Source organism: Castor canadensis, chromosome 8 (assembly GCF_047511655.1).
Source record: "Castor canadensis chromosome 8, mCasCan1.hap1v2, whole genome shotgun sequence".
NCBI classification, from domain to species: domain Eukaryota; kingdom Metazoa; phylum Chordata; class Mammalia; order Rodentia; family Castoridae; genus Castor; species Castor canadensis.
Window position 1 is genome coordinate 147,091,826 of NC_133393.1, and position 143,508 is coordinate 147,235,333.

At 48.9% G+C, this 143,508-nt stretch overlaps 1 protein-coding gene and 1 pseudogene across 1 annotated transcript; one reads left to right on the forward strand and one right to left on the reverse strand.

Annotated features, from left to right (window-relative positions):
• Nucleotides 1-9,181: 9,181 nt before the first annotated feature.
• LOC109689565 (large ribosomal subunit protein eL43-like) lies at nt 9,182-9,467 on the forward strand (annotated as a pseudogene).
• A 3,948-nt stretch (nt 9,468-13,415) lies between these two features.
• On the reverse strand, nt 13,416-102,119 carry Myh9 (myosin heavy chain 9). Its single transcript, XM_020168471.2, has 41 exons — nt 101,914-102,119; nt 72,640-72,991; nt 66,641-66,797; nt 53,515-53,542; nt 52,643-52,736; nt 48,598-48,690; nt 48,029-48,092; nt 47,367-47,465; nt 46,850-46,993; nt 45,844-45,939; nt 44,841-44,959; nt 43,036-43,188; nt 41,981-42,154; nt 40,510-40,683; nt 38,583-38,697; nt 36,225-36,418; nt 35,752-35,873; nt 34,931-35,000; nt 33,024-33,184; nt 32,132-32,240; nt 31,073-31,204; nt 29,645-29,851; nt 29,080-29,217; nt 28,048-28,171; nt 26,432-26,603; nt 25,459-25,671; nt 24,940-25,084; nt 23,534-23,740; nt 23,224-23,328; nt 22,811-22,963; nt 22,379-22,627; nt 21,190-21,402; nt 20,840-21,052; nt 19,940-20,101; nt 18,790-18,918; nt 17,662-17,750; nt 17,455-17,578; nt 16,932-17,140; nt 16,257-16,365; nt 15,991-16,163; nt 13,416-14,853 (listed from the first exon to the last, which is right to left on the reverse strand). The coding sequence occupies exons 2-41, from the start codon at nt 72,970-72,972 to the stop codon at nt 14,736-14,738; spliced, it is 5,883 nt and encodes a 1,960-aa protein (XP_020024060.2). The 5' UTR covers nt 72,973-72,991; nt 101,914-102,119; the 3' UTR covers nt 13,416-14,735.
• Between the last annotated feature and the right edge of the window lie 41,389 nt (nt 102,120-143,508).

Sequence of the window (143,508 nt, forward strand, 5' to 3'; positions counted from 1 at the left end):
GTCTTTTCTCAGAAAGAACATGATTGTCCCTCCCCTTAATAGAGACTAACTTCTTCTTTCTCCCCTTCTCCCCCACACTTTCTCCTTCTCTTTCCCCCTCTCTTTCATTGCTATCCAGGATCTGCGACCCCTCAACCCACCCTATGGTAGAGAAGTTAATCTGTGAGCAAAGCTCCCACTTTCCTATTATTTTACCTTTGCATGAAGGCTTTCTTTCCTCCAACACTCATCCCTCAGACATTGTTTTTTCCAAGGAATGAGCTTCTAAATATGAGTTCAAGTACCACAGTAACTAATGAGACACAAGGAGAAGTCTGCTGAGTGACTTCTAGGGGCTGTTACTATAAGGGACAGGTGTGCTAGAGAACTGGCAGTCCCTTCCTCTTGCTTCCTGCTTTGAAGACTGAATGACACAAGATAGTATCTAGAGCTCATGAGACACAAGAACCATGAGCTACCTCACACAGTGGGAAGGGTGGGCAGGCAGAAGGAGCTGGGCCGTGGGTGACTCCCCACACTTGTAAAAGCACCTGCACCCTGAGTCTCATCCTTCCTTCTTACCCTTCCTCTCACTGTGATCTTTTCTTGGGTCTCCACTGAGTGCTGAGGAGAGCAGTGTTCCCTTCTCCTAGACTGGCAGAGTGAGCTGCCTTGGACTACCTGTGAGCCGCTCAATCCCAGAAAGACTGGCGTGGCAAGAATAAGGCCACTGCTGGGAAGAAACCCAAAAGCCTCGTGTCCCCTTGCTCCTGGCCAACTGCACTGCCCAGAAAAGGAGCTGTCCAACCCAGCAGGGCCTGAGTCCTGCATTTGCAGCAGAGACGCTTAGCAAGGCCTTTTCTCCTGTCATCCGTGGGTGGTCTCAGAAGACCCTGGTTGAGAAGATCTCAGGTCTTCAGTGTCCCAAAGAATCAAATGGAAACACACAGATTTCAAAGCAGCAGCAAAGTTTCATTGAGAGTGAGAGAGTGAGTGAAAGCAGGAACATATACTCCCCAAGAAAGCAGAGGGAAGCAGGCTCTAAGCAAGATAGCTTAAGAGTAACCTGTAGCACAAGAGCACCGATGCCCTGGTTTGGATGGGTATTTATACACTACAAGAGGTGAGCAAGGGGGGAAATTTGAGTGGTACTCAGGAGTGGTTTTTGATGATTGACTGAGTTCAACGAGCTGTAATTAGGAGCCCTTGTGTGTATACCCCTGGTTAGGTCCAAACGAAAATGCTATTTCAAAGAGCCTTTGGGGGTGGTTCTGAGTGGAGTTATATCATCCGTTCCCCATGAGGCAATCTGCAAGGAGGCCACCTGCTCCCGTGACCTGGTTTGGGTACTTTCCCTGTTACTAGCCTGTCTCACCCCCTGGCTGCAGGACTTCTTTCTTAGGCAGGGAAAGAAGTGGTCCAGACAGAAGATCATCCTGGGGAATATTTGATGACCTCCCAGGGTCAAGTACAAGCCACTTCACCCTGCACACCTGCCCTACCTGCCTGCTGCAGCTCCTCCTTCCTCACCTCTCCCTGCCCTGCCTGCACCTTGGTTCCAGGTACCATCGAGGCCTTGCTGCCTCTTGATTTGGATCTGCTCCCCACCTCTAGGCATTTGCTGAGACTGGGTCCTCCCTTGGAAGGCCTTCTACCCTGTCCCCACGATGTGAAATGTCCATCCTGTTCCCGAACTTTCCTACAGCCCTTTGACATTTGGATTCACAATGCCTGCTGTCCCCTCACTCCCACTAGACCTCCTCCCACACCACCCTGAGATGGGCAGCAGCCTCCTGGGGGCTCAGCCAAAGCAGAGAATCCTAACTCAATGAATTGACAAAACGGAGACTCAGAGAGGGGAAGTGACTTGCCCAGCTTCACACAGCTCTTGCTAGGCAGATTAGAGGCCCACACTGGTCCTCTGACTCAAAGATTGAAGGAAAAAAAAGTATGATTTTAATAATCCACTAGTTTTTTTCTTCTTCTGCAAACACTGAGGTCCACACAAAATAGCCTCTGCCTTCTGCCTCCATCCCCCATAGGCTGGGCAGAGGCCAAATGAGGACAAGGGGCCTCAGGCCTGCCATTTACCTGTTCCACTCCTTCCTGGGACCCTGAGCAATGACCTAAGCCCATTGTTTCCCCCATAGTTCCAGGCACAGAGTAGGTGCTGAAAGACAGCATATATGAGACAACTTATAGGATCTCAAAAGTAAATCTTTGCCCCATGGGTCCTTGGCCCCATCACCCCATGACCAACTTCAGAGTGGCCGGACCACAAGAACTGTTGAGTTCTGGGTCCCCTGCCCTCTTCCACCTCCTTTGACTCTTCCATTTAATTAAAAGGTAAGACACCCACAACAACCACATTCCCTATGGGGTCACCTGGCCATGTATGAGGCAACCTGGCACCCAATGTAAGCCCTGGGAAACTTCGTGGACTCATCTGAGCAGTCTCCCACCCTGTCTTCTGTCTTCAGATACATGGGAGAAAGGAGTAGTCAGACACAAACCTGGATGCAAATGCAGGCCCTGGTACTCCTTAGTGGTAACCTGGGTTGACTGCCTAACCTCTCTGAGTTCATCTATGTAATAAAGATAGTAAACCTCTTAGAGAGCCCTTGGGAGGTCATACCATACCCAGTTTGCCCTAGAGTCTAACCCTGGCTGAAATGGGCTGTGATACAGCTGGCCTTGGTTGTGTGGACCCTGTCACCAGTTGTGCAGTCATAACCAGACACATCCTCTGGGGCAGATGTACCCAGGGACCCGAAAGAGAAAGAGAAAGTCACAAGTTGTGAGTAGTTCACTATCTAACCAACAACCAAACATGGGGCTCATTGGGTACCACCCTCAGTTCCACCCTCCTTGCTGTCCCACTCACAGGAACAACCTTGGCTTATTATTCCAGGTCCTTCCCAGCCCAAATTATTTCCATTGGGGGTCTCTGTACTCATTAGGAAGGAAAAACCTGCCACTGACAAACGTGGAACCATGCATAGATCACACTCAGACCTCCTGGGGCTTCTACCCAACCCCCATCCTCATAACCTCCCCAACTCCCCATCAGCACACTTTCCCCACATCCTGGATGCACTGCAAGCTGAGTGTCCTGCCCACACAACCTCTAGACAGGTACCCATGTGGGTTCTTCTGCTGCCTGGAAACATCAACCTTGCTCCCTCTGAGAAGCTCTCAACATCCTCCCCATCAGAGTCCACCACCCCCTGCTCTGCTCCCATGGTGCCTTGTGGGGAGGGGACAAAGTCCACAGCTAGGCCAGTCCCAAGGTTAGTAAGTCACACAGCTGGATTACTGTCAGACCTCTCAGCTTTGCCCCAAGTAGAATGGGCTTCCCATAGAGGTGCCCGTGGAGCTGGACTCAAGAGGTCACCTGACCCTTCCTTGAGGGCCTGTTTCATCCTGGGCACAGCTCCATGGGACCTCATGGCCACTCCTTCAGCTCTTTAAGCAGGGGAGCACATGTGGACCCAGTGCCCACGCACTAGATTTGCAATGCGTTTGGTCACCATGTGATTTGAGTGTTAGGATCATTCCCTAGAGATCTAAATTTCCCACTGATTTAGATTTAATTTATTATTGATCACTTTTTTATTCATTTATTTTGGGGGCTTTGTTTGCGTGTGTGAGACAGGATCTTCCTGTGCAGCTGAGGCTGGCCCAGAACTCCAGATCCTCCGGTCTCAGTCTCCCCAAGGAAGGCCAGGATTTCAGGCGAGCACCACCACAATCAGCACTCCCCCTACTTTCCAAATCAACTAGTATGGTCCATGTTTATAGGGTGTGACTTCTGATTTTTCAAGTAAGGAAACTGATGGCAGGGGAGGAACAAGTGGCTTTCATCCTGTAACTCAGGGAAGGAGCCAAGACTCAAACTGACTGATCTTTTGACCTTTGACAGTGTGACCACCCTTCTTTAAGATTTTATTTTGGTCACTTTTCTTTTGCAACCTCCTTCCACCTATTCTCCCCCCTTTACCAGCATGGTGCTAGCTTGATATACACACAAAACCACAGTGAGATGTAGACACAGTTACTTGTCTGTAGAAGTCAAGCCCTGCCATGTGGACCCTCTGATAACGTGCAGAATGCACTGGAACAGACTCTTGAACACAGACTCAGGATGGAGCAGCCAGAACAGAGCTGCAGTCGCCTGAAGGTGAAAGAAGAGGACTCCAGCTCCAGGGATGTCACCGACACCATCCCACCTGAATGCCCTAAAGAGTTGCTATAAACAGCTCAGCTTGGCCCACGACATCACAAAAAAATCACCCAGGGTATCTGCGGCTCTAGAGCTGGGATCTCAGCGAATATCTTTGGTCCACTGAGAATTGATCCAGTGGGAAGGCAGACCGGACACTGCTCTGGAAGGTTCCAGTGGAGAACACCAGTGTCACCTAGTGGAAGGCGGCGGGGTTGGCAGTCAAGGCACCTGGCTGCCCTGGTCACACCCCCTGGCCCCAAGTGGGCTTGACATAGACAAGCTGGACACCTCATTGGCTTATCCAGAATAGGGACCCCACCTCTCTGCTGTTCTTCCTTTCTCAGGGACCCTGGGAAGGGAGAGGGACTTCCAACTGAGCATGTGACATGGGCTGTCTGATGTCATGTGAGTGTCTAACAAAGACAAACCTCCCAGGACTGCAAAGCACAGGGGAAAAGAATGGTACTTGATACTGACAACCCCACTCCCCTCATGGGAGGCCAAGGGGCAGATTCTGGTCCCAGCCACTCAAAGCCAGGCCACCAGCCTTATCCCAGGGACAATCTTAATTGTGTGTCCTCAGGTGGGACAATCAGCCCTGAGTAACAAGAGCTACCTTCAGGAGGGTTTAGAGCTAAGTATAAAGATAACAGAATCAAAGCCATTATCTTATTTTTTTGTGCCAAAGTCAGGGTAAGTATGCAATTGATTTTAGTGCACAAATACTGGTGAAGAGCATTTGGCCATTCAGAGGGAACAGATAGCTGTGGATCCACTTTCAAGCAGGATGAGAAATTGGTTTAGAAGCATGAGTTCAGCTTGAAGGACTCTGTTAAGTATTGACGAACTTGCAAACAAGCTTTAGCCGGAGACAAGAGGCAACGTCCAGCTCAGCAGATGCTAAAATAGGAGGCCTGTGTCAGGTCCCAGTTCATGAGACCAGTCTGTGAGGTGTCAAAGATTTCACAGAAAAAGTAGAACTGAGGGAGAAGCAATGTTTTATTCTCCTTCCAGGAGAGGGAAAAGGGTCAGATGATAGAACTGTGAGCTCAGAATAAGGTTAGGGTTGGGGTTTACAAGCATTTGAGATGTAGAAGGAATATACCGGTTTTTGGTTGAGCTAGCTGTTCCAGGAAGCAACTGGGGTGGTCAGTTTCTCAGTGTTTTGCCAAGGTGGTTGTTTGTTAGCTTGCAAAATCTTTTCTATGACATCATGAGGTCAAATATGTGGCCGGCAAGATGCAGATAGCGCTCCACTTGAGTTCAGAAAAACAGTTTCTGCAAAACAAAGTAAAACAGCTTCCCTGCCAGACAAAACAGTCCTTTACAAAACGAAGTTGGTTAGGATAGTTTCAGTTGGTGCTTTACACTGGAGAAGCAGGTGGGGTGGGGTGGGGGGCTGCAGAACCACCCACCCAGTAGCTTTGGAGCAGTGCCCAGGACACCACCCTCCTCTACCCACCAAACTCTGCAGTCAGGAGACCAAGAAGCATTGCCTGGTAAGTCCACCGTGATGGACTAAAATCAATGAAATGGAAAGCCAAAGTAAATCCTCCCTCCTTTAAGTTGGTTCAGGAATTTTGTCACACTACTCCCTCACGTTCACAGCAACGCTGCATGCAATAATCAAAGGTTGGAGAAGCCAGGTGTTCTATCAACATGCAGTGGAATACTATTCAGCCTTCAAATGGAAGGAATTTGAGCTGGTGGAGTTGCTCAAGTGGTAGAGCACCTGCCTGGCAAAATACCAGACCTTAAATTCAATCCCCAATATGGCCAAAAAAAAAAAGGAATTTTAATATATGCTACTATGTGGAGGAACCTTGAAAACATTATGCTAAGCCAAATAAGTCAGACAGAAATGCACAAATACTGTACGGTTTCACTCACAGCAGGTCCTTAGAGTGGCAGAGTCGGGTGGTGGTTGCTACGGGGGAGGGAGCGTAATCAGTTCTGCGAGATTAGGAGGTTCATGAGTGAAGGTTTGGACGGTTACATAACAATACGAATACAATTAATACCACAGGACTGGACACATGAAGATGACTCAAAAGGTGAGTTTATGTTACATATGTCTTTTCTCAATCGATTTTTTTTTTTTTGGCAGTACTGGAGCTTGATCCCAGGACCTCACACTAAAGCACTGTGACGTTAGAGTCATCCCCACCCCCCCCACCCCCCCACCCCCCCACCCCCGTCCTTTTTGCTTTTAGTGTTTTTCAGATAGGGTCTCATGTCTTTCTGGAGACTCATCCTCCAACCTTCACCACCTAAGTAGCTGGGACTATAGACATGAGCTATCACACCTTGTTTGTTTTTGCTTTTGAGATGGCATCTTGCTAGGTAGCATAGGCTGGGCTTGAACTCACCATCCTCCTGCTTCTGCCTCCCAAGAGCTGGAATTACCTGCATGCGCCACCATGCACAGCCCTCTTTCCCTCTAAAAAATTAAATCCTTTAAAATTCCAACTTTTGCAGAAAAAAAAAAACCACTAGCATGGGAGCCCTTTACATTTGGCAAAGTGTTTTCACACATATAATCGTGAATGTTTCAACAACTGCCCTGTGATGCAGACAAACAGTACCCTTCCTACCCGGAGAGGACACTAAGGTTCAGACAAGGTGGGACTTGGGCAGGATGGCAGGACTGTGTTATACCCAGGTCTTTCTGATTCCTGGACTGGGCCAATTTCCCAAAGAAAGACAAATCCTTAAACCCTCGAGCTCTCTGAAAATGCAAGTTCTTCCCTACATGCTCCCTGTGGGCTTGAGATGAGTCACAAAACTTCAAATGCAACCAGAATTGTTGTCCAAACCCACCCCCCTCATCCATGACTACTGCGCAGAGGGACGTGGGCATGTCCAGGCCCTCATGACCAACTGCCACTGACCAAGTGTCAACAGCTCCTGAAGCACTGCCCGACATGCTTGCATCACAGCGTGCTGTGCCCAGGGCCCTGCTGCCTCAGGCCTCCTCTCCTCCAGGAGCTGCAGAGAATATTTGGCATCCGCGGCCCTGCCTGGATTCACCGCCCCAGGCTTTTGTGCCGTGACTCAGTTTCCTTGCTTGTAGGAAGAGGCCAATAGTGGATCCCCTGACGGTGAGAGTGAGGAGGAGAGTCAAGACAAGGTGAGCACTGTGGTTGGCATACAGTAGGTGCTCAATAAGCAACAATCACCATTTTCTGGGCGCTCTGTCTGCATGTGGGCACTGAGCCATCATGGTGTCTACATTGTCTCCTTTCACCTCCTCAGCACTCCCACTACTGCTCAGTATCCCTGTGTCCACGCCAGGAGACAGCCTCAGAGGGCAAAGCCATTTTCCCAAAGTCACAGAGCTGCCAGGGCCTCCCTTAGTGACACACTCATCCTCGCCACCATGGATCAGCTTTTGATTCACAGACATTTTTCCTGTTTAAAAGAAAGTCATTATAGACTCAAAAAACAAAAGAGTGCCATTGCCAAAATATAAGCTGCAAATGCCTATAATCTCAAATACTTAGGAGGTAGAGATCAGAAGGACCGTGGTGTAGGCCATCCTGGGCAAAAAAATGAGTGAGACCCCATCTCAAACAAAAAACGGGGTGTGTTGGTATGTGCCTATCATTCTAGCTATGCTGGAGACCTAAGTAGGTGGATCCAAGTCTAGGCTAGTCTGGGGAGGTGGGTGGGGGGAGGGGGGATGACGTGAGACCCTATCTGAAAAATACTAAATGGAACAGAGCTGGGACCTAAGTTCAACCCCCAGTATAAAAGTATAAGAGAGAGAAAGAAGGAAGGAGGGAAGGAGGGAATAAAGGAAGGGAGGGAGGAAAGAAAGAAAAGAAAGTTGCAAAGAAAGGGCACAGAAAGGTCCTATGACCCTTTCTCTCAGTTCCCTAACAAAATGGTGACATGTCACACATCCATAGCACACTATCCAAATCAAGAAATCTATACAGTGTAGCACAATGCGACATAAGACAATGTGCTACACTGCAGAGTTCACTGGAATTCCCCTGGGTTTTGATCTTTATCACCTGCACAGGTTCATAGACCCATCATGACAATCAAGATAGAGTTTCTATTGCCATAAAGTGACACCCTGGCACTAATAATTCAGAGTGAGTCCTGTGCTTTCCTAAAATCTGGAAACCTCCCAACTGTGCTTCACATCTACAATTTTGTCATTTCAAGAATTTTTTGAAGATGGAATCTTATTGTATACAACCCTTGAAGGTTGACTTTTTAAAAATTCACTCTACTTAATGTAGATCCATCCAAGTCACCATGTGAATCAGTCGTTCTCCCCTTTGTGATTGAGAATCACAGCTCATAATGGAGTCTCCCCCATAGCACCAGGACCCCCTCAATGAGCCTCCAAAGTTAACATGGAGCCCCTCGGGGCAGCAACTTCAGGCTCAACCCCTAGTACCTGTCCCAATGCTTTCTGCAGTGAGTGACCTGGTCACAGCTTCTTCCCCTCTACCCTGTCATCCTCTGACCCTGTCTGACTCCACCACCCTTCCCTGTCCCTTGTAGGACTCACTCTCTGAACCTCACCAGCTCTTTCTCTGGATTCTTGTTTTGGTTAATAGCATTTTTTTGTGTGTGTGGTGGTACTCAAGTTTGAACTCAGGGATTCACTCTTGCTAGGTAGGTGCTCTACCACTTGAGCCACTCCTCCAGCCCTTTTGTGTGTTGGGTATTTTCAAGATAGGGTCTTGCAAATTACTTACCTGGACTGGCTTTGAACTGTGATCCTCCTGATCTCTGCTTCCTGAGTAGCTGGGATTATAGACATGAGCCACCAGTGCCTGGCCGGCCACCTTTTGTGTGTGTGTGTGTGTGTGTGTGTGTGTGTTTGGTACTGGGGTTAGAACTCTAGGCCTCATGCTTGCTAAGTAGGTGCTCTACCACTTGAGCCATTCCACCAGCAATAATATTTTTAAAAGTTGAGATATAGCCTTCTCTGGCTCGAGCCTAGGTCACAGCCACATGGCCAAATGCACCAAAAATGTTAGGATCATGGGTAAATACAGAAACCAGCATGGTACCTCGCTCTGGAAAGTGATGAAGCACACAAATCAGCGAGCATATCAAGTATACTTGCTCCTTTTGTGGCAAAACCAAGATGAAGAGATGGATTGTGGGAGTCTGGCACTGTGGTTCCTGCATGAAAACAGTGGCTGGTGGTGCCTGGACCTACAACACCACTTCTGTGGTCACAGCCAAGTCTGCCATCCGAAGACCAAAGGAATTGAAAGAGCAGTAAAAGTTCTACCATTTGAGACATCTCTAGCCTACAATAAAATGAGTTAATGTATATTTTTAAAAGGTTGAGATATATATAACATCAAATTTGCTTTAAAGTAATTTTTAGTATAGTCGCTGTGTTGCACAAACATCATCACTACCTAACTCCAGCATACTTCAGTCACCCCCAAAAGAAACCCCGAATCTCTTAGCAGTCACAGCAGGCAGTCCCAATTCCTCCTCCCCATGCCCTGGCCCCACGGCTTCTTTGCTCTCATGTCATGAAGCAGTGAGAGCATTTCTATATGGGCAGGAGATGGGATGGGACGTGGTCCTTGGATGCCGGTATAGAGGGGCTGGCCTGGGCTAGTCTAGGCACTGAGCTTTGAATACCTGAAGTGGGAACTCATTCATAGGCCATGGTAGAGGGCTCCATGGTGGAGGGATCCATGGTGGAGGGGCAGGGTTTAGGGAGAAGTCAATGTCAAAGTCTTCTAAGCAGTGATCAACCCAAAGGGGCTGGGCAGAAAGGCAGACTTCAGAAAGAGTAATGTCACTGGGTTCAAGTCAGTGGGTCTAGGGGGCCAAAAAGTTCTTGGTCTTTTCAGAGAGGATGAACACAGAGGAGACCGAAGCAGGAACAGGTTTATTAATACAGAACAAAGCAAAAGCATACCCTCCAGTGAGAGCATGGGCAGCTCAGGAAGGAACCCTTTCATTGGTCTGCAGACAAGGGGGTAGTCAGTCCTGGAAAAATGGGTTAATGTGTTAACTTCCAGAGACTGGGTTATGTGTCACCAACTCCTCCCATATGTTGGGTGTGGAAGTTATTGGCCTGGCTGCTCAGTCTGGAGCTGTCATTTCCTACAGGGTATTGGGACTATTGGAAGACTCTGCAAGACATACAGCAAGACTCTGCTGTATGTCACAAGTCATTCTTTTAATATCAGCTGTCTAGGGTGTGATTCTTTATCAATGTCCAAGCCATCATTCTCAGCCATCACATTTCATAACTCCCTGCCCAACTCCTTTATCATTCCCCTCTCAAGGAGTAAGGACCTTTACAATCTTACAAGGGAGGGGAAAATTGTAGATCTTGTTTCTAGGAACTACTTCCTGCTGAACAGGAACATTGGCCCTACCTTTGGATCCATCGTTTCTCCTTGTTGTCTCTTTGGGGTGATGGCTGAGACTGTGGTGGTGGCCACCTGCTTTAGTGCGCCTGGCTGTTGATGACATTCATCATGTGATTTTGACTGAAAGCCCTGGCATATGTCCTTTGTAAGGGAAACTCTGGAAGCCCACCATGTGGATGTGTGAGTTGTCACTGTGGTCACCCCACCCATTGTAAGAAAAGTTTCCCTGAATGTGGCTGGCAGTGGGGATCGGTCTTTTGGGGATTGATCCCCATCCCCTCTCCTTTAGATATACTCATGTATCCTCTAGATGCTTTTCTAAATCAAGGTCCAGAGCCATCATCCATGCCAGATGGCAGGATTATGTGGGTAACCTTGGGAGGGTGCTTGAAGGTCCATTGCTTGTCCTTTCCAGGTGAGTGTCAACTGTTCCTGGGACTCATTGACTAAAAGGATACTAAAGAAAGCATTAGCATATCCAAAAAGGGAAGATGCCATTTAGCACAACAGTGTCAGTGGCTTTTGCCCTGGCATCTATGACTATTTTTTAGCCACAGGTTTTAGTCCTGCCTACAGTACCAAACATGGGCCCCCTCCCATGGGACAGGCCTAACATCGAATCACAATGTGGTTGGTTGCTTCCATAATAGTAGGGCCACTATTGCACCCTGGGCACATCCTGCAGGGCATGCTAGTAGTGAAACACATGGGGCCTGTGTGTTGGGGCAGGACCATTGGTGACAACTGTCCCCTGGAAGCCTACACAATGCCCTCCAGAACTATGAATGCTAGCCAGGAGGGAGGAAGCTTCTGGTTCCAATCCTAGCTTGATGTCTCCATTTCCTGTAAGCAGAGTATGTGGTGTCTTTAGCAATAGGGACTTCATGCAACCAACTGCTGTGGCCATGGCCTGTATGGCGTGGGGACCTCAGGGTCAACAACTCCAGGGAGGTAGCCCACCCCTGGCATATTTGTTTTACAATCTTATGGCTTTTGGAAGCACTCCTTTTAACCCATGTAGGGTGTCTCTATTTAAATTCTTTACCTAGGGTTTTAGGAATACATGCCATGATTTTTGTAGCCAATTGTGTGTACATGTTGTACTGGGATTTGAGCTCAGGGCTACATGCTTACTAGGCAGTCACTCTACCATTTGGGCCATGCTCCCCCAGCCCTTTTTGCTCTTGTCATTTTTCAGATACGGTCTCCACATCTTAAGAATTTACCTTGAGGTGGGGGGTGGGGAGATGAAAATTTGGGGACAATTCTAAGATGGAACCTAGGGCCTTGTGCATGCTAGGCAAGTGCTCTACCACTAAGCCACACTCCAACCTTATCAATCTCTTCTAGTCACCAATCCAGAAAAGTCATGGCATCATTGGCATGGTGTTGGAGGGGGGTGTGGAAGAATACAAAATATTGCCTGGTTACTATTCAAAATTTATTCTTCAAAAATTACAGAACAAGAGTGGTCTTTTGTGTTCACCTTTACACTGCAGATTTTAAAACTTCAATAGGAAACCAAGACCTTATCTGCCCAACAATCCCGCTACAGGGAACAGCACTCACTGGCCAGACCCTGCCCCCTCCCCTGCCTCTAAATGCCCACAGCTGGCACATGGAGGAAAGCTGTTGTGACATCTGGACAGATGTGACTTCCATCATCCCATACCTCCTTTTATCCTTCAGTGTCTCTTTGAGCATTTCACCAAAGGCTTTGATCACTCCAAGAGGACCACAACCAGAGAACAAAGAAATTTTTGACTTTCATGTTCAATGCCATAGCCAGGCTGTGAGATTTGGAATTATTTGGAAAAATAACTAAGCACACATAGGGAGGAGGAAGTTTCTAATGCCACTAATTAAAGACCAATGGAAAAGCTGGCAATTCAGTGGACAACAGTAGGAGGGGGAGCTTAGGCTGGGCCCAGGATGGACAGTGTGACTAGAGGCAACAGTGCTGTGTTTGGGTAACACAGCACTGAGTGTGCTCCCCAAGGGTTCGTGTTGTAAGTCTAGTCCTCAGTGTGGGAGGTGGTGGAACCTTTAAGAGGTGGGGCCTAGTGGGAAGTCAAAAGAATGGTTCCTCCCTGTGCTCTGGCTTCCTGTGGCTCCATGGGACCTCTCTCTCACATGGCACATTTGCCATGAGGTGATGCAGTAGAGGGCTCCCTCACCAGAACCCACACTATGCTGTTTGGATTTTTAGCATCCAAAACTATAAACTAAACAAATTTCTTTATAACTTACCCAGCCTCAAATATTTCATTAAAGTAACAGAAAACAGACTACTACAGTGAAAGAAAGATGCCCCAGAGCCAGGAGACACTGGTAGGCGGCAGCGGCATTAATAGCACAAGGAAGGATGGAGATGGAGGGACAAGGTACGTGGATTAGCAGCCCGAGCTTTCAGTCATGGACACACACACCCCAGCTCCCGCATGGAGGATGAGTCAGGCAACCCTGAGGACTGCCTTCACGGGCAAAGATGGTCCAGTAGGGAAATCCAAGAAATCAAGTTCGCTTCACCTGAGGAAGGCCCAAGGGGCAGAGGACAGGAATGCTGGCAAAACACAAATGAGGCCTCTTAAATCTGTGGGTCTGGGACAGCCTACCCCCAACCCAAACCAGCTCCGCACTCCAGTTACTGCCTTCCTCCCAGACAAAAGAAAGAAGACTCCACTTGGAGAGACAGCACTCCCAAATGACCACTCGGGCTCATGGCTACCAGCCCCTTTGCCAGCATTGAGCTGCAAGCCCCTAAGAGCTGCTAAGCAGAATTAGGCAGAAGTCTCTCGGGACACACAGCACAGCCCTGTAGATGGACACACAGACACAGCTCATAGCACATGGTACTCTTTATTGTGACGCTCAGTGGAAACACCTGTAAACCAGCTTACTGTAGTGGTGACAGCTGCAACCCATGCTAAGGCACTTTTATTATAGAAAAGGGGATGGGGAGTTCCATTCACTCCTGTGACAGCAACTGGAACCTGAATTCAGAGCTTTTTAGGCGCATGTAGCTTTTATATAGCTTCATGATTCATTGAGTTTGTTTCTGTTTAAAAAAATGCCTTCTTGCTATAAGTAAGTCTAAATGCAGCATATACAAAACAGTTAGGAGTAGAAATTCAGCAACCAGTGTGGACCAGTGTAGGACAAGCCACTTTTCTAAACACGGTTCCAAAGGAAAGGCAGTGATAAAGACTCAGAACTGCATCATTTATTACAAGAAAAGGGAATAAGAAGAAAACATTTTTTTCTTTCAAAAATATCTGTGCAGGCAGCAGATTTTAAAGTATACTGAGTCACCAGTGCAGATCAGCTGCCCCTGGCCCCAGGCCTAGAGGAGGCACAAGATCGCAAGGAGGGCCACCAGCCCTCTGATGCTCTGGCTGCCAGACTTGGGACAAGTCCCTTAACCATTAAATACGTTTGGTCCCCGAGAGTGTTGGGAGAAGCAACCGGAAGACTGCTGGCCTTCCCAGCATGGCCCCAACGGCCTCACTGTAGTAGGGCAGGGTGGGGCAGGCTGCCCTCGGCAAGCAGGGGAGGAGGCATTGCACTTGAGATATTTTAGAATCAGGAAGGGGCAATGGTGCTGCCCAGAGAGGGTGGGAGGAATTCCCTGTTCACCCAGTGTTCTGTGCCCTGCACAGAGATGGAGCCCTGAACCTGCTCCTTCCAGACCACGCAGAGTCCAGGGGAGTGGGGGGCAGTGGGGCATAGGTGTGAGGTCACCGTGTGTGATTGCCAACAGCAGAGGAGGGAGGAGGAGGGAAGAGCTGGTGGCAGATGTGGGGGAAGGTGACGACACTTCTGGGGGTTTGGGCTATCAAAACTCCTTCAGTCTGAAGAAAAATAGATTTATAGAAAAGTCTCATGCCCACCCCAGTGGCCGCCCTTCTTGCCCCACCACCTGTTTTAGGCAAGATGGGCGAGCCCCTGCTGGTCACTCTTTCCCCGGGCCTGGACCCGGCCTGGACTCTTTGGTATCACTTCTCAGAGGGTAGGAGGGGAGCTGGAGGGGCTGCACAGGGAAGCCAATGCCCTCAACAAGGCGTGGGGGAGGTGGGGAGATCATGGTCACAGCAGTTGTGAGGCAGAGGTGCTGTGGGGGCTAGGAAGGGAGGTGGAGTTGTCTGTCCATCCATCTTAGCCTATTCGGCAGGCTTGGCCTCAGCCCCATCTGCTTTGCCATCCACCTCCTCGTCGGAGCAGTCACCAGTGCCCTTTCGGGCCATTCGTCGTGGCACAACAAACGGCAAGTCCCCACGCCTGTGAACAGAGGCAGAGGGTCAGCAGGGCCCAGCTGAGAGGCAGAGAAGTCCAGTGCGTATTTCTAGGTGATCTTCACATGGAAACCAGGTTGGTTTCTTTTTGACTGCCCTCACCAGAGAGAAGAAATGCTGGGTCTCAAGAGCCCTGGCTCTGGACAGACAGGAGGACTCAGGAAGAAAGTGATCACAGTGATCTGCAACAGGTACAAATCAGCCAGCCATCTTAATATGGAACATGAGCGTAAGACACAAGTCAGGAAAACCGGATGAATGAAAGGAGGGGGTTGGGGGAAGTGGTTTGGTGGAGACAGCTTGCCTAGCACCCTCAAGGGGCTGGGTTCCATTCTCAGCACCGTAAAACAAGAAAACCAGGTGGATCCAAGAGATACAGGAACGACTGTTTACCCAGGGCACAAACATGGGCACCTTCTTCTGATCATGTAAGACTTATATGAAATGCTGTGACAAAGCCTGGTCTTATGGCTTTAAAAAAAAAAAAAAAAAAAGATCCTGGCAAGGAGGGAAGAGATGGGGGCAAGGAGGGAAGAGATGGGAACCAGGAGAAGACCCTCAGCCACAACCACTTGCTGCTTTGTTTGGGGTTGTTTGTTTTGTTTTTGGAGATAGAATCCCCCTGTGTAGGCCATGCTGGCCTCAAACTTGAGATCCTTCTGCCCCTACTTTCAGAGTGCTGGAATTACAGCCATGTACCACCACGCCAGCTCACTTCATATTCTTGAATGCTAATCTTCCAAGGTTCACGTGTTGAACAGTGACACTGACATTTACTCTACAGGTGCTTCGTAGGTGCCTAAGACATGTAGGGATTCAGGCCAGGTGGCCAACAGCAACTTCTAATTTAAAAATTCCAGCATGGTAATGTCCTCATCAAGATGGCTGACTTTTAAACCAGGTTAGGGTCTATTTGCCAGTAGTTTTTGGTGTGTTCGTGAGGCTGGGCTAAGACCCAAGAGACAAGGAGACCTGTGAAGAGCACAGATCACTCTGTGATGGGCACCTTCTGGGTTTGTCTCTAAGCCCCTTCACCTTGCCATCACTGATTGAGAAACGTGCCTCTCAGAACAAACCAACTTTGGAAAGGAGGAGGAATGTGGGAAGAAGGGTTAGGGCTTACCTCAGCTTGTTCTTCAGGGAGCTAACCTCGCGGTTCATGGCATCCGCAGTCTCCGTGGCATCCTCCAACTCACGCTGCAGCTTCCGGCGTGAGGCATTGGCCCGCTGAGCCTCCTCCTCAGCCTCCTCCAGCTGCCGCTTAAGTTGCTTCAGCCGGGTGGATGCCTTGTCAGCCTATAGACATGCATAGCCAGGGGCCCTGGTTAGCTGATTAGGAGCTCTGGGCATGCAGGCCACCTGGTCCCATGGCTCTGCTTGCACACAAACCTGGTCCTTGTACTGCTCCGCGTTCCTCCGCTCATCATCCACCTGCAGCAACACATCCTTCAGCTTCTTCTCCGCCCGGCGCACCTGCTTGCAGGCTGCCTGGCGCTCCCTGGATGGGACAGAAATGGCAGCTCAGAAGGGACACTGTCCATGAGGCAGTACAACCAATAAACCAGCTGAACCACCCACTTCCTGGACCTCACTGATATTTACCCCCAGAGAGACTTTGAGGCTAAGGTGCCTTTCTTTCCTGGACACATACCAGGTCTTGGTCTCAGGCTGAGTACTGTGATTACCCCAATTACAGATGAGAAAACTGGGTTCAGTGAAGAAGCAACACACCTCAAAGAGCACATATGTAGCCAGGAAATTGAGGCTTGGGGCCCAGTGTGACCCCCACTATCTCTGGCTCAGCCCATGGATGGCTGCCCAGGTGGGCAGGACCCCCCCTCCCCCGCCACCTCTCTCTACTCAGGAATAGCTACTGGCAAAACCCCAGCTTTAAATGTGGGCCATAGGCTCCTATTCAAACCCCATAAGCCCCCAGGACGGCAAGATGGCCTCTGGGACCCAGAAACAAGAGCTGGTTCCAACCTAGCCCCTAGTTATTCCCAGGGGCAGACAGAAAGGACACCATTGTGTGCCTGCCCGCTTGGGCAGGGTAGGAATACGAACTTGGTCTCGTTGTCCAGTTGTTCCTCCAGCTGTGCAATCTTGGCCTCGAGGGCGGTAATGGAGGCCTTATACTTGGACTTGACAGTGCCCTCCATCTCCTGAAGCTTGACCTTGAGCTCCTTATTCTGGCGCTCCAGCTGCTGTCGTGCGTTCTCATTCTTCTGGGCATGACTGCGTTCCAGGTTCAGGTCGGTGTTGATCTGGTCGATCTGAAGGAAAGAGGACTGGTGATCCTTACGAAGTCTGACCCCAGATGCAGGGCACTAATGGAATGGGTGAAGGAAGATGGTAGCAGGATTCCATCGGGCCCTGGGTTCCAAGATCTCAGCTCTCCTGGGAAGGGAGCTACTCATGAAGAGGGTCCAGAAACTTCCTGACACGCAACAAAGAAACCAGGGGGAGCCCCTTCCAGGTACCAGGGCATTCTCCCAGAAGTAGTCAGAGAGCAGTGGGAACAGTGGGCACTTGGCCTGGGCCTCTGCCAGCAGCTGTCTGCTTCCCCATGGGAAGCTCAGGCCCCTACCTGCAGGTTGGCCTTCTTCAGTCGGTCATTGAGCAGCTCCGTGTTGCCCTGTTCTTCCTCTAGCTCCTCTTCCAGCTGGGCGATGCGGGCCTCCAGTCGCCGCTTCTCCTCCACAGCCAGAGCTCTGCGGAGGGTGGGAGAAGTGAGACCTGTGGGGTAGGGCGGGGGACACCATCCCAGCCTCCTTCACCTCCTTCCTTGGCTCACCCTTTGCCACTGCTGTTGGCGATCTCATCGGCCAGCTCATCCCGCTCCTGCTGGGCCTGGCGCTTAGCACGCTCAGCAGCCGCCAGTTCCTGCCATGAGAATTTGAATGTGACCCACCTGGGACATGCCAGCCTTCATTCCCAGCACTCCACATACAATCTTCCGGAGCCCCTGGCACTCTCCTCTCCTCTTCCACAAAGTCCTTTCCCATGAGTCCCTCTAGCTCACAGGGCTGACTCCTCCCTCTGAGGTCATAGCTTAAGCACAGTGTTTTACAAAATCCCTATGTCTAAGTGTTGGGAATCAAGTCAGGCGCCAGGGATATAAATAAGAAACAGCTTGGCCTAACAGAGGAGACCACATGGGCAAATCCTCAGCACTTGTCCTCAGTGTTACAACAGACCAGAGTCCAGGCAGAGTCCAAGGCTCTGTGCAGAGTCCCACATGTGACAGTGGGAGGAGGGGAAGGTTCATCCCAGGCAGGAGAGCAGAGGGTATGCGCAGGCTTGGGTCTGACTATGAGCACATCAGGAGACAGTAATGTCATGCTGTAGGACACCCTTTCACAAAGAACACTATATGTAACCCACAGGGCAGCCAAGGGAACACTCAGGCCCCTCTTTGCCAGGCACTATCCACAGCAGGAGGGAGTGATCAGCCAAAAGCCTCAGTTCATGCAAGGGACCAGCACCCAAATGATCCCAATTTCAAAAAGTTGAAATTGTTGAATTTCAACAATTCAAGGTAGAGGCATTTGGGGCTGTATCTTATCACCCAGGGGTGTCTCTCCCCCTCCCCGCCCCTTCCCTCTTACTTACACACACACACACACACACACACCACACACACACACCACACCACACACACACACACCACACCACACACACACCACACACACCACACCACACCACACCACACCACACCACACCACGGAGCCTGGCTACACAATCAAGTCCTAGAGAGAACCCTTTTGTAAAACAAGAACATCCCCAATCCCCAACTCACTCTTGGAGTTTGCTCAGTTTCCGGCCCTCCCCATCCCACTGACTAGCTGGCAAGTGAAGGCCAGGACTGCCATCTGCTGGCCAGAACACAGAGACCCCATGTGCCCTGCAGAGGCCGGCCCACCTCCTGCAGCTGGATCATCTCGGCCTCCATGCTCTTCAGCTTCTTCTCGCTCTCCTTGGCCTGTGCCAGGATCTCCTCTCGGGAGGCACGCGTGTCCTCTAGCTCGCGCATGCAGTCCTTCATCTGGGCCTGGGTAGGGAGGACAGCTTGGTATCACCACCCTCCTTCTGCCTGCTCAGGCCCAATACTCCTTACAGAGGCCACCTCACCAGTAAGGACCCACTTTTAGCCTGACACCATATTTAATTAACCAACTTAACTAAAAGGGCAGAAGAGTAACTACAGACAAAACACCTCTGCACCCCATGTCATTTTCACACGTTGCCTGTTAAGATTTAAAGCATGCTTTTAAAGTGGTACTTGCTGGGTACATATAAGCCAAGCTATGCTCCCTTTCTTACTTTCTGTTGACTAGAGTCTGGTGCCTACACACCACCCAATGCACACCTGAGACTTGAAGTCAGCACCCATGCTAGCTCAGTTAAAAGGCAAGAAATACGCTTCCTTCTGTCATTCTCCTACTGTTACAACTCAAAGTATTTATCAAATAGAATTTTTTTCTTCTAAATCTCACATTTATCTGGGACTCTGGGATTCAGGGTGTGACTCTACTCTCACACAGCTACACAGCACCAGTTAAAAATGTCATTAGCAATCACAGGGTCTATCCTCCACAATCTTGCTCACAATTATTTTAAATTTATTCTTGTTGTTGGCACACAGGGCATAACAGACCATGTGAGCTGTAAACTCTTGAACCACTGATGAGGTAAAAATTTCCTAAGTATGTGCCCCACACTCTGGGCTGCTTCTGAGAAACATCAGCTCAGAGCTTCCATTGCAGCACTGGATCAGTCCCTGACTTCTGAAAGTCTGCACTAACTGACCTCCTTCCCTGACTCTTCTGCACATCTAGGTTCTTTGTCTCATGTACTCAGAGTCACTGACCTCACTGCAAGTTTGCTTTGGCACTACTGTTCTTTCTCTTCTGTGGGTCTCTAAGCCTCCACCTGTATGATGGGCTAGGAACCCCTTTCACTTTGCTCAGAGACGGGAGGCTACAATTCACAGCCTTTAGCAGCTGTCCATCTGTGTCCAGCATGGGGATGAGTCCCAGCATCAAGCTCTTACTGGCTCAGTCTTGCCTCACCTGCAGCTTCCGCAGCTGTTTAATGGCTTCTTCCCGGTTCTTGTTGGCCGTGTCTATGTGTGCCTCTAGATCCTTCAGGTCCATCTCCAGCTTCTTCCGAGCAGCCACGGCAATGGAGCGTTGCTTCCTCTCGTCCTCCAGCTCTGCCTCCATCTCCCGCACCTAGGGAACAGTGACAGCTCAGGAGGCTTCTATGCGTGGAGCTCACTCCAGCCCTACACCCAAGCCAGCCCTGTGGGATCGATAGGGTCAATGAGGATTACTGAGCATCAAAACTCAGTGAGCCAGGCGCCAGTGGCTCATGCCTAGAATCCCAGCTACTCAGGAGGCAGAGATCAGGAGGATCATGGTTTGAAGCCAGCCAGGGCAAATAGTTTCTTGAGACCCCATCTTGAAAAAACCCATCACAAAAAAGGGATAGTGGAGTGGCTCAAGGTGAAGGCCCTGAGTTCAACCCCCAGTACCACAAAAACTAATAATAATAATAATAATAATAATAATAATAACTCAAAGTCAGGTGCTGGGGGCTCATCCTGTAATCCTAGCTACTCAGGAGACAGACAGAGATCAGGAGGATTGCAGTTCGAAGCCATCCCAGGCAAATAGTTCACAAGACCCTATTTCGAAAACACCCTTCATAAAAAAGGGCTGGGTAGAGTGGCTCAAGTTGAAGACCCCAAATTCAAACCCCAGTACCGGAGGCGGCGGCGGGGGGGGGGGGGACCAAAAGAAAAACAAAACTCAAAGTGAACCACTGAGCCCTAGGTCAGAGGACTGGCAGTTGAGGTCATGGAAAGGGGTCCAGGAATCTACATGACCCAGGTGGAGCAAGGAAAGGAAGGAGGCCTACTAGAGAAATCAAAGCAGTCCCTGGCACTTTTGCCTGAAGGCCATACGCACCTGTCTGACTAGCTGCTTCTTCTTTTCTTCACTCTGCTCATCGCGGCCCTGCAGGTCCCGCTCAAACTGGGCCTTCATGGCCTGCAGGTTCACTTCCAACCTCAGCTTGGCATCCTCAGTAGCCTGCAGCTCATCCTCCAGCTCCTCGAGTTGGGTCTTCATCTCCTCCACCTGCTGCTCCAGAGCCCGCTTGGACTTCTCCAGCTCGTGGACCTGTACCAGAGAGTCCAGTCAGCCAGAGATACAGGCAGGCACCTGAGGCTCTGGACTCAGTCCATACATAATCCTGGCTCCACATGACATCCCCACTTGATGCCTTCCTGAGACCCAGCCACCAGTGCAGCACTCACACTCTTGCCCACGTCATCCTTGGAGCTCATGAGGTCCTCCATCTCCGTGCGGAACTGCTTGTTGAGCCGTTCCAGTTCTGCCTTCTGCTCCATGGCCTCCTCCAGCGCCCGGGCCAGTGACAGTGCTTTGGTCTCCTTCTCTCGGGCCTCTGCCTCAGCTCTGTCACGTTCCTCAGCGTACTTGGCAGAGATGGTCTTTTCCTCGGCCAGGAGCTGGGAGAGAAGAGAGTACCATGAGGCCAAGGCTTCAGACTACTGTGGGCACCACAGGCAGACCCAAGGCAAGCAGGCCCAGGGTTGCTGCCTGAGAACTGGTTGGTTCCAAAGATGACATCCAGTGTGTCCTCCCGGCCAGACAAGGGCAGAGATTCCCCAGACGAGGGCAGAGAGAAAACCTCTGTTTTCTTTTTCTTAGTGAATAACAATCCTTTATGTCACATGCTCTCCTTTAAAGAGAATTTACAGGATATTAACACACACACATGCACACAAACTTGGAAATACTTTGGCTCTCTGGAACAATAGGTTGGCCTGTTTTTTGAAAAGAATGAGAGTGTAACTGCTTGGAAGCCTGAATCCTGTGTAGAGCCCTCCTCCAAGGACAGTCTTAGCCCCTCTGGTGTCTGTTCTTGGCATGGACCCATCCGGCTTTATCCTATCTCCCCACCTTCCCATTCACTTTGCTCTATTCCTCACTTGTGGTTGGTAACCTTTTCCATGAAGGGCTGGAGAGTATGTTGCCTAGTTTGGAGGCCCTATAATCTCTGCAGCAACCACTCTCTGCCACTACAGCACACGAACAGCAAGAGACAACATGCTAATGAATGAGCATGGCTGTGTTCAATAAAACTTTATCTACAAAAAGCTGGTGGCTGAATGTGACTGTTGTTTGATGACCATTGATTTTTTTTTTTTATTATTCTGTTATTCTATCTGGCCCCGGTGCCTGCAGCTCCATAAGCTGCCTCAGACATTTTGGAGATGAGGAACAGGGTGAACGCATGCACAAAACATAAAAACTTCTTTACAGCACCTTCCATCGGTGGCTTTCTTCCCAATCCCCTATGCAGGCTGGAGACTGAGGCCTCGGAGCACCTGCTCTACCCAGGTTCTGATTTCACCAGCCTCCATTCTAGGCTATGGTGCTGGAAGGAGCGAGGAGGTAAAAGAGGCTGTCATGGTCACCCACCTGGTCAAACTTCTTCTGCTTCTTCTCCAGGTTGGAGACGCTCTGTCGTTGGTGGTCCAAGTCCACAAGCAGGTCGTCTAGCTCCTGCTGTAGCCGTGTCTTGGTCTTCTCCAGCTTATCATAGGCAGCAACTTTCTCCTCATGGCGCTGGGTCAGCCCCTCCAGGTCCTTCTGGAGCTTCCTTTTAGCTTCCTCTGCAGTCTCCAGGCACCCCACACCATCCTCCATCTTCTTCTTCATGTCGGTCACCTGGGCAGGAAGAGGGAGAAAGGAAACACTCACGATGGCACCTGGTCATGACACACCCTTCTCTTGGACACTGGGGGTCTGACCTGCTGCACCATGAATGAACCCAAGGAGCCAACCCAGTTATGGACAGACCGCTCCCCGCCCCCCATTGCTTCCCTCTTCCATTGGGCAAGAAAACGCCACCTGGGCATGAAGAGTAGCAATCTGCTTCTCCAGGTTATGCTTGGACTCCTCCTCCTCCTCCAGCTGCTCTTTGAAGGAGTTCTTCTCATCCTCCATCTGCTTCAGCTTGGTGCTCAGGCTCAGCTTCTGCCGGGTCTCCTCCTGCAGCAGCTCCTACTCCGAGGACAAGGAGAGCAATACTCAGAAGACATATCAGAACCTCCTGTGCCCCACACCTCCAATGGTGAGAGCACTGGCCCCTGATTTAGGGGGCAGCTGCATAAAGAATGGGTGGGAGTGGGAGGGCCTAGGATGAGAGGGTGATCAATTAGTTGTGCTTTGTGATGAAGGCCCAGAGGCCTAGCAGCTAAGGTCGTATGGGCACAGGACCCTCCTAGGAAGGGCCAATTTCTGGGTCCCAACACTGTCCTTACCTGAGTGTCCTGCAGCTGAGACTCCAGTGCAGAGAAGTCCTTGGTGAGCTTGCTGGATTTACTATCAGACTGGTTGAGAAGACCAGTCACATTGTCCAGCTCAACCTGCACAGGGAAAGGAAAGGCAAGACTGTGAGCCAGGCCAGAAGTGTCCTGGCACAGCTGGACCTGAGTCATAAGCCAAACCACAGGGTCTGACTGAGGAGCCAGCATGAGGAGAGGGTGTGGGGGAACATGCCTGTGGATCTTATCACAACTCATTTGGTGGTGAGGTCCCATGCACAAGCTAAGGGTCCAACAGAAGCCTCACCTGCAGTTTGGTGACCTTGTCAGCCAGCTCGGTGCGCACGCGCTCTCCCTCATTGAACTTGACCTGCAGCTCCTGCAGCTGAGCCTCTACCTTCTTGCGTTTGTGCTCAGAGTCCCCCTTGCCCTGTAGCAGGGCCTTCACCTCGTTGGCCAGCTCACCCCGTTCACTCTCCAGGGTCTGCTTTGCCTTCTCAAGGGTGGCTTTCACCTGGAGAAGGAGGCAAGGACATAAATGGAGCATCTGGGCCCTAGCATTTGCCTAGTCTCTCTAATCTCACTGGATAGCCAGTGACTCTAGGTTCAAAAATTGCTGCTTCTGCAGCAAAACGACAGTTGCAGTAAGAGCCCTGGACTCAGAGGGATGTGCCTCCCTTGTCCTCCTCTCTCAGAGGTTGGTCAGAGACCAGTCCTCACTTGTGAAGACTTAGCTCCTGACCACTGGAATAAACCCTGCCAGCCTTCTTCCCTGCATGAGGGCACTGTTCTAGTAGAACACGCTGCTGTTAATGCTATGGTTTTAACAATATTTGTATCACAAGGAAACTACAGTTGTTCTTACACTTGTAAGCTTCTCTGAAATGTGATACTCAAAGTAATAATGAAATGTTCTTTCAAAAAAGAAGAAAGAAAAGGAAGAAATCCAACAATCCTCTGCTACACAAGACTGAGCAAACTCGCCAGGTTCCAAAGTAAGCTGGACCCCAAGAGAGTGCAAAGGTACACTGCGTGACAACACTGAGGAACATGGTGGGCCTTGACACACAGCATGGGTGGAGGCTGAGGGGACAAAACCGTATGTTTCTAAATAAACTTTACAGGTTGCCACGTGGACGAGCCTACTGCTACCAAGTGACAATGAGCTGGAAGCCACTAGAAGGCAGAGCTTGTCCTGCAAAGGAGCTGCCTAGTCATCAGCTGCCTGACCAAGAAGTCAGCTGGACAGACAGCACCAGGTTCCCCAGTAGGATACCAGCTGATGGCATGCTGCAAGTGTTCAAGAGAGGACCCAGAGTCAGCAAAGGGACGGCTAAGGCCTTATGACACTCAGTCTAGGTTGATCCTTTTCCTTGATGCTTTCTGGTCTGGCAGGACATTGAATAGATAAAAACAGTATTTCAGCAACAATAACTTACTAAGCTCTTACTACCTAAGTGCTTTACATGTAACACCAGCTCAACCTCGTAATCATGAGATGGACCAATCATTACACTCCTATATGGACAGGGAAACTGAGGCACAGAGTACTTATATGCCTAGGTCACTGACTAAGAGCTGGAGCCTGGCCTCAGACCCAGGGCAGTCTTATGCTGCAAGCCTGGTTTAGAGGCAGCAAGGTCCAGAGGAGCAACCACTGGAACTGTCCTCCCCAGAAGCAACTCAACCTCTTGGAAGCACAGGGAGCTTTACCCGCTTTGTCTGCTCCAGCTGCTCAGCCAGCTCCTCCACAGCCTGCGAGTGCTTCTGCCTCATCTCCTGGATCTGGGCCTCATGAGTCTTGGCCTCCTCCTCAAGGGTCTTCTTTAGGATGTTCACTTCCTGCTCACGTTTGGACCTGGGCAGAGAAATGCCCTCAGAATGGAGGTCAAGGACAGCCTGGCAAGGGCACAGCCATCCCAGACAGCTTCTCTACCACTGGTCTCCCACCTCAGCCATTCATCCTATAGCCCAAGCTGACAGGCATAGTTTGCAGAGGCTTCTGTGCCCTTTCAGTCTTAGAGCCCACCTTGTCTCACTCCGAACATCAAGCCAGGTTCTTCGACAGGGCTTCTGCTCGGTAGAGAAGCTGCTAAGGACCCCCAGTACCCATGCTCTATGGCACATGAAGTCATGTGTTTACAGAGGCCAGGGCCCCAACTTCTAGACCACAGCCTCCTCCTATGTCACAGCCTTCCCCATGCTCGGTGACTTGGCCTGCCCCATGCTCACCTCAGTTCTTGCTGGGCAGCTGTGGAGTCCAAAGTATCCTCCAACTCTGTTTTCAGAGCCTCCAGCTCTTCTCCAAGATCCCGTTTCTGTTTCTCAGCTTTATTCCTAGAAGCTCGCTCAGATTCCAGGTCTTCCTGGAGTTCAGAAATCTGAGACTCCAGCTCCCGAATCTTCTTTAGGGCCATATTCTTCTGAGCAGCTTCTTCTTCCACTCTGCCAAAGAGACCAATAACATCAGTATGAGGCCCTTTTCACCTTTTCACCTTTAAGGAACAGAGCATGCAGAAGAAGCATACTGGTGCAGCCAAAGCTGCATTTGGAAGTCATAACCATGGCATGTAGGCTCACGCTCAGTAAATCAACAACAGAGACAAAAGAAAATTTAAGAGCAATACTACTTTGAGACCTGGAAAACAGGAATTATTTATTTTCCAAATTAAGATTCATAACTTTAAATATAAAAAATTTCAAAGTTCAATATAAAAAAGAAGAAAATAAAATGTTACAGTCCATGGTGACTGCAATGAAATAAAAATATGAATGTGCTATGGACTTTAGATGATTAAGAGGTAGCAATGTTAAGTCCACCAACTGTAACAAATATATCATTCTGGTGGAAGACGCTGATAATGGAGGAGGCTATGCATGGCAGGTGGTGTAGGGGAATAGGAAACCTATGCCTGCTGTTCAAACTTGCTGTGAATCTAAAAATGCTATTAAAAAATCTGTTTTTTAAAATTAAATGTATGTCTATAGCCAATAAATAGGAAAGGGAAGGGGAGGGAAGTTGGGGCTGGGTGACAGAGTTGTGGACAACTTTTTAAGGATTACAAACACAAAAGACAAAGACACTCTAGACCTTCCTGTTAAGGCATAGGAAGTGTTTTGCTCACAGCTCACTGATGCAGTGAGAGCCAGGCAGGAAGCCAGCTACAAGTGCTGGCACCAGCCAGTGCAGTGGTCAAGGCCTCACCTGGCCAGGGCAGCCTGCAGCTCCTCCTCCTTCTTGGCCAGCTGCATCTTGAGCTCAGCTATCTGTGCCTGCAGCTCGGCAATCTGGTCACTGAGGTCTGTGGAGTCCCCCTCCAGCTTGCGGCGTGTCTTCTCCAGCTCCTGTCGCTGCTTCTCCTCCCTGCGGAGGCGCTCTGCCAGGGAGGGGTGGGAGGGGCCACAGAGCTCTCAGTTGCTGCAGGCTTTATGCCTGCTTTTAATTACTTACATAAAACTACTGAGCATTCATAAAACATAAGGTTTAGAGGGTCACCACACACACCAGCCATACCCAACACCAGGGGTAGGAAGAGAGCTTTGCTACAAACCATCCAGGCCCCTGTATCTCTGTGGTCCATGGCCTGTCCTTCCCAGCTACGGCAACTGTACTCAAGTTTATTTCTTGTTTTGTACCACATTTGCTTGAATTTGAACTTAGACAATGGAAATGCCTTGCACGAACTCTATAAGTTCAGAAGGGCAGAGTCAGGGTTCAGTGTCTGGGTTTACTTAGGTAACTTGATCTTCCTGTGCCTCATATGAATAACTAGGTGGAAGACAATGTGCTTCATTAGGCTGCTATGAGGCTCAAGTGAGTTAACATCTTAAAGCACTTTGAATGGGGTCCAGTCCTTCAAAACTGACACCCAAGGCTAAGAAGGTCTAAGAGAACTGCTGGGTGACAGGCACACAAAGGTTCCCTCCTACCAGGCATGGCTGATTATTCTTTAAAACAGTCTACCAATGTATAATCCCACACGCATTCCGAATGCGCTCTGTCTTTTACGGTCTGTTAAGGTAGCAAGCGTGCTACTAACGGACCTCTTGGATGATCAAGCACTTGGACTCCTCCAAAACGAGGGACACCCTGACTTACTCATCCCATACTCATAAGGAGGCCTGGGCAGGTCCACGACACAGGAATAGGGAAGACCTCCTGGTGCCCACCCTGCAGTTTTGGCTCTGTATTACCAGGCCTGGGCTGAAAGTTCACAACGATCTGGACTTTCTGTTCCCCAGCTGTCCTCTCCTCTCAAAGGGCAGGACGGGGGCTCCTCAGAAACCACAGACTTATGCTTCACTCCACAGATTCCCAGAACTGCCTCCCTGCCTCAAGTCCAGCACTGACCCCTGGCAATACCTGTCTAGTGCTTCATACCACACATGTTTGTGTGTGTTTAATTCAAGCCTTGCAAACACCCTATCACTGTGCCCCTTTATAGGTTAAGAGAAACTAAAGCCCAGGGAGTAAGCAGCAAAGTTTGAAGATGCCACAGCTTGTAGGAGACAATGCTGGTCAGCTCTGGGGGTCCAGCCAAGATCCCCTTGGGAAGTCTTGACAGTTTCTAAAATAGTGGTGGCCAACAACAAAGTGACACGAATCTTCACACTGAACAATCCTTGTGTAGGGGCTCATCTAGGCAGCAATGGGGCCTGGAGCTCAGACTCCCATGAAAACTGACATTGTCCTCTACAGCCTGGTGGTCTGGGGTCTTAAGGCAGCACCTGGGGCTGTGCAGAGGCAAAGGTTCATCTGAGCGCTGTGGAACCCTCAGAGCTCTGAGTCAAACAAGCATGTCCATGCCCAGCACACCTCACCTTCCAGATCAGTGATCATTGCCTCATGCTTGTTCTTGAGCTTGGCCAGGCTCTTGGACTTCTCCTCTTCTTCCATGAGGTTCGAAGTAAACTCAGCTATTCTGTCTTCCAGCAGCTTCTTCTCCTGGGGGAGGGAGGGGAATATCAGGGTTCAGAGTCAGCTGATCACAAATACCTGAGCTCTCCCAAAGCATGACTTCCTAGAAATGTAGAACTGAAGGGTGAAGCAAACCCTTAAATACTTGATCAAGCTCACTGGACTTACTAGATCAAAGGGGTTACTTTGAAAGGTCACTAGCTCTCCTAAAATAGCTGCATAAACCCCCTTAGGCCCTGAAACTGTGGGTGTCCACACCCTTCCTGGCCCTGCATTACCTCTAAGCTCAGGTAAGAAAGGCTTCTAGGTACTAGGGAGGGACGAGTGGCCCCATCCCTTAAGAGGCAGCCATATGGCTCCTACTCCCTTACCACACCACCTTCTCTGTACCCAAAGTGAAAGGGCCGTCCTCCTCACCTGCTTTGTGTGACCACCTCAACACCTACCACACACCAGTCACTGGACAGATGTCTTGCCACATCAACTACCTGCCCTCAGAGAATCCAGGGCAGTACTCTGACCCTGTCCTGCTTCCTCTAACACATTCCCCAGCTTTGTCGGCTCATTGGGACAGATGCTGACAGGGACCCAGTCTGTTCTCCGAAGACACAGCTACCCCTCAGCAATGGCTGGGGCAAAGCAGCCCACACCTTGACACCAAGCCACCAAGACGCCCCACCTCCACCAGTAACTAACATGTGCTATGGCACCCGAGGGTTCAACTCTTCAAAGCTTGGGTCACAAAACCTGAAGAGTTTTACCAAAGGGAGATGGCAACGCTTTCTCCAGGCCCTCCTCATTTGTGAGAAATCCTTTACACACAGCCCTGGTGCCCAGAGGCCTCAGGCACTCTGGGAGGAGTGGCTACTGCGAAGCACAGCAGGACAGATGGCAGGCATGGCCCTGAAGGGGATGGTTTGCCCTTCCCTGCACACCTTGGCCAGTTTGCAGTTCTGGTCTTCCATGATGATCTGGTCCTCCTCCAGCTTCTTCAGCTTGGCCTCTGTGGTCACTTTCTCCAGCTGCAGCTTCTGCCGGGCACTCTCCTCCTCCTCCAGCTGCTCCTCGAGTTCCTACCAGGATGGAAAGACTATGAGAAGGGCGTACTCCATGAGTGCTCAGGTACGCCCTTCTTGTGGCGGCCCACATGTGAACTGGGATCATGGCGTTGACTCGCTGGTGCACGGATAGGCAGGGCTTCCCAACCCAGCTCTGCACCAGTGTGACAGGCAGAGGGCTAAGCCAAGGGCTTCCTGCACCTCAGCCTGGTGGAGCAATAACCAAGAAGAACTCAGGAGGCTTCGATGCTCAACTTATCACTGAGATGCACATGTATGGGCCAAACTCTGCAAGGATGCCCAAGTGGGCAAGTGAAGAGCTGGCTTCAGTGACAGGTGTTATGTGCTGTGGTTTTGTGTCACTGCTTCCCAGGGCCACCAGTCCTGCACCAGACCCCTGGGTTCCAGCCCCGCCCATTCCTTGCAGGGAGGCAAGTGTAACCTGGATGTTCTGCTGCATTTTCTTCTTCTCTGCCTGCAAGTGCTGGCAGCGCTCCTCTTCCTCCTCCACCCTGGCCTCCAGGTCATGGCAGATCTCCTCCAGCTCCTGCTTCTTGGCGGTCAGGCGGGCCCGGAGCTCCTCAGCCTCAGCACACAGCTCGGTTTCTGCCTGCAGCTGCTCCTGTAGCTGCAGCTTCTCCGCCATGAGCTGCAAAGAACATGTGGAAAACTTAAGTTCCTTGTGGCCTCCTTGTTATAGTCTGGATCTGAAATGTTCACAAAGGCCAGGTGCTTAAGGCTTCATTGCAGCAGATGGCATTATTGGGAGGTGGTTGTTGCCCTCAACGCAGAGAAACTTAAGAAGATACTTTAAAGCAACTGAGGCCAATAGGAGATGGGGACCAGGAACTAGAGAAAAGGTTAGTTTGAGAAGAATTAACTTAGAAGGTAACACACATGCACAGGAAAGCAATGAGAGTCAACTCCCTATATAGCTATCCTTATCTCAACTAGCAAAAACCCTTGGTCCTTCCTATTATTGCTTATACTCTCCCTTCAACAAAACTAGAGATAAGGGCAGAACAGTTTCTGCCTGGTAGTGAGGGGTTGGGGGGTAAGGGAGGGAATGGGGGGGGGAGAAATGACCCAAACATTGTATGCACATTTGAATATAATAATAAAAAGAAAAAATAAAAAGAAAAGATGAAAAAAAAGAAGCATTACTAGCAATAAAGGAGGATGAAAAAAAAAATTATTGGGAGGTGGGAGAAAGTTTAGAAGGTGGGGCCTAGCTAGAAGAAGGAGGTCACTAGGGGTGTCCCCAAGAGGGTGTAATGGGACCCTAGCCCCTTCCTCTCTTTCTCTCTGCTTCCTGGCCACCAGGAGGTGAGAGGCTCTGCTTCACCATGCCCTCCACACCGTGCCATGATGCCTCACCACTGGCCCAGAGACAATGGAGCCAAGTGACCATGGATTAGAACGTCTGAAACCATAGGCCAAGACAAACCTTCCCTCTTCTTAAGCTGTTCACTTCAGGGATGGAAAGCCAATAAACCACACTCCTCAAGTGGATCCAGGATGGATGCTCTGTGGCTCAGACTCCCAGCTGGCAAAGAACATGTGGACAAGACCAGCTTCCGTCTAGAGAGTGCTTAAGCTCTCAAGCAGCCACTAATACGTCCTTTGTTCTTAGCCATTCCCCATGAGCTTCAAAGCAAGACCCCTACAAAATGGGCTGAAAGGTTATGTGGTGGAGCAGAGGCTTGAAACCAGCACTTTTGAGCTTCCAACTAACTCCCTCCCTTCAACATACAACCCCAAAGGGGCCTGCACAGACAGTGAACACTACTTTCCTATAGGACTGACCTGCCTGCCTACTGGTGGCCAGCAAGTGGCAGCCCTGGGAGTGGCTACACTGGCTGACACCCACCTGAGACTGCAGAGTCTCCATCTCCGTGAGTCTGTTCTCCGCAGCCAGCTGCTTCTCCCGCACCTTCACCAACTCCTCCTCCTTAGCCATCATCTCCTCCTCCTGTCGGCTCACCTGCAGCAGCGGCTTGACCTAGGAGAGGAGGAGGAGGCAGGGTCAAGCTCAGCTGGAAGAGGCCTACTTCTTGCAAACCACAAAGGTGCTCCCTCACCTCTATGGCATGATCTCACAAGAGCAACCGACACACCGGGGGAGAAGGTGCAAGAGGGTACAACCTTCCTGGAAGTCAGTTTGGTGCTCATGTTGCAGGCCTCTGACTGACCAGTCACAATGCAGGGACACCATCACATACATGTGAGGATGCTCATAACAGCAAGACTTAGGAATGAATAAAGGCCCATTGTCGGAAAAGTAGCCAGGTAATTCTGATATGTTCTCTATGAACACTACGTGGACTTCTAAAAAACATGCTGATAAGAAATTTTAAATGGAAGTGCAAAATACAAGACTGTTATACAGTCAAAGCTTAGTTATGTAAAAATGAATGTGGTTTATTTTACATAGCTGAGATTTACTGAAAGTGAGAAATGGAGAGAGAATACTGAAATATCTACTGTGATGCTTTGGGATAAAGGGATTATGGGTGAATTTTTTTCTTCATAGTGTTTTTTGTTTGTTAAGTTTTCAATTACTATAAATTATCTATGAGTGATTTTAAAAGGGCTGGGAGGGCAGTTCACCATGAGCAAAGCTTCTGAGTAGCCATGTGGCATCTCGGAAGGACAGTGCTTCCTGAGCCACATGGGGCGGCTGTGTGCTGGGCCCATCAGACAGGGAGCTGCTGTCCGAGCCAGCCCAGTCCAGTCACGGCCATCTATACCAGAAAAATGCCTCAGTTCACACACCCTAAACCCCACAGGACAGGGCCATCTGGGCTCATGCTGCCAGACACAAGGTAGCTGAACGCAAGGCTAACGCTACACACAATAAGCCCCACACAGAGACTGACGGTCTTTCCAGCTGCTCCAGGAGCACTTGGCCGCAGTCCCCAGCACTCACCTTGGTGAAAAGCCTCCACCACTGCCAGTTGCGCAGCTTGAGGTAGGCAGCACAGTTTCTCTGCAGGACCTTCATGGCTGTCAGCTGCTGCTGCCGTTTGGCAAAAGCCCTGTGGGCAAGGAAAATGGTCAGCAACACAGTGCGGGGATAGGCAAACACAGCCCAAAAGCCCTGACCCACAAACCACTGGTCATGCAGGGGTGACAAGGCCTGCCCTCCACTAAGGAACACATGGTGAAGGCCCCATGTGAACCAGCCACATCTGACCCCACTCAGCAAGAGCCGTAACTGACTGGTCATCAGTCTGCCTGTGCCCAGGGGCCTTTGCATTCAGCTGCCCAGTCCACATGTGCCCAAGTCTGAGCTATTATCGGAGGACATTGGTAGTTGATGCTTTACAAAGGGAGGTTGTAAGATGTTGGCTGGGGGGACTCTGGACAAACAAGGCTCCATTTGTCTCAACACCACAAACTCATGCTCCTTCACTCAGTGTTTAGAACACACACTGGATCACATCCTGAAACACAGATGCCTGCTGTCCTGCAGGGCAGGAGCCCAAGCTCCCTCAAAAGCTGCTCCAGACTAAGGGGCACCTCCTCCCCTGGGAGTACAGGCCTTTGTGGGGACAGGCAGGGCTTGAGTACTGTCCCCACAGGTGAAAGACTGAGGCACAATGAGCAGGAGCTTTGGGAACAGCAAATCCAACCACACAGTTGTCACTTCCCACCAGACCTGCTATCTCTCAATGGCACACCCCTTTCTACTCCTGGGAAGCAGATATCTAGAGGCAAAGGGACAGAAAAAGCCTGTAGACTTAACCACTACTGGCTAGGTGCTCCTCAACAGGAGGGCAGGCAGGGACTGGTCAGGGGGTGGGGTTGCTAGAACTCACTTCCTGGCCAGGTAGCCCCTGCAGCAGGCCTGGAAGCCTATGATGACATCGGTGATCTTCAAGTCCCGCTCCTCCTCCAGGTGGGCCAGCACGCCAGCCCGGAAGAACACTTTGCTCTGGCCAATGCGGTACAGGTTGCTGTCAAGCTCCAAGGCTTTGATCTAGTGAGAGGAAAGCAGACCGCTGACTCCCACTGTGGACCCCAGGAGGGAGCAGCTGAGAACCCGCCTTGGCCAGGCAGAATGGGGCTGAGTACCAGGGATCCTCCAGCAGCCTGTTGCTCCTCACCCAAGAGCCTTCTGCCCAGTGCCAAAGAGAGTGGAGCTTAGGGACCATGAGAAGAGGAAGAGGCAAGATCCAGCACAGAGCAAGGTGAGAAGTCAGACTTTCACAGAAACATGGGGTCTCAGAGTTAAAGGGAACATTGAGGTCTTCTCTTCTTTCCGTTTCCTGCCTTTGCACCCTGGAATCACACTCCACAAGTGCCCAACAGGTCACCTTCTAATGGGAGGCAGTCAGGCATCACTAGAGCTAAGATAAACCATATGCCATCTTGGGCCTCAGGATCCAACACTAGCTAGGGAACCCTGGGCTTAACCTCTATAAGGCCACATTCCCTCCACTATAAAATAGGAATCTTATTTTAATTTAAAACGGAAAAACAACATTCAAAACAAGTAATTGTACCTCCTTGGAAGCAGGACTGTAAGAACTAAAACAAAGAATGCACAGAAGTGCTAAGCACAGGCTCAAGAACCATCAGCATGGAGGAAGTCATTAACTGGAGCAACTCAAGCAACAGCCAACAAGGAAGGATATGTGTGCTATACCCTATCTGCCTGCCTGCCTGGTTGCCTGGGAGAGAAGGGATTTAGTGCAAGTTCTCAACACAGTGCAATCAGTTCTCTGAGTGTCCACAAATGGCCCTGTAGTACAGGAAGCAGCACTGTTAAAAAGACAAAAGACCAGGGCAGGAGGCACCAAGTGGTCCTATGCCCTCTGCCACCCAACCCTCTCTCTGTGAGACAAGCTCTAGGACCCCTATCTTCCCTGTAGAGTCAGGGAGGGAACTTCAGCACTGCTGGAGGAACACAAAGTCCAATCAGCCAGCAAGTGACTGAGGCTCCATAGAAGAGGTGGTTCAGAGGCGAGCTGCAGGTACTCCCTCTGCCCTTCCTCTACTGACTGACAGGCCTCTGGAGAACAGGGAGCTGTCCAGACATGGACGGTCTCCATGTCACTGAATATAGGCTTCTGCACATCTGACACGTTGAGTGTTCTTCTCTTTCCTTCCCACCAACTACCCGCACCACCAGTCCATCTCCTCTGATTCTTTAGAAAGACTGGGAAAGTAAAACTAGACAAAAGGCAGTGCCAGCCCTGGGCAGGATGCCTGAAATGTAGAAAAAAAAAAGACTCAGGATGGGATTCAGGCCTGGCTTGGCCACTGAGCACCACAGAGCTGTCATTCACCCAGAAATCAGAGTATGCACTGTACATCAGGCTCCAGGTGAGGGGCTAGAGGAAGGATAGAGGGAGAGAGAAAAAGTCAAGAAGCTCAGACTCCAGAGGCTTTGGGCTGGCTATGGCATTTCAGGCCACTGCCCCCACTGTAAGATGTCCACTCACACACTGGACACAAAACTCAAGAGATGTGAGAATGTTCCTCAAATGGAACAGGGCTCCCACCAGAGCCCTTTGTGCTATGGCTTAGCTCTTGTCTACCAGCCTGATCCCAAATATTACCCCTTACAAGCCAAGGACTGTGAGGGCTGCCACTCAGCACCTGGCACAATGAGAACCTGAGGTCCAGCAGGGACAACAGCATGACCATCAGTTGTTCAAAAGTGCAACGATGGCCCAGGCATCAAATGTCCTCCTTCCTGGGAAACAGCAGCAAGACTCACCATGAGCACACATGCCTGCTTCCCATCCATGAAGCCCTTGGGAATAGAGTTGGGTGTCAGGATCTCGTATCTGAGGAAGGAAAGAGAAGCCTGGTCATCCTGTCCCTTGCTTTAATTCTGGAATGTATACGGGAAGTTAAAAGCACCACTGTAGTGTACCAGGTATAGAATTCTTTTCACCAAGTCTCCTAAGGAAGAAGACACTTGGCAAATTCTACCCTACTCTTTCTAAGGCTGAATGACCCAAGAGGCCTGTGGTTTTCCCGAAAGTGAAAGGAAACTTGTGGACTGTTTCAATCATTGAGGGTGAGCTTCAAACTGGACTCATTCCCTGCTAACTGACCAGAGTCCTCATTTGGGGTCTGGGGCAGTTTCCTTGGGACACTCAAGATGGACTCAAGATGGTCCAAGAAATAAAGGGCCAAGTCATGGCAGCAGTCAGTACTAGACACAGTCACTGGATAAACAGAACCATGCTGCCAACATCTACACACACAAGAAGCTGTAGCCTTTGAAGACTTCCATCTCCATAAAGCAACTTCAATGCCACATGTCCAGGTGACCCTTTGAGAATTCTTTTCACAGCACTAGGCTGGAGTAGTCACTAGGAGTGAAAACCAGCACACTGATCTTTTCAGTGGTAAGATAGAGACATCTCTTCTCACATAAAGGGTGGCAAAGAGAAAGGGTGTGTAGAGAGTGGGCCAGGCTTTGTTCTGTGTTGATGGGGACATGGCCCCCATTGAAGGTCCCTGCTGGAAGCAACCCACCTCTAGGGCTCACTCCACTTGCAGCCAAGCCCAGAAGAAGGCTCTGCTCACCTCTGCCGGAACTCCTGGAAGACCACCCTGTTGGGGAAGCCCTGGCGGCAGATGCGGATGCCCTCAAGAACGCCATTGCAGCGCAGCTGGTCCAGCACCAGGTGTGGGTCCAGTTTGCCAGCCTGGGGAAGAAAGCACACAAGTGAGGTCTCACTGGTTTACCCAGGAGCTGATGAGAAAGCCCTCTGAACTCAGCAGGGCGAGAGCCCAAGAGAGTCACTGAAGCCCACAGGTTCTGACAGTCAAGTGCAATGAGAGGCCACAACGAAACAGTGCAACCAACAGGAAAGGCAAGCTATAAAGGCAGTGCATAAACTAGGCCCCCAGAACCAGCTGGCAGGACTCAGTCGAGGCTCTGCACACTCTGGGTGGAGGAATCACAGCTGCTGGGGAAACAGACAAGGAAAAAGACCCCGTACCACTGTGCCCTGCCCTACCACACCACCCACCCCACCACCCCACCACTAGCCCACCTTCTTCTCATGGTTGGGGATGATACAGCGGACAAAATTGGGGTTGGTGTTTCTCAGTGTGGCCATCAGCTTGGCCAGCTGCTCCTTATAGAGCTGCCCCACAGTGCGGAACATGCCCTTCCGTGTCTTGAAGGCCCCAGGCAGTGCTGTCTCAGACATGCCGGCCACCTGGTCTAGGCCGATGATGCGGTCCACTGCGGAAAAAACCAAGCATATGAGTGCCCAGCAATCCCTGGTGAGGGATGGAGGACACAAAAAAGACAGACATTAGGACAGAAAAAGGACAGAGACAATATGGAGTTGCAGGACCCTTCTGCTGGGAGATATAAAGCTGAGATGGCTTTCTGTGTGGAGCAGACCTAACTCAGGCAGGAAGGAAGCACGGGGGAAGAGGACAAAATCCCTAGGCCTGCCTCTCTCGGGGAGCAGTGCACCCACCAAGGCCAGCCTCGGGTTCACATCTTCTATCCTCAGCCTGCTCTGGAAGCTCCTGATCTCAGAGACAGGATCAAATGGGAAATGTACTTAGGGACACAGAACTCCAGGAGATTGGTTCTGAGGGGTTTAAAATCTGGCTTAGTGTATACTACAGTCCTGTAGTCCCAGGTGGAAAAGAAGATCTTAGGGCTGGCAGTGTGGCTCAAGTGGTAGAGCATCTGCCTGGCAAGTACAAGGCCCTGAATTTAAACCCCAGAACTACCAAAAACAAAAAAAAACACCACAATCAGTATCTTGCATTCACAGTGACTTTTACCTAAGGGAATTAGGCTAGGCAATGGGAGCTCTAGCGATATCCTGCCTTTGTCAGTGGTGGGGGGGTGGTTCTCTTATCTGCAGTCACCCAGGCAGAGATCTCTAAATCAACACATGGTGACAATGGAACCAGAGCTCTGAAGAAACACTACTAGCCATAAATATCCCCGAGGGTCTCCTCACATCTTACTCCACTAGTCTCCTGGCTCTCTTAGACCAACCCCAAAGGAAACAGCCCTTACTCAGTAGACTCCTGCCTACCAGCAGTGAAACAAGCTGCTTCCTCCCAGTAAACAGCAAAACCAAACAAAATGGCCAGCCATTTGACATCAGTTTGAAGCAAGCAGATATTAAATCTGAAGCCTTCCATGGCGGGATGTAAAAAGTTACAAATTCTATAGCAACACCCATTTCCTTTTCCACTGTGACCAGGTCTCTGTTATTTATTTGAAGATAGCAAAGGACAGAAGCCAGAAGTAAGCTGGAAGCTGCAAGCCAGCCAATTAGATTGCAAGGCATCTTTGACTTCACAAACCCACGATGGCAGGGGAAAGGCGGGATCTAACTGGCCACCACCAACTTCCTGAGTGGCTGGGGAAAGTCACTCAGGTTGTGCAAGGGAAGGTGAATGCAGCCCCATAGTAACTAGCCCTTTTAATACCTGTCCTGTTCCCCTGGCCCAGATGGTACAACTCTCACTGACTGACTGCTGAACAAACATACAGAAGGCATTCAGCTTTCACGAGCACAGATATACAGGAGCATGCTGCCCCTGGACTTGGGCAAGACACCTGTGGTCAGTCAAGCAGTGAGAGGTCGGAAAGATGGAGCTCTAAGGAGAAGATGAGCTTTTAACAGTTTGTTCCCCCCGCTCCACACCCCTCACAGGTAACATGAAGCCTCCAAATAAGCCAACATAGGGCCTCATTTGTCAGATTCTCAACTGGAGGCCTGTGACAGGTGCAGTGGGAAGCCTGCAGAAGTCCAGGGCAGTGCAGGGCAATGGGCACAGCCAGGCAGGAGGAGCCAGAGGCAAGGAGAACATAGCAGAAGTGTCTCTTGCACAGCTTTGGGTGCAAAACACACACACACACACACACACACACACACACACACACACACACACACACGACCCCACTCCGGGTGGCCAGTCACCTGATTCTAGGTGGAGAATGGGAAAGCGGTGATAGAAATAGGCTCTCTGAGTGTTCTGCATCTCTGCAACAGAGAGGTTAAAGCAAGACCCAGGCAAAGGCAGGGAGTAACAGCAAGAAAGAACAAATTCAAAGCAACCAGCCTACCAAGGAGTAGAGGCAGAAATGCAAGGAGGTGCAGGGTCCAGAGACCTGTGCAGCAAGGCTGGGCTGCCTTGGACTTTGCCACCTGTGGAAGGGCCATCTGTGGCCCACAAGGTCCAGAGGCAATTGCTACGGTGCATGCTCAGGGCGGCCTCCACCTTTTGGTTCAAGACCCTTCTTGTGGGAGCTATGGAGGGCAGAAACCACCTGGCTATGTCAGGGTCCCATGTTTGGTGGCTGGGCCCACTGCAGAGGTGAGACGATAAGTAGCCACACAGGGAGGCCAGGGTGGAGGGCAAGGGCGTACCATCCTTCCACAGCTCCGAGACGAACTTATCAGAGGATTGGTGGAGAAGCGTGGCGATGTTGTCATTCAAGGGGTCCATGTTCTTCATCAGCCACTCATCAGCTTTGTAATCCACCTGTAAGAGTCAGAGTCCTGGTCATGGGCTACTCTGGGGACCTCCCCCAGGGTCAAGGCAAAATCAGAAAGTGTCAGTACTCCTGATCTGGTTTTTCTGTCCCCAAGAAAGAAATGGCAAATGACAAGATGTTCTCTGTGCTGTTGTAAATAAAAGCAGGTAATTTAAAAAACAACACAAATAGCCACCAGGGGACTGCTAAGGGAACGGCTATAACAGAACATTACCTTCTTTTAAGGTAATATGAACGTGAAAAAAAAATCCTTTTTCTTTATGTCCACCATAGAACACACAACCAAAGTGCTAAGAACATTTCTTCTTAGTCATGAGACAAGCAATATTTGCTTTGTGTTTTTAGGACATTTACTTTTTCTCTAATGTGCATGCACTGGTCTTGCCTTTTTTTTTTTTTTTTGACTATGTTCTTCACAATACAAATCTATATTTTCATTGTAGAAGGTCCCAGAATCACACCAACAGTGCAGCAAGCATCTTGAGCTCCTGCTTCCTAATCTGCGCTGCAGTCCTGAAGCCTGTAGGTGGCCCTTCTGCCACTACTGTTTCTTTTTTCTTCCTAATCTGATACATGCACTTCATCTTCCCTGGGATCAGGGCATGCCTGCTGCCAGATAACAAAGCCCAGAGACTGACCCTTCCATCTCAACACAGCCAATGTCCTCATTCTTCTAGCTGTGATGACACAACCTGGTTGATGCTGATTTCACCCTCAGGCCCTAGATGGCATGCAGAGGGGAATAAAGGGGACAGCAAAAACATCCTGCAAACATCTGTGTGTACAACATGTGCATTTCTAGAAGGTGGGAGTGAGCACGAGACTTGGAAGCATCCAAGGGGAACTGAACACGGTGCTTGGGTTTTTCTGATTATTTTTTCCTGGGTAGTTTTAAGAGAGTGGCTTCAGCAGCCTCAGAAAACACCCAAGAGCCACAGGAAAGGCCAGGAGTTGTGGGCCACGTGCCAAAGTGCAGGCCACACTTGGGGTTACCACTGAGGAGGGGCCAGCCCTGTTGGTCTAACTGCACACTCAGGCTGTAACTAACAGAAACTTTATGCAAGAAGCACAGAACTTATCAAGAAAAAACCAGTATTAGTCTACACACAGATTCTGTAGCTAGGTTAAGTCGAAGCTCCGGGAATATGGGGACTGGGAAGATGAATGCCAGCTAAGGGTCAAGGCTGCGCAGCCTGGCAATGAAAGTAGGTGTCATCTACAGTGGTGGCCCTAAAGCAGGGGCAATTCCCTGCCCCCACGTACAGGACATATTTGGTAACGTCTGAGACAATCTGGGCTATTCTGACTAAGGAGGGTGTTACTGACTGACCTCTGAAAGTAGGGTAGAAGTCAGCATGCACAGGACACACTGCCTTGGCCCTGGAGCACTGGCCCAGGCCATGCCTCACAAGCTCACTTCCTACCATAAACCCGTATGGCAGATGCTTACCCCCATTCTCCAGATGAGGAAACCAAGGCTCAGGGATTAAGTACCTGGCCCAAAGCCAGGTCACGAGTGGCATAGCTCTTCTGCAGCTAAAAGTCAAGCCTAACAGTAATACGGGATACCATGGCCACCAGCCTCAGCATGCTCAGGGAGCACTGTAAGCTTCCCCCAACACGGAGTGTACAAAGGTGCTGTGTGAGTCATCAATGTCGACAACCATCACAAGTCATGCTATCTGATGAGACATGAGCAAAAAGTGCTTGGGCCACACCCCCAGCCCCTGCCTGGTTCCTGCTTCTAGAGAAAGTGAACCCCATCTCCCTGTGTAGGGCCCTCCTGAGGGCTGCCTCACCTTGCCGGCATAGTGGATGATACAGAAGTCAGCCTTGTCCTTCAGCTGCTTGGGCTTCTGGAACTTGGGGTGAGTGCCCTGCTCCTGTACCACCTTCTCCACAAAGCTCTTGTCGGTGGCTTTGGGGAACCAGCACTCTTCATCAAGCAGGGCCAGGATGCCAGGGGGGCCTGCCTGGAAGAGGCACAGCATCAGTACAGGTGAGCAGCAGGATGTCACACCCATCCACAAGAGGCCCCAGGAACCAGAAAGCGGCCATCACTCTCCTCCACAAGAAAAAAAAGGCATTAGAGAAAGCCTCAATTGAAGAGGCCTAGTTTGAAGACAGACCTCTGGGGCCTAGAAAGTGGCTGAGACCCAAACCAAATGATCTATCATAATAGGCCTGCAGTGTTGATGAATAGCTCGTGAAACCCTGGAAAGCACAGCTCGACTTCCCACACACCCATGCAGCTGGTCCCTGCCTGTGCGGAGTCAGCCCAAGGAGCTATCACTGGACTCGGGGCTCCTCTCTCGGAGCACCGCCCCTCAAGCTCTGTCTGCACAGCTGCATGATGAGGCCCCTTGAGGAAAAGAGAGCCCCAGAGACCCAGCCTTCTAGACAGAGAACTTACAGAGGAGAAAACACCCAGACATTGCAGAGAGAATGTCAGAGACAAAGCCACGTGGACTCCTGATAATTAGAAATCTCAATTGATTAATTAAAAATCAAGACAGCATTATCACTAAAGTAAATAGTTTCATGTTGGGAGAGTGGAGTTTCAGTCCCCCTGCTCCGAGCACGGTGCTTTCAAAGTGAACAGGATTCATCCCGGGCCTTCTAGTTAATGCTTCCATGTGACTCAATGTCTGTGTGCTCTGCACGCAAGCTAAGCAGGACTCGAGGAAAAAAGTAAGTGTAGTTGTGTTCAACTATATTCAGGAGATAACCGGAAATGGACACACCTCAGGCTTTGGCACAAAGCACAAACAGTGGACCCAAATTCCATCTGACAAGAGCTGGACCTGCTTAGAGAAGGGCAAAGGCTTTCTTCTGGCCCCAGCCATCCTGAACAGCCAATGCCATGGGATAAAGGTTGTGGGGCTGTGTAGTCCTAAGTGGGCAGAGGCTAAGCTTCGTATGTGTAGTGGAGGAGAGCATTCGACACCCAGGGTCTGAACAGTTTTGTGCTGCAGCACACATGTGTGACAATAGGACCTTCTTCACAAAAGAACGTGGCCACTTCTTTAAAACAAAGAAACATGACCTGTGTGTCTACTGGAACTGAAGACTGGATGCTTGGTCTCAGCCATACCCCCTCAACTGGCTGCAGAATCTTTTCTGAGGCACCAAGACCTCAAAGGTTTAGCCCTCCTTCAGACAGCACCAACAGCAAGAGGAATCTGACATTCTGCAATGTCAGGACTAGAGATGCCACATAGAAGAGTAGCAAGAAGCCAGGTCTGCAGTGAAGACCAGCCCCGCCCTTACTGGTTTCTCAATGAGGTCAATGCAGGGCTGCAGGTCAAGGCCAAAGTCAATGAAGTTCCATTCGATGCCCTCACGCTGGTACTCCTCCTGCTCCAGGATGAACATGGTGTGGTTGAAGAGCTGCTGCAGCTTCTCGTTGGTGTAATTGATGCACAGCTGCTCGAAGGAGTTCAGCTGCAAGTGAAAGCATCGTCAAGAAGGCCCTTCCTGCAAAGGGCCCAGGAACCCAAGGCAGGAGTGCGAAGGTGGCCACCTCCATGTGCCACCTGCACAGCCGGGGCTCCCAGTCCTGCACTGTATCACCCCAGCAGCAGGAGGCTCTCAGCTGGGGCCGGGGGCCTCTCCAGCAGCCTGGCAAAGATGTTTTAAGATGTACAAAGTGAATTACCAAGCAAAGGTATCGTGTTGAATGTAATTATCAAAATATTGGAGTGTAGAAATATACTGTGCTCCTTATAAGCAAGAATCAGCCATGTGCTTAACTTCCAAGTTTTTGATGTAGAGATGAGTAAAATGATAGTACGAGATCTCTACAATGACTGGACTGTCAGATGAAAACTTTTGATTTCCACAAGCAATGCAAATACAAGTGTGGTTTGCGTACTTTGTTCAATGCACAATTGAATAGAATGTGTTTCAATGAGAGGCCAGTGAAAAATAACAATGCAATTTTTCCTAAAGCTGAGTTCATGGCTCCCCTGTAACCCGTGGTGGGCCCCAGGTTAAGAACCACGGATCCACAGCAATTACCACTTTCTCCTACTGCATCGCAAAGCCCGCGTGGGCAGGAACAATATCTTATGCCAGTCAACACTTGCTGGGAGAATAAATCAGACAGCACCTGCCCATCAAGTCTGCAAGTGCCTGGAAGGCCCATTCTCTCCAGCACTCTGGTGGCAGTGGGCACACTGCTGCATAGCCTAAAACACACCCACTGTGTCTCTGAGCAAAGGAGCTGGCCAGTGTGGACAGCCTCAGAACCATGGAAAGAGGATTCTTAGAGGTGGCAAGTGAGGGGTGAGGGGACCGCGAGGTGGGTGTGAGGTGAGGCTCACATCAAAGATCTCGAAGCCTGCGATGTCCAGGATGCCGATGAATGAGGCGCCCTGCCTCTTGGTCTTGTCCAGAGCTTTGTTGATGCGCAGCACCAGCCAGCGGAACATGCGCTCGTAGGTGGCCTTGGCCAAGGCCTCGATGGCAAAGTCAGCCTAAGAGAGCATCCAGGAAACAACGTCAGACACGGACTTTTAAAGTCCCCATGCCCACTGCCCTAATAATTTCACTGTGGGGGCTCTTCCCCAGAAAAACAGCCCTAAAAACAGATGAGGGAAAAAAAGCTTCGTGCATATATATTCATGTGGTGTTATTTACAATAAAAACAGTTGAAATAAGCTATAAACCTAATAATATAGGTACAGTAAACTAAGATATTTGCAAGCAGGGATGTATAAAAGTATTTACAAAAGTGATGAGGTGCCTGAGACTTGCTTCAAAATAATGTAGTTGGGGGCCAGGCACAGCACCTCACGCCTGTAATCCCAGCTACACAGGAAGTGGAAATAGGGAGGACTGTGAGGCCAGCCCAGAGAAAAAGTTAACAAGACCTCCCCTCAACCAACAAGCTGGGCACAGAGGAATACACCTATAATTCTAGCTAATCCAGAGGCATAGATAGAAAGACCACAGTCCAAGGCCAGCCCCAGGGCAAAAACATGAGATCCTGTTCAAAAAATAACTAAAGCAAAAAAACGGCTGGGGTGGGAGAAAGCAGTGGCTCAAGTGGTAGAGCATCTGCCTAGAAAGACTGAGGTCCTGAGTTCAAACCCCAGCCCCAACTCAAAAAAATGCAGTTGGGAGAGGAGGGGCAAATAAGATGAACAATGAACAGAGATTGGCCTTCAGACTCTGCCTCAAGGCCTCCCACTGGACACGTGGGGGATCTTTCCATTATTTTCTCTTTTGCGTATTTTGAAAAGTTCCATAATAAAATGCAGAGTAACAGCAAAGTTTAAAAGGAGGGGCAGGCTGGAGGTGTGGCTAAAGTGGTAGAGGACCTGCCTAGCAAGTGAGAGCCCAAATTCAAACCCTAATACCAAAAAACAAAAAACAAATAAATGAAATGTCTTAAAAGAAACAGCTGCCCAATAATAATCATCATTAAGTAGGCCACTATGACAATATTTTTCCTTCTCTTTACTTTTCTGCATTTTCCTAAGTGTTTGTGCAGTTATTTTCTAATGAAACAATATTAAGGTTTCTCCTTAATTATTAAGGAAATGAACAGTTGGCAGTAATTATGCACACCGTCTTTTGAAAACAATGTTCTTGTCTTTCATATGATGGTTGTGAACAGAAGCAGCTGCAGGCTGTCAGCCACCCAGGACAGAGCCCTTTAGAGAAAGGATGAATCAATGCCACCTTCCAAGCATTGAGAGATGGAACCAGCCCCAGGACTAAAACCAGAAACCACAACAGAGGAAAGCAGTCTGGTCTAAGAGGGACCCGGCTCCAGAGGCAGCAGGCACAGTGGCCTGGCACGGACAGGAAGGCCTCCTCCTGCTCATCTCTCAGCACACACAGCAAGGCAACAGGTGGAGGAGAGATAGCCACTTTGCCTGGGTTCCAAGAAGTCAGGCAGAGTTGCCACCCTGGCACCAGGAACCATGTTACAGAAACATTGTGTCCTTGTTTCATAAGAAGCCAGGATGTGCCTTCCAGCTGTGAGGACTTGGGCAGGCCACTCAGTTTCTCAGGCCAGCTTCCTCATGCTCTAAGTGGGGGTGCCACCTTACTCGCTGCAGTGCTGAGGACTACACAAGAGAACCCACACAGTAAATCCCCACAGCCAGGGAAGACATACCTGCTCTTTAGTCTGCGCCTTCTGCACATAGTCTCGTCCCACCTTGATGCGTGGGGTGAGGATACCTCTAGTGAAATCCGTCACATTGATCCCCAGGAGGTGGGACACCTTTTGGGCAGCTGGTATTTTCAGAGTAAGGAGGGGAGGGGTAAAAGATTTAATTAGATCCAAGAGAATGAGTCCCTCTGCTCAGCCTGGGGTGGGGGGGAATGTGTGATCATTCTTGGGCCCTTCTTTACCAGGGTCACACTGCCCTGAGGTCAGGTGGTTCTAAATGGACACCCCCCCATCAGTGTAAAGTGAATCTTTACTCAAAAGTAGGACTCAGGGAGGCAGGCCTTCCCCAGGCCAGAGGCAGGGCAGCACATGGCAACACAGGAGCATTCCATGCAAGCCCCACACCTGTGTGTTAAATGTTTGAGAGAGACCTTAAGAAGAATGTGTTCAGACTGAGTAACTTAAATGGGGTTATATACAGCACCCAAAAGAAATAGCAGCTGCTGAGTGAGCACCGTAACACGATGTCACATCCTGACATGCTGTGGGCAAGGCTTACATTACTTTGGTGCTACAGCAGAAATCACTGTTTTAGTATCCAAGACAAGTGGTTTGGTCTCAGGAATGAATGAGGGAAGCCCCCCTGGTCCCTGTGATCAGAAGTTTTTCTAGCTCATTCTGAATGAGCTTATGAGAAAAAAGCAGGGTTGTGTCCATATGTATTTTACATCTGTACAAAACATAGAGGGAGTAGGCACAGTTACATACACCTGTAATCTCAGCCACTTGGAAGGCTGAGGCCACCTGAGGATCACAAGTGCAAGTCAATCTGAGCAATGTGGCCAAACACCATTTTGAAAAAAAAAAAAGCAGAAGGATATGCAGCCCTAAACACACAAAATTTTTTAAAAGAAACTTTGGAATTTCAGTAAGACTTTTTCTCTTGAGCAATTCCACACCCAGGCACCTGGCCCTGTAGTTCAGCTGAGAGGCTCCCAGATGGTACCTGTGTTGTCAGGCATGGAAGCCTGGTCTGTGTTCCGCTCCTTCTTGAAGACAATGTTGCCAAGCTGAAGAACACCCGAGATGACCCGCAGCAAGCCTTCAGGGTACAGCAAAGGTGGGTCAGAAGCAGACAAGGGTTGGAGGAAGCCCAAGTAGAGGTGGCCACTTCCCCAGGGATCCCTACACAAGGCAAGTCAAGTGCAGCACTGCACTCCCTGGGGCCCCAGGTCTGGCCTATGGCATGTGGTGGCCCAGCTATCCTGGAGGGCTCACCACCATCTGCCAGTGTGGCTTCTGTCTCCCAGGCCTCTCACACAGCTCAGCTTGGACAGTCCCATGCTCAGATAAGAGCTCTAATAACACTCCCAGTGTTTCTAAATCTGGAGTGAGGACATACCTGTAGCCCAGGGCCCACTACCTGCATATAAATAAAATTTTATTAAAACACTGCCATGTCTGTTAATTTACATATTGTCTGTCAATGAGCAGAGATAGTTCTAATCCTAAGCCTCACTCCACTCTCCCATGATACACACTCTGCCCCAAAATAGACAAAGCCAGAAAATGGAGCACACTCCCCAGCCCCCATCTTTCTGTGGACTACAGTCTTAGGTAGGCAGAGGACACAAGACCCTCTTAACCCTCCCTATATGGAGCCAGAAGACACAGCTCATCCCACATCGCTATTTACTCTGGGCATCACCAACACAAACAGCCCTTGCCAGCATATTTCATACTCCACAGAGATGGAGCAGGAATAGTCCATTGTCTGCACTGGCCAAGGCTGCCTCAGTGGACTCAGGCCCTGGCAGTAATGCACCATCCTTTGTTCCCCTCTGCACCAATGCCTGCAGTACCATCAGGAACAAAACCTTGAAGCTCCAAGCCCACTCACAAGGCCTTCCTCCAGCTTCTACAGGGTTCCCCAAAATCAGAGCCAATTGGAGGCCCCTGCAGGCACAACAGCCAGCCTCCCTGCCCCCTCACCACAAGAGGGCCAGCCGTACCCATTTGCTCCTCTTCTGGGATGCCCATAATCCTCATGGCCTCCATGGTTTCCTGGAACATGTCCTTGTCCTGCTGCCCAGGGATGGTGACATGCCCATTGGACAGGAAGCGGTATTTGTTGTACGGTTCCAACAGGAGGTCAGCTGCAAGAGGTGAAGGGCAGGGTAGATCAGTGAGGTGCTGAAAGCAGAGGCCCCATTAATGCTGTAACCTCCAAGGTTTGGAGACATGTGAACAGCCCCAGAGCCCAAGGATGCTCTGGGAACTGCAGAATTGCAGCCCTGCCAACTACTCAGCATGAGGCTGGTATGCACACAGCAGAATGCTAGGGCCCTGACATTCAAGGCCCTGCCTGTGATGCACCCTTGCCTTCATCCGGCATGCTCAGAAACAAGCGACCAGGTCCTAAGACATCCGAGAACAGTCTCCTCCCCAAATCAAGCTACTGCTACCATGTCCCCCAGCTCAGTCTTAGCAAGGGCCCTAGCACCACAACCCAGCATGATTATGACTCACTCTTCAGGTGCTCGCCAGCCCCAGACAGCAGGTAGTAGAAGATGTGAAAGGTCCGTTCCTCCTTGGCTTGGCGGATAGCACGAGACTTCTCCAAAAGATCTTTGCAGACATTAAGGAGCAACACAAGTTGGGAGGGAAAGCATTCATTCCCTCTGCCTCCCTCTTATCCCCATCAAAAGGAATCAAACGTCACCAGGAAGAAAAAATGGCACAAAATGGTGAACCAGAGCAAAAGCAAACTACCTGGGTTCCACCCTTCAAGCAGGGTGGCTTTAAAAGTGCAGCTGGCACCCTTGAGAATCTAGGTAATTGGTCACCTTCTGACAAGTGACTGACAAGTGACTGGAGCACTCCATAAGCAAAGGCCACGCTGCTGATGCATGGAAGATATAAAGAAATACCCACCCAGACACCATCCCCTCTGGGACCTGAACTGGTGAGTTTCAGTATTTCTTTCCTGATTCAAGAACCTTATCCAGTGTGTAAAACCCTGAGCTCTGCGTTGAACTTGCAGTCAGCTCATCCTGGTATCCCAACACCACAAAGGTTGTGTCACAATGGGCCCAGAAAAGAAAATGCTGGAAGCAGAAGACAGCCTCTTCTCTATAGAGGCCACCTCCTTCCCCCAGACCCATCTCTAATTCAGTTGGCCACAAGGATACAAGTCTCGATGTTGGCACCCACGATGTAACCATTGACATCAAAATTGATGCGGATGAATTTGCCCTGAGGAAAGACAAATGAAGGGATCAGAGGCCCCTGTTTTAAAGAGCTAAGTTGCAAAGAAGAGGCCAAAGCCACCCAGCAGTGACAGGCTAGTGGTAGAAAGCCAAAGGGCCACGTGTGCCCCTGTGCCAGGCCAACATGACATGCTAAGAGCCAGAGTCTAGCCCAGCCTGAGCCCTGAGCTCCTCTATAGAGGAGAGGAAGAGAGGCCCATTATTGGCAGTACATGACCTAGTCCTGGGAACTAAGTGGTCACTGCTGTGGCAGGATACTCTGGGTATCCGCTCCCTCGCTGGCTCTTCCCACCTTTTGTGAAGATTAAAGAAGCTACTTATGGCTGCAGGTCCTCACTGATGGGAGCCATACACCCTACTGGACTAGGAAGCACCAAGTTCAAGCCCTCCTCATCCTGAAGTGAGAGCACCCAGGTGGAAGGTCATATATACCAAAGCTCTGTGTAGGGTTCTCTTTCCCAAGAGCTGGGGCACTACTGCCCCATACTCACAAATCGCGAGGAGTTGTCATTCTTCACGGTCTTGGCATTCCCAAAGGCCTCCAGGATGGGGTTGGCCTGCAGCAACTGCCGCTCCAGCTCCCCCTGTGAAGGAACCCCGAAACTCACTTAAGGCCAGGCAGCAGCTGGGGCTGCCAGGTCTGCCCCATCTCAGGAGAACAGCAGCAGACCTAAGTCTGCAGGCCCAGTGTGCCACAACAGAGGCTTCCAGTGGCTCTGGTGGCTGCCACCCCAGTCTCGACCAGGGTCCTGTATGGCTCCAGTGCATCTTTGGAAACCTGTACTGGTTTAAATGTCCATGAGCTGACTGAGCAGCAGCCCAGAGGTGAAAACAGGAAGCCCACAGCTCCAGAAACCTGGTCCTAGAGGAGCGCACTGGAGAGCAGTGAGTGGACAAAGAGACGTTGTAGCACTGGCCCTTCCCAGGCACAGTCCCATTCTGTGGACAATGGTCTCCTAGCCTCTCATCTCCAATCCTCACCTTTCTCCCCGACCCCTTTTCATAAGACCAGGAGAAGAGGGAGAGAGACCCACAAAAGACTAGACTGTGGTCTAGTCAACTCCTCATTGTCCCTACTGGGCTCTGCCCTGCCACCCCCAAAACTACTTCCACCACAGCAGTGTCTGAGCATGGGATCTGCAAGGTCCATTATGGGGTCTAAGCTATTTACTGATAGTGTCAACAAATCCCACTTGTGGACTCCTTCCTGGTGCTTGGGAGCTGACAAAAGGTACCCTATGTTTTCTCATCCCTGGATCCTCATCACACTCAGGGTGGGCAGGATAGAGCACAGCCCCATACCACAGAAGAGGAAGCTGAGGTTGAGGGGGGAGAAATGACTTGCCCAAGGTCATCCAGCCACCAATCAGCAAAGCAGGCAATCCAATTCAAGCCTTCTATCTCACTCCTGTCAGCCACTGCTACATCTGCTCCAGCCCCTCATGGTGGTCTACATAATCAGGTAGTGAAACCAACCATCATCTTCCACAGCCAGCCAGGTAAAGCCAAGACTAGCTGAGGAAAATCGGATCTCATTCCCCATAACAGCTGGGACCCTTAAGGGGGAAGAACCTCACAGGTGGGATTTGTCTTTATTAGCAAGGCTGGAGGCCAGCTAAGTCTTTACAGGGTAACAGCGACCACCTAAGAGTGATGAAGGGAAAACTGGCAAGAGCCACAGGAAGTCCCAGGAGAGACAGGGATGCCTGCCCTCCAGCACACCTGCTACAGACACAACTGTCTGCAGGGCACTAAGGATGCTCTGGACTCTGGCCCAGCCAGGCTGGAGGCCTACCAGAGACTGGAAGGGGACCAGGCAGAACCTCCTCCCTCTCAGCCACCTTCAGCCAGAACAACTCCCAGGCTGGGGAAGCCTCACTTGCAGACAATACAGATGAGTAGAGGAGTCCCTCTGGTGCCTTGTCCTGTGGGAGGGTCAGCAAGGGCAGGTCAAGGGGCAAGGGGCAAGCCTACAGAGCACGTTCCACATGTACACTTGGCACCAGCAGTCACTGGACACTGGACTCTCACCCACAGGCCTTGGGCGGGCCTGGGAGTTGGTCCTTGGGAAGTTGGCCGAGACAACCCACGGAGCCAGATTTGGATGGAGGAGTTCTCCACCCAGTGAAGCCCCTCGCCAAGCCCAGGCCAGGCTGCCAGGCTAGCCAAGCCACTCCCATTCCTGTTTCCACAGACAGACACAGTGCAGCACCACCAGAGCCTGTGCCTGCCTGGTTTGGAGGCCAAGTGGAGGCCTCTGTTTCGAACCACATGTGAATGCCCTGGAAAGTGAGACTGTGGGCTGACTGGGAGCAAGCTCTGTGAATGCAAAGACAAGTTCTCTGCTGTCAGCGATGATGGCAAACCTACAACACCAAATTGGGCAAAGAGACTTTAAATTTTTTTGATGTGATTATGTAATATGAACTCATAAAGTAGTAGATGCTCCTAATTTAGAATTACCAATCCAGTTTCTGAAAGGCTTCACTGGGTGGTGTTTCTGCCAGTGGGTTCTGATTAGTACATTAAAAACTAGAGGGAGTAAGGGTTACAGATCATTGTTCAGACTATGGAAGTCCATCTGAACAGTCCCTTCTTCCAAGCTCAGCTCTGCCAACCTGCAGCGCAGGCCAGAACCACGTCTTGGCGATGGTCAAGTAGGTCACTGCAAGTGAGAGAGAGAGCTCTCTCCCAGATATAATACAACAGGCCTCCTGGTGCAAGAGCAGTCTGCCAAGTTCAAGAGTACCTCATGCCCCAGCTGCATGTGGAAATCAACCACACTGCCAGTGGCCTTTTACAATGAGGGGCTGAACAGTCCCTGGACGCCAGAGGCAACATGGTCAATCACTCTAGCTGGACATAGAGCTAGAGACAGGCACCTACCACATTTTGACAGATTTGCTTCCACTTTCACCTCCCATCCCCAAACTGACCATCTTCACTGAGTGCTTGAGGCCTGCCTTCCCCTCTACAGCTGAGCCTACATGTAAGGGACCTGGGGCCCTTTTATTGCTCTCTAACTGTGGTCCTGTCCCCTATTCTCCAGTGCAGAGACTCCAGTGTCACCCTCCAGAAAACCAGTCACACACCAAGCATTCAATAAATAATTGGGAAGTAGATTTTACAGCAAATTCAGAGGCGGAAAACCACAGTTAGAAGAACTTCTAATCTCATAACTGTTTTTAAAATAGGCCTCCCAAAAAGAATGGAAAATGGGGGGGTTGGAAAGAGAGAAAAAAAGAAACTTTATTAGTTTCTAAATATAACTCCTGACACCCATGGAAAAAGCTTCAGAAAGTCCTCAGAAGTTTGGCACATGAAAAGTTGCTTCTGGTCTGGTTCCAGAAGATTGCACATGAGGACATTCTGTAGGACGAACCCCAGTTCTGCATGCAGAGACACACACCCCGACTTACTGATGAAGCTGCACACAGCAAGCCAGTAAGGTGGCACCACCAAGAGTGGTAGAGCTCCCCTGATGGGGACACCACTGGCACTTAGGCATCTCAGTGTGCTGAGAGAAAGAGAGAGCACCCCATAGTCATGCTTAAGACTGACCACCCAACTCCTGGGAAACTCCAGTGTGGGACCTCCCAGTATTGCTTCCAGCCAGCACAGTGGCAGCAGATGAGGGGCCAGCCCTCTGTATTGGGTGTGGACACAGAGTCTGTGGGGCTCCAGGAGAGCAGGTGCCCATTCTACCGTGTCATGGTCAGGGCTCTGCCCAGTGCCTGGTAGAAATCTGGGCAGGACTGAGTTTTGAGAACAGCTAGGTGATGAGGAAAAATCCACTCTGCAGGGGTTGTCATTTCAGAGTGCATGAGAGGCCACTGTGCGTCACACCCAACCCCTCCTCCCAAGACAGTCAGTGAGCCGAGCCTACAAGAAGAGTTCTAGCCGCAGAAAGTGACAATGTGTGGAGTGAAAAGCTGCTTAGAAAAAAAATACAGAATCCCAGGGCACACGATGGCAGAACACGCATTCCCGGTGCAGAACGTGCAGTAAACGTGCAGCTCACCTAGCCAGGACGCTGCTGAGTTCCACCAAAATCCATCAAGGGGAAGAGGGAAAAAAATGGAAGTAAGATGACTTTCCAATTACCCTTCCTCTGTTTGCGGGGTGGGGGGGCTGTCCTCCCAGAGACATTTCAACAGCAGGGAAAAGAAACAGGAATTCGAAGGCAGGCCTGCTGGAGACCCTTCACGCCTCCATCAGCTTCAGAACCAAGTCTTGGGCTTTCTCTTCCAACCTCAGAGTTGAAGGACATGCAGTAATTGGCTGCTGACGCCAAAACTGCTGCTAAGCAAACCTTGGGGACAGCTCCAGTCTCCATTGCCACTCACATAGTTAGGAGGCTGAGGGCAGAATGGGCTTGCTACCACCAGACCACTTCCAAGGCCACTACACTGTCATCTACAAAAGTGGAGCGGCCTCTGCTTCGTTCCCTGGAGCATCCCATAAAGCCAAGGCCAAGGCCATAATCTCCAAGTCCTCCTCCTCCATCATCCCACTGAAGACCCCACAAGCACTTACCTGGTCCTTCTTGCTCTTGTGTGAGGAAGCCACATGTGCCAGGTACTGGATGACTTTCTTGGTATTCTCTGTCTTGCCCGCTCCAGATTCTCCCCTACCAAGAAAGTGAAGGAAGTCCTCAGGGGAGACGTGTCCATAGCCTTAGCCTCTGTCCCTCTGCTGCCTACCATTCTGTCCTTCTGTTGGGTGCCCACGAGAGAGCCAACACCTACTGGCAGGAAAAGGGACAGCAAAATTCTGGAATCCTCACTCAGTCTGTTTCCCATGGTCCTCCAGGGGTCGGACAACACATTCACCGCCTGCCCTGGTCATTTGGCAGCCTTCACAGCCAAATGTTTTAGGAATCAGTGGGAGGCAGCTGTTGACTTCAGGGTCAAAGGCACTTATGTGAGTTCCTTTAAAACTTCACTTGGGGGCGTAGTCTATGCCATTAAGTCACTTGGTGGTAGGGTTTATCTATTTCCTTGTTAAGATCAGAGGGTAACTAGTTGTGACCTGAATCAAGGTAAAGAAAGCCACCATTTAAAGCCAGAAGGAATGGTTTCTGCTCAGGAGTTCTGTGGGTGAGAAGACTCTTGGTTTTCCTCTGCTATAACCCCCTCACTTGCACACCCACTCCTTTGAGAAAGACAATAAAGCCTCCAGCTGTGAAATCAAATTCATGGTACTGTGTGGTCACTGGGCAACAAACACACCACCCTAAGTCCTATCCCCAGGGAGATGGAGAGGACCTGAACTTATCAACCTGGGTCTCGGAAGAGTAAGAATATTCTTTCATCAAGAACAAGAACAGGGCTGGGTTCAATCCCAAGCACCACAAAACAAATACAAAAACAGATCACCCAGCACCAGACAGAAAAAAAAACACTTACGTGCACAGAATAGACTGATCTTCCCGATCTGAAACAAAGGAGACATCAGGTTAACTTCAGCCAGACCAGAGACCTCCCCGTTTGGCTCCTGAGAGCCACCCATTTCCCAGACAACGAGCACAAACCTGCAAATGCTGCCCCTAAGGGACTCTGACAACCCACCAACACAGGCTGATCATGCAAAGAAGCATTTCAACGCAGAGCCCTGAGCAGCTGCCTGCCCCTTGGGAGTTCAGACTGACACCCACACTGCCCGCCCATCCCAAGAGACCCAAATAGTTCTGTTTCACAAGAAAACAAGGAGAAAGCCAACTTCTGGAAAGCTCCCAAAAGCTACTTCCCTGAGAACTGAGGTGGGCCTGCCCTTGTGCACCCATAGGTAGAGCAAAGGCCATCAGAAACAAGGCCTGTGGCCAGTGTTCTAAATGCTGCCCCCATTTAAGGAGCACTGTTTAAGAGGATAGGGAATAAGGCAGGGGGCAGAGGCAGAGGCCATGTAACAAGGCCTGCCATTGCAATGGGACAGCCCTGGCATAAGATGCCACCTCATACACGGAGTGTGAGACTCAGGTCACTGTGAAGCCTTCCCTGAGCCCTGGTCCCTCCTCTATGTTGTGGAATGACACACAGCATGTGAACACACTAGCCTGGTGTCCAGTATTCACAACACTCAATGATGTCAGGGAACTTGAGAAGAACGACAGCTTCTACAAATATCTGACAGCTTGTTTTCTAGGCCTGGCAGCGAAAATTTCCAACAGCCATTCCCAGCTCCACAAACAGCTCAGCACAAATGGATATACATACTCCCCTTTGAAGCACAGAAAACAGCACCCCAGTCTTTGAAAGCTAAGCTGGACAGACATACTTCCAAACAATCTGCTAATACATATCAGTGCTAGGTGTCCAATCTTAAGCACTAGCTGAAATATGAACACATTTTTCCCTTTCTATCCCACACCACATAACACTCCTACCAGCTGGGTATGGCGCTGCACACCTGTAATCCAGCACTCAGGAGGTGGAGGCAGGAGGATTTCAAATTGCAAGGCAGCCTGAGCTACGTAGCAAGACCTTGACTCAAAAAACCAAAGGCTGGGGATGTACCTCAGTGATACAGCACTTGTCTAGCATAGGTAAGGCTCTGAGTTTGATCCCTAGCACCTCAAAATAATAAAAATAATAACAACAACCACACTCCTACCCTCCCTGCAGTCAAATCAGCCTGAATCCAGCCTGGGGCTGCTAACAAACATCTGAGCTGCAGTAAAATACTTCATTCTGCCATGTTCCTAACACAAAGTTGATATGCTACTAGCTCCACTCAGGATTATTTTGAAAAATAGAAATATCACATAGAGTGGACCCGGTTTGGTACCCTGTGAAGTGAGTTCCCCAAACAGCCATTGTCTATTTACTCCCCCATCACAACGCTGCCTAGATGGGGTAGCAGTGGCACTATCAGAGCAGCAGCAGGACCACCAAGGTGCCAGTGGTGCACTCAGCTATGGACAGAAATATGGATGCTGATGAGTTGTGAGGATGTACTCCCTGGTTTACACACCAGCTCAGGGCCCTCCACAAGGTGGGGAGAATGACTCATGGCTTCAGTGTGCATGGCCTCAGGAGACAAATTTAGCCAACCAGCCTCAGCACACACTGCCCTCCACTAGGTAAGCTTTCCAAGGCCTGATCTCAGCAGCGCACGGGACTAAGCATTGACTGCCATCCCTTCTTAGTCTGCTGGTCACGCAGGAGAGAAAGAAGGAGTTCAAGCAGGAATAAGAAAAATGTAAGCCTCATACCCCAAACAACTGCTGCCTCTGCCCTCAGCAGCACCCTCCTCCCAGCCCCCTAAGAAATATCCACAAGGTGGGGGTTGAGGGGAAGCTCAGTCACTCCCCATTCACACTAATACACCCCCCCACACCCAGTCTAGTATAGGAACCACTCCAGAGGCTGGCCTTAAAAGGAGGGGGGCAACTTTCCTCCCCCTTGTCCCGTCTTTCCCAAAAAACAGAGTCCTTCAAGGCTGTTCAGCAAGGACAGAGACAAGAGTTCTGCAGAGTCTTGATAAGATAGGTAGGAAGACAGAAGGGAAGGAGGCAGTGGGGGACAGGCTGGGAAGACAGAGCTGTTTTCATCCCTTGTTCCCTGACAACAGCACAGCAACTCAACCGATAAGGGCTAGAGTGAACATTTTTGTCATCCCAGGCACTGCCCTCCCCCTGCAGCTCCCTGTGGTCTGCCCCAGCTGTGGCTGCGGGCATGTTTAGTCACCGCTCCACAAGCAGGCAAGAATGTACCTGCGCGTGCTGGCAAGGCCTGTGCAGCAACGGCCCAATGCTACCATAAAAGGAAACATTCTCCAGCCCTCCCAGAAGGAACTGTTTCCCAGGGCTGTCCAAACCCAATCTCCAGGATGGCTGGAATTCCTCTAACTGTGTAAGGAGGAGTCAGAGGTTCCGCTGCTCAACAGGAAGCAGAACTCCAACACACACTGGAGGGCATGCACAGAGTGCCGCATGCACAAGCACATAGGCACAGCTGCACATGGACACACATGCACAGAAGCACACACACAGACAGCTGTATCCACACAGTCCTACATGGGCAGACATACAAAGGCACATGTACACAGAAATCACACACACACAAATGCACACATGCACATATTCAAGGCACACACAGCTGCACATGTGCACAAGCGCATATACAGATGCACATGTGTGCAGACATACAGCATGCACATACACACTGACAGGCATAGAAATCATCATTAAACTTCCATCCAAACCACCATCCCCTACTCTTTCCCCTCACCTTTCCCCTCCACTTCTGGAGGCCAGGTACTATCAACAGAGCCTAAGCACACTTCAGAGAAATCTTAATTTGCTTTATCATAAACAAAAGGAAAACTGATGGAAGGCCTCATTTCTTCACCTCAGGCCTTCAGCACTTAGCACCCCAAATCCACCTGCCTAGAGTGACTCACACATGACCGCTGACATCCAGAAAGATCCTTGCAACACTACAAGAGATTTCAGTCTGTTACCTTGTGTGGCCAAACAAGAAGCTCCTGGGACAGATGTGACTGCCTACTTGGTGGATCTTTTCTCACAGCAGTTTGGGATTTGTACCTGAGTATGGAAGCATCCCTTCTAAATACTAGGATGGCTACAATTCCCAACAAGCAGTGGGCTCTTGGCCTGACCCAGTTCATCCTGCCACCCCCACATCTCATGCATTCTGGCAGGGAGCCTCCTTGGCACTCATGCCATCAGCCTTGTCTCACACTGCCACTCAGTGGATGAGGACACTGAATCCAGCCTGATGCATTTATTGTGGTTTGAGTCCTTACTTGGGATTGTATGGATTGAAGGCATATTTTAAAACACCTTCCTTCCTCCTACCTGGAGGAAGCCAGGATTTGGAAGGTGTACAGCCACTAGGACTACCCTGTGTTCTGGGACAAAGGCTCCCTGACCCATCCTGCTCCAGTCCCATCTTGAAGGGCATGAGACAGGAAAGGATTACGAACCTCCTGCCATGGTTTCCAGACTTCTGAAAAGCAGCAGCTTTCCTTGGACAAACCCTGCCCAAAGTCGTGAGCCCCACAGGATGGCACTCGACTTTGATAACCACTGGTCCACACGCACCCAACGCAGTTACATAGGAGGACGTCACTGGCTGCATGCCAGGAGCCCTGGGCTCTGCCCTCTGCTCTGTACTTCCCCACACAGGGCTGCCCCTCTCAACCTCTGGGAATCAGTGGGGGCATCTCTGAGGACTGAAGGAAATGTGTGCCTGAGTCCACTCAGAAGGCTTTCCTTTCTTAACTGCCCCTGCTCTCTGCATCTGCATGCACCTCTCTACATTGCCCAGCTCTTCGCTGAGCACTCCACGCCCACAAGAAAGGCTTTCATGAGTTACATATTCAGTGACCAGACCAGTCCCTCCCTGATTTTACTTTAAACCGGAAAAGCCCCGAGGCTGAGCCCAGCATAGACAGGTATTTCCAGCCAATTCACAAGAATGGCTCAGGATGGAGGAGGGGAACTGCCTGCAGGTATCTCATCCCAGGCTTTTCAACTGAGTACAGAAATCTGGGGGGCCTTATTGCTCACTTCCTCTTTGAGAGGAGCTGCAGCTGATTCTTGTCCATAAAAGGCCACAAGGCTCACACAGCAGTGACATCAGCCCAACAGGAAATACAGGAGGAAGAGAGCGGGGTCTGGTTCACCAGCAGCACTCTCAGGAATGACTCAAGGCCAGGTTCAAAGATACAGTCTCCCAAAGGCTCCTGTGAAGCAACTCTCCTGGGGCCACAGCTGGATGTGCACCCTGCCAGCAAGGCCCCATCTCCAGGTCTACCAGACTCTTGGGAACTGACTAAGAAGTGGATATGGTTAAGACAGAAGGACAAAAGAGGGCAGCTTCAGAGTAGGTGACAAGCCTCAACAGCCTCAAACTTTCCACCTCCCAGGGGTCTTCTGCTTTAAAGAAAATTCTAGAACAGGCCGGGGGGAGGGGGTGGCTCATCATGTGCAGCTGCACTGGCGAGGTGACCCCTGCACTGTGTCACCCAGGATGGGGAGCCTCAGGCTGCCCTGGGCAGCCTAAGACTCCAGAGTGACTTGTCTCTGGCCCCATGTCTCAGGGGGCCACAGTGCAAAACACTTTGCAAAGCATACCTGTGGGGTTCCATCTTGGAAACTGGGGGCTAGGAAGGCCTCAGAGACCAGTTATCTCAGCCTAGAGATCAGCCGCAAAGTCCCAAGAGACTCAGTGATTTCATCAAAGTCACAGAGCTATGCTGAGAACCCAGGCTTCTGGATTAGGAGTTCCTCCCCAATTCCTCTCCACCAACAGCAGCTGCACAGTCCTACCTCAGTGCTGCAGGCAAAGGGCCACTGACACTCATTATGGGAGCTACCTTCTCCACAGGCAGCCCAATCACAGCTTGGGGGACAAACTCTTGGGAAGTGGATAGAAAGGTGACCACAAACAGTAGAAAATATGCTTCCCTTAAGCAGAGGCTACAGTGGGCCTAGTGGAGCCCTTACGAGTTGGACCCTCCTGGCAACCTGGCTGCCCCATAGTCAGCAGTGAAGAAGAAAGCCCCTGCCAGTGGGCTCAAGCACACAGTGTGGGCTCCAGGGCACCCAGGCAGGCCCACACCAAGGGATACGGTCACTCAGCAGCAATCCAAGCCACAGACAATTGGATTTGGTCAAGCACCTCCACCCAGACCCCGTGTTCCTCAGGAAGGCCCAGGTCCCCAGGTGCAGGACAAGGAGAATGGGCAGCCCTCTGCCATGCCCCTGGATGACTAGAATGATGTTATAGGACAACTGCTCTCACTTCATTATGCTGAGGGCAAGCAAGGCCCTGAACAAGCCTTCTCATGGCCAAAATGCAGCAGCAGCACACAGGTCAGTTGGCCATGCACAGGGACACCTGCCAGGAAGGCCAGAGCTAGCTATGTTTTCACCTATCCTGCAGCAGGTTGGGGAGAGAATGTTCTCCTCGCTTGGTTCTGCACTGGCAGCCCCAATAGGTTTATAAGGCTGGAGGGAAATTCAAAAGCCATATTTGAGTGCTTCCTGCTCACAGCAAATGCCCCCAGAAGCTCCCATGTCAGCTCTGCCTTCTTCTTACCCAACATTCCCCTGGGGAAAAAGAAGAGAGGTGCCCTTGCTAAATACTGAACTGAGCGGAATAAGCCACAGCTGACGGTTCTAAGCTGGGCTCTCACAGAGGGAGAAGGAAAGGACAATGAGACAAGCATGAGGAGCAAGACAGATTCAGTCAGGCTAGTATTTTGCTTGTGACAATACTGGCTCTTAGTTGGAGTACAAACTGCCCTGCAAAAAGAGCAAGTCATCCCCCTTTGGATGAGGTAAGTCAAACTTGCCTGTGGACACCAGGAACATCAACATTAAGAGAACAGCGCATGAGATGCTTCCTGAGGATGCCAGAGGCTGCAGCTGCTCTTCTCTGGGTAACAAAATGTATAACAATCTGCCTGGAGCACAGCCACACTCCTTTCCTTTCAGCTCAGACCTGGGCCCTATCATATTTCTAGACCAACTCATGTTAGACAGGACTACAGAAAAAAGGCATGAAGCTAGGGCAGGATGACTCCCTGAGCCCCAAACAGCATGGTCTGTTTGCCAAAAGAACATCTCAGGTCTTGAAGAGCTTTACAGAAGTCAGCACTGGGCCACACCCTGGTCAGTCTAGAGGAAGTTCACACCTGCAGGATTTCAGCTTGCTCCTCTCTGTTTAGCTCTAGGGAATTATTTGTGTTTTCAACTGACAGCTTAATTCCAGAAATCCCACAGAGAAAGGAAAGCTCTTTTCTCTGAACACATCTCTGGGCCACAGTCCTACTGGGGTCTCAGAGCCAGTTGTGACAGAACAGGACAAACAAGCTCACAAGTGGCAACAGAGGCAGGGCAGCGAGAGGGAACTCGTCAAAGGGAATCAAAGGCACAACAAAGCTCAGCCATCAGGGATTTTACAGGTGTTTTTTGTTGTTTGTTTTTGTTTTTTTCTGCAGTATTGAGGTTTGAACTCAGGGCCAAAGCACTCTACCACTTGAGTCATGACTCCGGTCCTTACAGGCAGATTTTTGTTGTTACTTTTTTTTTTTTCTTTGGGGGAGAAGTGTGGAAAAGTGGGCATCTGACAAAATCACTGGGTCAAGTTTTCAACTACTCCCAAAGCTCTGTGTTCCAAGAGCTCTTCGCTTTCATCTGCCACTCTACAGGCCCAGAGCAAACAGTGGTGGGCCTGGATGGGTTGGATTAAGAACAAAAGTCTAATGCTAAATCACTGAAAAGGATCTATTCACTACAGATTCCTCATCTGGAAAAATTTTCTAGAAATGAAACGAACAGGTTTGACCACATAAGAAGGCAGCTCATGCCAGGCTTCGGAGGCAGGACAAAGCCTCCTCACCTGTGTGTCACAGCACACCCACTGGCCCAGCAGCAGCAGAGTGGACAAAGGAGCAGCTCAGGGCTGCAGGAGAGCCAACTATGGACCCCAAAGCGCCACTGAGCCACATCAGCCTGTAGCCTCACTGCTGTAAGACTAGATTCAACAGGTGGAGGTCTGGTTAAAGGAGCTTTGACAAGTCACTTCCTGTACCTGCTGCTACCTGGGACCTGGACTCTCACAGGAGTCTCTTTGAGGAGATTGAAAAGCAAGCCTAGAGGAAGTGTCTGGTCATCACCTTCGCTAAGCAAGCATGAGTATGGTGTCAGGACTGAGCTGTGGAAAGGTTCCATGGAGGCTGTGTTCTCAATCTCCTTCAGCCCCTTCTCCAAGCCAGTTATCACCCTACAGTGTCTCCTTTAACACATTATCCCCGCCACATAAGTCTTATTAAACCTGAGAAGGCTCCCTTATGGTAAATTGACATGTCCTAACCAGGCCAATTAAGAAGTGACAGAGCCAGAGTTCTGCTCCATCCAGTCCAAACCTCTGGTCTCCCCCTGATTCACTAGGTGGGCTTCTCACTGTAACTAAGGCTGAAAGGCCCAGCAGACCCTTCTCTAAAGCCTACAGAACTGCTGTGTGTTTTTCTAAACCCTACCTTTACCCCTACAGCCCTTAAGCAGGGTGCCCCTCCTCTGCACTGGGATGCTATCATTAAGAAGCTGATACCTCTGGGTAGATACTCAGTGCCTGGCACACAGGAGATATTCAGCTGGCCCGTGGCAACGGCTGGGTCATGCAGACACAGGCAGGGCATGGCCCTCTTCAGTAAATCTGCACTGCCTCCATAGGCACATGGGGACACACAAGACCTGACTCCTGGCCTCCCTCCAGACAGCAGGGCTCAGGCACTCAGGCCTCCTGGCCTGCACATTCCTGCATTAATGCAGTCATCACATCTGTGGCTTTCCCGCTGCTCCCATTCCTCAGCAGCCTGTCCTGGGGAGCTGCGCACAATCCTGCCAGTCTGTGTTCCTAAAACCCTTCCCTTGCCTCTAAAAAACACGCGCTTTTCCTCAGGAAGACCTTGGGAAACAGGCAGCTCCACCAGGAGGATGTAGAGAGGGAAAGGGAGGTCACTCCTCCCCAACCCCCAGTCAACTGCCGAGCAAGAAAGAAGAATCCCTTCAAACACCAGCCAGAGGAACCGAGGGCAGCAGTGCCTGCTGGCACATGTCTGGGATTTCAGGAGACACTGGCTTCTTGGGCTGACTTTGCAGGCCTTGGGACAGCCCTGAGCCTGAGCCTGTCCCTCTACCTAAGAACTGGATGGACCACGTTCAAATGGGTAACCAGCATAAAATGCTAACCCAAAGGGGCCAGTTAACCACCAAGAGGAATGTGGTCACTCATCAGACACTTGGAGCAGGTGCTTGGTGACTAGCCACTTCTGAGGCAGCTTCCACTGAGGAGGGTGGCACAGAGCAAAGGGTTAAACATTCTGAGTTGCCTGGGCCTAGAATGAAAGCCAGCCCCGCCTTCGCCTCCCCCAAAAATTCTGGGAGCTCATTAAAATACCAGAGTCACTGAAAGTGAACCAAACCTGGCATTGGAGCTAATTAAGAGAAGAGGCTTTTTCTACTTGTGCTGGGGAGATAACTGTGCTTAAGTCAAATTCTTCCACTGGCCAGGTGAACACACATGCCTTTACCTACAGAGATGGTCCTGGAAGCACCATTCTCAATCCAGCCAGACATTTTACAGACCATATTCTGCTGCTGCCTGAACTCCACAGGAAGCCCGTGTGCCTGCCCTAGGACATACCCGGCAGCCCCAGGCATTGGTGTCAACCCAGCAAGGAACACAAGCTTGTACTCTCTTGCCCTTTGGCCTCAGACAGTTCTCAGCCCTCGGCGCCATTCCAGAACCTGAGAAACTGCCCATTAATGGCCACTGACAGCAAAAGAACCAAGTGAAGAGTCAGGGTTGGGAGGGCAAGCCAGCCATACCATCACAACTTTAATTAAACCCAAGGCTGGGAATTAAAACAAACAAAATTCTGTAGACACGCCTGGGCTGCACCAGACCATTTATTGACACATACCTTCCAGGCTTTCCACAGGATCAACCTCCTCAGTGCCTCTCCTGACCACCCCAGCCTAAGCAGCCACAACTTCCTCCAACTCCAAGCCACCCTGACACCAGGTATTGGCAGCAGTTTGCTTTGTTATGCAGCTATGGCCCCAGATCTGTCTGTAAACATGTCTCCTCTCTTCACCTGGACTACCAGGGCCTCTAGGGACAGGATGACATATTTGAGCCTCTTGAAGTTCTGGCATTTTCTATCGCTGTCTTCATGGCCTAATCCAGGGCCTCACATGCTGTCATGGCCCATACCATGCCCATGGAAGATAGCACTAATCTATCCCAGCATTCCTTGGCATCCAGTCTCAAATCCTTGATGGCACAGAGTTCAGGCAGCCACTACTGATCAATCAGAATTGATGCTCAGTGTAAAACCAATCTGTAAAACTTAATCCAGTGGTTTTCAACTGGGGCAATTTTGCCCCCCAAGAAACGTTTAGTAGTAGTGGTGGGATATTTTGGGTTGTTACAACTGGAGAGAGTAAGTAGAGGCCAGGATACTGCTAAACATCCTACAGTGTTCAGGACCAGTCCCCCACCACCCCAGCAGACTTCTCCAGCCCCAAATGTCACTAATGCCAGATCTGAGGAATCCTGGCTTAGTCTGACAAATAGTTAGTGATATATAATTTATCATCCAAACTAGGATGCTTTAGAAAATGAAAGGGGGTACTATTAATAATTGTAGGACAACTAGCCAAAGTAAGGACTGTACAGCAAACCCAAGCATTTAAGGGATTAAAGGAGGAGGAAGGTCCCTGGGAAGGGTCAAAGAGCTGTCTCATAAAAGTCCTCAGACAAAGCCACCAACTACCCTATTTGGCAAAATAAATGCTAGTATATCATAAGCCACAGTCAGCTCAGGAAGGAAACCTTTGTCTACTTCTTGTTTAAAAAAAAAAGCAGAAAAGGAACCTTCTGGCCATGCCTTTTAAGATGTAAACAACACAGAGTAAACCTGCTCTCCCCGCCTCTATAAAGACAGGTAGGCAGAATATACCTAAGACTTGACCCCAAAATGGACAGACTTCAACATCCTGCACAGTGGAGGCTCCACTACCAACAGCTGACTTACAGTAAGAAACACAGGCTTCTCTTGAAAAACTCTACTAGTGAGCCACCTTGTCGTGACACTGGCAACTTCTCTTGCTAACTTCCTCCCCGCCTCAAGAACAAGAACTTGCAGCTGACGGCTTTGAGGTCCACTGTGCATAAGAAGGAGGAACTTTGCAAAATGTCCTTAACCAACATGGGAGCTAAAGCACTATAGCCAGCACGCTGCAAAGCAGCAGGAAAGAGGGAACCCTCTGACTGCAGGTTAGAAACACACCAACTCATCATCTGCACAGATCATTAAAAAGAAAGCAGGAACAATAGGTTCCCACAAGTGCAGATCCATTTCCCACCCCAATCTCTACAAGATGAGATGCATCTGCTTGCCCTCATGGTTTGGGGCAGCTCCTCCTTCCCACTAAGGCCTTTCTGTCACCAAAGGAAAGCTCCATATCCCTTTTCCCCAATTATTCCCAACTTATGCAAGTTTTCAGACCCTTTTCCCAATATTTTTGTTGTTGAAAAATAAAAATTGAAAAATCTCTTGGGGAAAGAATCCCATAGGTTATCTGAAGAACATCTGGAAGTCAGTTCCAACGACTCCGACTCCTGGAGCCATGTTCCACACGATCCTGTTACAGTCATAATGGCCTAAAAGGGAGGTAAGCCCGTTTGCTGGATAGCCGCTTGAATCTGAATCCAAGTGTGGGAACATGCCCTATTCAGTAGTTCAGATCTCAGGAAGACCCCAGAGTACACTTCTTGCACTAAGCCAAAGAAGAAAGCCAGGAGAAAAGTGACTCATAACCTCTAGAGACAAACATTCAGCCTCTTCTGGAATCTCACAAAATGTTCTTCCGCCAGACTGTTCTCATTAGCACTTTCAAACAGACATCCTACTTTTAAAAACTAAAGGGCTGGCTTCTGCAAAGAATTTTGATAGACATGAATGTAAGCCAAACGTTAGGCCAAACTACATCCTACCACCTCTGCCTAGATGGAATACAATGCTTAAAGAAAAAAGAATACATTAAAACCACTATCAATATACAACAGGGAAATGTAGCTGTGTCTCAAAGTTAGATTTGAGTAGGACTACATGTGCCAGTTACCTGGCTGATTCCAAGACTATAGAGGCAATGTAAGGCCTAGCCATATCAAGGCAAGAAAAATAAAAGGGTAAACACTCAAGTCAAAAGTAAATCTAGCAGAGATCTTCTCCCTAGAGAAGAAAAGAGTAGAGACTTGCCAGGCACTGGAGACAGGTGGAGCAGGTACAGAACTCTGAAGCAGAAAGACCTAGTACAGAAATGCAAGGAGTTCCCTGTAGCTGGGAGGTTAGCAAGATGGGCAGGGGACCAACTGTAAAGGGCACTGCATGCTGCTGGAGGGTCTGAGTGCTGTCTCTGGGGCAATGAGGAGCCTTCTCATGATTTTTCAAGATCTGCACTCTAGAAAGGTGACCAGCTGCTAAAGGCAGAGGGAGGGCTCCATCAGAGTGAAGGTTAAGAGGCCAGAGCAACAGCACAGGCTAAGAATTATGAAAGCAGGAACTAAGGCCAGGGCCATGAGGGTAAGAAGATGGGGGTGGAATTGGAAATGTTAAAAGAGAGAAAAACTATAGTGAGTGTTGGCTAAAGCCAGTGTAGTGGTAAATGCCTATAATCCCAGTACTCTACAAACTCAGACAGGAGGATCAAGAATTTGAAGCCAGCCTGAACTACGTAGGAAAATCCTGTCTCAAAAACAAGACAAAAGTTTGGCACCAATGGCTCACACCTGTAACCCTAGCTACTCACAAGGCAGAGATGAGGAGGATCACAGTTTGAAGCCAGCCTGGGCAAAAGCTTGCATGAACCTATCTTAAAAAACCCCATCACAAAAAAGGACTGGTAGAGTGGTTCAATGTATAGACCCTGAGTTCAAACCCAGCACTGCAAAAGAAAATAAGGGCTGGTAAAGTGGCTCAAGTGATAAGAGTGCCTGCCTAGCAAGTCCTGAGTTCAAGTCCTAGTACCACCCAAAAAGGACAAAGGAAAAAAAAAACAGAAAAAAAGTGCTGGCTGACTTTAAAAAAAGGGGGGTAAGGGAGAAAAGAAAGTGTGTGACAAGCTGGTCCCAGTCTTGGAGAACATCAGCATAGGAAGAAGAAGGAGGGAGTAGCTGGTGGTGACCAAGTGATAGTGTCAGACAGTGACAGCAGACACCACTCCAGTGGATGAGGCTACCATCCAGAGCAACGCTTGGAGAGGGATGCAGAATAGGTGACTATGGGATCCCTGAGAGGGCTGCAGGAAGAACAGGTATTTTCTCAGGGAACAGGCAAAAATGATGCAAGGGAGAGGTAAAGGAAATAAGAACCCATGAATACAGAGATTTAGCAACATCCAAGTGGGTGACCTCTGTCAGACAGTCTGGCCAAGCGGTGGTGGAAGAGATGTGGCCAGGAGGCAAGAACAGATGCAGGGAGCACAGACACTTTCTCCAAAATGCTTCTCTGTGATGGGACAGAGAGCATAGGGGAGTCAGAAGGAGGCAGAGGCCAGGACATGACTTCACATTGTTTATTAATGGAAAATGCCATAGTATATTTCCAGCCATGGGTAAGAAGCAAGAGAAGATAAGGGAAACATGGAGAAAAGGGAGTAACTGATAGAAGAGGGGCCTGCAAGAGAGCAGACAGGACTGGTGCAAGTGCTCTTAAAAAGAATAAGAAACCAGGAAAAAAAATTAGGAAATGTACTCTTTAAAGCTTCTAGAACATTCTACCAACATATAAACATGTCATCTGGGCAGCAGTTGGCCCTGGCTTTCCTATGATGGCATGCAGACTTCCATGAAGCACTGTCCTATCACCTGCCTCTAGATCAACATGACACCAAATGTGAATGAGCACCTGCAAAGGTGTCAATGAGGCCACGGGTGGAGGGAAGGGAGACTGGGAAGGCCAGGCAATGCCTTCCTGCCCCAAGGGACTCACCTTGCATCATACTCCTGTAGGCAGTGTCTGTGATGGCATAGATGTGGGGTGGCATCTCGTGCCTCTTCTTGCCCTTGTACATTTCCACGATCTCTTCAGAGTAAATAGGCAGGTTCTTGTAAGGATTGATGACCACACAGAAAAGGCCTGAATAGGTCTGAAGAAAAAACAGCAAAGAGGAATGGGCTAGCAAGTCTGTTCTTAAACCCATACAGTTTGCAGAGAAGTATCTGCTGCTTTCAAGGCCCCCAAGACAGCCTGATATGAAAGTGCTCCCTAGTACCCCTGTTCCTGCTGCAGGTGGCAGGGTACACCAGCATCCTCCCTCTGCTCCTGCTCAACTGCAGGCGGCTGCCAGCTTTGTATGCTGACAAGTACACACATGGGGCAAGATCTACTGCAAAGCAGACAGAAGTCCAGTTACAAAACTCAGATCCTGGGACAATAGAGATGTGTTTGTCATCGTGAGAGAAGTACAAAGACAAAAGGGTTCAGCTGCAGTCCAGAAAACAGCACAGGAACACAAATTATACTGAAGGACTCTCAAGGACTTTTCCAGGCTTGGGAGAATTCAGTGTGCTCCTAAATCGATCAGATTCTCTGCAGACTAGTGGATCGTTGCTAGCTTTCACCCTGGGACCTTCTAGACATTCACCTGCAAATCCCTCAAAAGCTTAAAGACCACTTTCATGTTCCCTGTGAGCCTTCTCCAAGACTCAGGTCTTTGTGGAGGGGAACTCAATAATTGAGCACCTTTAGACAGGCACTGATGGCTCACACATGTAATCCCAGCTACTTGGGAGGCTGAGATTTGGAGGATCGAGGAACTATTTGCCCAGGCAAATAGTTCACGAGACCCCATCTTTATTTATTTTGGAGGCACTGGGATTTTGAACTCAGGGCCTCATGCTTGCTAGGCAGGTAATTCTTCCCTCTTGAGCCACTCTACCAGCCCATTTTTTATGACAGGTTTTTTTTTTTTCAGGATAGGGTCTCTTGAACTATTTGCCTGGGGCTGGTTATGAACCAAGATCCTCCTGATCTCTGTCTCCTGAGTAGCTAGGATTACAGGCGTGAACCACCAGTGCCTAGCTGAGAACCCATCTTTAAAATAACCAGAGCAAAATGGACTATAGGTGTGGCTCAAGCAGTAAAGCACCTGATTGTTAGTGTGAAGCCATGAGTTCAAACCCCAGTCCCACCAAAAGAAAAAAAAAAAAATTCAACACCTTTAATGCAAGATTACCAAAAATCTACCCAGTAATCCGTCTGACTTGACCAGGTCAAATTCAGCAGATCCTTGGAGTCAGATATCCCAAGTTCAAATTTCTTTTTTTTTTTTTTTTTGTTTTTTTTTTTTTTGCACTTGGTAGGCAGGTGTTCTATCACTTTAAGCACATCCTCATCAAGTTCAAGTTTCTTAAGCCCTTCCTCCCTCCACTTCTCAGACTGTAAACTGGGCACAGGTAAAAGTCTATAGCTTATTGGGTGGCTACAAAAATTACTAAGATAAAATACTGAACACAGCACCCGCACTAGCTCTGCATAGATCACAAGAGCTATTTTCCACAGCAACAGTATATAGAGGTTGTCTTTCCTTGGTGTCTGTGAGTAAACCCATACTACCTTGTGACTACTTATCTTTTTCCTACTAAATATCCTGCTATTTTGTTCTTCCACAGTTCTCTCCTCCACCACATACACAAAAATGACACAGCCCTAACAGCTACAAGTGACCCAAGACCACCCAGGTGGCATGTGTTCAGTTTGAGGGACAAACTCCTTTTCCTTTTATTTTATTTTTTTGCAGTACTGGGGTTTTGAACTGAGTTCCTCATGCTTGCTAGGTAGGCTCACATAAACCATTCCGCCAGCCCTATTTTGTATTAGGTGTTTCAGAGATGGGGTCTCACAAACTATTTGCCTGGGCTGGCCTCAAACCACAAGCCTCCTGATCTCTACCTCCCAAGTATCTATGATTACAGGAGTGAGCCACCGCCAGCCAGCTACAGCTTTCTTTAAGCAGCTGTAGCAACCCAATTACCATCTTCCTGAGAAAAGGGTCCACAAGTGAAGCACTCCATGCTATGCACCACCTAAAGCCCTGACTCTGTAAGGGACAATGGAAGGTCACAAAGCATTGGGTCAAACTGGGGACAAACTCAGGCCTCAGGACCACCAATGCCAACCCCCTTTAATCACAGGGGCCAGCTCTCTAAACACCTTAGTCTTTTCCTTTTTGCTTTCCTCATTCCAAGCTGTCTACACCTTAACTGTTCAGTTTCACCCCCTAATCTGAGAGCATTCAGCATCTGAGCAGCTGTACCATGGTGTCGACCAAGGTTTTTCTATCTGTGCCCTCTGTAGTTCTCCCAAACTCAGGCTGGATCTTACAAGTGAATCCAATGACAGGGTCCATACCCGAGCCAGGTATGAACAGAGGCTATTCTCTGGCATTGGCCAAAGGCTGTGTCCTTGGAATTCCCAAGCAGAAGTTACACTGAGGGCAGACCCCAGAGGAGACCACACACTGGTCTGCATGCAAGAGAGTGGCAGAGCTCAGATGCAAACAAGAGGATCTGGCTGCCTCCTTGGTTTGCAAGAAGGGACATGGGCCCTTGATTCCCTTCTTCCCAGAAGAATCAACCATTTGTTCTCCCTCCAACTACTCTCTTCACAAGGGATCAGAAAAGTCCTAAAGCAAAGAAATCCAAACATCATGATGGCAACTCGTGGGCTTGGTTTTTGCAGGAAGGAGTGAAGCAGGGACCTTCTCTGATGTCCCCTGTGTGAACACTGGGTAGCATTAGGTAGAAATAAGACATAAGGCCAGGGAGTATCAAGGTCATCCCAGGAGCTCCAAACAATCTAGTTTTGTCCCTAGACTTTGATAAAACCCATACTCCAGGAAAGCCAGCCCAATGAAAGCCAAGGACACATGGTCACACGTGTAGGAGTGCCATGAAGCCAGATGTTTGGAAACAGCTGGCAGCGACAGTAGAAGGGGGTGGAGAGTCATTAGGACAAGTCTTTCTGACGGCTGGGTGGGCAGATGGTCCTACAGAGGGGTCTACAGGGGTTTGGAGTTCTCTGGGCTAATTCCATCAAACGAGGGAGCATGATGCACCAAAGCTCTACAGGATGAGCACGCAGCATGGGTGGAAGGAAGGCGCTGCACCAGACTCTCACGGGGGCACAGGCACTGAGCAAAGGGCTTTGCTCCCACACAGCCACGCCAGGGAGCTGCTCCATTCACAAGCTATAGAGGCTCTTTGTGCCCAACCACCCCCTGTCCCAGGGCCTCACCCCTGAGAGGAAAAGACAGAGCAGCTGTACCGTGGGATTAGCCATGCCTCCCACAATGCCAGGCAAACGCACAGCAGGAAGGCTCCTGAGGTCACAGCGCAGAACCTCGCGTGCAGAGAGGTGGACTATGAATGAGGCAGCAGCCCTGCCCAGGCAGCCATCAATGCCTTTGATCTTCACACAGCTCTGCACCTGCTAAATCTTCACTAGGCCAACTGCAGGGACAATCAACTTCCAGTGATGCTGCTTAGAAGGAGGCTGGTCTGCAGCAGGAGTAACTGCACGGGGAGGTGATGGCAAAAGGAGCAAAACTGCCCTCATCAGAGTTCTGGAGAATGGGTCCCATTCTACCATCACACCCACCTACAGAGTGAAGCCCTGCATGAGTCTTGCAGAGCAAACTCAGCAACCAATACTGAATGCACTTTGATAACTAATATTCCCAGGTGGCAGGGAGAGCCTATTGCAGCCAGCTGGCTTAGGCGAGCAAAGGTGGCTGAACTGTTTCACACCCAGCAACTTTCAGTGGGACCCAAATTAAGCAGAGACACCAGCAGGAGGCCAGTAGCGGAAGAGGAGTTACCTTCACTTACAACACACAGCAGCAGCCAGAGGCCAGGCCGTGCTTCAAGCCAGGTGCTGGCTAGGAGCTTCACAGTTCTCACAGATCTCTCACAGGTGAGAAAGTGAGGGTCCATGTCACCATGTCACAGGTCATTAAGCAGCAGAACTGACTTTAAAGCAGGTCCTAGAGGCTCCAACTCTCCCACCTTGACTGCTCTGCTGCACTGAACAGAGGCCGTCCCAGCTGAGTGGCCGGCAGAGTGAGCATGACATGACCACAAAGCCTGCCAAGAAGAGCATCCCTGACAATAGGACCATGGCTCCTGTGCCATCTTGGTAGACAGACAGGGCTTTCTTTTTCATTCTTCTGCTGGTCACTAATTCTGAATGTCAGTGGCTGATGTTCCTGAGGGATAGGGCTTTTAAATTGATCCATAAATATTCTCATCAAGAAATCATTTAAGTGCCTGCCTTGCAAGTGCAAAGCCCTGAGTTCAAACCCCAGTACTGCCAAAAAAAAAAAAAGGAAATTGAGAGGACTGGCGAGTGGCTCAAGCCGTAGAGTGCCTCCCAATCAAGAGCGAGGCCCTGAGTTCAAACCCCAGTAACACACACACACACACACACACAAAAGAAACTAATGAGAGATAAAGCCTGGAGTTCCAGTCTCGGCCCCGCCAACACCTCAGCATGACCCCACATAAGTCCCTTTCTATCTCCAGGCCTCAATTCCTCCCACCTATCATATTAGAAGGATGGGCTAAGCTGGGCCCAGAGAGAAGGACTTTTCCAATAAGATTATTAGTGTATCTGCTTTCCGATAGGTCATAACTAATCAGGCTCATACCCGAAGGCAGAAAATGAGACCTCATTTTCTGTGGCTGACTTAGCAATCATCGATTTGAGGCAATGAGGTCTTTGCATGTGACCTAGAACAGTCAGAGCTTCTGGGCAACCCAATATGGCCCATGCCTCTCAACTGAGGACTGCAGCACATTCTGGGGTGCAGTCCCATGGGATAGGGAGCACCCTGTGGACACATGCTGAAGTCGCCCTAAGGTCAAATGGCTGCCCTTGTGGGAGTCCTTAGTCCTTAGTTCATCCATAACAGGATAAGCCTGCTGCCTCCTTCTACTACATGTGAGACCATAAGCAAGCCCCTGGGTCTGAGACTTGGTCTTCCCGTCTGTGAAATGAGAAGCCGTAAAACTCCAGATGTTTTACTCCCTCCAGTTCAAAAGCATTTTGGGAACTGTGTTACTCAGACCTGAGACCAAGGAGGCCAAGGTAGTTACAGTAGCATATTTAAATTAAGAGTTACTTTAGGAAAAATTAGAACCAGATACTTCTTCCCCACTGGGAACAGAACCAGAAAGAAACACTTGATTTGAGCAAAGGAATGTGATCCCAGGTCCAGAAGAGACCAGAGCCTGTTACCAAGGAGCCAGGAAGTGCTCACCTCCCAACAGTCTCCCACCGAACCCTGCGGAAGAGGAGACATTCCCGTCTGCTGCACGCTCCGGGCCTTCGTGCGTGCTGCTCTCTGGATTCTAACTACACTTCCCGAGGCGAGTCTGGCATGGAATCACTGCTGCAGTGCTGGACAGAAACGTGATTCCCTCTTGGTGGCTCACCACTGCTGCAAACACAGCTCGCAAGAGGAGGCCACTCAACAGGAACAAATGGCAGAGATGCCAAAATAAGACTGGCCTGAACTGGGGTACGGGTAGGTGACCAGGTGGTGCAGAAGGAGTAAGGTGGGATCCAGTAGACAGCACCTCTGCAGTAGAAGGGATTTATCACACTAGCCTGTCTCCACTAGATTTGAGTTCCAACACTAGCAGGTGGGCCACCCTGAGACATGTCATGTTCTCCCTACAGTTGACCTAAAACAGGCTTCCCATCGTGCGTTCAGTGCATAGGAAAAAAAAAAAAAAGTAACGCTATGAGAACATTCCACTAGGACGTCACTAGGACGTTCAGACACTAAAGCCTGAGACTCTCCCCGCCCCCCAGGCTATCCTTAGAGCCCCTTCTCAATCACAGAGCCAGAGCCCAGGCACGGGGGGGGGGGGGGGGGGGGGGGGGGGGACTGGAAGCCCAGTGCCCTCCTCTTTGGAGCCACTTACGTAAATAAGCCCTGAGTAGTAACGCTCCTTGAGGTTGTGCAGCACCGAAGCTTCGTTGAGGCATGTAAGCTCTGCCATGTCCTCCACCTTGGAAAACTTGGGCGGATTCATCTTCTGGATATCATCCTTGTTCACCTTCACCTTCTTCCCATTCTCCACCAGCTCCACAATGGCCTCCTCGCCCACCTCCTCCTTGAGGCTGGCTGGCTCGAAGCCACTCTTGTCGGAAGGCACCCATACCAACTTCTTGGCAGCCCAGTCTGCCTGGGCCAGTGGGTTATTGATGAAGTTTTTATCCACATAGAGATATTTATCAGCAGCTTGCTGCGCCATGGTGACTCACAGCCAGGACCTGAGGGAGAAAAAAAGGACAAAAGGTTAGCCAAACAAGGACTCTTATCTCTTCTCTCTATAAACTCTAACACAGAGTTTCTATAGACCCAGGCTGTACATTTGCAAGAATTTTGTTGTTCCACACTTTTGGAAGACAGATGTGTGTCGTGATCAAAACAAGCTGACAGTGAGGGTTTTGTTGGAAATTAATGGTAAGGTGCAGCGTTCAAGGGCTGATACACAATCAGGTAAATCTATAACAAAACTACTGTGCAAAATGATGAGTGTTAAAGAGTCTAAAAGACAGTCACTATGCGCCACACCTGCTAAGATAGCAGAGTGACTGCACAATTTAGGACTTCCAACAGAAACCAGTTTCAGACTAGCCAAAGACGGCAACTCACTACAACCACACAATGGTAGAAGTTACCAGTTTCAAAAAGCTTTTTCATATTTCAGAGTCAACTAAGGCAAGCAATAAAAGAAAATAACACCAATATATACTGCTACCAGATTCTAATTCCATATTGACAATACAGCCCAAAGAAAGAATAGCAGAAAAGAACTCAAGCTCCAAGACGCATTATCAAAGTGAAAAGGTAACCACCACAATTTATGGGTCAGGAGAACATACCTACACTTGTGATTTGCTTTTTTCAAAACTCATTTGCAAAATAAAGATGAAGAAATAATAATCCCTTACATCTGTGTGTTTTCATCATTCATGAAGTGCTTTCACATACTACCTGGATCTTCGTCATAACTAGGTAAGGTACATTTTATGATGCCCATTTTACAGACAAGCAGGCAGAAACTCCCTGAGTGGAGGGGTCTATCCAGAGTTGCAGAACTCTGACTCTTAGCCTATGACCTTCCCATGCCTAACACAGCAGTCATTACAGTGCACTACAATCCTGAGGGAGACTGTGGCTTTGAATGAACCAAAACCAGGACCTGAAACCATGTCTGAAACACTGAGTCCTGGCCACCAAAGGAAGTAGTTAGAAAGTTCCCTGTCCAGGCTCCTGACCCAGAGAAGTTTCTCTGTGAGATCAAGACCCTCCCCACTCCACCTCCATCCCATCCCAGAAATTCAAGAAAGCCCAGATCCAAATCTGTAGTCACTTGACTTTCATGTTTCCAGATCTAACAGGGACTTGGAGGTTGGAGGCTTAAGAGGCAGAGAGGAAAAAAAAAAAAAAAAAGAAGTTAGCCACCCAGGCCTTCTCCTCTGGCTTATTAAATGGTTTCCAGATCAAGACAGAGGGGTTGCCCTGGCCTCACTCATAGGGGCTATTTTCCTGGAAACCTGGTGCTCACAAGCTCCTCCAAAAAGGAGAGAGACAAGTCCAAGCAGCCTCTGCAGCCTCACCAGTCCCTCATATGATGACTTTCTTTATACCCCAGCACCAGCAAACCCTTAGCCCTTACAGGGAACCAGGCAAGGACCATGGGAGAAAGGGCAGAGCAAGGAGTAGTCAGCAGCAAATAAGGCAGGCCCAGGCAGCTATGAAACCTGCAGCCTTCATCTTCCCTGTGCAGTGAGGGCCAGGGTCCACCTGAGCAGCAACACCTAGGCACCACCAGCTTAGGTTCAGCTGTCAGTATATCATATAGGTAATCCCAGCTTCTCTTTGCCACAGAAAATCCAAGTTGTCCTCTGCCTTCCTGTACTCTGAGCACCGGCCAGATGGCATCCCCAAGGCCTCCCATTGAGTCCTGCCCAGTTCACAAACGTACGATGAGCAGAGTTGCAAGTTCTCACCACTGCTAGTTCCCAACTTTTTGCAGACCTCAAATTTGTAAAGAATAGGACAACCTCCCATCAATGTGTACCTCCCCCAACAAATCCTAAGTCTACTGCTGGTTGAGATTCACTGCAGAGCCAGAGATGGTGACATGAACTCACAAGTTCAAGACCAGCCTAGGCAACACAAGGAGACACCATCTCAGAAAGAAAGAAAGAAAGAAAGAGAAAAAAGAAGTTTTACCACACATGTCAGTGAAGGCATCACTGCCCTTCACAAGATCTGTACAAGAGAAGGGGGAAAGGGACAATTATTAAGTATCTGCTAACCAACATCAAAGGTCAGTTTGCTCACCTCCTCACCTTGGAAAAAAGCTTTATCATCTCCAATTTATAAATGAGGAAAAAGGCTCAGAGAGGGTGAGTCACTTGCCCAAAGATATTCAGTCTAGTAGTGGAGTGGGATTCTAACCCAGATGTCTGGCCCTCATGCCTGCTGAGTGAGACATGAGGAGTACAGAGGAATGCATTCCACAGCATTCAACAGATGCTTATTGGACCTTATCAGGCACGCTGACAGCAAGCCTTCCCAGGTAGGTCATATGGCCTGTCAAAAGGGGAGTGTAGTACAATTCAGCATCTCCCTCCATCAGCTTGCTACTGTGAGGGTGACAGCTTTCATCAAAGTCAACTTTACTCCAGTAACACCAGTAACACTTTGCTGGTATGACCATCAGCAAAGAACCCATGTGGGAGTGAGACCCTTGGCAGGCCCTGGGCTTCTCCAGGCTGCAGGCTCAGGGCCTCAGCCTATCCTAAAAATCAGGGTGAACCTGGCCCTTGCATCAATGAGTCTGCTGAGGGGCCATGAACATGACAGCAATTGGCAGGGGAAGAATCCCACCCAAGCAACTGCCCCTACCCTACTCATCGCCCTACCCCACCGTTACACTTCAGTGTACAACAGTCAGAGGCCAGCACTACCCGCCCCAATGACTGGAGACCAAGCCACAATTACTGTAAGGGAAAGACACATGATGCATCCCTTTGGGGATGGGCCGCCCTTCAGAGCCCACTTCCATGCACCTCCCTCCCAGTAGAGCACTTTGCTAAATGAGGCTGGGCTCCTGCTTGCAGGCCAAGGACAGAGCTATTTCATCTCAGCAACTTTGCTGGAATGACGTGCATCAGCAGCAGTGCCAAGATCAATATATGGGTTGGACGGGTGGGTAGGGCCACAGAGGTCATGATACACAACGGCATTTCCATGAAAGGCCCCTCACCAGCCTGCGTGGGAACATCCACCTTCACTGACTCCAGCTGGGCTTCTGTTCCCAGCTGCAGCAAGTGAAAAGACTTCTGGGACCTGGTGTATGTGTGCCCAGACAGGCTTATGCTCACCTCTCCAGGGAGCAGGTGGATGAGGCTACCTTAGCAATGATCCACATACCCATTTATAAGCTGGAGCTAGCAAAAAGCTGCTCAACATTCAATGAGTAAGAAGCACTAGAGAGAGGCAATCCACTCAATGAAGAACCACCATGCAGCTACTTTTCCCTACCCTGGTGTGGGACTGTGCTAAACAGCCTCTTTTGAAACTTGTTTAAGCTGCACATAATATAGAGGTTTTCAAAAATGAAAGAAAAAAAATCCCCCTATAAACTCCTGAAACACCTCCTCCTGCCCCTCAAAAGAGTCAATTTTCTTTTTTTTTATGGTCCCTCTACTCCTCACTTATAGAAACTTTTGGTTTTTAACTATCATAGGCAAAGGAAAGAGTTTCAGTGTTGTATCTTACCTACTTTGACCTTTTTCTCATAGGGCTACAATTTGCTTGTTGATCATTTTTATCCCAGCACTTCATTTGCCAGTGATGATACAGAAGCTCAGAAAAGGAAGTAACTCTACTCAGTTACACAGCTAGGGGGAGCAAAGATTTGAACCCAGAACACCTGCCTCCAAGGCCTCCTTGAGGATCATTCAAAGGCTGCATAACATTCCTAGTGCACCTCCCTATGCAAGCTCCCAGAGCATTAGTTATGGAGTGAAGAAACATTTTATGGCCCCAAGATGTACTGTCTAATCAGCTTCCAAGTGGGTTGATTCAAGATGTGCTGACATTTGGGCAGAGTACACATGTAAGAGCCACACCACACCAGCAGTATCTGCCATTGAAATCACGGTTCACAAGGAAGCCCTGTGGCTGGGTTAGGGCACCTTGTGGAGAGCCTTGCCTCTGCTGGAGGGGGACAGCAGGCGCTCCAAGAGTTAAGGGGAGCAGCAGTTCTGGCCCACTGGAGACTGGTCAGGCTGGGCCGCCCTTCCTCAGCAGCTTCCTGTGGGTGCCAGTCCAACTCCAGAAACCCGAGCAGTTGCCTTTTTAGGCCATAATTGAGCAGGACACAACCAGAAGCTAAATTAGGACTCTCAGGAAATGATGAAACTGAAAGTAAAAAGATTGACCAAAAACCTCTTCATTCAACCCAAAACGTAATTCCTTGATTACCTGCCTTCCCTGCCTCCCCCCAAACATTTATTGGATCTTCTATTCCTCCCAATTTTCCCCAAGAATCCTTCTCCTCCCTTACTCTGTTTCTCTCTTTACTTATTCATGTTTATTCAGAAAACAAATTGATGGCATATTAAAGACAGGAATTATGCTGCTAAGCCAAACCTCTGGTGGAGATACTGAGATTTTCCATTCCTAGAGAACCAGGACTGATGTAAAGTCCTCCAAGGCCAAGTTCTAGGCTGGGAGCCTTCAAGTTGTCACACTCATAATGAAGCCACCACCTACCAAGGCTAGCTAACAAGCACTCTCTTCTCTCACACCATTCTGGCAATAATTTCATAAGGTATAAATAATTGTTTTCACTTTGCAAGCAAGGGCACAAAACCCAGTTTTAAAATCAGACCTGTGAGGTCTCAATTCCCTGCGCAGTTTTCGCTTGAACTCTTTCCTGGTGATGTGACACGGTTATGGGAAGAAAACAAGAGAGAATCCCTCCCCCATTCCCCATCCCTAGTTAAGCAAAAAATTAAGAATGTCTCCTCAAAGCTGTACACCCCATCTCCCTGTGCTGGCTTGCACAAGGGACTCTGTACTTATAACTTAAGCCACTAGATCTAAAGTAAGGAGGTGACAGTGTGACTTTGGGTGAACCTTTGGAGTTCTCTGAGCCAGCTCCTCTAAAGAGTTGGATTAACCAGTCACCAATGGCTGCTCATGCCAAGACTCCAGTTCCGAGACCCTGCGGCCTCCACTTAAGACACTGTGCTATGTTTTGGGTGTGAAGTGTCCCCCCCCAAAACACTTCATGTACTGAAAGCTTGGTTCCCAACACAACAGTGTTCAGAGATGGGAATCTGGGGAAGGGAATGGCCTTGAAGGCTCTGACTTCGCCCATGGACTAATTCACTGATAGATTCAGAATTTGATGGCAGTACTGGGAGGCAGTGGAAACTTCCCAAGGTGAAGCTTAGTTGGCGGAATAGGTCACTGAGAGTGTCCTTGGGCACTATAGCTTGTCCAAGGTCCCTTCCTCAATCTCTGTTTCCTGGCTGCCATGAGGTAACCAGCTTCCTTCAGCCATGATGAGAAGCAAAACTGTCCCCACTTGAGACAGCTGATTTAAGGTTTTAATATAAGCACTTGTTGCACCTCAAAGCCTGCTTGGTAAGCCTCTCCCAGCTCTGAAGCATCCAAGCTAAATCTCCCTAATAAAACAGAAGTCCAGCTGGTAACATAGCTCAGTGGTAGACTGCTTGCCTAGCATGCTCGAAGCCCCTGGGTTCAATCCCCAGAACCACATACAAAAAATAAAAATAAAAAATGAAGACTGACAAGCTTCACATCTCTCTGCTTGAAAGGGTCATTTAAATTATATGCTAAGGAAAACATTCTACAATTGCTCTGAATGTAATAAACAGCAGCTTTTAAATGAATGAAAACAGATGTCCTGTTGGGTATAGTGGTACACACCTGTAATCTCAGCATTCAGGAGGCAGAAACAGAAGAATTGAGAGTTCAAGGCCAGTCTGAGCTATATAGTGAGACCATGTCTCAAAAAAAAAAGAACACAGAAGTTCTCAGGAATATGGTTCAGGACCAAACAATGACTAGTATGGATGGCACTGTCACCAAGAAATGACTATAACTTGTAATTAATTGACTGTCTTTTAAGGGATCTGACCTAGACTCATCTGCTGGACTGTACTTTAAAGATCTGATTGCTTATCTAGCTACACAAGGCACTGGGTTTGATCCCCAGCACCACCAAAAAAAAAAAAAAAACAGATAAATATCCTAAATACCCAAATCTAAAAACAAACAATCCAGGCGAAAGAGGCTGGTGTGCCTCCCCAGGCAGTGCAGGCAGCTCCTTCAGAACCTTCTACCCAGCAGCTCAGTCTGGAATTCATAAGCAAGGTTTACCTGCGTCACATGGTGCAGGTGAGCAACAGAAGAGGGTGGTCAGGAACTGCTCCCCTGGCTGTGCCAGCTCACCCCATCCTGGGAATTCAACCAAATGCTATTGGGTAGAAGACTTTTTGACTAATCAGGACTGGTCCCAGGAGTCCATGGCTTCACCCCTGGGATACCCAAATGAGTATTTCCCACCCAGCCCTCTTCTCCATACGCCCTCTAATGCTTCTAAGCACCTTCCAAGTGAGACACTGCCACCTGAAGGGACTACCAGGAGGACCCGCTACCACCATCCTGTCTGATTTCCCCACCTCCTCTCCAGAGCACACACCCTCTACTGGTTCTCCATTTTTTGGGAAAGATACTGTCTGTCTGGACACAGAGAGTGCCTCTTGGAGACTTCCTAGAGGCTGTGTCCCCTACACCAGTTCTCAACTCAAATGTTCCTAATGTAGCAAAAAGATGTCTGGATCCATGTTCTACCCTTCTAGGCTCTATTCATCTCCACTGCAGTGACCAAATAGTCGAACTGTAATTATCTGCAGTTTTATTTGAGGACAGAGAAGTCTCAATCATCTTGACTCCAAATGTCTAGCACAATGCCTGGCACAGAACAGGTATTCAGCTAGTTTCCTAAATGAAAGAGGAACAAGGCAAAAATGAGGGAGGAGAGAATGGGGAAGGTTTCTAAGAGGTTAGAAAGTCCCCTTGGGCTGTGCAGAGGGCCAGAGTTAGAGGACTGAGTTAGAAGACTCAGGCTGAAACCAGGAACAAGGAGCCCCACCACCTAATTTGTTACAAAAATCAAACTGTTCATGGACTGATTTTTATATCCTCAAAACAAAAAAGGGAAAGAAAGATTGGGGCTTCAATCTGTAAAGAGTAAAAGGAATAAAGACAATTTATAAGCCCCCAAGAAGCTTTGCATAGGATTGAACCATCTCAGTTTTCTAGAAGCTTCCAGCAGTTTGATGTAACAAGGAAGAGGAACCTATCATCTACTTACTACCAGACCAACATAGCAAAAAGGACATTGGCTGGTGTGGCTGCTGCTCTCCTTGGGTTGCCATGATAAGGCTACAGAGCGCTGGTCTGCACCTGCCAAGCAAGTGCCACACCCACTGGCCTTTGGTATCAACACAGAGCCAAGATATGCACCAGAGGACACTTGTTCTACAATTCCCAAGATAAATGCTTATAATGCATCATGATGGGATAGAATGGGCATGGCGTTGGGGCCAGGTAGGCCTAGGCTTCAATTCCACAGTCCCACATCCCCCGCTCACAATTCTTGTGACCAGGGCTACACAGCAGCTATCCACAGAGGGTGCACAAAGGGCCACTCTGGCCCAGGAGCTCACTGTCCCCAGACTGCAAAGAGGTGGGTGGCTACTCCTGTTGCCCAGAACCCAGATGAGGAAGCTGCTGAGGAATGGGAGGGCTGCAGATGGGACCCTCCCCTCCCCACCTCAGGAATTTTGTTTGCTTACAGAAGAAACTGGGACTTGTTTCCATTAGCAGTATTCCAACCCAAGCCCAAGCTCATGCTTAGCAGATAAGGAAACCAGACCAAAGAAAGGATGGAGAAGAATTTAGCTTTTCACACCAGAGCCCCAGCCCGTCCCTATCTACCTGCCCCTCTTCAAAGGCTTCCAGAGCACATTCTAGAGGGACCAGGGAACATGGAGAAACACAGAGTGTAGACATTTCCCTGACTGCTTGAGGCTGGGACTGTGGTCATTTTCACTGTGCCTCATACCTAGCAAAGCCCTGGCCATCAAGTAGGATGCCAGCACACAACTCAAAGCATCATGTTGTACACAATAAATATACACATTTTTTATTTGTCAATAAAAATTTTTGAAAACAAAAAAGGCACAAGAATTTCATATATCGATTCCCTCCTTCTTCACATTCAAAGGATGGTAGGGATAGCTAAGGCTGCAGAGACTACCCAGGATCCTATCAGCCACTTAGGAATGTGGACTTTACTGGGGGAGGGGGGATGACATCATCAGATTTGTATTTTAAAGACAGCAGTGGGAAGCCAACAGTTGGAAAGTCCCAAGGACTAGCAAGGAGGGCAATTCCAAGCCAAAAAGGTAAGGGGGGAAGGCAGGTCCCTGCCCAGGGCAGGTAGAAAGGGATTAAATGTCCTAAGAGAGAAAAATGCAGACAGATTTCACCCTCCAACCTCAAGACTCCAAAGAGCCTTGCAGACATTGTCTCCTAAGTGAGAAGTGGCTGAATCCCAGGGATATAGGGGCAGTGTTCCCAGAGTGTCAGGCATAGATCTCACACAAGATGTGTCACATAGACTACATGGTAGAGTATCCCACTGGGTTTCCTCCACTCACAGTTTGTCTATCAGTCTCAGGGCCTCAACAGACACCATTTCTCCATTGGTCAGAGCAGAAAGCAGTAAGCAGTAGGAGCCTGAAGACAGCCCTGCCACTCACACTCAGAATGGTAGCTTGTCTGTAGGACATGACCTCTGAAGCCCAGCCAAGCACCCAACACCACCTACCAGCCACCTTTCCAGAGCCCCCTCCTCTGCCAGAGGCCCTCTGTCCTAGCCACCAGAGTGGACTCCTCAGAGTATAGCCTTTTTTCTGTCCTGACTTTTTTCTCGCTGACTGCCCACTGAGATCCTCCAAGCCAGAGGCATAACCTCCTTACCCAAGTGACCCCATGGTGTGTACGACTCACCCTCACCGTCCTTCCCCCAGGACCAGCACAGCCTGCCTCACCCCAGAACCTCTGCTTCTGTCTCCCCGTGCCCCTTAGAATGCCTAAAGGCCAGAACCCCTGCCCTTTTGCACAGCACTGACTGAGCTGGGGCCCAGGATAAAGAGGATCCCCAGTCAATGCTGTTGGAAGGACCTGAACTGTTGAAAAGGCTTGCATGTGCCTTCTGGGAACCTGGCCTCCCGGAGAATGACCATTCCAAGGGTAACTGCTTTTAACCCCACTAACTAATGTCCTCGGGTTTAATGTACCCAAGAAGGGAGGTAGGACCAGGAGGGAGGGAGAGAGGAAGAAAGGAAAGGAAAAAAGGAGGTCTGGAGGGGGGGCATCACAACAGGTTAGGCAGCTTTTGCCCAAGTTAAGAGGCCAGACAGGCAGGCAGGACTGGGGCTGGATCTGCAGATAAGTCATCTATACTGGACCTTTGCTTTGCTTTTAATTGGTTCAATATTTGCACAGTGAGATCACACATACACACCTCACCTGCTCATAATGAGCTTTCACCCAGGAGAAACTGCAAAGAGAGCAAGTTGTTTCAGGCAGGGGTAGCACCCTCTCAAGCAGGGAGGAGCAGAGACCTTCCACAGGCCCCCAGTTTTGACAAACCTGACGGAGAACCACTGGGCTGGTGTCACATGTGGAGCTAGCTATTCACGGAGCACACCAAGCACACCGATTCACCAAGCACACCAACTGTGCCGTCCTGCAGACAGCCTCCCCCAGCCTGCTAGGCGCTGCCCACACACGGGCGGGGGCAACTCAGCCCTTTAGACTACTGAGCCAAATTGTTCCTTCACTTTGCTTCTGCTGATAGAACAGTTTTTCGCTCCTCAAGCATGAGAGCAGTTTGCTGAAACCCAAAAGAGAAAAATAACCATACTCCAAAGATTTAATTATATGGCCGCCATCTCATTGGGAAGGGGCAGAATGGTGGTGTTCTGAGTCCACATGATGCCGACTAAGAATGCAAGCCATGATCAGAAACTAGACAAGTTCCGAATACCGCTCAGTCCCGGACCCACCAGACCATCAGCACATTATTCTTAGTGACATTTAAAAAATAATTTTACTTGCACTATTTTTTGGGGGGTGTTGGAGAATCAAACCCAGAGCCTTGAGCATGCTTGGCAAATGTTCTACACCTCCAGCCCCTAAAAAATATTTTTTAAAACTGAATTTTGAGGTTGACAGTGGCTCAAAGCATAAGAGCACCTAACCAGCAAACGTGAGGCCCCGAGTTCAAACCCAAGTGCCGAAGGAAAAAAAAAAACTGAATGATGTAGCCACTTCCGTTCCTGCAGGGCTGGGATCTAAGGCAGGGTAGGTTCTGATCACCACTGGGTCCTCACTGCCTTACATAGGTGGGTGCTCAATACCTGACTTAAAGCAATGGGAGAGATTCCCAAAGGTCCAAACTCCAGAGTCCAATAATATCTCTTAATATTAGTCACCCGTTCTTAGTGACTAATATTAAACCCAATACTCTGCATCACTGTCCAGACATCAGCGTGACTACAGTATGGTCCATTTCTCCCTTTGGCAGGCCAGACACAAAGGCCAGAATGGGCCGGGGCCTCTCTGCAGCTACCAGGATCATTGTCACTGTGTTCCTTTCCCTCCACCTTATTGCTAGCTACATCTGATCTGGCTAATCTTTGCTCTGTTTCTGTTTCTAAGAGATCTATGACTGGCCAGGAGTAAACACCAATCTTCCTGAATTGATCCAGCAGTCATGGGTGGACTCTTTCTTGATAATGTGATTCATCCCTGAGAAGGAAAGACCTTTCAAAGAGGGAGTACTTAACTCTTTTACTGGGGTTTTGAACTCAGGGCCCTGAACTTACACACTCTACCACTTGAGCCACTCATTCCCAACCCTCTTTTACTTTTAGTTATTTTTCTGAAAGGGGCTTGCCTTTTTGTCAGGGGCTGTCCTCAAACCTCTACCCTCCTACATATGCCTTTTGACTAGCTGGGACAACAGGCATGAACCACACCACCCCAGCTTATTTGTTGAGATGGGGTCTCCCTAATTTTTAGACTGGGCTGGTCTCAAACTTCAGTCCTCCCAATCTCCCTGCCTCCCAAATGACTGGGATTACAGATATGAGACACCACACCCAGCTGGGACTGTTTATTCTTGACCTTCACAGAAGATGTCTTTGAAAGAACCACACTCAGAGACAGACTGGACCTGTGTTAGGTGGAAATCTAACACAACTTTGCCAGGTTGACTTGGCCCCTAGGACTCAGTTTCTTCACTTATAAAACAGAAACAATCCCAGCTATTCCCAGGATGGCTTTGGAGAGTAAGCATGGTGTAACAGGCCTGGCTGACAGTGCTGTCCCTGCCCCTTCTCTAGAAGGCCTAACTCACAGAACCACTGTGAGGACTCAATGCCACTGGAGCAGTGCTTGGTGACGCCCCAGGCCCTCCCCCCACAACCTTGGCCCTTCTCTCGAGACTTCTCATGGCTGAGCTCACAATGAGTCAGTCACAGACACTGCCCACTTCAGGGGCTTGAAGTCACATCCTGCCTAGCCTAACTCAAGAAGATTTATCCCACCTCAGGAATGCAGCTATTTCCCAGAACTTTGTCAGGAACTGTAGTCAAAGAGCTTGACCATGGAAGGGCTCTTTTACAGGCTGGGATGCAGCGCTGGCAGATGGAAGAGCGCCAGCTCCACACAGACCTATAAGAAGAAACCCACAAGGTCGGGGCTTGTGAGGGGCCCCAGAGTATCTCATGGGGGGCAGGGGAGGGAGTTCCAATTTTTTTTTTAATGTCAAAGCACAGTTTAAAAAAAAAAGTATACACACAAATATACACATACATTTAATTTTAAAACTTCTTCTCACAAATACAAACGTCAAAGGCTTTGGGAAATGATATACATATGCTGTGCTGTGATATTTTTCATCCAGGTCTATTTTGTTACATTTCTAAAAATGCTATTAGCCACCCACTAAAGTAACTTCTGACCCACCATCAGTCTCAGTTAACAGTCTGATAAACACCTCCTGACTCAACCTTCACTGGGTAGAAGACTCAGATTAGCCTAGCGACTTGCCCAAGGTCACACCTTGAGTTAGGCCAAGCAGAATTCAAGTTCAAAGCCAAAGGAGGGGATCTCTGTAGAGATTCAACCTCAAGCAGTTAAGAGGCAGCTACAGCAACCCTGCCACTTGCTAGACACATGCATCTCAGCATGCCAGCTGCAAAGCCACGCAGGCAGCATGAGGTCCCCTCTCCCTTAAAGACCCAGAGGCTCAGGAAGGCAAAGTGACTTACCTAGATATGGGGCTTCTCACGAATCCTTTCAGAACTAGGAAGGAATTCAAGAGGAAGACAACAGAGCAGAAACAGAAGTCCAAAATAACATCAGATCAAATCTGGCTACAAGAACACCATCACTTTAATCTCCAGCCCAAGCTGAAAAGACGCCCAGAAGCGATAGTATATTATAGCCTTAATCAAAGAGCGATCAGGCCACTATCCTCAGGGACTGCTCTAGGAAGGGTTCCACGTTTTTATATCCCAGGGGTGGCATAACCTAACTCTGTAATGAACAGATGCTTGTGCCTGATAGTAACAGCCTCTTGAATGCATGTTACACTAATGCACACTCTAAACAGGAAAGTCAAGGCTGCCATTTCTCTAGATCAAGGACCCCTTTGAGAATATGCTGAAGGTTGTGAACCTTTGGCCTACCATTTTAGGAGGTTCACAGAGACCCTGAAGTGCAGTTCACAGAATCCTAGGAGCCCCTGTAGTTCTAAACTCAGAGGGAAAGGGGCACTGAGTAGCCTCCCCCTTCACCAAGACAACATATGCACACACCTGAAGAGGAATCTCATCCTCCCTTACCTGGACAGATAAGCAGGGTCTCAAGAGGTCTAGGAGCTGGGCTACCAGTGGCTCACATTGGTAAATCCTAGCTACTCAAGAGGCAGAGATCAGAAGGATCAAGGTTCGAAGCCAGCCCAGGCAAATAGTTCTCAAGACCCTATCTCAAAAAAACCCATCACAAAAAAGGCTGGTGGAGTGACTCAAGGTGTAGGCCCTTAGTTCAAACCCCAGTACTGCAAAAAAGAGAGAGGCCTGATAGAGAGAAAGAGAGAGAGAGAGAGGCCTGATAGAGAGAGAGAAAGGCCTGATAAGGCAGAGTTGTGGTCAGGACAACCTAATGCATGAGTTTGCAGAGGGCCCTTTCCCCTAGGCTGCTGTGGAGCCCCCCTACCCCCTAGACCCCTGGAAGAGGAAGTCCAAAACTGAAGGGTTTTCAGTCTATCCCCCTATGTTCCCATCCCTTGGTTCTCTTCTCTCTTGAGCCAGCTGTGACAGTACCAGCCCTGAACACAAGAAGGCACAGAGCGCTGAGCCAAACTTTCTAGAGAAACTCAGGTGGACAGGCTGCATCCCAGTGCCTCCTTCCTCCCGAAGGTGATCCAAATACAAGCCATGGAATGAAGTTAAAATCCAATGACTTCACATTTTTGAAAAAAATGAACTTCAGTTCCTAGAGGGTTGCACAGCACCCTTGTTTGAAGTCGGGCCAACTTCAGCTGTCCTTGAGAGAGAGCCCAGCCCGGCTGGCAGCCTCACCATGTCCTTCACCAGAAATCTGGTTGCTGCTTATTTCTTTGCCTGAACCGCAGTCTGGTTCCAAAGTGACCAAGGCTGTACATGAGAGAAGAAGCAGAGGCCTACCCTACAGACCCCTGTCCTAGGAAGATTCAGGACACACCACCTTGCCCTGGGCTAAGTCCAACACCCAACACACACACAGACATGTGCACACAAACCTGTGCACAGATATACTCACCCACAAACATGCATACACAGATAACCCAGAGGATGCTAGATTAGGCCAACCTGATGTGAGTGCCAGATTCTCTAATCACTGGATAAGGGAATCTGGCTAAGTTATTTAATCATTCTGAACCACCCTTTTTTCAGCTATAAAATGGGAATTACCTCATAGGACCATGTGGCCAGCTAAGTAAGAGCCACTCATACTTGATTCTGAGTTCTTTTTGGAGTGATTGGCCCTTAAACCGAGCAGCCCTGAGGCAGTTCTACTGGGATCTGGTTTGCAGATGAGAAAACTGAAGCCCAGGATGTGTGCACAACTGGGGGTTGGGGGCTGCACCTGGAGTTTCATTCGGGCTACAGGGTGCATCTAACCATTCCGCTCCTGCCTGAGGATGCGATGCGGCAGCAGATGCACACAGAGCATCCAGCAAGGCTCCTAGGAAACAGCAGCTGCGATGTGGTCAGGAAGGGCAAGAGCAAGAGGTGACATGGAGCCTCCCTGCCCCACAAGCCTAAACAATCATTCTCCTGACTGATACCAACTCCTCCTCCCTGGCAAACTCCTCTTTCTAAAACCTTTGAACTTGGTTCCTGTCAGATAAAAGTGCAGGAGGGAGGAGGGTCATCTCCCCAAGGCTGCCACTCCCAGCTGGGATCACACAGAACAGTCAAAAAGCTCATGAGCCTGGAGTTGTCCGTGACCCCCAACCAACACAACCAATCCAGAATGTCCCAGTCCCTGCACAAGGCTGCCTGGTTTAACGGGGAAGAGCCTTTGAGTCCTGTCCAGCTCCTGATCTCCCTGCTCAGGTCGGTAAGAGGATCACATTCTTTGCATTCTTGTCTGAAAGCCAGAAGAAAGGGAGTAGGCAGTCCTGGGGAGGGGGCTCCATTATTTCAATCTAAAGATAATTACAGTCCAGGACTTTTTTCAGAAGAGGTGCACCCCCTCAGCAGCCTTTCCTTCCACTGCTCTTCCATGGTGTATGAAACCGCAGGCCTGCACGCACAGGGCCCACCCTCAGTGTCCTCACATGGAAGACACAGCTAGTACACACAGCTAGTACACACAGCTAGTCCCAGCATCGCATAGAGGGCCACTGTTTCTTCCTCTGAAGTGAGTTTTGAAGTTCTGGACAGAGAAGCCCGGAACTACCTGCAGTGGAGGCGTAGGGTACGCAGTGATGGGGCCATGTGAATTCCACATGCTCAAAGCAAGAAATTCACCAGATAATATAATAAGGCATGTTCCCTGAGCACTTGGCACTCACATCCACCTCCTCCTCCTCACCCTGGCAGAGACAGTGAAGGGTGGCAGGCCTGCTGTGGGCAGAAGGCAGGCAGAGAACAGCAGGCTGGTAGGCCAGGAGGAGGAGGCTGAATGGCGAAAGCTGAAAAAGAAAAGCAGAAAGCCAGGTTCCCTGCAGGATCCAGGCCGACCCCACCTCCCTGTGTCCCCTACCCTCAACTATTGGCTATCAGACAGTATCTTATATCTGGCACCAAAAAAGCCAGCAAAGAACCCTGGGACTCAACAACTACCACTGCAGAGTTATATACAAAAGCATGAACAGCAACAAAATCCCAGTTTCACAAATTTTACCTGTACAATGGCTTAAGTGGTACAAAATGCAGAAGAGGCGGTAGGAACAGATAAAAAGAAATAACTGGCCTGAAATTAGCAACTGGGAGAGGATCTGAGATCCCTCACTTGACTTGCTACCTGGGGCGAGTCACGTAGGTTGCTGGAGTCAACACTCCCTGCTGTGAAGTGGGAACAATAACACTGCTACCTTCATGAGATTATGAGACTCAAACTGCAACAACCTGGATGTGACTTCAGGCTCACAAAGTGATAGGAAAGAGTTTTAAATAGATTTTTAATAGGCAAACTATATAAATAAAATGGACAGTAAACAAAAATGCTAAGCTTCATGGAACTCTAAAACCATCTCTGCTCTGTCTTCTTTTCTTCATTCCACAGATGAAGGAACCGAGGCACAAAGGTCACATAACTCAATGTCAAAGAACTGGGAAGTGGGAGAATGGAGCTTAGGACAGTGGCGGAGGCTAGAACTCCTGTCTATTTACATAAGGCCTAGACATACTTCATGGCAGGTAGGACTCAGAAGCCAAGGAAATTAAGTCATCTACCCAAGAACACCCAGAGCCAAGTGACAGCACTGGAAGTTGACCAAGGGCCTGTTAGACCCTTGTTTCGAGCACATGTGAAGGACCCACCATGGGCCAGGCTTAGTATAAGGGTCCCAGTGGCCACACAAGACCAGGATGGAGCCCAGTACACAGAAGTGCTAGCACATTATGTCAGCATTACAGGGACATGGGAGGTAGGAGTGGTGGCTCAGGCAAAGCATTCAGCAAAGCAAGCTTTAACTGTAGCCATCCCACACTTTAGACAGCCATGGGGATTTTTAAGTTTATAGTCCTGCACCAGTTTTCTACTCCTCTCCGTATAGAATGTGTTTATGGCGCATCAGAGGGGAGAGGCTATCTCCAAGAACACTTGGCCATGAAGCACTAGACGCCTGGGAGCTGGGAACAGCCAGTTCAATCACTAAAGTGCTGTGATCAGAAATGGATGAGGAAGGCTAGCAGAGTGGCTTAAGCAGTAAGAGCACCTGCCTAGCAAGTGTGAGGCCTTGGGTTCAAACCACAGAGCTGCCAAAAAAACCAATTCTGGTTAGCTGGCACCACTGGCTCATGCCTGTAATCCTAGCTACTCAGGAGGCAGAGATCAGGAGGATTGCAGTTCAAAACCAGCCTGGGCAAATAGTTTGTAAGCCCAGCTTACAAACATCACAAAAAAGGTCTGGTGGAGTGGCTCAAGGTGTAAGCCCTGAGTTCAGTACTTCAAGAAAAAAAAAAAAAAAATGGACGAAGGAGCAGAGGTGGAATGGGACAGAAGGACCCTGGTGAACCAGGGTGAGGAGGGGCCATGGCCATGACTAGACACTGTACTCGGGGTATTCCACACTCTAACTGCGCAGAGAATGGATTCAGTTTTAGTTTTTGAGGTTTTTTTGTTTTGCTTTGTTTTGGTTTTGAGGGAGGGTTGTTTGGGGTTTTTTTGAGATAGGGTCTTGCTACGTAGCCCAGGCAGGTCTCCAATTCACAATCTCCTGCCTCAACCTCCTGGAATTACAGCCTCCTACATTATAGGCTAATGGTACCACGCCCAGCTAAAACATGGGATTTATTAGCCAGTTTACAGAAGAGGAAACTGGGAATCAAAGCAATTAAGTAAACAACTAGTTTACTCATCCCTCAGACCTGAAAAAGATTAACAGAATGTTCCTGTATTAAAGCCCCTTCCTCCATCCCCCTCTCTCTCTTTTTATGGGCTAAATTGTGCCCTCCAAATTCACATTGAAATCTTAACCCCCACAATGTGTGACCCCCCCCTCAAATGTGTGACCACATTTGAAAACAGGGTCTTGAAAGAGGTAACTGGGTTTAATGAGGTCCTTGGAGTAGGTTCTAATCCAATATGACTTTGTCCTTCTAATAATTAATTAGGACCAGACATGAACAAAGGAAAAACCATGTCAGGACAGAGAGAAGACAACCACCTGCAAACCAAGGAAAGAGACCTGCCACACATTCATTTTGGACTTCCAGCCTCCAGAACCGTGAGAATAAATTTCTGCTCTCTAAGCCCCCAGTCTATGGTGCTTTGTTATGGCAACCCACCAAACTCATACATCCCCCTCACCTGACTTCTGTTTTCCATGGCATATACTTAAGCTTGACCTGCCAGTGAGCGGGTTTGTGTGACTGCCGTCTGCTTCCCCCACTAGTTTGTCCATATTAGGGACCTCAATCGTTTGATTAAATAATGTATCTTTAAAACTGTCTCTAGCACAGCCAGCAGTCAACACATATTTAGTGACCAAAAAAACTGGATAAAAATGGAATTTGAACTCAGTTGCTGCCTCTGAAATTAGCCATCCCTCCCCACACCCCACTTCTTCCTTCTACTTTCTATTCTATCCACCTCTCCCTCCTCCAATATAATAGCTAGTAAATAATTTAAAATAGTATAAACTCAAAGGTAATCTTTAGCCTATAATTACTAAGCAGTAGTGCAAACAAGGTGGCATAAAATGTATAAAAAGATACACAGAAGGCCTCACCTTAACTACCAGGGAGCATTATAATCTACTATCTGAAATCCTCAAATTACGTTTTATTCTTATTACTAACTTTAAATCAGTACATGAAAAATAAAGTTAAGGTTAGCTTTTGCTAAACCTTTAAGTGTGTATTTAGGGAGAGGCACCATTGAGGTCGATGACAAACCTCAAACCCAAGAGGCGCAAATCTGAACTGCAGGCTGGAGGGGTTGTGCAGCAGCCAACAAAGCCTCAAACACCTTCAGCCCATGACAGTGTTCCTCAGCAAGTCTGGGGCCACTCCAACCCCTTCATCCCCCAGTAGGACAGGTGGCCACATGCTTTCGGCTCTTTCCAAACAACTAAAGGCTCTGCTCCTGCTCAATAAGGCAGAGGCAGCTTTCTAGCAGACCAACTTGAGCTGGGGCTCCTGAACGGGGTTGTGGAAGGTCAGAGAGAAAGCATAACACCCCTCAAGGAAGCCACTTCTCTGGAATGAAAGAAAACACCAGAGCAAGCCAACTCTTGCATTTCAGTTTCTAGCCCCCTGGGCACTCATATTCTCCCCTACCCCACTGCTGTTCAAAAGCAGCCACTAGGATTCTGAAACTTCCTTTTTACAACAAAATCAAAATGTTGCAATTTATTGCTACAATTCTTGCACCATCTGGGGGAGGCAGAAGCCACAGCAGAGCCCAAGTGGCCTGAGAAGGCATTTAGATATTTCCAAGACCACTCCACCTTCATCCTCACCCTCCTCCTGCCCCTGTGGCTCTCAGGAGGAGCCAGGGGATTTTCCTGAGTCTCCCTGTGGCCAAATTGCTTGGAGACTTGCTCCCTCACCTCCTCCAGGTGGGTTTTCTGTCCCAGACCTTGTAATTGTGCAGACATATACAGGGGGTGGGTGGGGGTGGAAGGCAGCAGGTTGAAGATTTTTCTCCATAGAGCCTAGAAATATCTCCCAACTCCTCCTTCCTAAGTTTTCTCACCACTAATGAATGACAAAGTGGTTTTACCTGTTTTCAATCAACTCAATTGGGCAATCAGGCTGCTCCACCCTGCCCCTATCTGAATTCCTGGGGCCAGACATGAGCCCCTCAAGGGGAGGCCCAGGACATCTAGGCACCTGAGCCAATTGCCAGGCTATCTGGCCAAGACCTACCATACATGTTCAGGAGACACTCACTAAATAAATGCCATTTCCAAGAATCAATAAAACCCACAGAATTTTCTGGCAATATAAACAATGGTTCTTCCCCTCAGTGGACCATAACACGGCCATTAAAAATACCCATTGTGGAGACTGTTGCAAAATAGGAAACTTCAGATTATAGTACTAAGTAAGTGGGAACACATGCAGTATCTGTTCTGCTTACAATTTTGTAAAATGCATGTATATGGACAGGAAACCCAGAAAAATGCAAACAGTGGATGGAGTGAGGGGCAAAACTGCTTCTTGCCAGCTTTGTTATAATTCTTGTGCTATAAACAACCCCCCCTCTTTTTTTTCTTAATTTTTAAAAGGGGGCTGGGCTCCGGTGGCTCACGCTTGTAATGCTAGCTACTCAGGAGACAGAGATCAGGGGGATCGCAATTCAAAGCCAGCCTGGGTAAATAGTTTGCAAGACCCTATCTCGAAAAAACCACCACAAAAAAGGGCTTGCCAAGTGGTTCATGTTGAAGGCCCTGAATTCAAGCCCCAGTACCACAAAAAAATAGTAATAATAAATAAAAGAGGAATTGACTCCAATACCAATATATGATGTCTCTCTTCAATACTTTGAAGCTGAAAATCTTCAAGTCATTTGGTGAGGGATATGTCTGACCACACATATTCTGAGGACACAGGCAGAATCCCCAGCACCCAGCATGCAGTCAGAGGTTAATGACCTGGGAGTGGAACCCTGCACTCCCACACTTCCCAGGAAATGGTGCAAGGAAGCAGGCCTCAATAGGCTACCTTGGGCTGTGAAGGGGCTGGGGCCAGAGCTCCTGAGGAGACCTTTTAGCAGCCTGGGTGACTCACAGGGCCTTGGCCAACCTGAATCAGCCTGGAACAAAGCTTTGCCAGAGTCAGAATGACTGAACAAGGTCCCAGCCCTGTTCCCTGGAGGAGCCACGTCTGTCCCTACTTTGCAATCAGCTCAGATGCCCCACCTCCAGGCAGCCTTCTCAGACACCCCTGGGTCCTGCTCCCATGGCCCCTAGCATCTGTACCTACTAAAAGACATCAGCTCCTAGAAACAAGGGCCCTTCACCTGGATTTTCCCAGCAGCTGGCCCTGGCACCTGGCCTCACACATAGAGAAATTCTGAGGAATGGTTACTAAATGACTAATTTTGACAGGTGGACAAATGAAAGGAGAACTGCAACAGTTGGCAAGAACAAAGACATGGAGAAAAGCCCACTAGTCAAGATGATGGCAGGCCTCTGGCCACTGGTCCCCAGTAGGCACCACCTAGAGCCCAACAACAGGCAAGTCATTCCAGGCCTAAAGTCATGCTGGCAACTGAAATCTTTTCACCTGCTCTCCCTTAGTACCAACCATACTCATTAGAAAAGTGACCACTTTAGTGTTCAAAGTGAAGTCAATAGATAAAACAACAACGTGACACTGGAGGCTTCAGAGTGGCCAGAAGCAATGTGGGCTATGAGGCACAGACCAAAGTGCAGTGCAACTCCTGTAATGAGCTTTCAGTCACTGGCAAGGGAGGTGGGAGTAGGCAGCAGGGATCAGCATCCCTCACTGAGAGGAAATGCATGCCCACACTGAATGGTGCCCACACAACAAAACCACTAGGGCTAGAATATAGCACCTGAGTTTGAATGTCTGCAAAGTAACCTTGTTGGCAAAATGGAATGAGCTCCTGCCTCATAGGAACAAGGCTTAAATGAGATAACCCACTTGAAAGCATTAGCATGGGCCTGGTACATACAGGCACTCAATAAAATTTAACTATTAGTATTAGCAGAGCTGAGACTTACCCAGACGTCCTGATTCCCAGGCCACTGCTCTATCCAGCCCTCTTCCTTCCTTCCTTGTCCATCTCCTGCCACCCCCCGTCACAGGGCAATTTCACTCCAGGAACCAAGCTCAACATGCTAGGAAGTCCTAGACTCTCAAACAGCATAGGCCTGCCACATGTCAAAAGTCTCCCTAGTGGAGGGTAAGGCTCCTGGGTTACAGAGACAGGCTCTCAGCCCTCCATCCCTGATGCACTCCGCCAAGGCCAGCACAGTGCAGGGGGCACAGCAGGAGCTCAAGGAGTCTCTGACCACTAATGTGGTTAAAAAAAAAAAAAAAAGAAAAAAATTTGAGGGCAGTTCCCTTTTACTAAATAGTTGGCTCTTAAATATTAAATTTGGCCTTAAAGGTCCCACCTGTAATCCTAGCTGGTCAGGATCAAGGCTCAAAGCCAGTTCAAGAGACCCTATCTCGAAAACACTCATCACAAAAGGGATGGTGGAGTGGCTCAAGTGATAGAGCACCAGCCTAGCAAATGTAAGGCCCTGAGTTCAAACCCCAGTACTGCCAAAAAAAAAAAAAAAAAATGGGAGAGTCCCCCACTGGGGATGCAGCTCAGTAGTAGAATGTGTGTTTAGCATGCACAAGGGCCTGGGTTCAAAAGAAAAGTTCAGAATCAGGCTGGGATGTAGCTCAGTGGTTGAGTGTTTGCCCAGCATGCACAAGGCTCTGGGTTTGATCCCCAGTACAGCAAAAAAAAAAAGAAAGTTAAGAATCTTAAAATATGAAATGAAAACTTCAAAATGCCTCCTACCGACACCCTTTTCACCCCAGATATTCCCAAACAAGGACCCAACACTGGGCATCCCCAGCTGCAGGTTTAAGCAAAGGCACAAAGGAGACCTTAGCCCCATTTGTGCAACAAGGACTAGGGGCCAACTCTGCTGGGAAGAGCAGTGGAAAGGGACTGCCTTTGACCTCAGTCCAGTGAGCCCTAACATCCCCCCATTCTGGCCCAGTTAGAATAAGTCACCCGAACTGTTCCGATGCCCCGTTCTTCATGTTTATCTGACAGGAAGCTGCCTTCTCCAGCTCAGTGACTTCATGTAAAACGCAGGAAACACAGTGGCTTTTGAACAGATAACTATAAATAAAGTTGCCCACTGCTTTGTAACCACTTTTTTTTTTTTTTTAATGCTTTAACCAGCTCACCTCAGCATAGCAAGTTGAGCTGCATTGTGCAGTAGGAAGGATGCACATGTTGCTGGCCTGGGAAACCTCAGTATCACTGCCCAGGGAGTTCCTACCTCCCGCACCTCAGCCACAACACTTTGTTATCAGCGGACAGCTTTACTGGATGAACTTGAAACCTTTAAAACTTGAACATATGTTCCCTACCACCTGAGGAGAAATGATGTTCACAATAATACAAAGAAAAAGAGGAAGAAGACAAGGAGGAAGATGAGGACTGGACCATTTCATATACATTTACAGTCCTAAGAAAGTGGGCATCTCCATGCTGCAGATGGGGATCTAAGGCTAACAACAGGAGAAAAGGTGAGAGTCTGGTCCCAGACCTACCTAATCCTAAAACCCTTTTCCTTTCCCTCTACCACAGATTTTGTACTGTACTCAAGACAGTAATTGAGTTAAAGTTACTAGAAATCCAAACTGGCTGAAGAAGAGTGGACACCAATGTGGCTTTCTGAATGGCCGACCCTGCTACCTGGCATTACCCTATGCAAAATATTAACTTTTTTAGCTGTGGGAACTTTCAGCCCAAGAGCCCCATCCTATTGGAAGAAGTTCAGAGAAACCCCAGATCCTCCTCCACCCTTTAACTTCATGCCCCCCAAAGGGAAAGATGAAAGGAGTGGAAGGAGATTTCTGAGCAAAGATTAAAGGAGCTGAGTATGCGATGACCCATGCGTGAAGACAGAAGAAAGGGAGGACAACCAAGTTAAAACATTTTTAAGTGAGTTTTGCTCCTGATTCTGAGATTTACAAGGACTGAGTGAAAACTAGGAGCCCAAGTTTTATACCAACACACAGGATAAGCCTGGAGAGGGAGCAAGTAGAATGGCTCAAGTAGTAAAGCGCCTGCCTAGCAAGTGTGAGGCCCCAAATTCAAACCCAGTACCACAAAAAAACTAAAAAGGCAGAATGAATGAGACTGGATGAAGACCGCTCTACATCATGGAAAAAAAAAAAATTGTTCAAATTACACCCAAGAACCCTCTAGCTTATAGACTTTCCACAATTCTAAGCAAATTCAGTAGAGAATTTTTATTGTTCTTAATGATGCAGGGCATCATTCAGAATTAGTGAAAATTCAAGAAGAAAGAAAACCGAGGGCTGGGGCTGTGGCTCAGTGGTATAGCACTTGCCTATGTACAACACCATGGGTTCCATCCCCAACACCACAAAAAAAGGGAAGAAATCTTGGAGGGCAGGGGAAGGTGGCCCAAACAATGTATACACATCTGAGTAAATGTAAAAAACGATAAAATAAAAAAGAAATCTGGGGCTTAAGTTCCCAAAACATAAATGTCCTTTTGGTCAGTGACAACCTTGTAAAAGAAGTTACTCTACAGCCCTGTCAACCCATTAAACCTGTGCAGAGGGACACTGAGTTGGCACGCTAAGTGGGGGCTCCTTTTTTCTATGCAAGTACCATAAGGACCTCAAGGTCCTCTGAGAGGCCACAGGAAGTGACAGGAAGCTGAGAGAAGACCAGATATCTTCAGCCTCTTATAGACCACAGCCCAACCTGTACCACAAGAAGCCACACCCTTCACTCTTTCGTGCTACTTCCAGAAGGCTTGCAAGCTCCAAACTTCCTCCACCATAGCAGAAGGGTTCTGGGCAGCCCAGGCTGGAGATGAAGGTAGCTACCAAAGACACTTGACCTCAGCCAAGGCTGGCCAGGAGCCTTCACCCCACCTGCCCATGCTGAATCACCTCAGGCTTGAGAAACTATCATCAGAATGGGGCCTGACTATAGCAGAAGTCTGACTTGGTTGCTTTTTAAAGAGACTCACTTCAGACCCAAATGGGCAGCGCCCCTGTGCCCCACAAGGGGCTGGTGGAGACACTGGAGCACATGCATGCCATTGGTCTTCATACCACCTGCCCACGTGGTGGCAAACCCATTTTAGAGTCAGACTCTTTGTGTGTGTGCTCTGTTGTGACTCATGTTACTCTTCACACTACCTCACAGGAAGCAGGGTCTGCTCAGAACCCTGGTTGGTCTTCTCTAGGGAAAGAAGCCAACAGAGCAGCGGGCAGAGCCAATCACTTCTCCAAGACTCAAACCATCTTCCTGAAGAACTGGGTCAGGGTCAAGTCACTATGCCCCTCTGATCACATTTTTTCAAGAATCTGGGCTTTTCCACTGTTAGCTCATAAAAACCACAGGCCAGATATTTGAGAGACAACTAGGGACAGAACAGAAAGGGGCAGGCTATAATCTCAAGTTTAAGAAAAAAAGGTAACCCTAGTAAAGGTCTAGTTGAGCTGCTGGTCAGCATGGGCTCCCTAGGACAGAAGAGCACATGATTTGGAGACAGGCAAACTGTGGGAACCCTGGTCAAAGGGTATCCCAAGATACTTTCCAGAAGCCCAGGCAAGCTTCATTTTCTCATAAAGCAAAGGAAAACAATCATCCACCATATCCCAGGATATGAGGGAGCAGATCAAAGTCAATGTTTGTCTAAAGGGATACTCTAGTGACATCATGAAGAAGAAAACAGGACCCAAAACATTTCAAACACAAAGAGCAAGTCAGTCCATTTTCAATACCCTTTGTCCTGAGTCAGCCAGGTGTGGTGGTGCATGTCTGTAATCCCAGCACTGAGGAGACTAAGACAGGAAGGCAGTTTGAGGCCAGCCTGGGTCTACATAGCAAGTTCCAGGCCTGAGTTGCATAGTAAAACCCCATCTCAAAAATAAATAAATAAACAGAAGCAGCAGCAGACAACCCAGCCTTTACACAAAGGGAACAGCACACACATTACTTTGTACATACATTGTTTGTTTTCCACTTAAAACCTACCCTCTGGCTGATGGAGTGGATCAAGTGGTATAGCACCTGCCTAGCAAATGAGTCCCTGAGTTAAATGCCAGTACAAAAAACAAAAAAAAACAAAAAACCTTACCTTACCTTGAAGGGCATTCCCTATCAGTACATATAGATTGCTCCCCCTTTTTAAGGGCTATTAGGCTACACCCTGATTAATTTCACCTTTCTAATGGACACTCAGCACATTTCCTGCCTTTTTCTCAGTCTTTCATTTTTCATGTTGAGTTTATCTGTGGCATAAATTCCTAGAATGAAGTTAGGACTACACTTTGCCAGATATTGCCAAACTACCTTCTTAAAAAAAAAAGTTGTAAATATACACTCCCATCAGGAAGCTAACTAGAGTGCCTAAGAACAAGGGCATTTGGAAGGAATTTAAATTGCTCAGTTTTCTAGCTTCCCAGGAACTCCCATGCATAGCTATGTCTTTGTAGGGGATATGGCAATTTCTACCACTATCCCATGTATCCTCAACCAGAGCCAGAACTGGAAGTCAGGTCTCCATATACACAAGTCCACAGCTCTTTCCCCATCACCCTTGGCTACCACCTGGACTACGGTATGCCATGTTTCTGAACTAAAACCACACCCAGTCTGTACATCTTCTGCCCAGGGCCAGGGCCCTGTAACAAGTTACTCGACCAAGCTTTTCACCCTGGGAATCCGTGAGCATCGACAGAGGGGCTCAGAGCCCACGGGCACAGCACATGTACTGAGCCAGGAGCCAGAGAAATGGCTCCCACCCCCTCTCCTAACAACCCAGAAAGTTAAGGCTGAGCACATTTATATGCTGGGGAATTAATTCATGACTTAAGAAAAAAAAAAAAAAAAAAACCTATCACACCTCCATATATATCACGCCCTTTATGTATCTTATTCCTTTAAGTTCTCACATTTAATGCTGCAGTGTAGGTCTCATGATTCCCACATTACAGACGAGGAAAATGAAGCTGAGGGAGGTTACATAACTTGCCTAAATTCACAAAGCAACTAAGCAGGGTCAGGATTTGAACTCTGCCTATCACCAAAGCTCTGACCTCATTCTTCCCAGCTCCAAATATGGGATTCTCTGAACCACAGGCCCTGATGCCCAGAGGGACAGCTAGGATTCCATTCTGTTGTCACCAGAGGACCTGAGCCCAGGGGCTCAGCACACCAAGGGTTAAGGCAGAGAAGCAGTGACTCTCTGGGGCTGCACAAAGGGAAAATGCACTTCCTGCCCCTGCGGGCAGAGATGCTGTTTTATGCTCAGTAAATTAGGACGTTTGTTTAATTAAGAGGACACTCAGATTTTGTTATTCTAAATATTTTTGGAACATGATGCTTGGGAGGAAGCTGTCAAGGCAAGGATTTTTTTTTTTTCCCCTTTGCTTTGGGTTTCTCTTTCGCCCCGTCCAAGAGAAGGAAAACAACAGCCAACCCCTCCTCTCCTTTTAAAATAAAGATGTCAAGCTGGTAAGGATTGTCTTAAGTACTTTATTGAAGGATTAGGAAGAAGAGGAAGTGAAGAAAGCTGGCCAGCCTGGTTTCTAGTAATACCCTACCAGGCTCCACAACAATGCTGCATTTTTTGAGTGTGCTTTTCTTCTTTTAAAGAGCTAACAGATCCTTGCTTCGTTTGTTCTGGAGAAGAACAGGCAAAAAGCTGTTCTTAACATGCATCCTTCATCATCCTACAAGAGAGAAGGCCCATCTCCAACCCCTTAGGTTAAAAAGTCTAAAAATAAAAAACAAGAAAGCCAGGGCCTGCGCCTTCTCTTTCCTCTCCCCTCCTGTGCCCTTCACACAAGCACTACAAAATGCGCCTCTCAGCTGCCCTTTCCCCAGGGCTGGACAACTCCTCATGCCAATCCTGCTAACCTGGCTCACTGGGCACCTGCATCTGCCCACCTGCACTGCCCGGACTTGCTAAGTGTGAAGAATGAAGTTCTTTGGTGTCGCCCCATAGCCATCTGGGGACACACTGACTCTCAAATTACCCTGAGCAATCTTGAGACGTTTTTAATTACTCCCCAATTATCCATTAAATGACTCCTCACTTTCCAACACCACCTGCATGCCTCAGTTTGGGAAACTGGCATGTGCTCCTTCCTCGTGGCAGCTTCTCTCCTTGCCCTGGAAGGTAGTGGCTCCCTCAGCCTCCAACGGAATTCCTCAAATCCTTTGTCTGTGGCATGCTTGGGACACACATCACAGGCTGCCTTTGTATCTCAATCACTCTGCCTTGTTGCTCCTTGAAGCCTGTAAACTTCCGGAGGGCCTCCTCCAGGAGTCCTCCAGGATCTCACTGGGTAGCCTGGCTCCCTTCTCCAAGTCCTATGACTCACGGTACCTTTCTGGGGTCCCTGTCATTTCCACCTCACATTATAGTCATCAGAATCATCTACAGATTCGTCTCCGCTCTCCACTAAGTGCCCGTAGCAGGGGCTAGGTCTTACTCAACTCACATCCACCCCTCCCTCTACACAACACACCACCTGGTGAAGTCCTTGGCACAGAGAAGCCAGTTAAATACTTGCTCAATTACACATCTGTGTGCCCTCCCCCCACCCATATCAGCCTTGTATATAAATTGCCTAATATTAATTGAGTGAATGTCTAAACAGGTCCTCGGGCAGCCGCCCTCCCTTAAGAAAAAGAGAGTAAGCTATCAGGTGAGTTGATCAGACCCGACTCAGACAGTGGCGTAAGAAATGGCCACAATGTTGCACTGCACAAGAAGGAGCTAAGACTCTTCCCCTTCAACAGTTACTCTGAAGTCCTGCTAAGCCCAGAAAAGTGCGCAAGGAAGAGAGAAGCCACTGGGCCTTCTCAATGGCAGGGCGGAAGGAGACGCCCGCCCGTCTGCAGGATCTGGGACTTTCCAGGAACCTTCTCCCCACACCTCTGGGTGGGGCCGCAGGCAGCAGCCCCGGCACTCACCCTGCCCCCAACTTCAGGACTGCAAGGAAGCTTGTCCTAGAGGGTAGTCAGGTGGACACTGCGGTGCCCCGGGAGAGATTGGGAAAGAGGGAGGGGGGGTTGCCTGCAGTTCTGCCCTGGGAGTGGCTCCAGGACAGAATGAGGTGAGGACCCCAGCACAGGGAAGTGAGAAGTGTAGATAACCCCGCCTCTAGCCCAAACAGGAAAGATGCACTAGCACAGGCCTGGTCCTAAAGGCAGGTCTAGCCCCTCCCGCCCCTCGTCCAGGCGGGGCTGCCCTGGGTATGGTGGAATCAGGTGCACGCCTGGGCGGCCCAGGCTGCCGGCATTCCCAGGCCTTCCGCCCACGGGAAACAGAAGTCAAAGGTTGGGTGAGGGGTGACGGTCTCTACTGCCTCGCGGCCCGACGAACCTCGCCTGCTCCTGGTTCCCCACGCACTCACCGCACCTCTCCCCGCCCCCTCCTCGGCCCGACAGAGGGCAGCCGGGCGAATGAGGAAGTCGGCAGCGGAGGGCGGAAACCAAGCCGGGCGCAATGTCTGCGGCAAGACTGTCCGATTCTGACTCAGGAGGACGCCCTGACAGCTGACAAACGGTCCCCGATTGCCCGTTACCTCCATTTCCAAAATGCCTGGGAACTTACAAAGGATCTGCTGCCCGAGGTCCCCGACCTTATCCTCACGCCCCGCCTGAGTCTCAGGGACAGCGGCTCCCCGGAAGGGGTTAAAAAGTTTGCCCAACTCGGCCCTGGCAGAGGCGAGGGCGGAAGCGCGCCCCCGGCAGCAGGGGGAGGCCGGGCGCCCGGTGCCCCGTCCGCGGAATGCGCCCGGGCGCGGGCTGGGGGAGGGCGTCCGGGGAGCGCCGGGCCCCGAGGCGTCCTGTGCTCCCCGAGGCCGCTCCCAGCGGCCAACGCGGGGTACCGGGGACCCGGAGACCCTAGGGAGAGGATGCGGTGCTCGGGCCGCGGCCGCCCGCGCAGTAGCCAGCCGCGCCGAGGCCGGCAACCACACGTTGGCCCGCTGGCCCCAGATGCCGAGCGTCTGGTCGCCGCCCCTGTTGGCCCCGCCACCCGGGGCGGGACCCGCCGGTGGGGCTCGCTCACCTGAACCTGGATCTGCCCGGGGAACAGGCGCTGCTTCTCCCGAAAAGGCTTTCTCGAGTGCTCGGGTGGCGGCGGGGTGGGGCGAGCGTACGAGGCGGGAGCTGCAGCAGGTCAGGCTCGCTCAGCCTTCCGTGCCCTGCCCAGGAACCGCGGTGATCTGCGCGCCTCACCGCACCCAGCTCGGCTGCTCGCCGCCTTCCCGCCCCGCCCTACCAGAGGCGGGCAGGTTTCCAGTGCGGCACCGGCTCCGGGGCGGAGCTTAACAGGAACACCCGCCCACTGCCCTAATTCATCCAACCGTGCTCCCGTCTGGTCTTGACGGACAGACATATTAGCCTGTGCGAATGGGGGTAGGCGGAGCCCATGAGGCCAGAGGGGTGGGATTCATCTTCCCCACCCGCCCCCACCTCCACCCACCCCACCTTCCCCCGCGCTTCCTAGGCGGGAGCCCCGCCTCCCAGGGCGGATCCAACGGACAGCCAGGTTCCAAGACAAGGATTGACAGAGAGAGCGCCCAATCAGAAGCAGCCGGTTCAGGGGGTGGGCTCTGGGTTTGGTGCATTGCCTGGGCCTGAGCGAGGACGGGCGGGAGCGGACTGGGTAGGTCATTGGCTCTGACACTCCGCCCCGCGAGCTGTTTTCCTTAGGTCCTATCCTACTAGAAGAACAGATATCAAGCACCATATATGGGAAAAGTGGGTATTTTACATAATTATGGCTGTGGGGGCGGGCATGGCCTCAGCCCTGCATTCCTTGTAGGCGTCCTGAGTTCGATTTTGGACCCTGTCTGTAGAGCCCGCACGCGGTTCCGTCCCGCTAGAATGCGCTCTAAGCCGCGCTCTACCTCCGCGTGATTAACTCGCACACCAAAGATACTTGTTACAAAATATTCTTCTTTTTAGATAGGTAAATTACATTTATTTACTTAGGTTACTGTCCACTGTACAAGAAGATCTTTTTTCCATTTAAAAAAATTACATTTATCTTTCCATCCATCAGGAATTTGGGTTTTGGAGTGAACAAGAAATCTAAAAACTTTCACAAGACATAGTCTTTTCTCCACCGATTGTGGATACTACCTCATCTGTATTGAACTCTCACATACACTTGAACCTGTTTCTGGGTTGTATCCATTCATCCTTCCATGTGTTCCTGCGCCAGGTCCAATGCTTCACTGATGGTCCCTGTATAAGTATCTCTGTGAGGGCAAATTGCTCGTCATTACTCTTTACTATTGCAATGTTCTTGCTATCATGACTAAAGCTATCCTTCCAAATGAACTTCAGGAAATATTTCACTTCTAAGGGGGAAAACTAGAAAAAAAGATTTTACAGCTCAAGTGAAAAACAATTGCCATCAACAAATACATTAAAAAGTTGATAAGAAAATCCCAGTTAAGGGTGTGGTAGAGGGCCAGCCTAGAAAGTGGGAGGCTCTGCAGGTCCAGAGCCCAGCCTCGTAACACAACTTTTTGTGAGAACTAAGTCCTCCCAGGCCCCCTGAATTTTCCCCTTCCATCCTGTGTTTTTCATATTTTTTTATTTATATATTTTCTTCTATATTTTTCCTTGAACTAAGAAGCCCTCTCAGTTGCTATACAGCCTAACACTATCCTCCAAGAACCTGTGCCCTTACTAGTTTCTATTCCTGTAGCATTTTAGAAAAACCTTTCATCTGTTTTGTCTGAGTATTAAAATAATGTTATATTTGGTGTAGAAAATACTAAAAACAATTAAATTAAAATACAACTCAATATAACAACTAGAAACAAATCTTATTTCTTTCACACCTTTATGCATACACATGTTGAAAATAAAAATGAGAGACCCACACATATATATGGTCACCTGATTTATTACAGGTGTCACTGCAAATAAGTGGGGAAAAGATTATCTTTGTAATCAATTGCATATGGGGGGGCACACATGAGTCTTCACTCTTCATACCATTCATGCAAATAGTTTAGGATGAATCAGAGACCTAAAAGTGAAAAGTAAACAATAAAACTTCCAGAAGAAAGCATATGAGAATATTTTCCTGACCTTGAAGTAGGCAAAATTTCTTCTTTTTTTTTTTTTTATGGTGCCAAGATTTGAACCTAGGGCCTCGTGCTTGCTAGGCAGGCACTCCTTTCAAGCTACTCCACCAGTCCAAAAATTTCTTCAATGTGACACAAAAGTATAACCCATAAGAGAAGATTATTCAGTTGTGGTTTATTAAAATTGAACTGTTCATCAAAAGACACTTTTAAGAAGGTGAAAAAAATCAGACCATAAGCTGGGAGAATATTTACAATACATATGTCTAACAAAAGATGGGTAACCAAGCTGGGCACTGGTGGCTCAGGCCTGTAATCCTAGCTACTCAGAAGGCAAAAATCAGGTGGATTTCAGTTTGAAAGCCTGTGCAAATAGTTCGTGAGACCCTATCTCGAAAAAAATCCATAACAACAAAAGGCTGGTGGAGTGGCTCAAGGTGTAAGCACTGAGTTCCAACTCCAGTACCACAAAAAAAAAGGAGTGTACCCAGATTTATCAAGAACTTACATTAAGAAAACAGCAGTGCTGAGGGCAAGCTCAGTGGTCAAGCACTTCCCCAAGGCAGATGAAAAGGTATTCAACATCATTAATTATCTCAGTGCAAATGAAAACCTGAAAACCGCGATGGGATGCCAGTATTCCCCAGGTGGCTTGCTAAAATTCAAATGCCAACTGTTGGCGAGGATGGGGAGTAACTGCAACCTTGCAAATTGCTGTGGGAGTAGAAGTTTCTCCAACCACTTTGGGACAGTGTTGACTGTCCCTAGTATAGTTTAATGTACATGTATATCCCAAGAGTCAGCAATTCCACTCGTAAGTGTATACCCAACAGAAATGAGTATTTATGTCCAAAGGCTGTACCAAAATGTTCACAGCAGCTTAAAACAGTCAACAAGTAGGGGAAGAAAAGTCTAGCAATAGTGAAATGAGGTATGTTCACACAATGGATTACTACACACACATAAAAAGAAATTATCAATATTCCCTATCTCCATCCCCTACAGACTCTAGAAATGCCTCAGAGGAACTCAGCTTGTTTCTTGCTCCCCTGTGCTGATTGCTCCTTAGCCCAGTGGTCAGAGTGGACATTCAAGTGCAGGGTTCAGCTGCACGGTTCCTTCTGATTGGCTAGGACCTGAGCTACACCTACGGGTAAATATTTCAGGGGTGAGCATGGTGGTGCAACCCTGTAATCCCAGATATTTGGTAGGCAAGGTAGGACTGCCATATGAAACAGACCCGGGCAAAAGTACAAGACCCTACCCAAAAAATAAAAATTACAAAGAGTGTAGATGTGGCTCAAGTAGTAGAGAACTTGGCTAACAAGCACAGAGTCTTGAGTTCAATCCTTAGTACTGTTTAAAAAAATCCTAAACAAGCAAAAAGGACTGAGCGTGTACTGAGGTCCTGAGTTCAAACTCCAGTACTGCCAAAAAAATTTTTTTCCAATTCACTTCTACCAGAGTGCACATTTATTGTTTTACCATTTAGCAGGCACTGTACTGAGTTATTTTATTTAATCCTTTCCATGATACTAAGGTTACACACAAATGTTATCCCCATTCTCCAGATGAGGAAACGGAGGCTCAGCAAAGTCAAGTGACCCATCAGCTCAGGCCAAGTCTGTGAAGCTGACTGCCATGGGGCCCCCACAGTCAGCTCAACCATTAACATGAATTTACCCTCTTAGCCGTTCTTAACTGTGCACTTCAGTGGATTAAGTATATTTGCACTGTGCTTCTATCACCACCATCATCCACAGAGCTCTTTCATCTTGCAAAACTGAAACTCTGCACCCATTGAACAACCACCACCCACTATCCCCTCTCCGCCTGGCCACCATCATCCTGCTCTCTGTCTGTATGATTTCAACTATTCTAGATACTTCAAATGTGTGGAATAATACTGTATTTATCTTTTTTCGTGACAGACTTACTTCATAATGCTTTCAAGGTGCACCTATTTTGTCATATATGTCAGAATTACCTTCTTTTTAGGGCTGAGTAATATTCCATTGTTTGTGAATACTGCATTCCACTTATCCATTCACTCACTAATGGACAATTGTGTTGCTACTGGGATTTAGCTATTATGAAAAGTGCTGAACCTGGGTGTGCAAATATCTCTTGAAAACCCTATTTTAAATTCATTTGGATAGCCTGGCACCTTCTCATCTTAGCCACTTGGGAAGCTGAGCTAGGGATGATTTGGTTTAAGGTCAGACCAGGAGAATAAGTTTCTGAGACCCCATCTCAACCAATAGCTGGGTGCAGGTAGTGCACATCCATCATCCCAGCTATGGATCCAGGCCACCCTGGGCAAAAAAGCAAGGACCGATCTGAAAAATAACCAGAGAAAAAAGGGCTAGAGGTATGACTCAAGTGATAGAGCACTTGTCCAGCAAAAAAAAAAAAAAGATTAGTTTGGACATACACCCAGAAGTGGGACCATTGAATGCCACAGTGATTCTATTTGAAATTTTTTGAAGAATGGTCCTAGGGTTTTCCATACTGGTGGCACCATTTTACATTCTCACCAACTGTACACAATTTTTTCCACATCATAACTAACACTTGTTATTTTCTGGGAGATTGTAATCTTTTTTTATTTTTTACAGGAACCAGCCTAATGAGTGTAAACTGTTATATGTGGTTTTGAGTTTCAATACCCTAATAAATCATGATACTAAGCATCTTCTCAGCAGACCATCAGTGGCTCATGCCTGTAATCCCAGCTACTCAGGAGGCAGAGATCAAGAGGATCACAGTTCGAAGTCAGCCTGGGAAAATAGTTCATGAGACCCTATCTCAAAAAACCCAACACACACACAAAAAAAGTGCTGGTGGGGTGGCTCAAGTTGTAGGCCCTGAGTTCAAACCCCAGTAGCACAAAAAAAGAAAGAAAGCATCTTCTCTTGAGGTATTAGCCATTTGTATCTCTTCTTTAGGAAATGTCAATCCTAGTCCTTTGCCCATTTTTTAATAGGTTGCTTGGGTTTAGTTGTTGAGTTGTGTAGTTCTCTACGTAAATACATTCTGTATATTTACCCTTTATCAGATATACGATTTGCAAGTATTTTCTCCTAGTCTGTGGGTGGCCTTCTATTCTGTTGATAGTATTTTTTTTGAGGGAGGCAGTGGGACTGGGGTTTGAACTCAGGACTTCAGACTTGCAAAGCAGGTACTCTACTGCTTGAGCCACACATCTAGCTTGTTTTGCTCTGGTTATTTTGGAGATGGGGGGGGGGTCTTGAGAACTATTTGCCTGGGCTGGCCTCCAACTGTGATCTTCCAAATCTCAGCCTCCCAAATAGCCAGGGTTAACAGGTGTGAGCCACCAGTGCCTTGCTAAAAGTATCTTTTGATGCACAAAAGTTTTTAATTCTTATGATGTCCAATTTGTCTATTTTTTTCTTTTGTCTTTTCTTTAGCCACATAACTTTTCATGCTACCCTAATACATCCTAGACTAGACAGAGATTACCTGTGGAAGGATATACAAGAAGTTGCCACGTTGGTTGTTCTTACTAGAACTGGGTAGCTGGGAAGTAAAGTACAGATAAAAATAATACATAGACTTTCTTTTTTTGGCAGTTCAGGGGTTGGAAACAGGGCCTCCTGCATGCTAGACAAATGCTCTACCACTGAGCTGCACCTCCAGACCTCATTAGAAGGAAAAAAAAACAAGCATTAGGAAAAATCTGAACCACCTATAGACCTATGACCCAAGCCCAAGTTTCTTGGCATGTTTCCCTATTGTTAACTGGCATGAACACCATGTCTAAAGTTGAGCAATGCTCCCCCCCCATTCCTGATTCTTGCTAGACCTGTCCACACACCTGACTTCCTGCTCTGCCTCTCTGTGTCAACCAGACTCAACTCCAGAGGCCTCCCTCCTCCCTCTATCCCTGGCTCCCTCCCTCCCTGGCTCCCTCCCCAGACATGGCTCATTCTGAAGCCCTTTCTTTGGGGTGTCTTCTCCTTCTCCCCAGCACTCTCATCTCACTCTGGTACCTGCCTCCTCTTCCCCCTGAGCTGCCCTACAGGGTCCCCATGACACTGTCACCACTCCCACCAGTGGGTATCCTCCACATGCAGAGACAGGTCATCCCGAAGCCTCCCTACAGCTTGGGTGCAGCCCTTCTGAAGTGCCAGACTTGGTGCTAAGAGCTTGGCACTCACCTACATTACCATATTATATTTTCATCTGTCTTTTGTTGTGAGTTCTATATTGTTTGTCTCCATTTCACAGATGAGGAAAGTGAGGCTCAGCAGAGTCCAGGACTTTGCCCAACGCCATACTAGTTCTGTCTGATTCTAATAGCATCATAATTCATTACTGGTTCATTACTCTCAATAACCCATTGTTAACCATACTTTTATGCTCCCCATTTTACAAAAAAAGAAAATGGAGGGATAGAATGTTAAGTAACAGTCAAGGTCATTTGGCTGTTAGGTGCTCAAGCAGGGATTTGAACCCAGATAGTCTGGTTCCACAAAACTTTTTCCTCTCATTTTGCTGCACTGCCTTGGGCCTCTCTCAGCCAGGTATCAGTGGCTCACTCCTGTAATCTTAGCTTCTCAGGAGGCAGAGATCAAGAGGATCACAGCTCAAAGCCATCCAAGGGCAAATACTTCGAGAGACTCTATCTCAAAAATACCCAATACAAAAAAGGGCTGGCGGAGTGGCTCAAGTGGTACAGTGCTACATAGCAACTGTGAAGCCCTGAGTTCAAACTCCAGTACCCCCACCACAAAAAAAAAAAAAAAGAGCCTCTCTCCTACCCAAGAGCCTCTCTAATGACTGGGTGTTATGATACAGACCTAGAATTCCAGCTTCCTAGGAAGGTGGAGGAAGATCTTGGTCTAAGGCCATGGCAGTTCTCAGGACCCTATGTGAAAAACAAACTAAAAACAAAAGGACTTGGGGTGTGGCTCAAGTGCCTAGCATGTCTGATGCCCTGGGTTCCATCCCCAGTACTGTGAAAGGAAGAAAGGGAGGGAGGGAGGAAGAAAGGAAGGAAGGAATGGAGAGAGAGAGAAAGAAAAGAAAGGGAAGGGAAAGAGTAAGAAAGCAAGCAGTGTTCGAACTGTCATCACAGCACCAGTCTCACGTGGCACCTATGAGAAATGCAGAGTCCCAGTAGAGTGGTGCTTATTGGAGCAGCAAGACCCTGGGATGATCCCCAGCATTAAAAACAAAAAAGACTTTCAGGACCCATCTCACACCCTCCTGATCCAAATCTGCATGTGACCCCAGGTAGTCGGTGTCATACCGAAGTGTGAAAAGCACTGGGCTTCATCAGGAGGTGTCTGTGGTCTGCATGAATGAGGAGTTCCCACTCTGTGAGAATGTCTAGGAGCTGGGGTGGAGCTCAGTGATACAGCACTTGCCTGGATACACAAGGCCTTGAGGCCTTGGGTTCCATCTCCAGCCGCCCCCCGCCCCACACACACACACAACCTCAAACTCAGGTGTTGTGGCACATACCTGTGATTCTATCCCTCAGAAGCTGAGGCAGGAGGATTGGGAGTTCAAGGCCAGCCTGGGCTACATGGTGAGACCATGTCTCAAAAACAAAAACAAACAAACACAGCCTCCAAACTCTAGAATCCCTAGTGAAAGTTAATTAAAGCAGTATCTCAGGCGGTCATATTTTTCAGCAAATGATCCCTGAGTTTTCTGCCACAAGGAGCAAGCGCACCTCCTATCTGTCCGTGGAAGGCCCTCGGGGTGCTCTTGCTAGTATGCACTCAACAATTATTCCATGAATCTAGTACAATGGCCACCATGCTTGATTTACCACATCATCTAGGGCCAGTGTGGTCTCTATACTCTCCACACTCCTTCCCTTCCTCTCGAGCCTTTGAGTGTGGCTCTCCTTTCACCTGGCCTGATGCCTTCTTCTGTGCTCCCACAGCATCCCAGGCCTCCTTCTGTCTTAGCACTGTCCTGCCACCAACTTATTTGCCTTTGGACGAGGAGGCCACACACTTCCTAAAGACACAGAAGTGCTCTGTGCTTGTGTCTCCACATGGAACTAGCACCTTGCAAGACCCTCAATAAATATGTATAGACAGAGTTAATAAATAAACCAATACAAACTGATAAAGAATGTAAGTGAAAGCATTACACCAATACTAGATAATCTGATTAGCCATTTGTGCACACCCCATGCTGCCTTACCACAAATGGATGCTGAAAAAAAAATTAAACTGTGCTTCTGGGGTAGGGCATGGATCAAGTGGTAGGGTGCCTGTCTAGCAAGCTTGAGGACCTGGCCAGGTACTGGTGGCTCACGCCTGTAATCCTAGCTACTCAGGAGGCAGAGATCAGGAGGATCACGGTTCGAAGCCAGCCCAGACAAATAGTTCTTGAGACCCTATCTCAATAAAATCCATCACAAAAAAAAAAAATCCAATGTAGATACCCCAGAGGTCACTCTTCTCTCTTCCTGAGGCTCTGTCCTACTGGCATACAGGAGCAGAGGGCTCTGCACCATAATGTACAGTCCTGAAAACACTCATGTGTTTTGAGAAATTGTTGGGTTTGAGTCTGCCCCAAGTGTGCCTAGCAAGCACAGAACCTGAATTCAAACCCCAGAAATGTAAAAGTTTGCCTTTCCTGTATTCATTAATGAATGCCTTGTTTTTCAGTAAAATAAAAAAGCAAACAACTGGTGGAGTAGCTCGAGGAGTAGGTACTGAGTTCAAACCCCAGTACTGCCAAAGTAAATAAATAAATAAACAAATTAATAATAAATCATACTTCTGGTTTTGTAAGCACTTTGTTAGGATATAGTTCACATACCATCCATTTCACCCATTTAAAGAGCATAACTCAGTAGTTTTTCAGTACATTCAGACTTGTGTGTTCATTACCACTATGTAATTCAGGAGCCTTTTCGTCACCCCCAAAAAAAGCCAGACTCCATTAGCAGTCACTGCCGGTTTTCCCCAGTCTCTTCCTCCACCCTAGACAACCATGAATCTACTTTCTCTATGGATTTGCCTATTCTAGACATTCCATACAAATGGAGTCATACAACATGCGGTCTTCGGTGTCTGCCTTCTCTCATTGAGCATGAGGTTTTTCAGAAGCCACTCACATTGCAGCATCTAGAATCATCTCATTTGTTCTGGTGCTGAGTGAGAACTTTAAACATTTTATTGATCCACTCATCGGATCCACTAATAACCAGCCTTCACGAAGGTGTAAGCGTTTAAATTTTGCAGTAGCATTTTCACACCGCCTCACTTCATCTTGATGTTTATGGCTTGAGGAGGGTCATGTTTATCCCCATTTTGCAGATGAATAAACTGAGGCCTAAGTGAGCTGTTGAGGCTTGCCTTAGATCACAGGCTATAAAATGTCAGAGTCAGAACTCAAAAGTCCTTTTCTCTGCACCATTCTGCCTCCCTTCCCAGTCCAATACATGATATATGTCTCTTCTTCCTCTGAACCCGTTCTTGGCAGTGTCCACATGCCCTATGGCCACCTGGCCTTGGATACACAGAGGTCTGGGTGAGTGCTCAGGGAGGGATGGTGGCAAGCCTATATCCGATCTGGATTTATAAGTCAAAAGTCTTCCTCCTCTCAGCCTCAGTGCACCCAAGGTGAGACCCATCCCCCAGGAATCCTTGACCCTATTGCCCACCCTGCAGAAAAAGAGTCTCTCCCATCTGCCCCAGTATCACCCAGTCCTGCCCCTCACCATTTCCTTTTGCTTGACCCATCCTGCCACACCCTTCCTCTCCAACCACAGAGAACTTTAAACATACCTCTTTTACAGCACTTGTCTCTCTGGGACACAATTATTTGTTCTGTGTCTGTTCCCCCAAATCTGTGAGCTGCAGACCTGAAGTTCCTAATCAGCTTTGTCTCCCAGAAACTGACACTGTTTAGGAACCCAAAGGTGATGGAATGAGAGGATCTTCCTGTTCTAATAACAGTGCTTACCATTTATTGCATGCCTCCCAGAAGCCATCTCACCACAGTGACAACCCTGTGTCTAGCTTTTTCAGAAGGAGAATTGGAATGCCACATAAAGTTTACAAGCCCAGGGCCTTGTGGACAGTAAAAGACAAACCTGGGACTCCAGTCCAGATTGATTTCTCTCCCTTTCTAAGAGCAAAGAGTGTCTCCGCAAGCAGAAAGTGTCAAATTTAGACTCAGTCCTTTGGGAATCGATGACTTTTTTAAAAAATGGACAACAGAGCTGAAAGCTTCATAAGCTCTACTGTCCTGTGATCTCATTATAAGATCCACTTCATGTCTTGAGAGAGAAAAGCAGGGCTAGGGGTACAGCTCAGGGGTACAGTGTGTGCTAGCATGCCTGAGACCCTGGATCATTCCCAATACCAGAAAGAAACAGAAAGAGAGAAAGAAAGAAAGAAAAAGAGAGAGAGAAAGAGAGAAGAAAGAAAGGAAGGAAGGAAGGAAGGAAGGAAGAAAGAAAGAAAGAAAGAAAGAAAGAAAGAAAGAAAGAAAGAAAGAAAGAAAGAAAGAAAGAAAGAAGGGAGGGAGGGAGGGAGGGAGGAAAGAAAGAAAGAAGGAGAGAGGGAGGGAGGGAGGGAGGAAGGAAGGAAGGAAGGAAGGAAGGAAGGAAGGAAGGAAGGAAGGAAAAAAAGGGAGAGAGAGGGAGAGTGGGAGAAGGAGAGGAAGGAAGGAAGGAAGGAAGGAAAAGAACCAGAGAGAAAGGACCAGTTTAGAGAGGTTAAATGATTCTCAAGGAATGGTAGTCCCAAGTGGGAAGACTGGAGTTCAAGGCCAGGCTTCCCAGGCAGGTTTGCTCCAGCACACACAGTTACTGCATTCCACCTTGCATTGTTCAAACAGAAGTCTCGTTTTCCACTGAGAACTTTTAAAAGCAAATGAATAAATTAAAATGGTGAATGGAAGGCCTGGCTCCTTGCAAGTGGGAGGTTCTGAGTTCAAATCTCAGTACCACCAAAAAAATGGTGGAGATATTGGAAACTTGATACATCACTAGCAGGACTGTAAAAGTACAGTACTTTGGAAGGTAGTGAAGCAGTTCTGCTAGGTAGTTAATAGAGTTACCATATGCTATAATAGAATGTCCTCTCCAAACTCATGTTGAAATTTAATTGCCAGGACGGTATTTGGATGTGGGGCCTTTAAGAAGTGATTATATCATTAGGGCTTCACCCTCATGATGGATTAGGGCCATTATCTGGGGAGTAGGTCATTCTAAAAGGGATCTGGCATCCTCAGCTCTCTCTTCCTCCCAACCTCTTGCCCTCTAGCCACTTGATGCCCTCCTCTACATTATGACGATGCAAGAAAGCCCTCACAAGCCAGGTGCAGTGGCTTACACCTGTAATCTCAGCCATTTGGAAGGTGGAGATAGGTGGATCAAAGTTCCACCCAGGCAAAAACTTATCAAGACCCTATCTTGATAACTGGGCATAATGGTACACACTATCATCCCAGCTACAAGAGAGGCATAGGTAAGAGGACAGCGATCCCAGGTTTGCACCAGGCAAAAAGTGCAAGACCCTATCTGAAAACTAACTAAAACAAAAAGGGTTGGGGGTATAGTTCAAGTGGTAGAGCTCCTGCTTAGCAAGTGCAAGCCCCTGAGTTCAAACACAGTATCACACACACACACACAAAAGCCCTCACCTTGATGTTGAACCTCCCAGCTTCCAGAACTGTGAGAAATAAATTTCTTCTCCTTATAAATTAGCCAGTCAGTAGTATTCTATTATAGGAGCAGAAAATGGACTAAGACACCATATGACTAGAAATTCTTGAAAGACAGAAGACTTTAAAAGCACCCAAAAATTTACACACAATATATGAAGTTCATAGGAGCGTTATTTATAATAGCAAAAAATGGAAACAACCAAGTGTCTTTGCGCTCGTGTACGTATGCCAAAATGTGGCGTATAGATAAATGGATACTGTTTGACCACAAAGAGGAATGAAGTAACAGCAGATGCCACAACACAGATGGAAAGCATTGTGTAAGTGAAAGAAGTCAGTGACAAAGGACCTTCTATTGCAGGACTCCATTTATATGAAATGCCCAGAAGAGACAAAGCTATAGAGACAGAAAGCAGATTAGTGGTGGCCAGGGGAGGGGGAGATGGGAATGGGGGTGATTGCTAATAGGTATGAAGTTGCCTTTTTGGGTGATGAGAATGTGTTGGAGTTAGATTGTGGTGGCGGTTGCACAACGAAAAGCCATGGAACTGTATCCTTTAAAAGGGTGGATTTTATGGTATATGAATTACATCTCAATAGAGCTCCTATAAAAGGAATGAAAACAAATAAAGATGGAGTGATCTTTGCCTTCTCCAGCTCTACAGAAACAGGTATTTGAAGGTGAGAACCAGCAACCCACTCACTCCTCCACCCACTGCCCGGTGGCCCCCCCGAAGCACACCTCTTCTCAGCTATGCTAGGCATGTTTGCCTTGGAGTGGGAGTGGCTCTCACCTGCTGTCCCTTCAAGGTTGAGGGGTTTGTTATTTTCTTTCTTTCTTTTCTCTCTCTCTCTCTCTCTCTTTTTTTTTTCCGTGGTACTAGGGTTTGAACTCCAGGCCTCATGCTTGCTAGGCAGGTGATTTACTGCTTGTGCCACTCCATCAGCCCTTTTTCATGTTGGGTATTTTCAAGATAAGGTCTCTCAAACTATTTGCCCAGGGCTGGCTTTGAACCTCAACCCTCCTGATCTCTGCCTCCTGAGTAGCTAGCATGAGCCACTGGCACTGGCTCAAGGCTGCATTTTCAACATCTGGCCTTATGTTACTTCCAAGGCTACTTTATGGTCACAATGTAGCCCTTGCTGGTAAATCAGGCCAGATGGCATGAAGTCCATTCCAAGATGGAGATACCAACATCCAAAGCTGCCTTAGAAGCCAACCCCACCTAGGTGGTGACAGAGTCAGGGAATATCATAGAATCTGAGCAATTTGGAGCAAATGTGACTTGACTCCCAGTGCAAAACAGTTGGAATGCAAAGGTATGCATTCTAGGTCCAGCATTCAAACACCTGAGCTTGAATCTTAGCTCCATCACCTACAAGCTGGGGAAATTAAATTAAATTACACTGGTAAAAACCTGGCACAAGGCCTAGCACACAAGGATGTCACTGGATGTTATCATCAGGTAGAAAAAGGACTACAGTGGTATCCCAAATCTCCCTTACTGTGTGACCTTAGGCTACTCACTTCATCACTCTGGGCCTTAACATTTCTTTACATGTTAGAAGATAACAAGGTGGTATGCCGCATCTACCTTACAAAATTGGTTGGATGATCTGGCTAAATGTGTGGGGAAGCATTTTACAGGCCCTAGAGGCCTGTGCACATGCACAGTTATCTTGGCTAATACTCAGAGTGACTTGCAAGACTCTGGAGATAAGAGAAGGTACTGAGCAATGTCCAGGCTCCACAGGAAGGGCAAAGACCTGGGCAAGCAGAGAAGAGGAGTGGAAGAAATCCCTCCACCTCGAAGTCACTCAACCACGGAAATGAAGACAAAACCACTAAGGGCCTTGGGCAAGAGAGGGAGGCACCAGTAAGTGAGGCTCCAGCTGAGTGTCTCCTTGCGGGCAGGGAGGGGGGGAGGGTAGTGAGCTGAGAAAGCAAGAGTGTAGGGACAGAGGCAGTCCTCTTGGAAATGCCCATGTCTGGGGCTGGAGATTCCTCCTCTGCCTACAGTCCCTCCACTGGTGGCTCCTCATGGTTTAGAAGGACAATAGCAGCCGACGTTTATAGAGCAGGAAGGACATACCAGGCATTTTCTGAGAACATTTCCATATACAGCCGGCCCTCCGTATCTGTGAGTTCTGCATCCCTGGAGTCAACCAACTGAGGGCCAAAAATATCTGCAAAAAATTGTGTACTGAACGTATGCAGACTTTTCTTCTATTCCCGGAACAGTGCCGTGCAACAGCTATTTACACAGCATTTACAATGTCTTGGGTTTTATAATAATCTAGAGGTGAATTAACTGAAACTATATGCACATAGAATACCACTGAAGGGACTTGAGCATCCAAAGATTGCACCATCTGAGGGGGTCCTGGATCCTATCCTCCATGGCTGCCAAGGGATAACCGTTCACTCATGTAACCCTCACAACAGCCACATGACTGAGGCTGCCTTACATTCTCCATGCTGCAAGTGAGGTGATGGAAACAATGGTTCCCACTCCTGGGTGTAAATCATCCTGCAAGAGAGACACCTGCACACCCATGTTTATTGCAATCTGTTCACAATAGCCAAGCTGTGGAATCAGCCTAGGTCCCGAACAACCAATGAATTGATAAAGAAAATGTAGTATATGTACACAGTGGAGTATTATTCGGCCATAAAGAAGAATGAAATTATGTCATTTGCAGGAAAATGGATGGAACTGGAGATCATCACGTTGAGCAAGATAAGCCAAACTCAAAAACACAGATATTCCAGCTAGGCACTAGTGGCTCATGTCTGCAATTCTAGCTACTTGTGAGGCAGAGGTCAGGAGGATGGAGGTTCGAGGCCAGCCCAGGCAAATAGCTCATGAGACTCCATCTCCAAAATAAACAGAACAAAATGGACTAGAGGTGTGGCTCGAGTGGTAGAGTGTCTGCTTTGCAAGCATAAAGCCCTGAGTTCAAACATCAGTCCCACAAAAAAAAAAGCTTAATATTATGATCCATACAACACATTACCAAGGTGGGTGTTATTACCCCAATCACAAGGTAGAGAATAAGACTCGGGAAAATCAAGTGACTCCAACGTCACTGACAAAGCCAAACCAGGGCTTGAACCCAGAATCAGGTTCCTTTCCTTGCAGTCTCCTACTGCCTCCCTAGAGAAGTCAAGCTCACCGAGTGTGTGTGGCTTCTCCAACAGTGCGCTATGGTTACAGTTTAGTCAGCACAGAGAGGCCAGGCTGTTGGTTCCTGAAGGATACAAAAAGCCACCCTCAATCCCCTAGACCAGTAACCATCTCTTTTCTCCTCCTCCATTCTCCAATTTAATTTAATGCCCATTATCTGGCCCCTGACGGGGCACTTGGCTATTACCTCTTGCTGTCCCTCAGCCACGAATACTCTTGTCCTAAAAGCAGCTTGGCACCTTCCATTACTTCATTCAGGACACTCCTCCAAAACCACCTACACACAGAGGCCATCTCTAAACCCCTAATCCAGATGAAAACCACCATCCCTCTGTAGGGCTGCCCCCTGCTACAGCTTCAGTGTTCTTCATGCTCATGTCGTGCCAGATTAGTCATGCTTTGTGCTGGTTTTTCCAGTTACTCTGTCTTCCAGAAAAGAAGCTCCAAGATAACAGGAGCTTTTAGAGTTGGCTCTCTGACTTATCCCAGTGCCTAGAACAGTGGCTGGCAAAGAGCAGGTGCTCTGGAGATGTTGAATCAATAAATGAAACAGTGCCAGGGGTGTGCAGTTAGGCCAATGGACAAATAGGGACCGTGGGGTGGGCATTGTGACAAGTACCCTCACAATAGTACAAACCACCTGCCCTAGAAGTGCAAGGGAAGCAGAGGTCAGAGAGGCCTCTGAGTGATCCCTGAAGCCTGGGTGGAACTTCAAAGGTAAGGTTGTAGGGAGAGTCAGAACCCCCTGCAAGGAATGGCAAGGGCAAAGTCAAGGGCAAGGTTGCAGGGATAAGAAACGTGAGTTGGGCACAGAGACCAACCCGTGTGGCTGTAGCTTTAGATTCAGGGTTGATGGGCAACTGGGATGAGGTTAGAACAGGTGCAGAGGGCTTTGAATGTCGGGCAGGCTAAGCGTGGAGTTTAAAAACCTCTGATAGTGTCCTAAGACAATCTCTGCAACTGTATCATTTCTTAAGAAAATCTCTGCAACTGTATCATTTCTACCGTCTATACACACGCATGTTGTACATCCGTTCAGTACTCAGTTTAGGTATAAGAGATTTTTCCAATAACAATCTCCCTCCAGGCCTTCCGTCCCCGCAGACGCAACCACCGTGGCTGTTTTGTGTGTGCTCCAGCAGGTTCACATTTACTGCGAGGCCGCACTGGCGGAGCGGCTTGGGGGTGCCACCGGTGGAGGGGATTCAAGTCTCTGTCCCCGAAAAAGGAGGCCCGTCCTCACGGGCCACCTTCAAGTAGCTCTTGCACTTTTTCTGCCCCGAAGTCCTGCGCACTCCACCCCAGACAGGTGGATTTGGTTGAGCCCGCCCACCTCCGTCCCTTGAGCCAATCGAGCACGCGAATGTAAATTGCCATATTCCCCGCCTCCAACGACAACCAATGGTTGGGAGGCGCAACAGGTCCTCCAGGTTCTCATTCTGAGTAATCTGGCCGGCAGCTACGGCATTTCTGCCTCGGGGAGGAAAAAGCTTTGAAACTGCAGGAGCTGGAGAACCGAGGCCGGCCTGAAACCGACGGCGCTGCAATCACAGACCGAGGCCATTTCGCCTGACCTCCCGCCCTCCCTCCGCATGCCTTCCCCCAGGTGCCAGGTGCTCGCCAGAGTCATTGGCAAATAGAGAAATCACTACCCGCAGACGTAGCCCAGAAGCCGAGAGAAGGACATGCGGCTTCATCAGGAGCAGGGGCGCCAAGGTCTGGCCACTGGGCGTGGGGAAAGCTTCTCAGAGAATCAGAGGCGGGTTCAAGTGCGACCTTGTTAGCTGTGCGACCCTTCCAAGACTCAGTTTTCGCACCTGGAAAATGGGACTAACACTACCCTCCTAGTTCCAATGTGAGGATAGACAGGCTAGTCCAGAGAAGCCCACTTTTGCCAGCCATTATGTTCAGTGGCTACGGAAAGCATCTCTGGACTTGGGGCGTGAAGCTCAGTGATCGGGTGCTTGCCGACCATGGGCAAGGCCCTGGGTTCAAGTTCCAGCACCACAAAAAAAGAGGGGAAAAAATCTTTTGTAGGATTAGACAATAGAATCTGAAAGCTGGTTTTTCCAGTTGCTTGGTGTAGGAACTTAGGCAAATCATTTTACCCTCTGAATCTTGCCTTTTTTCAGTGCTAAAGTAAAAATTACAGGGACTGTTATTAGGATTAAGTGAGCTGAGCCACAATGTAGTGGCGAGGACCAAGGGACCTCCCGGAATCTAGTTTCATCGTCTGTCTTTTAGAGGCCTCGCAGGGTTGTCACAAGTCTCAGATGACCTGTGGCTTGGGCTTATAAGCAGAGAAGCACAACACCAGTGTTAATTAGAGGCATAGAGACACCGCTTGCACAGTGGAAAAGGCATGACTTTGGCTGTGGCTCTGCTGTTTGGCCTTGGACAAGTTATTTCACCTGTTGTAGGGTCAGTTTCCTCTCCTGCAATATACTAGCATCAGAGGTGATACACACGCCTTGACAGAACCAATGCCAGCATTGGTATGATGGTGTATGGAGTACAGAAAGCTTACGCTATGTCCAGCACACAGCAGACTAACGAATTATCAGCAGTAGTGGGGTTTTGAACTCAGGGCCTTGCCCTTCTTGGCAAGTGCTCTGCCATCAACTCACTTTTTTTTTCTTTGCAACACTGGGGTTTGAACTCAAGGCCTCATGATTGCTAGGCAGGTACTCTACTTCCTGAGCCACTCTGCCAGCCATTTTTGTGATGGGTTTATTCCATAGGGGCCTCACGAACTATTTCTCTGGGGCTGGCTTCGAACCGAGGTCCTCCTGATATCTGCCTTCTGAGTAGCTAGGATTACAGGCATGACCCATCAGCACCTGGCTCTCAACTCACACTGAGAGGATGAAATAATGAAAGAAAACCTTGCACCCTGTGTTCACTATCTAGAAAGTGCCAGGCATTTTGCCCAAGAGGCTAGCAGGATACTCTTTTTCTTGAAAGAAAAAAAAAATGTTTAAATCATTGTAACTTTACAAGACATTTTAATATCCTAGAGGAAATTTCCCCCATTAATCTTTTCTCTCAGAATTTTCTTTCTTGCAAATAAACTTCAGGGTCATTTTGTTAAGTTCTAAAGGCATTGGAAACTGGAGGAAAATGTGCTAGAGACTGAACAGAATCAAAAGGGTATGATGGGAGACTCAAAGGTCATGTCTGGGAATAAAGTTTCACTCAGTCACGGCCATGCTTGCTGGGTTACATACTGTCTTTGAAGCTACAAAGGCAAATGAGGAGCAGTTACAACAGAGACAGGCCCAAAAAGCCTAAAAAATTTAAATTTAAAATGTACATACGAATGACATAAACTACAGTAACTAATTAGCACGTGATAAAAATTGAAAGTTAATTTGTAATCTCGTGGGTGAGGCCTTGCCTGGGTGAGAAGATACTTGCAGTGTGTACCCTGCGGTCCATGCATGCTGACATTCACCATGGAAAGCTCAAATCAGGTTTGTTTGTCCTATTAACAGGGCAAGTTTCCAAAGCAGAGCAGAGGTCACCTCTGAACGGAGTGACCATGCATTGGTGTAAACATGCTCGAAGCCTCTGAAGTCATGGCCCATGGAAGGAAATGACTTGGATTTAGAAATCCTGGGGCTGATTTCCCTTGCATCAGAGGTATTTAGGGACTCAGGCTGAGTCACTCCTCGCCACTGAGCTTGGCCTCCCTCTCCTCCCCCAAGGACAAATACCTCAGTCAGGAGCATAGCACTCCCCTCACCCTTACATGGACATCCACTGCTCTGGTCCAGCTGGCCAACCTCTCCAGACTCCTCCAGCTCTCCTGGGACACCGCTGGCCTTGGACCCCTTCCTGTCCCTCCTCCTCTGGGTCCAGTCTGAGCTCCATGACCACCACACTCCACACTGGAGAACCCATTCCGGTGGAGAAGGGAGGAAGGGAAGAATGCAAGGCAAGCCGGAGCCCACTTTCTCTCCTGTGCCCCGCATGGTTTTGCTGGAGGGACTGCTGCACGTGTCATTGTCAGGCAGAAAGACAGACTGCCATGTGTGGCATGGCGGTTGCCTGCCTCTCCAGGGGCACAGGTCATTTTCACTCACCTCTCTTTGGTCAGAACTTGGTTTATCCAGATACCTTAGCCTGCTCCACTGGACTCTTTTCTACGTGAGCCAACAAATCCCCTTTTGGCTCCCTGATGTTGGGGCTCTGCACTTGCCGTGGAAATAGCTGGGGACAGAGTACCGGGGTCCACAGGTAGCACTGGTCAGAGGATGAGTGTCTATCGATGGGCTGCGGGGAAGTGTCAAGTGGGAGATGCTGACCCTGTCCTCCATGAGCCAAGGACACAGGCAGCCAAGGCCACCTAACACAAGGTTCTAGAGCAGCACCTCAGACATCAGAGTCCCTCACATTCCAGAATGATGAGGAAAGGGAGGATGAGGGAAGTGAGCTCACTCGCCCAAGGGCACCCAGGAAGTGGCAGAACCAGGTGTTTCGACTCTCAACCAGGATGCCAGAGGCTCTTCCTGGGGCTCTGCCCTGCCTGGAACAGTGCCCATGTGTGCTGAGGGCCTGCTGTGTGCTGGGCACAGTGGTAAGCACTGAGCACAGTTTGCCACAAGATACAGAATGTGAGTGATGACCGTGACTACTGCCTTGTACAAGTAAGCAAATAAGGCTTGGGGACTAAGAGACATAGCCAAGGCCACAAGGTCAGGCAGGGCTCTGCCCCCGAGCTGTGGCTGCAAGTCTACCCATCACGCTCCTAGCTACAACACAGCCAGGCAGATGGGAGATGGAGCTTGTCATGAGTGGGTCTGATTAGAAACCTTTTTAGGGGAGCGGGGGTGGAGTAGGGGTGCAGAAGCTCCTTCTCTGATCACACCAGTCTTCCCACGACTGCCCCTGCCTGAGTCACTCCCAGAGGCCTTGCTGAGCAGCCCACAGAGCATCACTGGGCTTCTGCTAAGAGGCAGGAACTGTGGGTTAAGAGTGGTCTGGGGGATGAGGGCAATCTGGCTGTGACATCTGTCACCCCATTGATTGTCAGGGTTGATTGGCTGATGTGGCTGGCTAAGCGGGTGTCCCCTTCTTCCCTCACCATTGCATGTGTGTCCCTGGCAACCATCCCATCCCTGATGGAGGAGGTCAAGTGTATACGAGTAGCTGCGCTCCCCTGCTAGAACCCCAAACAAGCTCTCAAGAGTGGTCTGGGAACTTCTGGGTGTGTGTACCTCAAAATACTGAAAGTAGAGTCTCAGCAGATATCTGAACACCTGTGTTGATATTCACATGCACCAAAGGGTGGAAACAACCCAGGTGTTCACCGGCAGCCGAATGGATAAACAAAATGGGATCTGTCCACACAGCAGATATGCCCCATCTTAGGAAGGAAGAAAATTCTCACACGCGACAACGTGGATGAACTCTGAAGACCTTGTGCTAAAGTGAAATGAGCCGGTCAAAAAAGACACAGACTATGATTTCACACATCTGAGGTCCATGGACGAGAGGCCATCACGGAGACAGGAGGTAGCACGGTGGGTCCTTGGAGCTGGGCAGAAGGAAAAGGGGGATCTGTTGCTTAATAGATATTAAGCTTCAGTTTTGTAAGCTGAAAAGATTTCTGGTTCCACAATAGTGTGAACATACTAACTCCACAGATTGTTTAAGAATTTAAAGATACCAAAAATATATTTATTATTATTATTATTTTTTGTGTGTGTGTGTATGTGTGTGTGTGGTTCTAGGGTTTGAACTCTGGGCTTCCTAGGCAGGCACTCTACCACTTGAGCCATACCCCCAGACCTCCTACAAATTTCTTTTTGTGAGACAGAGTCTCCCTGTGTAGTCCAGGTCGGCCTTGGACTCCTCAACCTCCTGCTTCCACCTCCCAACTGCTGGGCTCACAGGTGTGTGCCTCCATGCCTGGGTAGAATGAAAATTTTTTACCACAATAATTGATTTTTTTTTTAAAGTAAGAGTTGTTTTAGCTGGGTGTGGTGACAGCATACCTGTAATCCCAGGACTTGGGAGACTGAACTTATGTTCAAGGCCAGCCTGGGTTACATATGAGACCCTCTCTCAAAGCAAAACAAAACAGTGGTCTTTTTTTTGGAGCATCTTTGGATGCTCTTTTTTCTTGGAGTCCTGGGGTTTGAATTCACAGCCTTGTGCTTACTTGGCAGGTGCTGTACAACTTTGAGTCACGCCCCTCAGCCCACATACTACCTACTCTCATATCCCAGCTGTGCTACTCACGAGCTGTGTGACCTTGGTCAGGTTGCTTTCCCTTTCAGTGTCTTCTTTCCTCACATATAAAACAAAGATAATGACACCCTCTACCTTAACAGAATTGAGGTGAGGCTTAGACAACCTCCCACAGATGAAGTGCTCCGACAGTGCCTGGGACAAAGCGAGCCCTCTGTACAGACAGCTGTTATCATGTCCTCACTAGTCACTTTGGAGCAAAGCTGCATGGGAGACAGAAAATGGTTCTCTCTTCTCTGGGTTCTCAGTCTCTTTCCCCAAGTTCCCCCAACCTGAAGATCGGCTGTGCTTCCAGCCAGAGGGTGAGGTAGCAGAAAGGATAAGATAGCCAGCCACCTAGAGTTTTTCAACCCAGCCCCCCACGTACTGCTGTGCAACTTTGGGCTGGTTAGTTTGCCTCTCTGTGCCAGAGTTTAATCATCCATGAAACAAGTAAACTCCTGCTTATCTCACAGGTTAAGAACAGAAGTGAGAGAGCTCCGCACACCAACAGGATGCTTTTTCTTCCACAGCCAGGGGCCAGGCAGTGCGTTGGCTCCCTTCCCAAGCTTTTGCTGGTTTTTGAAGAACCAGAGAGTGTTGTCTGCAAGGATTGCTACTTGGGCCCACGTGACTAGTCCTTAACAAAAGGCCACCTGGCTTCCACTGTTGGCGGAAGAGCCTTTGCCCTCCTTTCAGAGCCTCTGCTGGGGGGTCAGGTAGATGCCCAGAGCCATAAATAAAGAGGGAGCAAAAATAAAACCAAGAAACGTGTTTACTCTGAGATGAAAGTGCATTGCTGTGCTAACCACAAGACTTGTGTACAGAAATCACGTGTCTAGGGATGTTCTACAATGTCACCAAGGGCAAGGGCAAGCAAAGGCATTTGGGGCCCTGTGGGTTGGGCTAGGCCCAAGAGGCAGGACCAGGGCTCCACCCTGGGGGATCCTCCCCAGTGCCCTGGCAGGTTCTTTGCCATAAGCCTTGATCTCTCATGCCAGACTCAGACAGCTGAGCTCCTCCACGATGCCTGGGCCCTGCCCTGTGGCTCTTCCTGCCTCTGTTGCTCTGCACCAACCTCAGCTCACTCCAACTCATCTCTCTCTCTCTCTTTCTCTCTCTCTTTCTCTCTCTTTTCTTTTCCTATTTTGGCAGAACCTGGGTTTGAATTCAGGGCCTTGCATTTTTTTAGGCACTTTGCCACTTGAGCTATGTCCCCCACCTTTTTTTTTTTTTTAACTTCAGTTATTTTTCAGGTAGGGTCTCACCTTTTTGCTCAGGACTGGCCTCATACTGTGACCCTTCTACCTACGGCCTCTCAAGTAGCTGAGACCACAGCTGTTTCCCTTTGTACCCAGCTTTTTGGTTGTCATCTTATAGCTGGGGCTGGCCTGGAACCTCAAATCTCCTGATCACTACTGTGATTCCAAGTAGCTGAGATTACAGGTGTGCGGCACCATTCCAGCAAGTTTATTCTTAAAAGCTTTTAGGTGCTACCTGTGCTGGGAACCCCTTGCTGACTCCCCCCTACCCTGCCTTCACCTCCCTCTCCACAGTTCACCATAGCCTTGTAACAATCTGTGTGTCCATTGGTCTCCCTCCGGAACTGCAAGTACTTAAGGTCAGTATCACGTCACAGTCAGAAACTCAGACTTTGGAGCCAAGGGGTCTTGTTTGGATCTCTGCCTCCCAGCCGTGAGATCTTGGGTAATATCCCATATCTTCTATGCCTCAATCACTCTCCCTGGAAGATGGGGACAGTACTGACAGTATCTGCCTTACATGGACTCTGTCTGATGCTGGGATCCACTTGGCCAAGTGTGAAGCAGAACCCGACCTGAAATTCCATTAGCTACCATGAGCCTCTATTCATTGCCACAGGGACCACAGCACCATTTTGGGCCTCCAGGAAATAGCCAGAAGAGCCTAGAGGTCCTTTGAGGGAAGTTTGGGGAGAAGACTGACAGTAGGAATTTTTGCAGGGCAGTGGGCCCACCCTCAATGAGACCCAGAGCCCTTCACCTAAGGTGTCTGTCTGGGCCAAGTCTAGGGACGCCGCAGAGCTGTGACCCTGTTTTGTTGACTCCAGGTATCAGTTCATTTGACCTAGAATTCTTCCACGTACACCAATCCAGTAAGAAGTTAGTAGGCTGCCCACCTAATTCTTTTCCAGAGACACGTCTCTGAAACTTTAAATGGACTGAAGGGGATGATAACCAGAGTAGCGCCTGCCACACCATGGGCTCCAGGGACGCTTCGGTCATGAGAGTCCTTTCTGTCCCCAGCGCAGGCGGGCATGGTAGACACAGAATTGCTGAATGCATGGTCCATGGCCTAGCAGCAGCTGGGATCCCCTCTCAAAACAATTGTTCTGTGATTCAGACAAGACTGATGCTAGGGCATCCGACACGAGCCTATCTATCCACATAGGCACATTGGAAAAGAACTTACCCAAAGGTAAGAGTCTAAACATGCAGGTTTGGTGTGTGAAACACTAGGCAAAGGCCAGAAGGGAGATTTGAGATTTATGAACACAGAGTAGAAGAGCCTAGGGTGACCCTCAGCTTGTCTCAACATGACTTAGTTATTTGTGAGTACTGTGTAATAGGTCTCAGGACCTCCAGGTGCATACAAGAGTTGACATAACTTTCAAGGGACAGCAAATGGTCTTTAGAATTTTTTTTTTCTTGGCGGTACTGGGGTTTGAACTCAGGGCTTCTTGCTTGTTAGGCAGGCACTCTATTGCTTAAGCCACTCTGCCAACCCTTTTTGTGTGTGTGTGTGTGTGATGGGGATTTTCAAGATAGGAGATGGCTTTGAACCACAATCCTCCTGGTCTTTGCCTCCTGAGTAGCTAGGATTACAGGCCTGTGCCACCAGCACCTGGCTGGTCTTTGGCAGTTCATGCAGGAATTCTTTCTTTCTTTTTGTTTGTTTGTTTTTGTTTTTATTTTTGAGACATGGTCTATGAAGCCCAGACTGGCCTTGAACTCTATCCTCCTGCCTCAGCCTCCAGAGTGCTGGGACTATAAGCATGTACCATCATGCCTGGCTAACACCTTTCTCTTGTTTATTCTGTTTTCCTTCTCTGATTCCCACTCCCATTCAAAGCTCCTTCCCAAAGCTGTGTGAATCTTTTAAGTGTTCTTTCATGGACTTCCTGCATGTGTCTTGATTTTTCAGAAACCAAATCCCTCTCTTCTTACCACTGTGGGCTCTACCTGCGCTCAGTGCTGTGGCTGCAACTAATTCTTTGTTTTTCACTGTCACCCAGCTCCCCTGGCATGGATCTGCTTCACGTTGCCACTAACAATGCTACAGCCACCCTCTCTGGATTTCCCAGCTTGTCTGGGTTGGTCACACAGGAGTGGGGTTTTGGGTCACACTTAATTTTGCCAAATGCCCCCTGGTTGTTTTCCAGGGTGCCCATGCTAATTTCCACGTCCATAGCGATGCTTGGGGCCTCTTCTCTCTCCATAGCATCAATGCCACTTGCAAGTCTTGTCCTTTCTAATTTGTGATGGGTGTGAAGTTGTATCACTGTTCTAATCCGTGCTAGCTTCACATCCATCTTCCCTACTGGACTATAAGTCTGGAAATGAATGACCCATGGTCCACAGAAGGCACAGCCATGTTCCAAGTGATCTGCTGGGTGTCCCCCATAGCAGAGGCCTCCAACCCAACCATTTACCCTATCTCCACGTGGAAGAATGAGTTGCTCATGTGAGCATGTCTCCTAACCCTAAGCCTGACCCTGGGGGAGGAGATGCTATCAAGAGCAAGCAAACACAGGAACAGCAGCTCCACAGGCCAAAGGAAATTCCCTAAAGACTCCCAGGAGCAGCTGGAGGGAATGTGAAGGGGTGGACATTCCCACAGAGCTGAAGAAGAGCCATGTGGTCACTGAGACTGGTGTCTGTGTTGTTCTAATGGGCCCTGCTGAGATAAAAGAGGCTCTAGCTGGAGCCACCAGGCAGACTCCTCCAGACAGACTGACTGCCGAAGAGGAACAGCACAGCAGTTGCCAGGTGGCTGGACCACTTGGACCTTCCCCAAGTGTACTATTATTGTGACTTTTACATTTGGGATAAGAAACAAGACACATGCCTCTGATCTGTTCTAACTGAACGTCTCCAGGAGGGGCTCGAAAGGACCACCAACTGTCAAGGGAGGTGCTTTTCTGTGGAAAAGACTGGAAAGTGGGGACAATTATGATTGAGTGGCTACCTCAGGGGACCTGAACTGATCGATGGAGAATGCTTAGGATGTCACCCAGCATGGAGTGAGCACTCGATGCCTCTTGGCTTTCAAAGACAAGACTTTTCTAAGACTCAGGCTTGGTGGTGACAAGAGCCAGGAGCCTTGAGGGTGGGGTGAAGAGACAGCCTGGTCTTCCTTAGGCTGGAAAGGCTGTCACTCTTCCTGAGTGCTCACTTCTCTGGCTTCTGTAGGACCCTCTTGTGAGTGACCTACCCACCTACCCTCATCATTCAGACAACAAATCTTAGAGCGAAGACCCAGGGCACAGTGACTGACCAGACCAAACCCCTTCCCTCAAGGGGCCCCAAGGCTCATGGGAGGCGTGGTCACTGGGCAGAGTGATGGGGCTGTGGTGAGGGAAGACACCAGCCACCTAGGGAGCAGAAGAGGCCTTCTACCCGATCCATCCTCCCCTCTGTCCCGTTCCTCATCTGGAAAGTGGGACTCACAGGACCGTTTGCAGGTTCAGAGGAGCAAATGGACTGGTGGGAAAGAACTTTCTAGGTCATCAAATGCATCTAGGCAGATAGCCAGAACTGTATCAGGAAAAAACAGACTTAAAGGCTGATGCCAGGGGTTAGAGGGCTCTCTTTTAGGGCAGCTTAAAATCCTGTGGCTTTAAGAAGCTTTAAAGTAAACGGATGATGCTCTTAACAGCACAAGCTTTGGGCAGGGAGAGGCATGAGTCCTTTGAAGGCGAGGATGGAGCTGAAAGTGGTTACTTACCCTGTTGTCCACACTGCCAGGGCTCATCTGAGCAGTGGGAAGGTCAGGAGCAAAGCTGATGGAGGAGTGAGTTCCTGGGTTCAGCCCCGGTACCCCCCAAAAAAGAGGACTAATGGAATGCAACACTCTGTTTTCCCCAGCTAAGCTTACACAAACCCAGAGGTCAAGGAGCTGGGGGTGGGGAGACAAAGTCACGGCATTAGCAATGGGTCTGGGCTAGAGGATAGACTAGGCTGCTGGGACAAATGTGGGAAGTGTTGTTGCATCATTAGGACCAAGATGTCCTCCTTCCTTGTGTAACAGCCCAGGCCAGTGCTCCAGGCCTGACATGATGGCTCTGTGGAGCCTGGCAGCCAAGCTCCTTCTATTCTGTCACTCAGTCATGCCCAGAGGGTTGCCTTGCTCATGTCCCTCAAGCCACAAATTGCAATGTATGTGTCATTCCAGGAGAAGTAAGGGAGGAAGAGAGAGGGGTTGGGGCACTGCTTTCTTATCTAGGGCATGTCATAACTAGTCTCCAAGCATGTCCCTGGTGACCTCTGTGTAGTCCTCTGCTATGTTGAAAGACAGGGGTAACCAACAGGGTATTTTGGAGAAGAGAGAGTGGGACTTCTGAGTCTAGGTCGTAAAAGACATTGCATCTCCCACCTTGCTCTCTCTAGAACCACTCACTCTGGTTTGTCACAGAGCAGTCCTAGGGAGAGGTTCACATGGCAAGGAGTTGAGGGCCCCCACCATCAAGTTACAGCCATGCGAGTGGGCCACCTCAGAAGGAGATCATCTGGCCCTGACACCTGCAGATAACTGCACTCAGTCAACATCCTGCCAGTGACACCATAAGAAACGCTGTGTCAGAACTCCCTAAATTTCCTGGCCCACTAGAACCGTGTAAGACAATAAATGTCCATTATTGTTTCAAGTTGCTGAGTTTGGGGGAATGTGTTAGGCAGGCACAGACAACTAATCCAGATCACTGTTCATTCGCCATCTTCACCCCCATCTACGGGTCTTAACTAAGCCATGCTGCCATGTGTAACTGCCAGGGACTCTGGGAAATGTGGCCCTTATTTATTTGGGCACCAGCCATGGGTCTGGTTGAAAGTTCTGCGACTCAGGTTTTCGCTTAATCACATCCGCAAAGTCCTTTTTGCTTACACGTAAGATGATACATTCACAGGTCCCAAGGATTAGGACCTGGACATCTTTGGGTGTCAACACACAGAAGCTGGTCTATGAAGGTCACGGCAGCGCTGTCTGTAGCAGCCCTAAATTGGTCAAATGTCCTTTGATGGATGAGTGTTTAAACAAATGGTGGTACGTCCATCCCATGGAATATTACTCAGCAACAAAAAGAGGTGAACTGTGGATATACACAACCTGGGTAAGCCTCAGGAAAATTATGCTGAGTGAAACAAGCCAATCTTGAAGACAAAAAATGCATGATTCCACACATGGCCCTCTGAAATAGCATCATTATAGAGGCAGACATTACAGAAAGGTGACCAGGGTTAGGAATGGGAGTTCGGGCTAGGGCTGTAGCTCAATGGTAGAGCACATGCTAGCTAGCATGCAAGAGGCCCTGAGCTCAATCCCAGTAATACACACTCAAAAAAAACCAAAACAGCCTTGTGGTGATGGTTACATGGAGTGCCACGTGTGCACAGACCAGTACATGCTTGACTAGTAAAATCTGGACAAGCTCTATGGATTGCACAAAGTCAATTTCCTGGGTTTAACACCTTTCTCTGGCTGTACAGGATGTTAACATGGGGGAGCTTGGATGAAGGCTATGCTGGATCTCCCTATATTTTGTATTTTGCAACTTCCTATGTTTATAATTAAAGTAAAAAAGGTTTTGTTTTTGGTTTTTGTTTTGTTTTTTCCTTTGAAGTGCTGGACTCCCAGACTGGACACCTGGGTTCTATTCCTGATATATTTATTCCCTGGTTTGAACTCAGAACCTCACACATGCTAGGCAAAGTGCTCTACCACTTAAGCCAAGTCCCTGTTCCTTTTGTTTTTATTTTGTTTCTATCTTTTTATGCCCAGGCTGGCCATGAAGTATTGGTCTTCCTCCTTCCTATAGCTGGGATTACAGCTGTGAACCACAATACCAGCTCTGATTCTTTTCTTACCTTGCTGACAAGCCTGAGGCAAACCCTTTGTCATGGCTAGGACTCCATCAGCCCATGATGAAGCCAGTGATATGGGGCTTTTGACTTATGTCAAACATTTTCAAGGGTTATGCTTTAACAGTGAAACCCTTTGTTCAAAAGCATCTCACAGTGAATCCAGCAAGCCCTAGGGTCCTACTGCAGACACCCATGACCGATGCTGGACTCCCCTGAGCTCAGAGAGGCTGCCAAGCAGGATGGATATCCTTTGAGAGCAGCTGTCAACTGTCAAGTGGGAGTTGCCCTTAGTGCCCAGCTCTCTCACGCTTGGGCATTTAACTGGGAGCTATGTGTTCTCTGATGGCTGCCAGAGCTCCAGTTGCCTGTGGTTAGAACTTTCTGGATGCCACAGCTTTCCTTTCCTGTCCGCCTGCCACTCCCTCTCAGTATCCTGGGATCCCAATCCAAACAAACCACTTTTTATTCAAATCCCCATCTCAGGTCAGCTTCCCTTGAAACCAAGTTAGAATCCCCAAATGCAAAACAAATACCAGCTGTGGCCCCAGAAGCAGATGGGTGAGCAGGTGCACCATGCAGGGGGCCTTCCAGGAAGGGGCCTGCCATGGCCTTGAACAAAAAGAAAGCATGGCCAGAGAGGGGACCTCCTGAACCCAGGCACCAGGCAGCAGGACCCTGAGGCAACAGCTTTCTGTCCCCATCCTCCACGATGACCAAGTCTGTATCTTCTCCTTTCACCCAAAACCATGTTCCTCTTTTGGCCAAGAAAATGGCCCAAAAAGGATTGTGGTCACTTTCTTATCAGGCCTGTGGTAGGGCCCTTCCAGTTCCCAGGGCCTCAAGTGACTCCTCCGAAGAAGACATCCCAGCTCCCCTGGGGGCTATCACTGGCAAACTCCGAGGCAGATGGGAGGAGGAGCCCTAGGCAGTGCCCTGAGGCACACTGGGCAGTGTGGTCCTGGGGCAGTGAGAATGCTGGGAAAGGAATCCAGCTGCAGAATCCAAGTCCTGTAGCCATCTTCAGAGTTTCCTTCTTTCTTTCCTTTCTCCAGCAACATTCCACACCAGGGTCACAGGACAGGAAATGTAAAAGGGCTTCGGAGACCACAACCATAAACAATCGTGCTGCTCAGCTGTGAGTTGCTATTCCTGTGACTTCTCAAGGGCAAAGCCCTGTCCTTACCCTGGCTTCCTCCCAGAGCCTGGCAAAGACCTACTGCATGGGAGGAGCTCAGTCATTGCTTGTTGAATGTATAAACAAGTGAACAATGAAGAGGAGTTTGGATATCTCATCTAAAGATATCACTAAGGAGCAGGGGCTGGCACAAGGAAAATCACAAATAACAAGATGGGATTTTTACCCTCAAGAGCTGATGGTGCAATAGGGGAGCCACTTTCCCACACAGACCTCCTTTTAAGGCCATGAATTTACTCTGACTGTCCTCTGCCCTTCTGGTGAATCTCCACGCTAAGTCACCGCCCATCGGTTTGTGGTAGCCAAGCAATAGAACAGCTCCATGAACCATGCCCCCTGTGTGATGACTCCCCTTGAATGTAGGTGAGGTCATTATATGCTTCTAAGACCGAGGAAACCAAAAGTGACAGCAGGTATGTGATGACATCACTTAGAATGTGACACTTTTCTTGGGAGGAACTTCTTTTAACCTTGAGCAGGTAGACACCCAAGGTGCCGGGGGGGTGGAGGGGCCTAGAATGAGGACGTGAAGGAGGCCTCTATTTAACAACCAGCCAGTAGAGGGATTCTGCCAATAAGGGTGTGAGCTAAGTGGATCCTGCCCCAGATGAGCCTCAGATGAGACTGCAGCCCTAGTCATCATCTGCTTTACCACCTTGTGAGGCCCTGAAGTAGAGTTCCTGACTTAACTGAGCCCACAAAACCTTTCTGACCCTCAGAGATAGCTGATAACAAATATGTGTTGGTTTAAGCCACCAAGGTTGGGTAATGCATTCGGCAGAATTGATAACTGATGCATCTCCCCTTCTTCCTGAGATGCCCTCTTCCTCCCTTGCTCCCTGGGCCAGTCTTCTTTGGCGGCACAGGCACACTGTTCTTTGTCTTTCTTCCTCCTTTAGTAACACAACCCAATTTCCATGTGGGGAACTTCTCTCTTCCCCCTCTCTTTCTGTGAAGCCACCTTTCCCCTGGGGCTCCAGTGATTGACACATGACCCTGGATTCGGCCAATCAGAACTCTTCATACATCTGGCTGTCTGTGATAGGTTCAGGGATGAGCATGTGGCCCAAGTTGGTGCATTCAGAGTTAACCCTAGACATTGCCCTGAGCTTGCTGTAAACTCATGGCATACACCATAACTCTCACTACGCAGAAGAGACCCACCTAGGTGTGGACCCACTGTGTGGAGATAAAACTGAAGACAAAGGCCTCACTACACTGCTCACTTGAGCACCTGGATCCAGCCATGCCTGAAACTACGGATCCGCTCCTGGATGTTACCCCATGTGAGTCAACTCATTCTATTGTTTCTTTAAGCCTACTGAGTCAGGTTTCTGTCTGTTGCAAAAGGGAAAGTCCTGACTGATGTACTCAAGCCCACAGATGTAATCCAGAAACACCCTCCTCAGGACTGCCTTCCCCAACCTAAGACATTTCCTCCCCATGTCACCATGCAACCCACTCTCCTCGGGGTCTTTAGAATCATTCCTGTGATTTGTGCAAGTCTAACAGGATTTGAAGCACTCTTTAAAAACCTCTCTTTTGTGCCAGGCATGTAGCATGTACCAAAATGAAAAGAAACCAAAAAATACCTTTTGAATCAAAATGCTATTTTTTGGGGGGGAGGGTGGGAATTCACACTTGCAAAGCATAGGTTCTACCACTTGAGCCACACCTCCAGTTCATTTTGTTCTTATTATTTTGAAGATGAGGTCTCTCAAATTATTTTGCCTGGACTGGTTTCAAACTTCCATCTTCCTGATTTCTGCCTCCCAAGTAACTAGGATTATAGACATGAACCACAGCGCCCAGCCCAAAATGCACATGTTTAAAGAGATGGCTAAAAGAAAGGAAAGTCACATCGGGCAACAGCAAGAAGCAGCCCCAAAGCACACGCAGGCGCCTCTGGGGAGCTCCCTGCTGCTCGGCACCAGCTACACTCTGGGCATCTAACTCTCCACTACTGTGGTCCCTCAAGGCCTATGCCTCTGCTATCATTCTGACCAGCATACAGACGTGGCAAGGCCCCTGCCTTTGCACCCAGGTCCCCTGAAGATTGTCATTTGAGAGTGGCAGTGGGCTCCCGCCTGCTTCCTGGCCACAAAAGCCAGGAAAAGGAGACGGGAAGCAAGCTGTGGGAAACCCCCAAACATAAGAAGGGTGTTCAAAATATGTCAGGCCACCACAGAGCGGGAGGAGCACCGATTTAGCAGGCCTATTGGACACCGGAAAATTACTTGGGGTGGGGAACAATGTTCTTTCTATCCCCTTGCTGCCATCCAACAGGGTAGATTTTCAGGAAGGTCTTTACTGATAATGTTGGTAGTTAACATTTCTGTAAGTGTTTACTTACTGCTGGGCACTGTTGTAAAATGCTTTACACACATTAACTCAGTCAGTTCTCACAACAGCTCTTTGAGTGGACATTGTTATTATCGACCCATTTTACAGAGGAAGTCCACAAGGCATGGGGAGGGAAGACCCCTTCCAGAAGGCGACACAGACCATAGGAAGTGAGCTGAAATGTGAGCCCAGTACCTCTGGCTCTGCAGACTTTCTTCTTAGCAAGGGTGCTACACACTGACAGGGTAGGGATGGGGTAAGAGGAAGGCTAAAAGATTCCAGGAGCCAACAGACCTGAATTGCTCTGCAGAAGAGAAAGGAAGGCAAAAGAGAGACTAAATGTCAGAGCCAGGGAGACTAAGAAAGGGAGGTGAGAGACAGGAGCTGCTGCTGGCTGGGAGGGAGCATGTGGGGAGAATAGATGGGGCAGATGGGTGAGGACCCTTCTTGCACACTGGCCATCTTCCCACAAAACCTCTGTAACATCTCACCACTCACCACCACTTGTGGAGTTGTTTTTGCCTCCCTGTAGAAGGGTGCATAAAACCCTTGGGTTCTCCTTCTAGGTAAGTGCTACAATGAGAACAGATGCTATCTCAGTTACATTTGCAATATGTAAGCTCAGAGAGGGGAGTCACTTGCCCAAGGTCACACAGCAAGTTATTAGTCTGGATTTGAACTCGGGTTGCCTGCTGTCCAAGCCCAGCCCTTTCCACTAAAAAGCCTGAATTGCTGATTTAATGGTTCGCTTTGAAAAAGTTCTTTGATCCACAGACAGCAATTGGGAACCTTAAGAATTTCTGGAGGGCTGGGGGGTGTGGCTCAAGAGGTAGAGCACCTGCCTAGCAAGCACCAGTACTTGAGTTGAAATCCCAGTACAGCTAATAATGATGATGATGATTGCTCACGCCTGTAATCCTAGCTACTCGGGAAGCAGAGATCAGGAGGATCACAGTTCGAAGCCATTCTAGGCAAATAGTTCCCAAGACCCTATCTCAAAAAAAAAAAACCATCACAAAAAAAAAGGGCTGATGGCATGTAGGCCCTGAGTTCAAGCCCCAGTACTGCAAAAATAAATAAAGAAAATAATAATAATAGTAAATTCTGAACACACTTGGGAGAGGTGGACTGGGGCTTTCCCAAGAGTCTATCACAAGTCAAGGTAGCAGAGGAACCTGACTCCATGGCTTGGGGAGGCTCATCCTTCTCTGCCTCAGCTCACCTGGCTTCCTTGGGGCTCTGATGACCGGCTATGCCAGGCAGGTCCTCAGTGGCCATGATGGTGAGACTTACTGGCCAACTGCATGTGACACTGAGTCCAGGCCTGAGGTCTCATGGAACCTAGAGCCACCAAAGAAAATCTGTGAGTTAGCGGAGACTCCAGGTTTGTACTGGGCTTCTCTCCTCTTCTCTGCTCTTCTTCAGGTCTGCTCTTCTCCTTGTCTGTGTCTCTCCACACTCACCATTTTTTTTTCTGTTTCTGTAACCGACTCACTCTTACTTCTCAGACTCTTCTCTGACTCCTCTGTGCCTCTGGCCTTCTCCATTTTCTGTTACCTTCTGTCTCTGATTCTGTCTTCTCTGTATTTCATTGCTTCTCTCTTTGGCTCTGTCTCTTCCACCTCCTTCGCCTCCCTCCCCCTTTGCCTCATCCTGTCCCCTATCCCTGCCCTTTCTCCCCCTGGAGTTCTTACACAGAGACCCAGCTGGCCTCTCCAGGGCCTGCCGAAAGTGCACCTCCTAACATCAGCTGGCCTTCAGGTGTGGCTCCTTTCCCCTGCCCCTCATCCCCCCAGTACAGTGAAGGGGAAAGCCCCTCACTTTTCAGGGGCTCTGGGGCTTTATCAGGAGGGTGCTCCACAGTGAGCAGGGGAGGAGAGCCCCATTTTCTCTGACCGCAGGGTCCTGGGGATAGTTCCTGGAAGACAGAAGGACACAGAAGGGCAAAGAACTGGGGATAAGGGGAGGCACAGCAAGAAGTAGAGTTGGGGAAGAGTGAGGAGTTTGTAGAGGGTCTTTTGGACCAGTAGGGGTGGGGATGAGGACCTTGCCCCAATTAGCATGCAGGGCTCTTAGACACTTTTACCATTTAGAGGAAGTGTGACACGTTGGAAAGTTTCCAGAGTTGAGAGGTCCAGGAGCAACTGCATGGTCACCTTGATGTTGCATGTGTTACTTGGGCCTGTCACAGGCCTCTTACAGTCTTGAGTCTTCATGTATAAGATAGAAGTAAAGGGTTGCTAGGGCCTATGCTCAGCACATGTGAGGCCCTGGGTCCCATCCCTGGTACTGAAAAATAAAAACAAGTAAAAGGCCAGCATCAGAGGGGACAAGGTGACAAGGTTAGAGGAGCCAGAGGTGGGAGAGGGAGGCAGCATTTACTGATAGATGGCTGCTGCAACAAATGACTACGAGTGTGGGGTCTTAAAACAACACAAAGGAGCCAGCTGTGGTGGTGAACACCTGTAATCCCAGCACTTGGGAGGCTGAGGCAGGAGGGTAGTGAGTTTGAGGCCAGCCTGAGCTACATAGCAAGGTCCTGTCTTAGAACAAAACAGAGAGGTACTCTCTCATAGTGAAGTAGCAACCTTAATTCCACTTTGCTGGGTGACCTCACTGCTCACAGGTCCCAAGAACTAGAGCATCTTCAGGGGCCACATTTCTGCCTAGTATATCCTTCAAAGGCCTGTGTCATGGTCATTTCAACCTCCGCAGCTGTGACTGGGAAAGGCAGCAATTTAATGTCATCAACCCATTTCACAAATGAGATTAGGTCAAGTTCACGTTGGACCATCAGCCTTATTTTTTTTAACAAAATCACTGGTTTCATCATGAATTTTTATACATGTAAACAACGTTCCTTAGTTATATTTCACCCTCTCTTGTCCCCTCTCTACTTCCCAGTAGTCCTCCCATTGTCCCCCTTGTAGGTTTATGTCTTGTTATTTATTTGTCTGTAGATCTAGAGTCTCAAAATGAGAGACAACATTCACTATTTGTCTTTCTGAGTCTGGCTTATTTCACCTAACGGTCCCATCCATTTTCCTCCAAATGACCAGATTCCAATCTTTCTTCTGGCTAAAAAATACTCCATTGTATATATATATACATGCCATAATTTCTTTGCCCACTCAAGTGTTGATGGGCATCTAGGCTGATTCCATAACTTGGTTATAGTGAATTGTGCTGCAATAACCACGGATGTGCAGGTGTCTCCAGTGTATGCTAACTTACATTCCTTTGGTTATGACCATCATCCTTAAGGGATGAAGTCGAAATTCAAATGTGGGTCCCTCCTTCCACAATCCTTTGGAACCCCCATTTTTTGTAGAAAAAAATTAGATGGTATTTAGTTCATTTAATTAATTTGTGGAGGCCTTGCTATGCACAAAGCAAAATGCTCACACCTGTAATCCTAGCTACTCAGGAGGCAGAGATCAGGCAAATAGTTCGAGAGATCCTATCTTGAAAAAAACCATCACAAAAAAGGGTTGGTAGAGTGGCTCAAGGTATAGATCCTGAGTTCAAACCCCAGTACCGCAAAAATATATATTAAAAAAAATAAAATAAAATGAAGTCTGAACCACTAGAGAGATTTTGGGGGTGGCTGGGGTGAGGAGGATGAAAGAAAGGCCTCTGGGGTTCTGCTTAGGGCCCTGCTGTGAGTGCACTGGTTTTAGGTTCAAAGCCCAGCTCCACCTCTTCCCAGGTGCGTGTCCTAGGGTGAAGTGAGTCTCTACTTTCTTGTCTGTGAACTGGGAATAACATCACCTACTCAGTGGGTGGAATTGTCATAAGGACTACATTAGAAAATGTGGGCAAAATGAAGCAGGCACCTGGGCCCGAATTATGAGCTTTTTCAGTTATTAGATTCTGGGAAGAGACAGCAAGCCGAATGGGCTGACAGTAGCTGACCATTGGGGAGTGCAGCCGTTGCAGAGGGAGGAGGCCAAGCACTGAATAGGAAGCCCAAGGACCACCGTGAATGCCTTCCTTGGCTGCTCCCAGTGATGGGATGAATCCTGGGCAGGCTGTTTCTCTACTCAGCACCTCTGGTTCCTCATCTTTAAACAGGACAATAAAACATGCCCGCCCGGGCTCTGGGTTGTGTGAGGATCAAATCAAATTAGGTCTGTAATTGCATTTTGCAGGTTGCAAAAAGCCACTTTGGTGTAAAGGGATGGCTTGTCATTTTCCCAGGAACCATATGCAAAAGGGCGTGACCAGTGGGTGGCTGGCTAGTCACCAAGGAATCCACCAGTGATTGCTGAGTTAACGGTCACTGTCCTGTTGAGCTAACACTCCAGACAGGGGGCGGTCACCTGAGGCTCAGAGTGCTCAGGTGACTTGCAGAGTGGGGCTTAGGGTTTGGGGTAGGACCAATGCTTCCTTACTCTGGCAGCCCCTAACCTTTCCTGGGTATCCCTGCTGCCTGCCTCTCCCCCTCCACATCCCACTTCTAGAGAGAACTGAGCAAGCAGTTGGTTCTCCAGCTCCTGGGCACCCTTGGACCCCCGGCCTGACTCCAGGGCCATCCTAAAATGTTACTCTGAAGGCATTCTAGGGGTTCTTTCAGTTTATCTCCAAAGCATGCTTACCTGGAAGCCCAACAGACAGGACATGTTAAAGTGGATACTCTTCACTGTGTCCTCCAGGGCCCTACCTGACCTGGGCCTGCCCATCTGTCTGTCCCTCTGTCTCCCGTGCCAGGCCTCTCACCAATCACAACAGCCCCCAACCTTGTACTTCTTCTCCCCTCTCCCTAGAGGTATCATACCTCATGCTTAAAAGCAAGGACAGTAGAGTCCTAATACAGGTCCCTGTACTTATCTGCTGTGTCCCCCTGGACAAGTTACTTGCCTTCTCTGGCTTCAACCCTTTCACCTGTGATATGTGCAGTCTGCTCTATGCTCCCTAAAAAGGCTCCCGGCATATATCCCAGATGTGGCCCCTCCAAGAGACTGCCTCTGAAACCCCACTCCCCAACACTGCCCTTACTTTCCACTCCATCAACCCTTATAGAGCTCCTCCCTGATCGGGGGAGACAGGAATCAAGCTGGGCTGTCCTCTAGGCAGCTCTGGGGATGGAGCCTAACCTCCCAGCAGGAAGCTCCGGGAGCTTGCTAACATTTTAGGGCTCCAGGCCTTCATCTCAAGGACCTGATGGATCCTAAGGCCCATGGTGGCCATCTGTAGTCCTGAGGGGCTCACAATGCAACGGTAGTAGCCCTAGCAGCGTGGGAAATGGGGGCCTGGGAGGGGCATCAGTTCCCACTTCATGCTGCTCCCCTGGGTTGTTCCTGTGCTGAGCAGGAAAGGCCGGCCCTCTTAACCAGGAATGCAGGACATTTCTCAGTACCATGAGGCAGGAAGGGCAGAGGCCTCCTCTCCCAAGCACTAGAAGGATCCAAACTGTTTGCTAAAACCACAGCCCTGGAAAGGTCCAAGGGGACAAGCAGATCTGGGGAGCTGGGCGGAGATCCTGGCTCCGATTACTGGGAGAGGGAGGGAAACTTAAAAAAGAAAGTAATCCATAGGGTGGATGGACTCAGGGGAGGTAGGAAAAGAACTCTGTCTCCCATGGCCACAGTGCTGGCTGGACGCATGCATGGGAGGCTTCTCCTCCTCTGCCCAGGCCCCTTTTGTTCCCAGCTCCTCACCAGTCCCAGACCCACCAGGCCGCCTTGTCTCTGTCCCCAGGACTTATTGGTCATATGCTTCAGCCTAAGGCCTCTATTGGCTGGCCCAGGCTCAGCTCATCTATTCAGTAGTCACTTTTGTTCCAGGAGCTTCCCTTACTAGGTGTGGAGGCAATTTGGGGAGAGGTCAGTATCCTCCATGAGGGCAGACTGTGTCTTGTTCTCTGCAGGATCCCCAGGGCCCAGCCAGCCACAGGGATGGTTATTTATTTGGTTTTTCCAGCACTACTGGAAAGAGACCTCACACTGCATCCCAGCTCCAGGCCTTACCCCTCTCCTTCCCTCCAGGTCTGATTCCCACTCCTGTTTTGCTCAACTGCCTGGGGGTGAGGAGGTGGGGAGCCTGCATTCCTGCTACCACTGGCCCACAGCCTAGGTCAGCAGAGCCAGCCTCCTGTCCTTTGAGACATGAGTCTACCACAGCCCTCAACTGATGGGTCCCAACCTTCTGGACTATTCCTGGGCTGGCTCTCCTTCACCCACCACAGCCATGTTCTGAACAGTTTTCCAAATACAGATGCTAGAGGCCAGTTTCCCTTGGCCCATGTATTAGTCAGGGTTCAACCAGAGACACAGAACCAGGTTCTACAGAGATGGGTAGGGATGGATGGATGAGTACAGTAGGGACATGGGTAAGGATAGGGGTAGAGCGGAGGTAGAGACAGACATACATGTAGATGTACTGTGAGGAACTGGAGCACATGGTTGCAGAGGTGACTAGGGACCACTGAACTGAGAGAGAGGGGCTCCCAGGCATGGGTGAAAACTGCTGTCCATCACCGGAATTTCCCATCTCCCAGTCCTTCAGTTACCTGCAAAGCCCCTTTTACCATATATGGTGACACATTACAGGTTTCACAGATTAGGACACAGATATCTTTGGGGCCATTGTTTTGTCCACCCACAGCCTCCAGAGCCCACAGTTTCCTGCGCAGTCCACCTGCCCAGACTGGGCCTGTGCTGAGAGAAAGGCCAAGGTGCAGGGGTGGAGGCAGCCACAGGGGATTGTGAGATAGAGAAAATGGTGACACAGGGAAGTTGGAGGCAGAGGACTTCAGTGACACAGGGCAGGGTAAAAGTTGAGAAGGGAAGGAGGGAAGAACTTGTGGGGTTCACGTACTGTTTCCTCCTACCATTTGTTGGTAGTGGGTTGGGAACTGGGTGATATTAAAGCAAACACAGATCCATGAGGGAGTGGAATGCTGAATCCAAGCTTGCTTCAGCAAAGCCTGAAGGCATTATTGAGTGGGCCTGCAGTGCAGTTCCTGGGTCTTCCTCCCTCTTGGCCCACGGGCTCCTTTTGCAACTGGGCTAAAGTGAAAGGGCCTGAGCCCAGGCTGGACCTGAAGGACTGGAGCCTTTGCTCAGTTATTCATAACACAGAGCTCTGGGAAAGAGACCCAATCAGGTTCTCCCTGAGAGTGGGACCAGGCCTCGCTGGGTGAGAGAGGGTTCCTAAAAGGCTCCTTTTTTCACTGGCTTTTTTTTGGGGGCGGGGAGAGCATCTTACTTTTTGAGCTTCCTCTAACTTTTTATTTATTTTTGCAATGCTGGGGATGGAACCCAGGGCCTCACATACGCTAGGCAAGCGCTCTACCAGCCCCAAGTTCTTTTCAACACAGCTTTAACCCTGGCCAGACACTGGGTCTTTAATCTGCTATGGGCCAGGCCTTCTGCCAGTGCTGGGGATGCAGCAGAGAACCCTAGTGGCCTATAAAAGTGGACCCTGGGTCCCAATCCCAGCTCTACCACTTAAAGCCCAGTGATGTGGGGCACAGCTCCTTTCTTCTGTCAAATTAGGATAATTTTCACCCTTGTTCCTGGCTCATGGCCTTATCTGCCCACAGTCACAAAGCCCCAGTTGCTCAACCTCTGCCCGTGGCCTGCCATTAGCCACACCCTCCTCCCTTGGAGCCCAAGCTCCAGAAAAGCAGTGCTTGTGTCTGCCTTGCCCACCTCAGTGTCCTCTGAAACTCTCTTGGGGCTGGCCACAGTAAATATCATTTTTCCTTACTCCAACCAGCACACAGTCAGTCTGCAGGCACCAAGCTAGGACAGGCTGTACAGCTGAGCAGAGTGAGACTCAAAGAAATTCAGCTGCCTGAGATCACACAGCAAGCAAATGACTAAATCCATATTGGACCTACTTCTTTTTTTTCTGTAGTACTGGGGTTTGAACTCAGGGCCTACACCTTGAGCCATTCCACCAGCCCTTTTTTGTGAAGCGTTTTTTTCAAGATAGGGTCTTGCCAACTGTTTGCCCAGGCTGGCTTTGAACCGCAATCCTCCTGATCTCTGCCTCCTGAGTAGCTAAGATTATAGGCAAAAGCCACGAGCACCTGGCTAACAAACAGTTTTCTCATCTGAAAAATGGGCACATATATACCAAAAAGGGTTAATCTCTGTGGAAAGAATTAAATATGTCTGGGTTAAAATCCCAGCACTGCTGCTTTCTGAAATGATTTGCCTCTCTGAGCCTCTGAGTAGACCCCGGCTCAGGCAATGGGTCTGGTCAGATGGTCTTTGCAGAGCCTCTGTGAGGCTGAAAAGATGCAAATCACACAAAACACCCAGCACTGTGTGAGCACCTGACAGTGGCGGACAGCTGTTGTTGCTGTTATTATTGCAACATTAGTTGGGCCTTCTGGAGGTCAGACCCAGCCCTGAGGAACCCTAGCTCCCAGGGTGCTGTGCACCCGCCTCCCCACAGGAGGACTTGGTACCCTGTGCTCCAGTTTGGTTCGGAAAGCCTGTGCACATTCCTGAAGCTGAGGCTACAGAACAGGTTCTAGGGACCCCAGCTCTGCTCCAACTTGCTGTGTGACCTCTTGTGACTCGTTCTCCTTTCTGAGCCTCAAGGAAGGGAGTGGACTTGACTCAGACACTAAGGGCCTTTCATTTTTAACCTCAAGTTACTGGGGCACAGAGACTGAAATCCAGTGTGAGGACTCAAACCCTGGCACCCAGGTCCAAATACATACAAGGCCTAGGGGGCTGGGGGCCGTGGCACGAGTGCCTGCCTAACATGCATGAAGCCCTGAGTTCCTTCTCCAGCACCCCCCACTAAAAAAGTATGAAAAAAGAATAAGGCCAGTTAATGGAGCCTCTAACTCCACACACCTGAAGCCCTGCCCCCCTTAATCCTAAGGTAATACAGACATAGGGGCCAGATTTATCAAGTAAAAACACAGGATGCCGGGTAAAGTTTGAATTTCAGATAAACAATGAATAGATTTTTGGTATAAGTCTGTTCCAACTCTTACATGGGACAGACTTACACTAAAAAATTGCTTGTTGTTTACAGGAAATTTAAATAATCGAAATGTAACTGGGCATCCTGTATTTTACCTGGCAACCCTAAATGTGGTTGAAGGAAAAAATGAGAACATTCTTTCTGTGCTCCACCTTTCTATTCAACTGCTGTAACAAAATACCTTAGAGTGGGTAATTTATAAATACTAGAAATTTGTTGCTCACACTTCTGATGGCTGGGAAGTCCAAGATCAAGGTAGCTTCTGTGTCTGCATGAGGGTGCACTTCCTCACGGACAATGCCTTCCACGTGTCCTGGGGCACGAGGCCCACCAGCTCCTGCAGACCTCTTTTATAAGACATGGATCCTGCTCACGAGGACAGAGCCCTCATGACCTAGTCACCTTCCAAAGGCCCCATCTCCTAATGCCATCACACAATGGATTAAGTCTTAATATTTAAATTTTGGGGGCAGGGGATACAAACATTTAGACAACAGTCATCTCAAAGATATGTTAAGGGGAAAACTAAAATGGACAAAAGCATGAATAACAGGCTTCCTGTATTAAAAAGTAGAGAAAAGTAACCAGGTGCTGGTGTCTCACACCTGTAATCCTAGCTACTCAGGAGGCAGAGATCAGGAGGATTGGGGCTTGAAGACAGCCTAGCAAGCAAGACCCTAACTCAAAAATACCCAGCACAAAAAAGGGCTGGTGGAGTGAGTGGCTCAAGCTGTAGAACACCTGTCTAGCAAGCATAAGGTTCTGAGTTCAAACCCCAGTGCCGCCAAAAAAAGTAGAGAAAAGAACACGGAAGAGACATTTGGGTGAGCAAGCCACTTCTGAGGCAGGAACCGGAGC

Coding starts and splice junctions, on each gene's coding strand:
- Myh9 (XM_020168471.2), bottom strand. CDS start 72,972: ATGGCGCAGCAAGCTGCTGATAAATATCTCTATGTGGATAAAAACTTC. Junction 35,874..36,224: donor TCCCCAACCATGAGAAGAAG/GTGGGCTAGTGG, acceptor TTTCTTCCCCAG/GCTGGCAAACTGGACCCACA. Junction 35,001..35,751: donor TTCCAGGAGTTCCGGCAGAG/GTGAGCAGAGCC, acceptor TTCCTTCCTCAG/ATACGAGATCCTGACACCCA.